This window comes from Homo sapiens, chromosome 3 (genome assembly GCF_000001405.40).
Source record: "Homo sapiens chromosome 3, GRCh38.p14 Primary Assembly".
In the NCBI taxonomy this organism is placed as follows: Eukaryota; Metazoa; Chordata; class Mammalia; order Primates; family Hominidae; genus Homo; species Homo sapiens.
In genome coordinates, this window is record NC_000003.12 from 161679425 (window position 1) to 161823603 (window position 144179).

At 36.5% G+C, this 144179-nt stretch overlaps 2 annotated features.

Moving 5' to 3' along the window:
• Window positions 2005-3204: an enhancer, noted in NCBI's record as "P300/CBP strongly-dependent group 1 enhancer chr3:161399217-161400416 (GRCh37/hg19 assembly coordinates)". NCBI's record gives its function as "activates an origin of replication core promoter dependent on BRD2, BRD4, P300/CBP, MED14 and CDK7 cofactors, with strong dependence on P300/CBP, by STARR-seq in HCT116 cells {active_cell/tissue: HCT116}" and the evidence as "EXISTENCE:reporter gene assay evidence [ECO:0000049][PMID:35650434]".
• Window positions 27863-28364: an enhancer, noted in NCBI's record as "H3K27ac hESC enhancer chr3:161425075-161425576 (GRCh37/hg19 assembly coordinates)". NCBI's record gives its function as "activates a minimal SCP1, AML or CMV promoter by ChIP-STARR-seq in naive H9 embryonic stem cells {active_cell/tissue: H9 hESC(naive)}" and the evidence as "EXISTENCE:reporter gene assay evidence [ECO:0000049][PMID:30033119]".

Consider the following 144179-nt stretch of genomic DNA (forward strand, 5'->3'; position numbering starts at 1 on the left):
TTCAGTGACTGGCTCAGTAACATTACCGAGGACACGATTCTCTGTTTCTGCCCCACTGTCTGCAGTGTTGGCGATATTGCTCCTTCTGATCACATAGCTGCTGATAATCCAGAAATTATCTCTGCACATAACAGTTTTACATTCAGCAAGGAAATAGAGTGGAAAAAGTCTTTGTTCTTCAGCCTCTCTGTCTTGCAAGGAAGGAAAATATTTCTCAAAATTTCCAGCGTGGCTGCCATATATTTCATTGGCTACCTTGCATTTCATTTCAGATTTGGGTGACATGCCCTCCCACAGACCTATTCTTGACAAGTGGGAATTGCCTGATGTGACTGGTGTGGATTAAATGTGTAGAAGTAGTATAAACAAAGGTAAGAATGCATGCAAATGAGAGTCTTGCACATCCATGTGGTTGAAGCCTAGGATAGGTGGAGGTTAGAAGTGAAATGAGGGGTGCTGAATATTTGTCTCCTCTACAGAATCCTTTCTAAAATAATTTCCTGGTCATTGGGTATTCAGACACAATAGCTCACAATTGTTTTTACTTTTTGGCCAACATTTCATTTAGCACAGTAAATACATTAATAATAATAAACAATAAATATTAGTTATGTATTAGGGATTATGCTAAGCAGTATAGATACAATGATGAATCTAACCAGTTCTTGACCTCAAGAAACTGATATTCAAGGTATTAAAAAGAATGTATATATCTGATTTTCCATGTATTTGAGTTCATGTTCTTTCTGCAACTTGTGTTTTTTCCCTAGATTTATTATAGGAAAGTTTATAAGTGTTTAGGGATATTTGATAATTTTTCTTATTACAAACTAAAAAAAGAGTTCGATCAAACAGGAATGACATTCCAGAACTTATTGTCTTTTCCATGCTGTCTAAAACTGTGTGAAAATTCAGTTGGTGGGTGGTAACACTAACTGGCATGCTCTTCAACAATCTCTAAGCAAGAAAGTATTAATTAGACATGAAATAGAGAGCATGCTCCTTTCATCCAACTAAGCAGGTGGCTGCTGCTGTTGAGGACAAAGATAAAGTTGGTGATAAAAGTTACATCTTGTCAAATCACTTTATTTTAAGGTAGAAACTTACAGATCTTATTTGTGAGTTGTAAAGCATTCAGTCAAAGATTCATCATGGACTCAATTTATGACTTTGCAAACTTTTCCTATTCCTGTTGTGTAATACATAAATATGTACAATATAATTTTATCAACCCTATCCTTTCAACCCTTCCAAACAGTGATGGCACTGAGATCTATAAAATAACCACTAAATTAAAGTTTCTAGTTGTATGTATAGGCATTGATCCATATTAATTTCATTTAATGACTTGCCAGTCCTTTTTTGATTTCTCCTCTTATCTCTTCTACCTTTCCTTCTGATTTTCTTTCCCCAGAGTTCCCTTCCACTGCCTATTTATATAAAGTACTTGCAGGACTCTATGGCCTTTTCTTTTTCCTTTGGGTTATCTGACATACTGTCATGATTTTAACTACCCTTTACAACAGGGGGCAGCCAGGTAATTAAATACGTGAAGTGGATTAGTGCAAGCAATAGGAAATGATAGGGCCTGTGGCAAACTGTAAATGCCTAAAGACATTTAATGTTATACCTAAGAAAAAAACTCCACAACAAACCCCACCATGCTGGGCCAAATAAAAGGCTCTGCCAGATGAATTCAGCCCTTAGCATCTGACTTGCTACTCCTATCTACCAAATCTGTGATCTCTAGTTGGCCCCTCCGCAGAGCTTCAATCCCACATAGCAAATTGTTTAGTGGCTATTGAATAAGTGAATGCTTCTCAAAATACACTGCATTTTCTTTGCTTTTTCTTTTTGTCTTGGATTGAGGGGAGTATATATACAAGTTTGCTACGTGAATATATTGTGTAATTCTGGGGTTTGGATTTCTATTGAACACATTACCCAAATAGTGAACATAGTAACCAATAAGTAGTTTTTCAATCCTTGTCCCTCTCCTTCCCTTCCCCCTTTTGGAATTCTGAGTTATCTATTGCCTCCATTTTTATGTACATATGCACCCATTGTTTAGCTACCACTTTTAAGTGAAAACATGTGGTATTTGATTATCTGTTTCTGTGGTAATTCACTTAGAATAATGACCTCCAGCTGCATCCATGTTGCTGCAAAGGACATGATTTCATTCTTTTTTATGGCTGCATAGTACTCTATGGTATGTATATACCACATTTTCTTTATTCCATTTACTATTGTTATATATAAAGTTTCAGTGCTGCAAAAGAAATAGCACTCGAATATAAAATTTTGTTTTAATTCTCAGCAAGGCAAGGTACTTCTATAGAAGGGTGCACCCTTACAGATGGAGCAATGATGAGCACACATTTGGACAAGGGAGGGGAAGGAGTTCTTATCCCTGATGCACATGGCCTCTGCTGCTGTGTCCTTTACCTGTTGGCTAGGGTTAAACTGCACGGGCTAAACTAATTCCGATTGGCTAATTTAAAGAGAGTGATGGGGTGAGTGGTTTGGCGGGAAAAACGGTTGTGACAGAGCAGGTAATGGAATGAGTCAGGGTGGAGCAGGTAATCAGAATGAGTCAGGGTGGAGTAGGTAATCGGAATGGGGGTGGAGCAAGTAATTAGAATGAGTCAGGGTGGAGCAGGTGATTGAAATGAGTCAGGGGGGAGCAGGTAATCGAAAAAGGTTGCTTTATGAGGAAGTTAAATTTAAAAGTAGAAGGCAAAGAAGTGAACATACTGACATATTGATTCTTTGAAAAGAAATTTAGAACTCATAGCTAACACTATTGAGGGGCACCTAGATTGATTCCATGATTTTGCTATTGTGAACAGTGCTGCAATAAATATACTAATACAGCTGTTTTTTTGGTAGAATGATTTCTTTCTTTTGGATAGATACTCAGTAGTGAGATTGCTGGGTCAAAATGGTAGTTCTGTTTTTCATTCTTTGAGAAATGCACATATTGCTTTTCACAGGGACTGAATTAATTTACATTAACTCAAAATGGATTAAAGGCTTAAATATAAAACTTCAAACTATAAAAATCCTAGAAGAAAACCTAGGAAAAACTCTTCTGGACATATAGGTCTAGGCAAAAAGTTCATGACTAAGACCTCAAAAGCAAATGCAAAAGAAACAAAAATTGACAATCAGGACTTAATTAAGCTAAAGAGCTTCTGCACAAGGAAAGAAACTATCAACAGAGTAAGCAGACAACCTACAGAATGGCATTATAGAAAACTTTGTTTACTATGCATCTGACAAGGGACTAACATCCAGAATCTATAAGGAATTTAAACAAATCAAAAAGAAAAAAAAATAACTGCATTAAAAAGTGGGCAAAGGACATGAGCAGACACTTCTCAAAAGAAGATGTGCAAGAGGCCAACAAATATATGAAAAATGTGCAACATCATTAATCATCAGAGAAATGCAAACTAAAACCACAATGAGATAACAATCTTGCACCAGTCAGAATGGCTATTATTGAAAGTAAAAAAATAACAGATGTTGGTAAGGATGTGGAGAAAAGGGAACATTTATACGCTGTTGGTGGGAATGTAAATTAGTTCAGCTACTGTAGAGAGCAGTTTGGAGGTTTCTCAAAGAACGCTTATCTACTGCATTTTAGAATCACCTGGGAGAATTTTTGAAAATACTGCTGCTCCAGGGGCTAGGATCTGAGCTTTAAATGTTTTTAAAAAGACTTCTTCCAGTGTTAAGAATCAATGCCAAAATAGATTTTGTTTCAACTCGTAAGCATTTCCTGTAATTAAAAAATGTAAAAGACAGATGATCAGAAACAAGAGGAGCATCTTAAAATTATAAATTTACAAATGCACAAGTATTTTGGTTTATCTTTTAGTTGTTAGTTTCTAGTTTTATTGCATTATGATGAAAATTATAGTTTTCTATGATTTGTATTTTTGGAAATTAGGTGTTTTGTGAGCAATCTTTGAAAGTTTTATTCCTACATAAATAATGTGCATTTTCTGCTTGATGAGAAAATATTTTCTTTATTTGATATTATGCTTATAAGTTAACTTTTTAAAATCTCCTTTCTCCTAATTTTTGTGTATTTGATGTAACCATACTTGGAGACATATGCAAAATCTACCTCTCTATATAAATTTTGACTTGTAAATTTTTCCTTATACTTCTAGAATTTTGTGTTATATTTTGATGTTAATTTTTTGGTATATAAAATATGTAACTCCTTGTAATTTTTTGGTGAATTGTTTCTCTTATCATTTCAAATAATTTCCAGACATTGAATTCTATTTTGTTACAGCTACATTTCTGGGGAGAAAGTAAAGATTTGTCTGAAGATTCATCTATCCATCTGGATTGCACATATTATCTATATAATCTTATATATAATCTTATGTATAATCTTATATATTATAATCTTATATATAATCTTATGTATAATCTTATATATTAAATCTTATGTACAATCTTATATATAATCTTATATATAGAGACAGATCTATCCTCACTATAGAGATATAGATATCTATATATCATCTATATTTATATCTATATCTTCTATATCATCTGTATGTATCTATATCACTTCATATGTATAACTCTCTCTATATATTTTTTATCTTATTTTTAATCTATCTGTGTCATTTAGTTTTAACTATCTCATTATCAATCTATGGCTGGATTAGTAGTTTGGAATCCAATGTGACAGTCTCTATTTTTGTGGCAGAATATAACCCATTCACATTTTTTATGTTTATTGATCACTGAATTTATTTCTGCCATCTTTTTTGGTGTCATCCTTTAGTTAAGCTTAATTTTCTCCTCCTTCTCTGCCTTTTATTATTATTTTCTTTCTACAGATTTATCTTAAATTTTAGGCAAAGCTATTTGTATTTTCACATTCCATGTGTTTAAAAAGCAAACATTTGGATCTATATTACTATTTTTATATGGTACATGTCTATATTCTTGAATCATGTCTTTTTCTTGTATTTAGTTTTTATTTTTGTGAAGTGCAATATTGAATACATTCTCAAGAAGTTATTTGAGAACAGTTTATATATCATAAATTTTCAAAGAATGTCTTTAATTTTTCCTGACAGTTGAGTTTAATGACATACTTCTGTTTTTTTTTAGTATCCGTTAATAAATATGGTACATATTATAGAAAAAATATGTTTTGTTTTTCTCAATTGTATTAACATGTTATCTGTATCTTTGGAATTCAGAAATTTCACCAAGATATGTCTAGGTAAGCTTCTTTATCTTAATTCCATACAGGATTCTTTCAATTTAAAGTTTAACGTCTTTTAGCTCAAGGAAATTTTCTTCAGGAGTCTATGTCTTCCCCTGTCTTCTCTCTGTCTTCTTCTGAAGCCCCTATTAGTCTTCTTGCAGACTTCTCAGATAGAATTCTCTACCTTTAATATTTTCTCACAAATTTTTCAACTTTTTATCTTTTGTGTATTGTGTTTGATGATTATCCCTGAGTTTGTTTTTCCAGCTCAAATAATTAATCTTCTACTTGGATTTGTTTTACTACTCTATCTATTGGTCTCTTGACTTTGGAAATAATATAAAAAATTTCCAAATATTCTCATTGCTTCTTTTTCATAGCAGCCTCTTCTCACTTTTCTCCTTCTCCTTATTTTCATCTTTCTCCTTCTTCTCTTCCTCCATTTACATCTTCTTTTGATTCTTTGTAATACTCTAAACCTCTGGCTGTATTAATTATACTTAAGTCCATTTAAGTAATTATACTTATTGAAGATTTTCTTTTTCAAAAATAATAAAGTTTCATCAGAAGTTACCTTTTCTCTTGGTAAGGTTTGGTATCACCTGTCTTTTTTCATCAAATATTTGGTGCTTCTTGTTTGTTTGTTTGTTTGTTTATATAGATGAGAATTATGCTCAGCACTAATAGTAGCTTGTGTATCTTTCTTAAGCCTGAGTGAGTATCTTACTGTTTTGGGAATAAAAGAAGATTTGAATGAGTAAGAAGGATGGGGAAATTCTTGTGGCATAGTCCATTTTCCTTCAGAGGTCACAAACCACTGACTAATGTGAAAATTGGAACATTTTATATGAAATTAGAGATTTTATTTTTTCTTGAAAAATATAAAAATTTAGCAAATAAGAGTCTGTGTCTTTGCATGGCAACAACTGGCTAGAACTAAGTCAAGTCTGCCCTTTCCATGTGCTCCTGTTTGTCATAGTCTCCATCACTCCCATCATTTAAACCCTACTCATTTCAGTGATGTTCATCTGTCAAGCCCTTTTGACATATGAGCTTTCAATCACTGCATTATGGCATAAAGGTAACATGTCTTCTAGAGATGAGGGTCGGTGTCAGTTACCAGGGCATTCGCTCTCCTGATACGATTTGGATGTTTTGTCCTCTCCAAGTCTCATGTTGAAATGTGACCTCCACTATTGGAGGTGGGCCTAGCAGGGGCTGTTTGGTTCATGGAGGTGGATCTCTCAAGAATGGCTTGATGCCCTCCCCATGGTAATGAGTGAGTTCTCCCCACCCAAATCTCATCTTGAATTTTAATCCACATAATCCCCATGTGTCAATGGAGGCACCCAAAGTGATTAGATCATAGGGGCAGCTTCCCTCATGCTGTTCTGGTGATAATGAGTGAGTTCTCACAAGATCTGATGGTTTTTTAAGTGTCTGGCATTTCCCTTGCTCACACTCACTTCTCCTTCCTGCCGCCTTGTGAGGAAGGTGCCTTGCTTCCCCTTTGCCTTTGCCATGATTGTAAGTTTCCCGAGGTCTACCCAGCCATGCTGAACTGTGAGTCAATTAAAACTTTTTCCTTTATATATTACCCAATCTCAGGCAGTTCTTTATAGCAGTATGAAAATGAACTAATACAGTTCTCAATCTGTTAGTTTATATGAGAGTTGGCTGTTTAAAGTCACCTGACACCTCCTCTTCTCCTCTTGCTCCCTTTTGCCATGTGATACACCACTTGCCCTTTGCCTTCTACCATGATTATAAGCTCCCTGAGACTTTACCAGAAGCCAAGCAGATGCTGATCCCATGCTTGTACAGCCTGCAGAACTGTGAGCCAAATAAACTTCTTTTCTTCATAAACTATGCAGCCTCAGGTGTATAAAGAAATTTAAAGCAATGTACAACAGAGTAACACATCCCCTCTCTAGCTCTATGTCCATTCAGAAGTCTCCTAAGTCAGACTTGCACTGTTATATAGGTGGTTTTATTTTATGGTCAACTGGAGTTAGTTTTTCGGAGAGCAGTGAATTAGTTTTTCCACAGGCTATTTCGTTAATTAAATGATATATCTGTTTCTTTTCTAGCCCACTACTTCTTCGATCTAGGGGCAAGTCTAGTGTGTTTGTGTGGGGGATTTATTCTTGTGGGAAATATTCCTTTTCCCAAAAAATTATTATAATAAAATACTAATACATAAAAATAATGGTCACCTATTACTATGTCAGAATTTACTATTTTTGAGGCACTAGGATTAGTATTTACTATTACAAATCATCCTAAGAGCTCCTTAGTTAAATCAAGTATTATCGTAACTTTTTAGGTTTGAGAAATAGAAAGCAAAAAGAGTGTGAGAAATTTGCTGAAGGTAACATAGTTAATGAGTAGAAAGGGTGGATTTTGAAGCCAGGTAATCTGCTACCACCATTTGGGCCCTTAACCGCTATACCAGATGCCTTTCTACTTAAGATGATCGCTTCCTTTGGGGTTTTCCGTATTTGCAATATAGCTTTCAGAAATTCTGCACTCTTTTCATCTTTGGATGTTATTTTCACTAGTTTTTCTAAAGTGCAGTTTGACTTTTTTTTGGTGGTGGGGGTATGTTGTCCCATTGGGAGAGGGCTTAATCCATCATACAAATTGTCTTGCTTCCTAACTAAACAGTGATCCTTGATGGTGAGGAGATTTATCTTATGTATCTTTAGATCCTTTACTGCAGCACATTGCCTGGCTGACAATGACATTCAACACATGTCTAGTTTGAAAATAACTGTTTTTGTTTCTTTTATCCTTTGAAATGTTATATATTGGGTAGATATTTATATATAATGTATTAAAGAAAATCTATTTAGACCATTTAAATCAAACCATATTTCTTGACATTTTTCATAATTGTTTCCCCTTGGTATATGGATTTTTTGAGCTTTAGTGCTCTCATTTAGGCTGTTTATTCAGTCATACATCCATTTGGGTATCCAATCATTTATTTTTTCTTTCATTTAACAAAAGTGCATTGATCAGTTGCTATACACAAAGCAATACTATTATTGGCCCTGATAAAAAGGAACTTACAAGCTAGTAATGGAAAGAAAATCTCTACACATATAATTATGTTACACATTAACATGTACAAAAAGACAACAGATAACAAGCTCTGGAAGTCCTTGAGAGAGAAGTCATGAAAAGGTACTGAAAAGCTAATATTAATTGGATGAATTTTGAAGGAGAGAAAAAATTGGAACATGTGGTGATAGCAACCTTATTGATTTCCTATAAAGTAATGCAATTTAAAGTGTATATATATATGTGTGTGTGTGTGTGTGTATATAAATGTGTTTGTGTGTGTCTGTGTGATATCCTAATAGCAGTACAAATCCTCTGTTTTTAACAATGATCATCAATTCAAAGAAATATCTTTGAGATATATGCAGTCCAAATTAACTTTGCATTCAACTTTACATTCTTAAAGAACTCAAGTGGATGTTAGATTTTCTGTTTTCTTTTCTTTCTTTTTTTTTTTGATAATGGAAAGGAACTCCTTCCCAGTGTGATAGTTTGATATTTTGACAGAAACCCAATCATTCTCCACTCAATATACTATAAAGGGCAGAAAGCCTGAAAAGTCAAAATCTACTTTAAGTTTTGGAACTTTTCAAAATTTATTTCAGCTATTTTTGATAAAATATAAGAGTGTGATTGAAAATGTTATGGGTAAAATTGAATACATAGCCTAAGTAATGAAATTCTTGAATTTTCCAAGTATCAGTGAGAGACCTATTGGGCTAAAACACTTGCACTGAAAGGACGTCATCTTTGAAAGGTGTTCAACACAATTTATCTTGAATTATGAGTAATATGCTTTGATTTACCTCTTCAGAGATCTGTTTGCAGTGTGAGACTGAACACAGCTTTGATTCTTTGGAGGAGCTATCCACGAGGGCAAAATTAATGAACGTCACATTCTCAACAGTCAGTCCTGGGATAGAGACATACAAGAAACCAGGAGAAGAACTTTGTGCTGGTGTAGAACAGAACTATAACATGCTTCTGGGTGTGGCAGCTTATTTCTCTCATCTGATTTGGAAAGGAAACACTGAGGAAGATAGAAGCTGGGTAGCTAAAGACTTAGTTGAGGAGGAATTAGAACTAGTGCTGAATGGTCCTCTTGGTTCAACTGGCATTTATTTATTTATTTATTTATTGAAAATTTATTTTAATCAATTATGAAGGAGAACTGTAAATGGAGGGAACTTTAAAAAGATAAAAAGCTATGAGTATCCTTAAAAGGATGGCTAAATGACTCTTCTCAGGCATTAGCTGATTCACTACTGCAATTATATTTCAATTTAATACACTGAATACCTCAGTGTGCTTCCTTGACACACACACACATATATATACACATACAAATATAAAATAGATTAAAAGTAAAATTTAAAATTTCTAATCTATTGCTTTCTCCTGCAACAAAATATTTATACTGCTCTCTTAATTTGAATCTAAAATTATTGTTTTCTTCATGCTGTTAAATGAGACTTTTCCTTGACATATTTTTCATTTCGCTTCCAATACTGGATGTTATTTAGTAAAATATATGTATGTAAACAAAGGCCTTAAATAAGTTGTGAAGTGTACAATTAGAAGCAGTGTTCATGCTGGGCGCGGTGGCTCACGCCTGTAATCCTAGCACCTTGGGAGGCAAGGCGGGCGGATCACAAGGTCTGGAGTTTGAGACCAGCCTGGCCAATATGGTGAAACCCCGTCTCTACTAAAAATACAAAAATTAGCTGGGCGTGGTGGCGGGTGCCTGTAGTCCCAGCTACTTGTGAGGCTGTGGCAGGAGAACCACTTGAACCTGGGAGGCAGAGGTTGCAGTGAGCCGAGACTGGGCCACTGCACTCCAGCCTGGGTGATAGAGCGAAACTCCGTCAAAAAAAAAAAAAAAAAAAAAAAAAGGCACTGTTCATATAATTAGGATAAAGTTTTTCCTCTTGATATTGGTTTAGCTGGTTTTCAAGTACATTCATTCAAAAGAGGCATTAATCAGGATTGTAGTTCATCTCTCTTTTTATAGCAAGCCCTGTGGCTGTGTCATCCCCGTGGTCCATTAATCTCTTACTGCATTACCCTGAAATGGTGTTGGTTATAAGTAATCATAAACTGTCAGCTTTGAAAAGCTAACATTTGTTAGCTTCATAGACATGAAAAAACTAGTGATAAGTGATGTTGTTAAAAAGTCAAATTAAATGTTAATTGATGCGAGGGCACAAAACAGCAAGGCACTTAAGAGTTTAAATGCAGGCACTACATTTATCAGAATTGACAAATTATCCTGAAGAGTTTCCATGGATATCTGCCTTTATATTTTTCTCCATCACCATTTTCCATGTAAGCATATCACAATTCAAAAGTAGTTAGGATACCACTCTTGCTGAGTGTTTACATAGTCTCATATGAAGCCATAGGCACGATTCTGATGCCATTGTATATATTTACAATGTTTTATTTTTAAACAGTGTGGTGCTCTAAGCAAAGAATAAAAGAACAGACTATCCTAGAAATTTGCATGAGGAGAAAAGAACATGCACACTCTTGGGGAATTAAAGAGAAGATTCTTTCTTAATCATCTCATACATTTAAATTACCCAGATTTGCATAAATGCTGAAGTGTGAATTGTTGCCTTAAAAAAAAAAATTCAATTCCTTTCAGACCATTGCTAATTATTCTTGGCTAATGTGGTAAAGTTAGAGGCACAGAAAGTCACTGATAATCCTGGGCTGTCTTCCCTAGAATGCTGACAGAAGGCGTGGTTAGTTTAAATTCTCTGGTTGATAAACAAGGCAGAAGTAGGCTAAAATGTGACTAAAATAGTTTTGCTTTTTTGGATCTTCGGCTGCTACTAGACTACAAAAAATGGAAACGCATTCTGGCTGACTCTAGAGGCATCACTGCTTTTATAGAAATGTTTAGTTAATCACAGATGTGTTTTTGCTAGATTTTCCTATCATTAGAACTAGTCCAGAGCCGGTTACCTGGCATGAATTTTGGATTCTGCTTGGTACGTTTTAATGTGCCAATTTTTCACAAAATATCTACTTACGAAATAATGGTATATATATATATATATATATATATATATATATATATATATATATATATAAAATAAAGGACCTAGGCTTTTTTTGAATTCTATTTAGGTGACTATTGATTTGTTATTTATTTGTATAAATAATTTTCTGTGGCCACATAAAGATTCCAATGAACATTCCCTTTTAGGGCAAGATAAATTGAGTATTCTGACCTAAGACTGACACCTGTTTACAGAATATATGAGTTAAGAATTTTTCTTAATGGCTTGGTGGATTTCCACAGCTTAGTACTCACCTGTCATTTGAATAGTCTTGTTTTCCTGGTAGGATTTTCTTTCTTCTTCATTAGAAATTTACTTGCATTCATGTTGTCCTCCATAGTAGAAAGACTTCATTCAGTGAGGCACATTTTTTTTTTTTTTTTTTTTTTTTTTTTTTTTTTTTGCTGGAAAGAAGTTTGAGAGGCCTCAAGGCAGTAGAGACAATCAGTTTGTGTTTGAATGTAAGCATTGAGAAATTAAATTGAATTCAATGGCTATTACTGAGTGGCCACCTTGTGCTTTACTGGACAGACTACAAGAAGAAATCTAAAATACAATTCCTGCCCTCTAGGCTCAAACAGTCTATTTTAAAAGGAGTGGCAAATGAAGTAGTGGGAGCCACTCTCTATAGTGGTTCAGAGTACCCAGCACAAGGGGTGTGACTGAGGGGAGTGCAGGGAGAAAACCTTGCTTTTGCTGTTTCCCTAGCTAGGTGTCTATGAGCCTGAGTCTGCCCTAAAGGGCAGTTATATGATATGTTACACGTTTCTTGCCAGCTATGCAAGAAACATTTCCTGTAACTTAACAGAAGAAATATTTAGTTTTAGTTTAAAAAACCATCCAATTTATAGTTCTTGTCAGCAGGTGGCTTTCCTCTATGCAGTGATTCTGGCTGGGACTGAGGCTCCTTATAGCTTATGATTTTACCATTTTCACCAAATAATTTCCAAAATATTAATGAGTTGTCTACTTCAAGCCACAGGCAAAAGAGAGTATGGAAACTCATATATAGGAAATATATAATGGCCCAGACACACATCAGTTCTGCTTATGTTCCATTGACTAGAAGTCTATCACGTGGCCACACCTAACCTCAGGCAAGCCTGGGAAATGTAGTCTAGCTGTGAGCCCAGGAAGAAGAGGAAATGGGTCTGATAAATAGCTAGCTAGTTATGTATCTGCCACACTTTGCCCTTCTAGTTTTCTATCATCCATGTCTATGTTTATGTCTATATCTCTCTATATATGTGTACACATATACCTATTGATAATTGTTTCACAATCGTATCTTTCAAGAATAAGTATGTTGTAGAGCTAGTACTTAGGTTGATTTTGCTTTGGTCTCAATATCTTTTAATACAGGGACAGGGAATTATGCCTGGTCTTAGTATTGTATAACACAATGTGATATAATAAGTATATATTTGTACTCTGCCCCTGGTTTTGGAGACAGAGCTTCTAAAACCTTTGTAGATGGAGATGCTAGGAGAATCTTTTATTCTAATATTTGATCCTTGACCCTGGATCTTGACACGGAGTTCCCAAGACCTTTGTAAATTTTTGAATGATAGAAGCCTCTGGCACAGAACTCCTAAATCCCTTGGAATTTCCTGGGCTATAGGTACATCTTATATTCTAATGAGATGACTTTTGGTGGGATTGTGGATAGCTTCAGGATGGGGCTAGTTGCCGGGGAAACCAATCATGTGATTAGAGGATTGGAACTTTCAGCCCTAACCCCTTGACTTCCAGAGAGGGGAGAGAGGCTGAAGGTTGAGCTGATCACCAAATAGCCAATGATGTAATCAATCATAACTATGTAATGAAACCTCCATAAAAACCCAAAAGGAGAGCTTTCAGATTCCTGAACACATGGAGGTGTCTGGAGAGTGGCATGCCTGGGGAAATCATGAAAGCTCCAAGTCCCCACCCATAGACCTCACTCTGTATATCTCTTCATCTGGCTGTTTGTTTATATTCTTTGCAATATCCTTCATAATAAATGGGTAAATGTAAGTAAAGTGTTTCCCTGAGTTCTGTGAGCCATCCTGGGAAATTAATTGACATAAGGAGCTGGTCATAAGAACCATGATTTATAGCTGGCCAGTCAGAAGTACAGGCGACAATCTGGGACTCGGCCTCTGAAGTAGGAACAGTCTTGCAGGACTGAGCTCTCAACCTGTAGGATCTGATGTTCTCTCCAGGTAGATGGTGTCACAATTCAACTGAATTATAGGACATGCAGTTGGTGTCTGCTGGAAAATTGCTTGGCTGGTGTATGGGGAAAACCCTATACACATTTTGAAGACCAGAGATGAAGTATTATGTGTTGAGTATAGTATTGAGTGTGACAGTAGAAAAAAACAGTTTTTTTCTCCCTCACATCCAGGGACAAGAAATTGTGTCCTTATACTTCCCAAAGAGACAAGCTAAGGTAGCATCTAGCTTCAAGTTAACAATGTCTTTGTATGTAGCATCCAGTTTTTAGATTTGAATGTGGCTCTATGTTGTCTGGTGGTCTGTGAACTAAAAGGAAAAACTAAGACAAACTATTTGCCCTTCCCACCTCACACCCATGGCTTTCACACATGCTCTACAAATAATGGTAAAACAGAGACAAGGTAGCCACGCTAAAAACTTCTGTCACTGAAGTGGAATATTGGAAAATTACTAATACCAGTTACCTCTGGTTCACAACATTAATGACTTCTTGTGGCAGGCATAGTGTAGACTCTCTATCTAGCTTATAGTGGAAGCTTATTTATTGATTCAGTTCTCTGGAAGAAACTCCCTTGTCCAATGTTCTCAATGGCATCTTAATTCCACTGGATGAGAGATTCCTCCTTGTCCGTTATCCTCTCTGGCCACAGTAGAATTAGGAGTTGGAGAGTATGTCTTCCTTAGGAGCTGCATAACTTTCATAGTTACTATGTGATGGTGCAATTTTGCTGTGCCCAAGAATATGCTAATGCCTGAACAAATTAAAGAATTTTTAAAAAACATCTTACAGATTCTTTGGCAATGCATTTATCTTAGAAACTTGGTAAGCTTCTGGTATATTTGTTTCCAGTCTGTTCCGATGCCAAGAGCCACTCCCAAAGTTCTTTACTAGACATACTTCTCTGGCTTCCTTTCCCTCCCTCCCTCCCTCCCTCCCTCCTTCCCTCCTTCCCTCCTTCCTTCCTCCTTCCCTCCTTCCTTCCTTCCTTCCTTCCTTCCTTCCTTCCTTCCTTCCTTCCCTCTTTCCCTCCCTTCCTCCCTCCCTCCCTTCCATCCATCCATCCTTCCTTCCTTCCTTCCTTCCTTCCTTCCTTCCTTCCTTCCTTCTTTCCCTTTGCTCTTGAAAACAGAGACCATGAGACCAGCCTAGCCAAAATAGTAAAATCCTGTCTTTACTAAAAATACAAAAAATTAGCTGGGCATGGTGGCTCACACCTGGAATCCCAGCTACTCAGCAGGTTGAGGCAGGAGAATCACTTGAACCCAGGAGGTGGAGGTTGCAGTGAGCTGAGATCACACTACTGCACTCCAACCTGGGTGACAGAGCAAATTTCTCTCACAAAATAAAAAAAAAAAAGAAAGAAAAGAAAATGGAAACCAATATACTTTTTTGTGCCTTGTACTATATTTTAATGAGATCAAGCCTACTTTCCTGTTCCCGTGTTAAACAATATTGAGATCAGGCAAAAATAACTTAGCTGCTTGCTTGAGGACATTCTTGTTCCTAAGAGATAATACTGTGAAACAACAAATACAGCCACATTTCACAGCTTGCTCATTAAGGCCTTTACCTCGCTGTGCCCAGCGATCCAAAGCTTTGAAAATCTATGGATGCATTTTATTTATCTAGCACTCACTATGCTTCTTAAATATGTCTTAGTCAGTATTTATTCTCTGGATTGATTGGAGGTTTTCCAGCCAGAGAGCTAAGGTGTTAGGGTTCTGAACAAATTTCTTGATCTTTATTCACTATCTCTTTCATGATGAGGCACCCATTTTGCTGAGACTCTTATTTAAGAAATCTTCAAGGTCTTGTTACTTATTAAGAAACTGCATGGTCTCTAACACCCTCAGTCTTTGAGGAACAGAAAGAACAAATGAGATTCTAAAATGAAACAACTTCAAAGCTCTGAGAGTCCTTTGAACTTTTATGCTCTAAGGTATTTTCATTGGCCCTAATGATAATAAGATTCACTTCTTTTCACATTCATCAATTTTTTGTCATAGGTTAGAAACAGTCTGATTCACGAATTGAGGAATATTCCCTTTAATTCTAAACCCTGTCTTGTTGCAAGCAGGATAATACTAATACTAATACTGCAAAGGGCTGATGCAGTATATTCAGTCTTGTCCTCACCAGGTACAGGAAGCCTTTTCTCAACATTCTCCTAAACCACCTTTGTATAACCTAAAATGTGAAGACTTCGTTTTCTGGAATGGATGTTAAGGATGGAAAGATCCTTAATCTCTATGAAATGGAGCAGCTGACAATCTGTATTTTATAGAGATGGTCAGCTACTCTTAATCATTAGCCGTGTAGTAAAACTGTGAGGGGTTTTATATGGGGCTAATCCTTGATTTATGTCTACCAATTTAAGAGACATAAACCATCCTCAGCTCGTTAAAGTCTTCTGACCATAGGCCTCAAGCTGATAATTCTTAGGTGTGTATCCTTCAGAAGCAGAAAATTGAGAAGAGACAGTTTTTAGGTATTTGGAAGTAGTCGACAACTGCACAAAGTAGATAGCTTCTGCCCAGACCCACAGAATAAAATGTAGTTAAACAGAGTCACATATTGCCGTGTTTTAATGAGCATGTGCTTGTTGATTTTTTCTATCTGTTTTATATATTCTGCATTAAGGTTCTGGATTTGCTAACAATGCATTTGTTATCCTTGAACTATGCTATCCATAAAGCCCCTATTTTTAATATTTTTCTTTGCATTACTAGCAACTTCTTGGGATACATCTAGTGTCTGGCTATAATTTTCTTGTGATTTGGTTAAAGAAAAATGAAACTAACTTGGTTCTATTAGTACCAATTCCTTCCAATGAATTAGCCAGTATCTTGGTTGTTTGGATTCAACTACTAAGGAAATTCTTAGATTGCAAACATACCACAGACCAGACAGCCAAAAATCTAAACCACTTACGTATAACATCTAGTATGGGAGGTTTCTGTTTTTGTTAAAACATCCAAGGACTTTTCACAGCAGTTGGCTTTTGTAACAAAAATTTCACAGAAATAGAGCTTGGAATATGACTAAGAAAAATATGGTGTACCAGTGAAAACCATCTGCTGTGGACTGAACTGTGTCCCTTACCCAAGTTTGTATGTTGAAGTCTTAACCCCCAAGTAATGGTGTTTGGAGATGGGGCCTTTGGGAAATAATTAGGTTTAGATAAGATCTTGAGGGTAAGGCCATCATGATGGGATTAATGCCCTTATAGGAAGAGACCTGAAAGTTTATGTATGCATCTCTCTCTCCCTCTCTTTCCTTCTCTTTCTCTCTGCCATGTGAGGACACAGAAGGAAGCTCTCTGTAAGAAAAGAAGAGCGCTCTCACGAGAACCTGACCATGCTGGCACTCTGATCTTGAACTTCTGTCTTCCAGAATTGTGAGAAAATAAGATTCTACTATTTAAGCTACCCAGTCCATGGTATTTTGTATGGCATCCAAACTTACTAAGACACCATCTCATTTTAACAGACTTCCAAGAAGGCTAACTTCTTAAACTGAAATTAATACTATTTTACTATAGATATAACTGATGATCTCCTTAATTTAAATCTTACCATCTGACTGTAATCCACTCTTACTTAGTGGCACTAAAAGTGTACAAAATAACTAGACAACCTCGAAGGGTATTTTGTCTTAAAAGAGAACATTGGGATACTCATAGCAAATGGTTTTGGATTTTTGCATGAAAAATTTTCTAGTTATTACTAACAAACTGGATAGGGTCTTGTTATTTCAGTAACTTAGGTTTATATTCACGATTATACTTGATATCACTTAGGTTCCATTTTGATATATTTTTCCCCTTTCAAAAAACAAAAACAAAACAAAATAAATCTTTAGGTAATTTAATTCAAAAAGAAGAAAAACCATGTCTCAACTTGAGTCCCCAAAACTTAGCTTCTAAAAGGGAATTTAGGATCTTTTTCTTCTGTTGGTGATGATTCAAAGCAGGCAGTCATAGACATAATATTGTTCTGTTTAACACTACAGAATTTTCTGGAACCTTTAATATTTCTAAAAACATCAGATAAACAAGTAAATGACGTACTACCGTCTCTTCACATTGGTAATTGTGTCTGTTCTCTTGCTTTAATTTGGGTACTCTTTAGTCTGGGTTTAGAATTGGATTTCAAAGTCTGATCCTAATACTTTTCTTAGCGTTAGCCTGTGCTGCTGTGCTCAAATGTGTTTTCTTCAGACTCTTAAATGCTATTATGTAGCCACTTTTGATCAAATGCTCCAATAAATAACAAGGAATTATTATTATTATTATTTTACTTACCCAACATTTCATTTTCTCACAGTTCTGGAGGCCAGAGGCCAGAAGTCCAAAATTAAAGGGTGGACAGGGTTAATTTATCCTGAAGCCTCTCTCCCTTTTTTTTTTTTTTAACAAGGAAACTTAACACATGACTGTTACTCATCAAATAGTAATGCACATTTGGATTGATCATGATTCTCAGTAACAAATAATCTGTCTTCTAAAGTAGGCAGAAGAATGACCAAATGTGGAAACTGATAACTGAAATCAAAATTTCTCATGCCTGTGTTAAATAAAGTATGTTAGACCATACTTTCCTGCCCTATGAACATAGTTTGTTTTCTATGAGTTAACCATAAGACTAGTCATATATCCTTGTCCCTATTTAAATAGTACTGAGACCAGCCACAAGTTAGTTGTTTGCTCAGGGACGCATCTTTTCCTGGAATATAAAGTGATAAAGCAACTAATATGCTAATTACAAACAACAACTTGCTCATCAAGGCTGCTTCAAGGCCATTGCCTCACTGGGCTCACAACATCCAAAGCTAGCATGTCATAATTCGATCATTCTGAACCATATTCTTGCTTTACAATGCCTGCCTTAAAAATCACTCGACCCAGGCTCTAGAACCTTCTTACCATTCGCTAATTTTCACCCTTTTAAATACTATAAGTTTAATAAACTCACCTTTGAATAATTAATATGTTTTCCTGGAGGAGTTTGTGAGGGAGATTCAATATCTCTTTTCTCTCTTTCTCAGTTTGGTGAACTGTCTTTAGGCCATGTGAAATACAAATAGCCTTGCATAGGAAGAAAGTGCTCTCGATCGGACTTATTGACAGTTGAGACACTTTGCTTAACTGAGCAATCATAATGAGCTTTAGTTCTTCAAAATAATCTTCAGTTTTACATTACTTTACTTGAGGTTTAAAAGCAGTTTGGTTTTCTAATTTTCTAATCCTTCAAGGCCTTGTCTATACTCCTTCAATTTTCTTTCAAATCACCCAATTCTGCCCTTAGGAAAAAAACATGTTTTTACTGTTATACTTTGCAAAAAGCAAAATGGAAAAGTAATCCTCACTGTAACTTTTTGTAACCACTCTTCCTGGAGCTACAGTCTAAGTAGGCATGCAATTTGCATTCCAGATTATCTCTGGTGACAGTTTTGCTATTTTGCCATTGTGTAACATAGGTCTCTATCTTTTCAGCCTTCAATATCAATTGCTTTGCTATCTACCAGACGATAACATTTCTGGTTCCAATTTCTGTATTAGTTTGGTTAATACCAACTGTTGACACAAATACCAGTGGATTAACATTTATAGTACACTCCTGTAACAGTCCAAAGCAGGTATTTCTGATTGTGAAGTACTTTTGTTCACAAAATGAATTCATCTGTGGTTCCACCATCTTCAGTTTCTACTTTCTAAGATTGATGTTGACTCAAATTGGGGAATGTGGAAAGAGAGGAAGATAATTTCACGTAAGAAGTTTCTTTATGGGTTAAACCAAAATGCCACACATCGCTTCTATTCATATTGAATTGGTACTACTCAATCACATGGCCAAACTCAACTGCAAGGAAGCCTGGAAAATGTAGTACAGGCTTAGGCCTAGGAGACAAAGGAAATGAGTTTGATGTGAAGGTAGGCAGTCTCTGCCACAATTGTGTCTTTTTAAGCACACATGTAACCACATTAGTAAACAGATGCCCTGAGACTATATCAGGCAGTAGATAATAGTGTCAGAAATAGAAATAGAAGAGCACAACCTGTCATGTGGCTGGAGAAATGGTTAGTGAAAGTCATCACTTAAAATATGAATCAGGAAAGACATAAAATATGTTATAGGTGAGTAGAATATACAGAATTGATGTACAGAATTTGTGGATGAATGTAATTCTTTTGGAGAGAACATTGGATGTAAGTGTATAAGGGCAAAAATGACTATGATGTGTTTCAGCGACAGTGAGAGGATTTGCTTTGCCATAGCAGATTTCTTTTAAAGATTAAGAAAAATTAAAGATGAGTAGGGAGACTGGAATGTAGTAGAGATCTTTTAATGCCATTCACACTAAAAAAACTCATTCTAGAACTATTTGAATAGCATCGATCATTTATAGTAATTATCTACTTATATATTTATTCTCTTTAGCCTTGCTGCATATATTTCAGCACTTGATGTTTTCATTTAGATGGAAGCAAGTTCTGTGTGAAGAAGAGATACACAGACTCTGAAAAGGGGATAGATTGGGAATGGGCTATCATGCATTCATTATGCTCCTCCAATGTCAGCAGGAGTTTTCTGGGTCGCTGGCAGTTGTGTGCATAATGGCTGGAAGACTGGGTCCTAATTACTAAGACTAGCATTGCAGAGGCATAGCTAAGTACAACTTTGTTGGAACATAATATCTTTGTCTGAGGTGATTAGACATTACAGATAGGTTATTTAAAAATGCACAGGTAAAACTTTAATTTTCTCTGTCCAATCAGTGTAATTCTACTAGATAATATGACTGCTTTTTAAAAGTAAGACATTGATAATTAAATCTTTCAAAAGGTATAGTCTATTTTAAATGAAAGTCAATTCATAATGTTGTAGTGTTCACACAGGGCTGCCTTATAATTAAAAAAGTTAATTTTATATTTTTGTATCCTAGTAACCTAAAATGTGCTTCAAAAAAACACAGCGAGCTGTTTAGGAAGGATTAGAAGGACAGAAATACCTGGATACAACTCTATGTCTCCCTAGTGATCTCTTTTTCGCCCACATAGGATGATGTTCTTTGATGAGAAAAACAAAACTACTCAATTTAGCCTTTTTAAAAGTTTGTGACAGTAAACACAAATTTCAAATAATTTATTTTATTGTTTTAAAATTTATACTTTAAAATGACATTCTCATCTTTTATTACTATTGAAAGATGCTATTGAATTGAACCTTTCAATATTGTATAATTAACACATGAAATGTATATTATATATAATGGACAATCTTCAATTATCATATCTTATCTAAGAAATCTGATGAGAGAAATAGCTTATGAATTTGAAAAGATTATCTCATTTTTTTCTCTTTCTTTTATTAGTGTTATTATTAATAAGTAGAGTGACCATATAATTTATCAACCAGATTGGGACATTTTTGAGAGTGAAAGTGGTAATTATCTAAGATCAGATATATTTACTAACACATGTTGATAAGTCTACATGGATAACTGAAATTAGTTAAGGAAGGTAAAAGATTGAGTCATAGTTTGTTAGCATTTATCAAACACTTCTGTATGGCAGGGACTCTACTAAGCACTGTATATGCATAATCTTATTAAACTTTCACTAGCACATGAGGTAATTTTTATTATAGCCATATTCTAGATGAGGAAACTATGGCTTACAGAGATTAAATAACTTTTCCAAGAATACATATTAGGTATGTATCAGAGACTGATTTTAAGTTTTATCTACTTATTTAAATGATTGAAAATAACACTATAGGCAATTGGCAGTAAAGATATAAATAACTGACAGTTCTATTACGTCTTTAATTCAATATTGTGATTTTTAACATTGAGTGCCAGCTTAGCGCAGTACAATAGAATATCTGCTGGACTTCTAAGGTTTTTAACTCTAGTACCTGACTCCCAGATGCCACCTCTGGACCCACCTGGGGCCTGAAGAAACTTGCTGACCTGAAGGTAAGGGCACGGTCCTGGCTGGCTTTGCCACCTGCTAATTGTAGAGCCTCAGCACCTTAAGCAAACATAGACAGTAGCCAGGGAGCAGTTACAGCAGGCGTTGGGTGAGACACAATGCTGTACTTGCTTCAGGTCTGACTCAGCACAGTCATAGTGGTGGTGGCCACAGGGGCACTTGTGTCACTTCAACTCCAGGTTTAGGTAGCTCAGAACAGAGAGAAAGAGAGACCAGAGAATTCTCCTGGATCTGGTCCAAGACCATCAGGGAAGTACTTCTATGAGTCTCAAGCACAACACCATTACTAGGCTTGGGGTGCCCCCTAAAGCAGACAGCCTAGATCACAACACCCAAGTCCTTCAAATATCTTGAAAGCCTTCCCAAGAAGGACAGGTACAAAAAAGCCCTGAAAATGAAGACTACAATCAATACCTAACTCTTTAATGCCTAGACACTGAAGAACATCTACTAGCTTCAACACCATCCAGAAAAACATGACCTCACCAAATGAACTAAATAAGTCACCAGTGACCAATCCTAGGGAAACAGAGATATGTGACCTTTCAGACAGAAAATTCAAAAGAGCTATGTTGAGGAAACCCAAGAAATTCAAGATAACAAAGAAGGAATTTAGAATTATATCAGATAAATTTAACAAAAAGATTGAAATAATTTAAAAGAATCAAGCCAGAAATTTTGGAGCTGAAAAATGCAATTGGCATACTGAATAATGCATCAGAGTTCTTTAACAGCAGAATGAATCCAGCAGAAGAAAAAAATTAGTGAGCTTGAAGAAAGCCTGTTTGAAAATACACAGTCAGAGGAGACAAAAAAAAAAAAAAAAAAAAGAGTACAAATCAATGAAGCACACTTACAGGATCTTGAAAACAGCCTCAAAAGGGCAAATCTACAAGTTACTGGCCTTAAAGAAGAGGTAGAAAAATAGATAGGCATAGAAATTTTATTCAAAGGGATAACAGAGAACTACCCAAACCTAGAGAAAGATAGTAATATTCAAGTACAAGAAGTTACACATACAGATTTAATTCAAAGAACACTTACCTCAAGGCATTTAATAAACTCCCAAAGATCAAGGATAAGGAAAGGATTCTAAAAGCAGCAAGAGGAAAGAAACAAATAACATGCAATAGAGCTCTGGCAGCACACATAGACTGAAAAATAGAGATGGCAGGAATACCTCCAAACTCATTCTGCAAGGTCAGTATTATACTGATACCCAAACCAGACAAAGACACATCAAAAAAGAAAACTGCAGGCCAATATCTCTGATGAATATTGATGCAAAAGTCCTCAACAAAATTCTAGAAAACCAAATTTAAGAATACATTAGAAAGATCATTTGTCATGACCAAGTGGAATTTATCCCTATGATACAAGGAGGGTTCAACATATACAAATCAATCCATGTAATACATCAAATCAACAGAATGAAAGATAAAAACTATATGATCATTGCAGTTGATGCTGAACAAGCATTTGATAGAAGTCAACATCACTTCATGATAAAAACCCTAAAAAAAACTGGGGATAGAAGGGACATAACTCAACATAAAAAAAAAGCCATAAATGACAGACCCTCAGCTAGTGCCATGCTGAATGAGGTAAAACTGAAAGCCTTTCCTGTAAGATCTGGAACATGACAAGGATGCCCACTTTCACCACTGTTATTCAACATAGTCCTGGAAGTCCTAGATAGAGCAATAAGACAAGAGAAAGAAATAAAAGACATCCAAACAGGAAAAGAAGAAGTCAAATAATCCTTGTTTGGAGATAATATGGTCTTACATTAGGAAAAATCTAAAGACTCCACAAGAAAACTCTTAGAACTGATAAAACAAATTTAATGAAGTTGCAGAATACAAAATCAACGTACAAAAATTAGTAGCATTTTTATATGCCAAGAGTGAACAATCTGAAAAAGAAATCAAAATGGTATTCTCATTTACAACAGCCACAAATAAAATAAAATCCCTAGGAATTAACCAAAGAAGTGAAAGATCTCTATAATGAAAACTATAAAACACTGATGAAAGAAATTGGAGAGGACACAAAAAATGGGAAAATATTTCATGTTCATGAATTAGAAGAATCAATACTGTTAAAAATGTTATATTACCCAAAGCAATCTACAGATTTCATGCAATCCCTGTCAAAATACCAGTGGCACGCTTCACAAAAATAGAAAAAAACAACTAAAATTTATATAAAACCACAAAAGACCCAGAATAGGCAAAGCTGTCCTAAGTAAAAAGAACAAAACTGGAGTAATCACATTATCTGACTTTATATTATGCTACAGAGGTATAGTAACCCATGAGCATGGTGCTGGCATAAAAACTGACACATAGGCCAAAGGAACAAAATAGAGAACCCATAAACCAATTGAAACACCTACAGTGAACTCATTTTTGATAAAGGTGCCAAGAATATACATGTGGGGAAAGAGTCTTTTCAATAAATGATGCTAGGAAAACTGGATATCCATATGCAAAAGAATGAAACTAGACCCCTTTCTCTTCCCATATACAAATATCAAATCAAAATGGGTGAAATATTTAAATTTAAGACCTCAAACTATGAAATCACTACAAGAAAACATTGGGGAAAATCTCCAGGACATTTGTCTGGGCAAAATTTTTTTGGTCAGTACCCCACAAGCACAGGCAACCAAAGTAAAAATGGACAAATGGGATCACATCAAGTTAAAAAGCTTCTGCACAGCAAAGGACAAAATCAACAAAGTAAAGAGACAACCTACAGAATGGGAGAAAATATTTTCCTATTACCCACTTGACAAGGGATTAATAACCAGCATATATATGTGTGTGTGTATATATACATATGTGTATACACATATGTATACACATACATATGTGTATACACACGTATGTGTATACACATATGTATACACATACATATGTGTATACACACGTATGTGTATACATATACGTATGTATATGTATATATGTGTATACATATATATGTGTGTATATGTATATGTATATACACATATATACACACACACATATATACACACACACATATATATATATACACACACACACACACATATATATATAGAGAGAGAGCTCAAACAACTCTATAGGAAAAAATCTATTAATCTGATAAAAAAATGGCAAAACATTTAAATAGACATTTCTCAGTTGACAATGAATAGACATTTCTCAAAAGATGACATACAAATGGCACACAGGCATATAAAAAGGTGCACAACATCACTGATCATCAGGAAAATGCAAATCAAAACTACAATGAGATATCATCTCACTCCAGTTAAAATGGCTTTAATCCAAAAGACAGGCAATAACAAATGCTGACAAGAATGCAGACAAAAGGGAAGCCTTATACACTGTTGGTGGGAATGTAAATTAGTACAAGTGCTATGGAGAACAGTTTGGAAGTTTTTCAAAAAATTGAAAAGTAGAGCTACCATGTGATCCAGCAATCCCACTGCTGGGTAGGTATATAACCAAAAGAAAGAAGAGCAATACATCAAAGAGATATCTGCATTCCTATGTCTGTTGCAGCACTGTTCACAATAGTTAAGATTTGGAAGCAATCTAAGTGTCCATCAACAGATGTTTACTTATATACAGTGGAATACTATTCAGCCAAAAAAAAGAATGTGATCCAGTCATTTGCAAAACATAGGTGGAACTGGAGATTATTATGTTAAGTGAAATAAGCCAGGTACAGAAAGGCAAAAATCACTCTACTTATTTGTGGGATCTAAAAATCAAAACAGTTGAACTCATGTGCATAGAGAGTAGAAGGATATGGTTAGCAGAGGCTCAGAAGTGTAGTTGTGAGGAAGAGGCTGGAAAATGAGAATTGTTAATGGGTACCAAAAAAAAAATAGAAAGAATGAATAAGACCCACTATTGGATAATAGAGCAGGGTGACTATAGTCAATAATAACTTAATTGTACGTGTTAAAATAACTAAAAGAGTATAACTGTATTGTTTGCAATACAAAGGATAAATGCTTGAAGGGATGGGTATCCCATTCTCCATGATGTGATTATTATGCATTGCGTTCCTGGATAAAACATCACATGTACTCCATAAATATGTTCACCTTCTATGTACCCACAAAAATTTATAATTAAAAAATTGAAATAGTAGAAAAGTCATAAATGAAAACCAAAAAGATCATTCCTATTCACACTTAATCAAGCTTCACATTCCAGAAGTAATGATTTTCAATAATTTATGTTTTTGCTTTTTCAAAGTTATCTTAGAAGCTCTAAAATTATATGCTAATTCTTTAATTTGATATTTTTATATCAGAGTTTTTTTTATTAAATAACATTCTATGTTTCTTCCATTTGTTGAGATTTTTTTAATATATTTGAATTAAATTTATAATTCTTTTAATATAAATCCTGTCCCTTAATTATTAAATATATTCCTAAGTATTTTATGATTTTTGATGATGTAAAGAATGGAATGTTTTTCTCATTTCCACATATATGTATTAATGTAGGAAAGGCAGAAAGTTAAGTATTTATATGTTTTCAACTTGAACTACCCATCTTGCTGAATGTCCTCATAATTTGGTAGGTTTTTTCTTACTGTAATTTTTGAGATTTTCTAAATACAGTTATATCGTCACCAAAACATTCTATTTTTTTCTAATGCTGATATTGATTGTCTAATTTTTAAAATTGCATTTGCTATAACTTCAAAACCAATGCTGAATAATTACGATGATGGAGGACATTATGCCTTTTTGTGATTATAATGAAACTGTTTTACCACTTAGGATAAAGTTTGCTGTTGTATTTTAGTAAATCGCGAAGTAATTTCTTTTTATTGCAATTTGTCTTAAACTTGATTAGCTGATTAATTTTATCAAATGCCATTATAGCATCTGGTAATAAAATCATTTTATTTTTTATTCAATGTGTAAGATAATGAATTACATAGATAAATTTTCTCATTTTGAACAATTTATTCATTTCTAGAGTAAACGATAATCTGACTCTTTGTTCAGATTTTTGTGTTTTCTGCATTGTATCTCTCTGCTCTCTCTTCTCCAACAATCAACACTCTCCCTGCCTTATTCTTGACTTAGAGTATTTCCAAGGCCTGCTTCTGGATTCTTGTTTTCTAGCCCTATGCTTAATTCATCTTTATTTACTTCTTTTCTTTATCTATCATTCTTACTAATGATGTAATTCCTATTAGACTTAGAGATGTAATGGAGGCAGATTAGGGGTGCAAGGGAGATGGATATAAGTGCTCTTTCTGCCATCTGGAATCAGAGTTGTGTTGCTAGATTTGACTCCAGATCTTAGTCTGAAACATGCTCTAGGCCTATACACTATGCTGCTTCTTTAATATTAGAACTAGAGCTCTAACAGTGGTAATATATGTATGTGGCAAGGAAGACTGAAAACAAAAGTGTGATTACTGTGGAAAATTAAAAGATTGATAACATAAGTTTAAAAAAGAAGTAGCAGAGAAAGTCTGGAATTTACTGTCATCACTGCAGCAGTGACTGGTGTCAGAAGTGGGCATGATGGTTGAGACTTAACTCTCTTCTAAACATTGGGAAATCTGGATCTCTTGTAAGGCATTCTCCATGTATTTATTTAGACTAAGAATGAACTTTATATCCTTGTTGATAAAAACCAAATTATTTATGCAAGAACATAATGAGCATGCTAATTCCAACACTTCCAATGTGTGAAAGTGAGTCTGTGTGTGATACATAGGCTTAAAAAAGGCTGTGTAGATTCCTGGGCGAGATGACTGAATAGGAATAGCTCTAGTCTGTAGCTCCCAGTGAGACCAACAAAGAAGGCAGGTGATTTCTGCATTTCCAACTGAAGTACCCAGTTCATCTCACTGGGGCTGGTTAGACAATGGGTGCAGCCCACAGAGGGTGGACAGAAGCAGGGTGGGGTGTTGCCTCAGCCAGGAAGTGCAAGGGGTTGGGGAACTCCCTCCTCTAGCCAAGGGAAGCCATGAGGGACTGTGCTATGAGGGATGGTGCTATCTGGCCCAGATACTATGCTTTTCCCATGGTCTTTGCAACCTGCAGACCAGGAGATTCCTTTGGGTGCCTACACTACAAGGTTCCTGGGTTTTAAGCACAAAACGGGTGGCCATTTGGGCAGACACTGAGCTAGCTGCAGGATTTATTTTTTTGTACCCCAGTGGTGCATGAAAGACCAGCAAGACAGAACCATTCACTCCCCTGGGAAGGGGGCTGAAGCCAGGGAACCAAGGGGTCTTGCTCAGCAGATCCCATCCCCATGGAGCCCAGAAAGCTAAGTGGGCTTGAAATTCTCGCTGCTAGTACAGCAGTCTGAAGTCGACCTTTGACTCTTGAGCTTGGTGGGGGAAGGGGCATCCACCATTACTGAGGCTTGAGTAGGGGATTTTCCCCTCACTGTGTAAACAAAGCCACCAGGAAGTTCAGACTGGGCGGAGCCCTCTGCAGCACCACGAAGCCAGATTGCCTCGCTAGATTCCTCCTCTATGGGCAGGGGATCTCTGAAAGAAAGGCAGCAGCCCCAGTCAGGGGCTTATAGATAAAACTCCCATCTCCCTGGGACAGAGCACCTGGAGGAAGGGGTGGCTGTGGATGCAGCTTCAGCGACTTAAATGTTTCTGCCTGCTGGCTCTGAAGAGAGCAGCAGATCTCCCAGCACAGCGCTTGAGCTCTGCTGAGGGACAGACTACCTTTTCAAGTGGGTCTCTGACCCCCATGCCTCCTGATGGGGAGACATCTCCCAGCAGGGTTCAACAGACACCTCATACAGGAGAGCTCCAGCTAGCATCTGGCAGATGCCCCTCTGGGGAGAAGCTTCCAGAGGAAGGAGCAGGCAACAGTCTTTGCTGTTCTCAGCTTCCACTGGTGATATCCAGGTAAACAGGGTCTGGAGTGGACCCCCAGCAAACCCCAGCAGACCTGCAGAAGAGGGTCCTGACTGTTAGAAGGAAAACTAACAAACAGAAAGCAATAGCATCAACATCAATAAAAAGGATGACCATGCAAAAACTCCATCTGACTGTCACCAACAGCAAAGACCAAAGGTAGATAAATCCACAAAGAAGAGCACAAAAAGGCTGAAAATTCCAAAACCCGGAATGCCTCTTCTCCTCCAAAGGATCACAACTCCTCACCAGTAAGGGAACAAAACTGGACAGAGAATGAGTTTGACGAATTGACAGAAGTCGGCTTCAGAAGGTGGGTAATAACAAATTCCTCTGAGCTATAGGAGCATGTTCTAACCCAATGCAAGGAAGGTAAGAACCTTGATAAAAGGTTAGAGGAATTGCTAACTGGAATAACCAGTTTAGAGAAGAACATAAATGACCTGATGGAGCTGAAAAACACAGCACGAGAACTTCATGAAGCATACACAAGTATCAATAGCTGAATCTATGAAGTGGAAGGAAGGATATCAGTTATTGAAGATCAACTTAATGAAATAAATCAAGACAATATTAGAGAAAAAACAGTGAAAAAGAATGAACAAAGCCTCCAAGAAATATGCAACTATGTGAAAAGGCTAAACTTATGTTTAATTGGTGTACCTAAAAGTGACAGGGAGAATGGAACCAAGCTGGAAAACACACATTATCCAGGAGAACTTCCCCAACCTAGCATGATAGGCCAAAATTCAAATTCAGGAAATACAGAGAACAGTGCAAAGATACTCCTCTAGAAGAGCAACTCCAAGACACCTAGTCATCAGATTCACCAAGGTTGCAATAAAGGAAAAAATGTTAAGGGCAGCCGGAGAGAAAGGTTGGGTTATCCACAAAGGGAAGCCCATCAGACTAACAGCGGATCTCTCTGCAGAAATCCTACAAGCCAGAAGAGAGTGGGGGCCAATATTCGACATTCTTAAAGAAAAGAATTTTCAATCCAGAATTTCATATCCAGCTAAATTAATCTTCATAAGTGAAGGAGAAACAAAATTCTTTACAGACAAGCAAATGCTGAGGGATTTTGTCACCACCAGGCCTACCTTACAGGAGCTCCTGAAGGAAGCACTAAATATGGAAAGGAAAAACTGGTACCTGCTACTGCAACAACAAACCAAAATGTAGAGACCATCAACACTATCAAGAAACTGCATCAACTGATGGGCAAAAGAACCAGCTAACAACATAATGACAGGATCAAATTCACACATAACAATATTAACCTTAAATGTAAATGGGCTAAATGCCCAAAATAAAAGGCACATACTGGCAAATTAAATGAAGAGTCAAGACACATCGGGGTGCTGTATTGAGGAGACCCATCTCACATGCAAAGACATACATAGGCTCAAAATAAAGGGATGGAGGAAGATTTACCAAGAAAATGGAAAGCAAAAAAAGGCAGGGGTTGCAATCCTAGTCTCTGATAAAACAGACTTTAAACCATCAAAGATCAAAAAAGACAAGGACATTACAAAATGGTAAAGGGATCAATGCAACAAGAAGAGCTAACTATCCTAAGTATATATGTACCCAATACAGGAGCACCTAGATTTGTAAAGCAAGTTCTTAGAGACCTACGAAAAGACTTAGACTCTCACACAATAATAATGAGAGACTTTAACACCTCACTGTCACTATTAGACAGATCAATGAGACAGAAAATTAACAAGGATATTCAGTACATGAACTTAGCTCTGGACCAAGTGGACCTAATAGACATCTACAGAACTCTTCTCCTCAAATCAACAGAATATACATTCTTCTCAGCACCACATAGCACTTATTTTAAAATTGACCACATAATTGGAAGTAAAACACTCCTCAGCAAATGCAAAAAATGGAAATCATAACAAACAGTCTCTCAGACCACAGTGCAATCAAATTAGAACTTAGGATTAAGAAACTCACTCAAAACTGCACAACTACATGGAAACTGAACAACCTGTTCCCCAGTGACTACTGGGTAAATGATGAAATTGTGGCAAAAATAAATAAGTTATTTGAAACCAATGAGAACAAAGACACAATGTACCAAAATCTCTGAGACACAGCTAAAGCAGTGTTTAAAGGGAAATTTATAGCACTAAATGCCCACAGGAGAAAGCGGGAAAGATCTAAAATGGACATCATAACATCACAATTAAAAGAATTAGAGAAGCAAAAGAAAACAAATTCAAAAGCTAGCAGAAGACAAGAAATAACTAAGATCAGATCAGAAGTGAAGGAGATAAAGACACGAAAACCCTTCAAAAAATCAATGAAACCAGGAGCTGGGTTTTTTTTAAAAGATCAACAAAATAGATAGCCAGACTAATAAAGAAGAAAAGAGAGGAGAATCAAATAGACCTAATAAAAAATCATAAAGGGGAGATCACCACTGATTGCACAGAAATACAAACTACAATCAGAGAATTCAATAAACACCTCTATGCAAATAAACTAGAAAATCTAGAAGAAATGGATAAATTCCTGGACACATATACCCTCCTAAGACTAAACCAGAAAGAAGTGGAATTCCTGAGTAGACCAATAACAAGTTCTGACATGCAGGCAGTAATTAATAGCCTACCAATCAAAAAAAGCACAGGACCAGGCAGATTCACAGCTGAATTCTACCAGAGATACAAAGAGGATCTGTTACCATTCCTTCTGAAACTATTCCAAACAAAAGAAAAAGAGGGACTCCTCCCTAACTCGTTTTATGAGGCCAGCATTATCCTGATACCAAAACCTGGCAGAGACACAACAAATAAAGACAATTTCAGGCCAATATCCCCGATGAACATCAATGTTAAAATCCTCAATAAAATACTGGCAAACCCAATCCAGAAGCACATTAAAAAGCTTATCCACCACGATCAAGTTGGCTTCATCCCTGGGACACAAGGCTGGTTCAATATAGGCAAATCAATAAATGTAATCCATCACATAAACAGAACCAATGACAAAAACCACATGATTATCTCAACAGATGCAGAAAAGGCCTTTGATAAAATTCAATACCCCTTCACACTAAAAACACTCAATAAACTAGGTGTTGATGGAACACGTCTCAAAATAATAAGAGCTATTTATGACAAACCGACAGCCAATATCATACTGAAAGGCCAAAAGCTGGAAGCATTCCCTTTGAAAACTGGCACAAGACAAGGATGCCCTTTCTTACCACTCCTATTCAACATAGTATTGGAAGTTCTGGCCAGGGCAATCAGGCAAGCGAAAGAAAGAAACGGTATTCAAATAGGAAGAGAGAAAGTCAAATTGTCTCTGTTTGCAGATGACATGATTGTATATTTAGAAAACCCCATCATCTTGCCCAAAAATTTCTTGAGCTGATAAGCAACTTCAGCAAAGTCTCAGGATATAAAATCAATGTGCAAAAATCACAAGCTTTCCTATACACCAATAAGAGACAAACAGAGAGCCAAATCATGAATGAAATCCCATTCACAATTGCTGCAAAGAGAACAAAATACCTAGGAATACAGTTAACAAGGGATGTGAAGGACTTTTCAAGGAGAACTATAAACCACTGCTCAAGGGGATAAGAGAGGACACAAACATATGGAAAAACATTTCATGCTCATGGATAGAAAGAATCAATATCATGAAAATGGCCATACTGCCCAGAGTAATTTATAGATTCAATGCTATTCCCATCAAGTTACCATTGACTTTCTACACAGAATTGGAAAAAACTACTTTAAATTTCATATGGAACCAAAAGAGAGACCATATAGCCAAGACAATCCTAAGCAAAAAGAACAAAGCTGGAGGCATTACACTATCTGATTTCAAACTATACTACAAGGCTACGGTAAGCAAAACAGCATGATACATGTACCAAAACAGATATATAGACCAATGGAACAGAACAGAGGCCTCAGAAATAACACCACACATCGACAACCACCTGATCTTTGACAAACCTGACAAAAACAAGCAATGGGGAAATAATTCCCTATTTAATAAATGGTGTTGGGAAAACTGGCTAGGCATATGCAGAAAACTGAAACTGGACCCCTTCCTTACACCTTTTACAATAATTAACTCAAGATGGATTAAACATTTAAACCTAAGACCTAAAACCATAAAAAATCCTAGAAGAAAACCTAGGCAATACCATTCAGGACTTAGGCATGTGCAAAGACTTCATGACTAAAACACCAAATGCAAGGGCAACAAAAGCCAAAATTGACAAATGGGATCTAATTAAACTAAAGAGCTTCTGTGCAGCAAAAGAAACTATCATCAGAGTGAACCAGCAACCAACAGAATGGGAGAAATGTTTTGCAATCTATGCATTTGAAAAAGGGCTAATATCTGGAATCTACAAGGAACTTAAACAAATTTACAAGAAAAAAAAACACATCAAAAAGTGGGTGAAGGATGTGAACAGACACTTTTCAAAAGAAGACATTTATGTGGCCAAAAAACATGAAAAAAATCTCATCATCACTGGTCATTAGAAAAATGCAAATCAAAACCACAATGGGATGCCGTCTCACACCAGTTAGAATGGCGATCATTAAAAAGTCAGGAAACAACAGATGCTGGAGAGGATTTGGAGAAATAGGAACGCTTTTTACACTGTTGGTGGAAGTGTAAATAGTTCAACCATTGTGGAAGACAGTGTGGTGATTCCTCAAGGATCTGGAACTAGAAATATCATTTAACCCAGCAATCCCATTACTGGGTATGTACCCAAAGGATTATAAATCATTCTAGTATAAAAACACATGCACAAGTATGTTTATTGTGGCACTATTCACAATAGCAAAGACTTGGAACCAACTCAAATGCCCATCAATGATAGACTGGATAAAGAAAATTTGGCGCATATACACCATGGAATACTACACAGCATAAAAAAGAATGAGTTCATGTCTTTTGCAGGGACATGGATGAAGCTGTAAACCATCATTCTCAGCAAACTAACACAGGAACAGAAAACTAAACACTGCATGTTCTCACGGGAGTTGAACAATGAGAACATATGGGCACAGAGAAGGGAACATCACACACCAGGGCCTGTCAGGGGGTGGAGGGCAAGGGGAGGTATAGCATTAGGAGAAATATCTAATGTAGATGACGGGTTGATGGATGCAGCAAACCACCATGGCACATGTATAACTATCTAACAAACCTGCACGTTCTAAACATGTATCCTAGAACTTAAAGTATAATTAAAAAAAAGAAAGAAAAACAAAGAAAAAAAGGCCTTGTAAAATTGTCCAGGATTGTTGTAATAGAAAAGTTGGAGAATGCTTTTCTTCATACTTTATGTAAGGGTAAAATTAAGGTCTTTCAAATCAACACTTTTCATTTAGCTTTTGCACCTCTATAAAGAAGAGTAGTGCGGAAACATACGGAACCATTACTATGGAATGTATCCACAATTATATATGTTGCTAGTGAACTCTCACTAGCTGCTTAGGTATCAACAGCTAATGTAAACTTCATCATAGATGCTCTTTGTAACATTAATTGTAATGTCTTTTAGAAAGGGTTGAAGAAAATTAGCAAAATTCAATAAAAATAAAATTAGGTAAAATTTAAATGTAAGTGTGTACTACCATTCAGTTAAATGTTTGAGGTTGAAATTAATGCATCGATTATTTAGAGTATATCTAATTCTAAACTAATTGAAATGAATAATTTTGTCCTCTTTCCAGAAGCAACTTTTTAATCACAGCTAATTTTGGTTAAAGTTTTGTTGTATATGTTAACAACACCCAAAACATTGCTTATTTTTACATGAGATTTTTTTCAGCTATGATTTATTACCCTCCAGAAAAATGTGTTTGTGTGTACACCTTTTTTGTCATAGGATAGTACTTCATAAAGATCTCTATCACAGCAGTTTTAAGCTTTAATAGTTTGTCTTTACTTGACCTCCTCCACATGGGTTAATCATGTAAGTCTTTTCATTTCACACATGGCTAGAGTTAGCTGCACTCCATGAAACTGTGAGTTGTATTCCTTTGGCATGTCTATCTTGACCTTTGATATAAGCTAATGTTACATTAAAGTCCACAGGATTAATTTAATTGAATTTTGTTTAAGAGTGTTGGAGCATTGTATCTTTGTATTAGTTTGCTACACTGCCATAATAAAGGACCATAAACTGAGTGGCTTACACAACAGAAAGTTAGTTTCTTATAATTTTGGGAGCCAGAAATTCGAGATCAAAGTGTTGGCAGGATAGGTTTCTTCTTCAACCTGTCTCTTTGGCTTGTAGGTGGCTCTCTTCTTCTTCCTGTGTCTTCATAGGTTCATCGTTTGTGCATATTGGTGTCCTAGTCTCTTCTTTTTCTTTTTTTGAGATACGGTCTTGCTCTGCCACCCAGGCTGGAGTGCAGTAGTGTGTGATCTCTGCTCACTGCAACCTCTATCTCCTGGGTTCAAGCCATCCTCCCACCTCAGCCTCCCAAGTAGCTGGGACTGCAGGTGTGTGCCACCATATTTGGCTAATTTGTGTATTTTTTTGTAGAGACAGGGTTTTGCCATGTTGCCAAGGTTGGTCTTGAACTCCTGGGCTCAAGCAATCCACCTGTCTTGGCTTCTCACCTACCTCTTCTTATAAGGACACCAGTCATTTTGAATTAGGACACACCCTAATGGCTACATTTTAACTTAATTAGGTCTCTTTTTCTCTCTCTCTCTCTCTCGCTCTTCCTTTTTTAGAGACTAGGGCTTGCTCTGTTGCTCAAGCTGGATACGAATTCCTGGGCTCAAACAATTCTCACACTTCAGCCTCCTGAGTATCTGGGGCTACAGGTTCACACCACACTGTGTCAGGGTCCTAATTACCTCTTAAACAACCTTGTCTCAAAGTGCAGTCACATTCTCAGGTATGTGAGAGTTGAAGTTCTGGGAGTCACAACTTCAACATATGAATTTTGAGAGAACACAATTTAGCCCATGTCAGTCTTACTAATGCCTATCAGCAAATTGTTAGTTACATGGAATTAAAAACAAACCACTTGATTTTTGCCATAATTTCTTTTAGTAAAAAATATCAATAAATGCTTCCTTTGGTGAGAAAAAAAGGTATATTAGATTTATTGTGGAAAAAGATGATCTTTATGGCACCTCTTAGTTCTGAAATTCTATCGTTTTACTATCTCTGTGTGCAATTCTTCTTACCTTTCTCTGCCTCCCATAATTTCACAAGATTGGTTTTTAAATGTTAATATTTGGGAATGTAAATAAGGAAACATTACATTTGAAAAATATGATTAGGACAACTGAGCTTTTATGATTTATAAAAAATTATAACAACCAATATTTGTGAATTAGTAGAAAATATTTAATAAAAGATTTGCTTATGTGGTTGGATAAACATGTATTACTTCAATTTTTAAAATATTTTAGCTTACTGAAAGTTACCTAACATGATTTATCAGCATTGTTAAATTCTAAGGGAAAAAACAGCAAGAGAGAAAGTACTTAAAGTACATTTAATGCTGATTTGAAAGTAATTTTATTATTCTTTAATAATTTAAAAGCCACTTTAGGATCATTGCCTCGATGGAAAAATAATAGTTATTTTTGAGTTTTTAATAAAAGGAACAGAGATGTCTATTGTTTATTGAATTTATCTTTAGTATTTTTAACATATCATTTAATATGTTAAAAATATGAAGGGCATTATTCTCTCCATTTTATACAAGAGAAATACTGGGGCTCATTTAAACATGTAAGAAGACAAAGGTAGGTAAATTATGAAGCTAGGAAGTGACAAAACTGACGTTCTAGACAAGGTTCACTTGTCTTCAAAATCGGTTCCTTTAACTATTTTGCTGCAGTAGAAACTATGGTTACTAGAACTTGCTGTGTGTTGAAAGAAAAGTTCCAAGAACATTCAGGTCAGATGTGGGATAACATAGAGGCCTACTCCCACAGGATGATGTGATCAGGACCTAGAATATAGCAATATTGCCAGGTGTGGCAAGAATGAGCATGATCAACAAGAGATTCAAGTATAGATACATGACATACTTAGGATGTTTGAGAAAGAGTAAAGACTGAGAAGACAAATCACAACTTTGATCCTGATTGATGTGCTGTTGTGTTGAAGAATTGTGCAAGTTAATATTTATACTGCAATCAAATTATTGACAATAGTATTCTCGAACCATAGCCATTATAAACAAATTATCTTAATTTTCTATCATGGGCACATGGAGCAAAAACATCATGAGGAAATGATATCTAGAGTTATATGATCACTGTCAGCTCTCAGCAGTTGAGCAACACTAACTGAGAAAAATTTGGAGGGAACATAAACATTCAGTCCATGACACTATCTTAATCAATTTTATGTATATAGTTCGGTACTGGTAAGTATTCACATTGTTGTGTAATAGAGCATCAGAACTTTTTCATCTGGCAAAACTAAAACTCAATACCCATTAAACAACTCTTCATTTTCCCCCCTCCCTACCCCTGGTAACTATCATTCTACTTTTTATTTCTATGAATTTGACCACTTTAGATACCTTATACAAATGGAATTACAAATGGAATCATACAATAATTATCTTTTTGCAACTGTTTCACTTAGCATAATGTACTTGTCTTAGTCCATTTGTGCTGCTATAACAGATACCACAGACTGGATAATTTATTTTTAAAAATATATGTTTTTCTTATTTCTGACAGTTTTTGAGGCTGGCAAGTCCAAGATAAAGGGGCTGAAATCTGGCACACCTTCTTGTTGCATCATCCCATGGTGAAAGGTGGAAGGGCAAGAGAGTAGATATATGGGAAAGAAAAGGGGGCCAAACTCATCCTTTTATAAGAAATCCACTTCCATGATAATGAACCCATTCCTCTGAGGAGGGCAGAACCCTGCAGCCTAATCACCTCTCATTCAGCCCCACCTCCCAACACTGTTGCATTGGAAATTATCCAACACATGCATTTTGGAGGACATATTCAATCCATAGCAAGGCTCAAGTTTCATCCATGTTATAGAATGTGACAGAATTTCTCTACTGTTCAAAACCTGAATCATATTGTGTTGTACACGTATACCTCTTTTTGTTTATTTGCTCATCCATCAATGAATACTTGAGTTGCGTCCCCCTTTTGGCTATTGTGACTAATGCTGCTATGGATGTGGTCTGGCAAATATCTCTTAGAGACCAATTTCAGCTCTTTGGGGTATATATCATGAAAGGGGATTGCTGGATCACATGGTAGTTCTATTTTTAATTTTTTGAGGAAACACTATACTATTTTCCTCAGTGGATAACATCATCTTACATTCCCATCAGTAGTGCACAGGGACTTTAATTTCTCTACATTCTTGCCAATACTCATTATTTTCTGCTACATATATTCTTAAATAAGGGTTTATAACATGCAACACCTTCTCTAAGGGGTTACCAAAAAAGTAACATGCAATGTAATTTGCTAGAAACACTCTGGGTATCAGAAAGTTAATCCACCAGAAAAATGACTGTGCTATTTCATGTATGTGCAAGGCATAAATTATGTGCTATGATCTTAAGAGACTTGGATATCCTTGGATATTCAATTAAAAAACTGATCCATGAGAAATTAACATTGTGTGTCTGTCATTTTTGTGCGAATTTCAATTTTCTGTATCCCAAAGCATCATGAGAGCAGAGGAGTGAGTGAGAAGCATTATTTTGAAAACATTTTAAATAAATATCCTAGATTGAATGCTGAAAATCTCCTGTAACACTAAGATTTGTTTTTAGTGAATGTTCCAGAAAACTTTTGCCCAAACCTAGGACGGTTAGTGATGTGGGAAATGATAAATCTGACACATTTTTCCCGTTCTGAGGTAACTCTTTAAAATGAAATAAATAGTCATGGCAGCTTATGCCGACCTGTTTCCTTTATGCTTCCAAAATTTCTTTGTTTAGTGCCAAAGAAAAGAAAAGTTTAAGGCTAGTGATTAATGACTATGCTGTATGAAGTTACACAGCATAATTTATGGGGTACCTTATCATGCAAGCACCTCAAGCTTTTTTATAATAAAATGGAAAAGCATATAAACACAGAACTCATCCATAAATTAAAAATCCAATATTCAGTGTTAAATTAGTTGAAGCAATAATGCAAAGCTTTTTTCATAACCCAAATATAAGTTTTTCTTTAACCAAAACTTTCCACCCCTAATAGATGTCTTGTTTATTTTCTTAAATCTTCATTTTTATCTTGAGTTTTTCTTGAATTTTTCTCATATTTACAGAATTAAACTCTTATATTCTTACCATTTGAAGCTTGTTAAAACCTTATAATAGAACAAACATACTTAACCCACAGGCATACAAATTTGCTGTTAGCAAATTTTGTTCATTTTTCATTGCTGTAGCTTGAAAGATTTGCAGGTATACGGGGAGAAATTTACAGATTGTAGTTTTTTATGTTCTTTTATCTCCAGATTTAATGCCTTTAGATCTAATCATAATCTTGTTATAACATTTTAGGTTTGTATAAGCTTTTGCAGAATATTTTGCATTAATTTTATCTTTGCATCCTCACAATTATTCTATGAAGAAAGAAGGGCAAGAATTTTTACAGATCCATTTATAGATAAGGAAATAAAGTAAGAGGACAATTCAATGACATCCCCAATGTCACTCAGTAATTTAGTGGTAAAAGCAAGGCTGGTGTTCTTGGCTGCTCAGTCTGATTTAATATGTGTCACATTGTATAATGTTCTAGACCACTCAGAAAATGTGACTGATTCAGAGGGATAATTTCCAATCATATGGATAGAGAAATACTACATTCCTCACATAACCATATTTAGATCATTTTTCTCTTGTTGCATCGGGCAAATGGTCTTCTATAATAAAGTAATTTTTTGGTGTCCAACTTTATGGTCTGGATAATGACAAAGGGAGAGCATCTGCCTTCTTTGGTGCTGTAGTCTTTGCACATTGGAGTCCTACAGCTTTTGAAGCTGACACAGGGACTGTAGGACACAGAGGTACTTATGTTGAATTATACTTTAAGTATGCAGTTTCCTTTTAAATGAGGTGGAAACTTCATATGTATGTCAAAAATGTTACCAGGAGTTTGGAACAGAGGGAAAGCGCCATGTAAGATACGGTCTTTGCTCATTTGGAGAAGATGAAACCATACAGAGAAGCCATGATGAAAACCTTTGGGCACAGAATAGGGGACGACTCATTCTGTATCAATAAACACAGGTTATTTCTTAGAGCAGGGCATTGTCTCTTTCATACCATGGGATATCATAGATTGGAAGTGAGAAGCTGGGAGTGGGAGAGAGACTATTTCGCTGTTCTCATACCTGGAACACAGGAAAATCAAGCTTTCCCTTCCCTATGCACACTGTGCTTGAAAAGATTGCCAGTGGCCATCATATTGCCAGACTGATGGGCAATTATCAGTCCTCCTTTTACACAACTTATTAGTAGCATTTTACACAGTTGCTTATTCAATCTCCCGGGAAAATTTTATTTCATTTAGCCTCCAGAATACCATTATCTCTTGGTTATTTTTCTCTCTCAATCTCCTGGTGGGAATTCTGCTCATTGTTCTGATCCCTATTCATTACGATGATTTGGCAATCAAACTTTCAATATCTATTCTTCTTTTTCAACACCATTTTTCTAGGCGACCCCTTCCAGTCCTATGGAAAACATTACCATTTGCATGCTGGTGACTTTCAAACTTGTATCTCTAGACAGCCATCTCCCCAGGCAAATAAAAGTGCTCAACATATGTTTGTTAGATGAATCGTGGGATGAATAAAATAAATGGCAAATGTGACTATAAAATATGTGAGTATAATTAAACTCATTAAATGTAAGAAACAAGTAGGTTTTACCATCTGAAGAAATACAGATCAAAACTTAGAAGGGCATGAAAAATCAGGTCTATTTAACACTAATTGATGACTATAAAACAAAAAGTAAATAGCATTTATTTTGCCAGTTTATTATGGCTTGTAAACCATAAAGTGGAAGAAAATTAACTAGAACTATAATTGTCTTCAACAAGTGATTGCACAGAAGCCAGCCATGGTTGCCTAGGACATTAAGCCACTCTCCATCATGTAATGAATGATAAAACAAATAATCGGATGTACAAACTAACTTTGCTACAGAAGAGAGAGCAATCTCTCTCTCTCTCTCTCTCTCTCTCTCTCTCTCTCTCTCTCTCTCTATATATATATATATATATATATATATATATATGGAGAGTAAGTGTTGTTCATATGGTTCAATAAACAAGCAAAGTAAAGGGGCCTCAGGACATGACATGGGGTATGTGGCCCACAGTGTGGCACACATTGGTGTTGTCTATCTGACTAAAGACACGGTGGGAAAGCAAATGTCTTGGGGCATGCTAACAGTGGGGCATAGTCAGAGCTTGTTCATCTCAGTGCAGGTCCGAATTCAATTATTACTTCTGAAGACTTTATAAAACCAATTTGCAATGCTAGGCTAATATCCTGTCAGTGTGAGATTTTTGCATGCAATCATTGTTTTAGCTCTGTTCTCCATGACTTTATTATTTGTCAAATTAATTTTTCCGCTGCATCTTCAAACGGGTTAGTGAATTAGTTTACTTGTTTCTTTGGTTTACTTGGTCTTGCTCTATACAACATTTTCTGCCTTTTGTTGTAGAGAGGTAAGAATTCCCCAAAAAGGCAAGCATGTTTCTCAGGGTGCAACTCCTCTTCCTATTTCCTCCCTAATATTTTCTGAAAACTAGCATCACTTCTGGTTATATTTGGAAATCAATCTATTGAATACCTTTGCAGCTGTGCTCTTGTCCAAGGTCTCAAAAGATGCCTTTTTCATGGGGAGAACAATGTAGATGCAAACAATATCAGTTATTCTTCACGAATGCTGCTACATTTTGAACTAAATACTTAAAAGTCTGCAAAGCCATTTTTTATATTTACCAATCAATCCCCTCTATATCCTTTGTAGGCATTTTGCCTCACTTTCAAATATGTACCCAAGCAGTGTGTATTTTATGGTCGACTCCTATAGAATTGTAAATCGGCACTTAGGTCTCCCTGGGGTGTAGGGGCAGACGTGTGCATCAGATTTTTAATGCATGTTCACACTCCGTTTCAAAAGAAAACACATCCAAATATTTGGACCTATGGGTTCTAGCTAGGCTAACCTTGTCCTCTTTCTTTTTTAGGCATTGATTGTGCTTTTGCCATTAATTTTCTTTAAAATTCTACTTCATTGGTTTCCAAAGTGTGCTGCACATTAGAATCACCTGGAGATCACTAAAAATTCTTGATGCTTGGCACCCACTCCCAGATATGATTCAATTGGTATGGGGTGAGAGCTAAGCATTGGGACTTTTAAGGCTCCCAGGTGATTCTAATAGGCAGCCAACCCTGAGAATCATCATTCTACTCTGTTGCTTTATGTAGGGCTAGTTATGAATAACAAAATGAGGCCGGGCGCGGTGGCTCATGCCTGTAATCCCAGCACTTTGGGAGGCTGAGGTGGGTGGATCGTGAGGTCAGGAGATCGAGACCATCCTGGCCAACATGGTGAAACCTCTTCTCTACTAAAAACACAAAAAAAATTAGCTGGGCGTGGTGGTGCGTGCCTGTAATCCCAGCTACTTTGGAGCCTGAAGCAGGAGAATTGCTTGAGTCAGGAGTTGGAGGTTGCAGTGAGCCGAGATCGCACCGCTGCACTCCAGCCTGGCGACAGAGCAAGACTCTGTCTCAAAATAAATAAATAAATAAAAATAAGAAATCACCAGACATTCCCTGGTTTGGAGTCTTCTTGAAATCCTTGAAGTAAGATGAATCTTCATTCATATACCATAACCGAAAAGATGGGTTTTTCAAGTACTCTTCTAGCATGAAAATTACTTGGCTTTACAACATTTCAACATTGCCAGAAGCTTCCAGACGAGTGAAACTTTCATGCGCATCTGTGTGAAGAGACCACCAAACAGGCTTTGTGTGAGCAATAAAGCTTTAAATCACCTGGGTGCGGGTGGGCTGAGTCCGAAAAGAGAGTCAGCGAAGGGAGATAAGGGTGGGGCCGTTTTATAGGATTTGGGTAGATAAAGGAAAATTACAGTCAAAGGGGGTTGTTCTCTGGCAGGCAGAGTGGAGGTCACAAGGTGCTCAGTAGGGGAGCTTTTGAGCCAGGATGAACCAGGAGAAGGAATTTCACAAGACAATGTCATCAGTTAAGGCAGGAACAGGCCATTTTCACTTATTTTGTGGTGGAATGTCATCAGTTAAGGCAGGAACTGGCCATCTGGATGTGTACATGCAGGTCACAGGGAATATGATGGCTTAGCTTGAGCTCAGAGGCCTGACATTCCTGTCTTCTTATATTAATAAGAAAAATAAAATGAAATAGTGGTAAAGTGTTGGGACATTGAAAATTCTTGGGGGTGGTATGGAGAGATAATAGGCGATGTTTCTCAGGGCTGCTTCGAGCGGGATTAGGGGCGGCGTGGGAACCTAGAGTGGGAGAGATTAAGCTGAAGGAAGATTTTGTGGTAAGGGGTGATATTGTGGGACTGTTAGAAGAAACATTTGTCATTTAGAATTATTGGTGATGGCCTGGATACGGTTTTGTATGAATTGAAAAACTAAACGGAATAAGAGAAAGAGAAAAACAGGTATTAAAGGTCTAAGAATTGGGAGGACCTAGGACATCTAATTAGAGTGCATAAGGAGATTCAGCATAGTCCTGTCAGTAAAGATTATTTATTTACTTCAAGAGTTAAGAGTGGCAGTTTGGGGATAGCACCAGGAGATATCAGCTATGATGGCTTGGAGAAACAGTGTAAACTGGCAGTGTAAACAAGAGCAGGGCATGTATGAGTAGTTGAGAACGGTGAATAGGAGTGTGACTAGACAGAAGATAGTAGGGATGACAAGTTTTTTGGGGCGCAGTCTAAGTTGGTCTGGTGTCTGGAATGAGACTGGGGCCAAATAAAAAGGAGCATCTATACAGGAGCTCAAATGGGCTGTACCCTGTAGCATTCTGAGGACAGGTCTGACTTCTGAGAAGGGAAAGTGGTAAAAGTATTGTCCAGTCCTTTTTAAGTTGGTGGCTGAGCTCGGTGAGGTGTGTTTTTAAAAGACCTTTAGTCCGTTTTACTTTTCCTAAAGATGGAGGACCGTAAGGGATATAAAGGTTTCACTGAATACTAAGAGCCTGAAAAACTGCTTGGCTGATTTGACTAATAAAGGCTGGTCTGTTATCAGACTGTATAGAGGTGGGAATGCTAAACTGAGGAATTATGTCTGACAGAAGGGAAGAAATGACTGCGGTGGCCTTCTCAGACCCTGTAGGAAAGGCCTGTACCTATCCAGTGAAAGTGTCTACCTAGACTAAGAGGTATTTTAGTTATCTGACTCAGGGCATGTTGAGTAAAGCTAATTTGCCAGTCCTGGGTGGGGGCAAATCCTTGAGCTTGATGTGTAGGGAAGGGAGGGGGCCTGAATAATCCTTAAGGAGTAGTAGAATAGCAGATGGAACACTGAGAAGTTATTTACTTGAGGATAGATTTCCACAATGGAAAGAAAATGAGAGGTTCTAAGAGGCGGGCTAGTGGCTTGTACTATAGCATAGCCTGCTTTGCTGGTGTGTGGCGATTAGACCTGGTGGAACTGCCATCAATAAATCAAGCATGATCAGGGTGAGGGACAGGAAAGAAGGAAATATGGGGAAATGGGGTGAATGTCAGGTGGATCAGACAGATACAGTCATGAGAATCAGGTGTGGTATCCAGAATAATGTGGGAGGCCGGATTGAAGTCCTGGCCAGGAACAATGGTAATTGTGGGACTTAACAAAGAGTGAGTACAGCTGAAGGAGCCAGGGAGCAGAAAGTATATGCATCAGATATGAGGAAGAAAATAGATTTTGGAAGTTATGAGAAATGTAGAGAATGAGTTGAGCATAGTTTGTGATTTTTAGGGCCTCTAAAAGTATTAAAGCAGTGGCAACTGCTGCACGCAGACATGAGGGCTAGGCTAAAACAGTAAGGTCAAGTTATTTGGACAGAAAGGCTACAGGGTGTGGTCCTGGCTCTTGTGTAAGAATTCTGACCACACTAACCATGCCTAGGAGGAAAAGGAGTTGTTGTTTTGTAAGGGATTGAGGTTTGGGAGATTAATTGGACACGATCAGCAGGGAGAGCATGTGTGTTTTTATGAGAATTATCCTGAGATAGGTAACAGATGAGGATGAAATTTGGGCTTGACTGAAGTAATGGGGGCTATCTGCGAAGCCTTGTGGCAGTACAGCCCAGGTAATTTGCTGAGCCGAATGGGTGTCAGGGTCAGTCTAAGTGAAAGTGAAGAGATGCTGGAATGAAGGGTGCAAAGGAATAGTAAAGAAAGCATGTTTGAGATCTAGAACAGAATAATGGGTTGTAGAGGGAGGTACTGAGGACAGGAGAGTATATGGGTTTGGCACCATGGGGTGGATAGGCAAAACAATTTTGTTGATAAGGCGCAGATCCTGAACTAACCTGTAAGCCTTTTCTGGTTTTAGGACAGGTAAAATGGGGGAATGGTAAGGAGAGTTTATAGGCTTTAAAAGGCCATGCTGTAACAGGCAAGTGATAACAGGCTTTAATCTTTGTAAAGCATGCTATGGGATGGGATACTGACATTGAGCAGGGTAAGCGTGATTAGGTTTTAATGGGATGGTAAGGGGTGCATGATCGGTCGCTAAGGAGGGAGTAGAGGTGTCTTATACTTGTGGGTTAAGGTGGGGAGATACAAGGGGAGGACGTGAAGGAGGCTTTGAACTGGGGGAAAAGGTGGCAATGAGGTGTGGCTGTAGCCTAGGAATAGTCAGGGAAGCAGATAATTTGGTTAAAGCGTCTCAGCCTAATAAGGGAACTGGGCAGGTGGGGATAACTAAAAAGAAGTGCTTAAAAGAGTATTCTCTAAGTTGGCACTAGAGTTGGGGAGTTTTAAGAGGTTTAGAAGCCTGGCCGTCAATACCCACAACAGTTATGGAGGCAAGGGAAACAGGCCCTTGAAAAGAAGGTAATTTGGAGTGGGTAGCCTCCATATTGACTAAGAAGGGGATGGACTTAGAGTGTCTGTGATGGTCCTGTAGGCTTCCAAGGTGATCGGGCAGTGTCAGTCTTCAGCTGCTAAGCCGAGAAGATCTGGGAAGGAGTCAGTCAGAGAGCCTTGGGCCAGAGTTCCAGGGGATCTGGGAGTGGTTGCCAAGTGAGTTGAACCGTCCAATTTCCAGTGGGGTCTTGCACAGATGGGACATGGCTTAGCAGGAATCCTGGGCTGCAGGCATTCCTTGGTCTGGTGGTCAGATTTCTGGCACTTGTAGCAAGCTTCTAGGGGAGGAGGTTCTGGAGGAATGCCTGGCCACTGCAGTTCAGGCGTTTGGAAGTTCTTGTATGCTGGAGATGTGGCTGGGGTTTGTCTCACAGTGGAGGCAAGGAATTGCAACTTTTTTCTATTATTGTACACCTTGAAGGCAAGGTTAATTAAATCCTGTTGTGGGGTTTGAGGGCCGGAATTTAATTTTTGGAGTTTTATTTAATGTCAGGAGCAGATTGTGTAATAAAATGTATATTGAGAATAAGACGGCCTTTTGACCTTTTAGGGTCTAGGGCTGTAAAGCGTCTCAGGGTTGCTGCTGAATGAGCCATGAACTGGGCTGGGTTTTTTATATTTGATGAAAAAGAGTCTAAATGCTAATTGATTTTGGAGAGGTCGGATAAAGAAAAAGGAGCATTAACCTTGACTATGCCTTTACTCCAGCCACCTTTTTAAGAGGAAATTGCTGGGCAGGTGGGGGTGGGCTAGTCACGGAACGAAACTGTAAGCCAGACCAGGTGTGAGGAGGGGAGGTGATAAAAGGATTATAGGGTGGGGGAGCAGAGGCTGAGGAAGAATTGGGACCTGGCTCAGCCTGTTGAGGAGGGGAGAGGTCAGATGGGTCTGTAGAAAAGGAAAATTAGAAAGACTCAGTGACGCTTGGGGTTGGGACTGAGGAGACAGGTGGGAGGGAAAGGGAGGATTTGAGATGAGTCGCATTGGGAACAGAGACTAGGGAGGGAACAATGTGTAAAAGAATGCCTGGACGTCAGGCACCTCAGACCGTTTGCCCATTTTATGATAAGAATTATCTAGATCTTGTAGGATGGAAAAATCGAAAGTGCCGTTTTCTGGCTATTTGGAACTACTGTCAAGTTTGTATTGGGGTCAAGTGGCATTGTAGAAAAAAATAAGGCATTTAGGTTTTAGGTCAGGTGTGAGTTGAAGAGGTTTTATGTTCTTAAGAACACAGGCTAAGGGAGAAGAAGGAGGAATGGAGGGTGAAATGTTGCCTATAGTGAAGGAGGCAAGTTTAAAGAAAAGGGAGAGTAGAGACATGGAGGGAAGCGGTTTGGGGGTTCTTACCCTCCAGAAAAGCAGGAAGGGGGTTGGGGCATGAAAACAAGGTGTTGGGGTGTAGAGATAAGAGGTCGGGGCGTGGAAATAAGGGATTGGGGCACAGAGATAAGAGGTCGGGGTGTGGAAATAAGGGATTGGGGCACAGAAATAAGAGGTCGGGATGCGGAAATAAGGGATTGGGGCGCAGAGATATAAGAGGTCAGGGCGCAGAAATAAGGGATTGGGACACAGAGATACGAGGTTGGGGTACTTGCCCCTCCCCCAGAAAAGCGGGACTTGCTGCTAAGGGTGAAGGAGAAGGGGTTGGGGGTTTCTTGCCCCCCAGAAAGGTGGAGAAGGGGTAGAGACATGGAGAGAAGGGGTTGGGGTACTTGCCCCTCCCCTAGAAAAGCCGGACTTGCCACTAAGATTGAAGGAGAAGGGGTTGGGGGTTTCTTCCCCCCAGGGAGGCGGAGAAGGGGTAGAGACATGGAGAGAAGGGGTTGGGGTACTTGCCCCTCCCCCAGAAAAGTGGGACTTGCTGCTAAGGGTGAAAGACCAAGGCAGGCATCCCTGCATGGTCTGACACCTCTGAAACCTGGGTGAATAATCAGAGAGGCATCCCTGCAATGATTAAACACCAAGGGAAGCCTGCCTTCCCTAGTCCGTGACCGGTGCTGGAGTTTTGGGTGCACAGATAAAACGTGTCTCCTTTGTCTCTACCAGAAAATGAAAGGAATTGAAATTAAAAGAAGGGAGAGATTGAAGTGTGGCACCAAGACTGAAAGGAGAAAGAAGTTGAGGGATAGTGAAGGAGGTTGGAGAAGAGAGTAAAAAGAGGCTGCTTACTGGATTTGAAATTGGTGAGATGTTTCTTGGACTGGTCGGTCTGAGGACTTGAGATCATAGGTGGACGTTTCTCATGGAGCAAAGAGCAGGAGGTCAGGGGATTGATCTCCCAAGGGAGGCCCCCCAATCTGAGTCATGGCACCAAATTTCATGCGCATCCGTGTGAAGAGAAAACCAAACAGGCTTTGTGTGAGCAATAAAGCTTTTAATCACCTGGGTGCAGCAGGCTGAGTCCAAAAAGAGAGTCAGTGAAGGGAGATAAGGGTGGGGCCGTTTTATAGGATTTGGGTAGATAAAGGAAAATTACAGTCAAAGGGGGTTGTTCTCTGGCGGGCAGAGTGGGGGTCACAAGGTGCTCAGTAGGGGAGCTTTTGAGCCAGGATGAACCAGGAGAAGGAATTTCACAAGACAATGTCATCAGTTAAGGCAGAAACAGGCCATTTTCACTTCTTTTGTGGTGGAATGTCATCAGTTAAGGCAGGAACCGGCCATCTGGATGTGTACGTGCAGGTCACGGGGGACATGATGGCTTAACTTGGGCTCAGAGGCCTCACAGAAACCTCTTGTGAGCCTTGTGTATTTGAGACATTAGTTGGAAATTAGGTGCTGTGTTGAGACTGCACCAAAGTCTTTTAGATAATATTCATACAAATTTTCTAGCTTGAGTTTGTTACTTTCTTTATGACTTTCTTTAATCTTAATTTCTTGTTTCTGGAGGCTACAAATATTAGAGAAAAAAACAAAAACAAAAGTAAGTAAAAACAAAAACAAACTACAATTGCTTCGGTGCTGGGATAGCCTGTTAGGAGAGCATGAAGGACTTATGTTAAATTTCACTACTGATTTATTGAAACAAGCTTTAATTGTAATTTGTTTTGATTGGATGAGAATTTAAATTACATCTGGGAAAGTTATTAAGTCAAACATATAGAAATTCCTCTAAGATGTAATATGACCCTTCTCTGTGGCAAATGTGCCTGAAAAATGTATCCCATTTCTTTTAAGCACTAAACAAAAGCAGTCATTATTTAGAAGAACCAAGACGAAAGGTATGTGAATAAGAAGGATTTTTCTTCTAACACTAAATAGTTCACATAGTCCCTTGAACTGAAGTGCAACTCTTTTGTGGTCTGAATTAATTTTCTCTTGGGGGAAAAATAATCTGCTACTTTTTAATTTTAAAACTAAAAAAGTGATCTTCTGTTTGGCCAAAAAAGTTCAAAACAATTAGAGTGAATGTCTAAATGAGTAAGAAATTAGTTATTTGTTTTTCTTGTGAAAACAACATGCTGAGTTAGAAAAAATAAAAGGATAATATTATTTCAGAGAAGGTAGGTACAATTACCTCTCAGTAAGCAGTCTTCTAGAATGCCTAATCTGAAGTTAGGGTTCAGTAAGAAGAGAGACACATCTCGACTTTCCAGAACCTAACCACACCTCATTGGGCTCTTTTTCACATTTAGATTTAGAAGATGTTTCTGCATTAGCAGGAACTGTTTGAGGAAAAGTTAAAGAAATTTTTTCAACTGAGATGCTATTTGAAATTAGTAATTCTATTATTTCTTTAAATTCCTATTCTGCTTCTTTAATTTAGATCAGATAACTCTGACTTTTTAGAGAAAATTTAAGTTATTTCCTAAAGCAAGAATTTTAAAAATTGTTTTTTAAACACAGGCTTTTAAGTAATTAGGGTTACTGAATTGCCAAGATGGAAGAGAACCTCCTGTGTCATCAAACTTTAATATCTGCCACCCCTATTTAAAATTATTATATTTATCTTGGGAGTAAGTTTAAAACTTTACTTGACACAAAAAAGTGATAGGTAAATAGAAAATGACAAATTTTCTCTAGAATTCTAGATTATTTTATCTTACAACTACCGGTATTTAAAAACATTGAATGAGCCAATACTTTGAATAACTGAAAATTGTGGTAAAATAAGAAAACAAGGATCTAGAAGCAGAAATACCATTTGACCCAGCAATCCCATTACTGGGTATGTACCCAAAGGAGTATAAATCATTCCACTATAAAAGCACATGCACACGTATGTTTATTGTGGCACTCTTCACAATAGCAAAGACTCGGGACCAACCCAAATGCCCATCAATGATAGACTGGATAAAGAAAATGTGGCACATATGCACCGTGGAGTACTATGCAGCCATAAAAAAGAATGCATTCATGTCCTTTGCAGGGACATGGATGAAGCTGGAAACCATTATGCTCAGCAAACTAACACAGGAACAGAAAACCAAACACTGCATGTTCTCACTCATAAGTGAGAGTTGAGCAATGAGAACACATGGACACAGGGAGGGGAACATCACACACTGGGGCCTGTCAGGGGATGAGGGAGAAGGGGGGAGAGAGCATTAGAACAAATAGCTAATGGATGTGGGGCTTAAAACTTAGATGATAGATTGATAGGTGCAGCAAACCACCATGGCACATGTATACCTATGTAACACACCTGCTCATTCAGCACATGTATCCCAGAACTTAAAGTAAAATAAAAATAAATAAATAAATAGAAAAAATATTTCTAGTCTATTTTTAAAATAAAAGGCTTCTAGTATTTACTACATATTAGAATCACCTGGGAAGCTTTAAAAATCCCAGTGCTCAGCTCTCACTCCATACCAATTAAATCATAAAAGAACTGAAAGTAATTTGTTTAATTTTATATACAGAATATATATAATTTACATATATGTAGAAATATATTTCTAACGCATATATATTTCTAATGCACATACATTGAAATATATTTCTACATATATATGCAAACTGATCTATTTGTGGCACAAAAGTTATGTACACGTATGCCATAGCAAAGTACCACTAAAGAGTGACATAAACAACAGAAATATATTGTCTCACAGTTCTGGAGCCTAAATGTCCAAGATAAAGGTGTCAGCAAGTTTGCTTCCTTCTGAGGCAGTGAGAAAGAATCTGATGCATGCCTCTCTCAGTTTCTGCTGGTTTAATGTGATCTTTGGCATTCCTTGACTTGTAGAAGCATCACTCCATGTCTGCTTTTCTTCACATGGCGTTCTGTCTGTGTGAGTGTCTGTTTCTAGGTCCAAATTTCCCTTTTTTGTAAGGACCAGTCATATTGAATTAAATCCACCCTAATGATTTCATTCTAGGTTGATTACCTCTGTTCAGAAATCATGACTGGTGATATTTGAGTAGGGGAAAGACTACGCTCAAGGTAGAGAAATTTGCTTCTGTAGACTTCCAAGCTGAAACTAACCCAAACCACAGGAGGAGAAGAGTTTAACTGTAAATAAAGATTAGAATGTTCACTATTATATAGGATTTAATATAATTTTAGTATGGATATAAGATTATTTTGTGACTAAATATAAACAAAGAACTTAAAAATCGTTAAATATTGACTGGAAAATTTTGAGGCATGGCCATATTATGAAAAAGACAACAAAATAGCTTAAGTATTTGAGTTTAAAGGTGGACTGAGAAAGAAAAATTGTTTTTTGTTGAATTCTATGGAATTCTACTTTTTGACTTTGTGATATTTCTAGGAATGTTAACTGTTTTATATTAAGAAATGTTTTTTTACTAAATACTTCTAAACACATACTGTGTCTGGCCCAATGCTAAGCATTTAGGGATCATTATTTTAAATTCTCACTAAAAACTTGCAGGTATTATTAAGTATTATTACTTTACTAACCACAGAAAGATTAAATAACTTAGCCAAATTGCTCAAATTCTGCCTGGGTCCATATTTTTCTATAAACCAAATACTCTATAATCACTTTCCATAACTCTTTCTCAAAAGTAAAGAAAATGGCTTAGTGCTTTTCCTACAGTGAATGATCAACAAATATTGAAGTAAATTGAATATAATCAGGCTTAGAAGCTGAAGCAGTGATGAAAAATTGTGATAATAGTCGTTGCTTATTATTACATGTTAGGAGATAAATTACATATTAGGAGATAAAACAGTTGTTCAAATATCATTTAAGCAGCTGATCTGGCCCTTTCCTCAGTTTTCAAATATTTCAGACTTTTTGCACCTATAAAATCATCACACCCAAATGTTATACTTACCAATGCAATAATTTCTAGCTGGTGACAAATTCACATCAAGCATTTTTAATATTTGAAATATTTTGGAATTGAAAAACTCCACAGAATATTATTTTTTAAAAGAATAATTTGTGTTTGTTTGCCTGAGAGGGGAAAAATATTTTCAGGAGAAAGCAGAGGGAGTAAAAGAGGAAAAAACTGCTCTATATTGAAGTTCTAAAAATGGGGTTACCTTTATGTTACCTTTATTCTGACTTGGAAGTATGTTTCAGAATATAAAATTTGGGATTGCTGCAAGCCAGTACCAACTGAAGGAATATTAGCATTTATAACTCAGGATGGAATTTACTACTAGTCTTCTGCTATGATTCCAGTGATTCTGAATGACCCAGTTTGTACATGGTAACTCTACACACCCACACACAAACCCACAGACACTATATATATAACTCCAAAAGTGAAAAAAGACATTTTTCCTTATCTACCTTACAAAATGGCTATGAGGATTAAATAACTTATATAATCATCTATACGTGAGAAAGCAGTACAATTCTTACTTGAGGCCTAACTCATATACACAGGTATCCACATAAACATATCATATATTTATATGTGTGGTTTAATTTCATTGAATGCCCTAGACTATACTTAGTATAAAAAATATATTTAAGTTATAATCTACTGGAGGGACAAGATTTATTTTCAAGGGTCTCTTGAGATAATATAAGAGAATATACTTTGGTAACGTATAGAAGCAATGCAGATATACATGACCACAGTGTTTCCTCCTGCTGTGAAAGTGTCTCATTACTATTGCTCTGAAAAACACAAATTCAGGATTAAGGAACCTGTGTACTGTTCCCTAGGGATTCCTTTTGCCTGGTAGCTGGAGACAGTGCTAACAGCTCACATTATTTATATATGAATTCTTTCCTCCAGTGTCTCCTCTGTGCTTTGCCATTCTCTTAACTTCTCCAATTAATTATGGCCAGAGCCTATTGACGAGCTGCCTGGCTTTCCTTCTCTAAAACTTCCCTGCTTTGGTTTCTGTGCTGTTATTTCCACAAGTCACCTGTGTATTCTGAGATTATGCCTCTGACATCTTTCCTGACTGCTCTCCAGCCTTGGCCCTCTTGGTTAGGTTGAACTATTAAGTGAGGATCTTTAGTTTTCTTTCTCCCAGAAGTAGACTCTGAGAGAAGGAATTTGAGTGCAAAGAGTTCAATGGGAGATAATCTCAGGAAACATTGGTAGGAAGGTTTGGAAGGGAGTAAAAGAAGGAAGCCAATAAAAGTGAGTTATTAAGCAAATTATCAATGCCTAGTCCTTTGGAGAACTCTGAGAAACAGTGTAGAACATTCCTTCAAGTACCTCTTTTGGCAGGGCAAGGAAGCTGTGTTATGTACCCAACAACCCTTATCCAGCATTTGTTGAGGGTAGTTCCCAGGGCAGGATAGCTCCTCAGCACTTTTTACCTATCCAGGGTATGAACAGAGTGTACATTAATGTCCAGAGAAATTATATTAAATTCAAGTGAAAAATACTAGACTTACAGCGATTGGTATATGAAGCGTTTAGTAATTGATTGGAAGAGAATAAAAAAATATAGCCCTAAGAGAACTTTGAGTTTGTGAAGCAGGCTGTGTAGTTAAATGAAGAAGATAATTTAGTTTTAATCCAGTGAATTTGATTATTTTGTCAGGCTTGTAGTAAATTGTAATGAGGATGATAGTGTGTTGTAATCCTGTGATGGTGTTTTATATGAGACATAAAGGCTTCTCTATGACCCTCCTGCATGTGCCAACATTCTGTAGGCATAATTAATTATAATGTGGACTCTCAAATTCTAATGTGGGATGGAGGATTTTATGAAGTACAAGGAAAATAGTCAGCCAGCACCCTTTATGCTGGTTCCATTAAGAGTTTTGAGAAGTTTTAACATCTGATTCCATAAAATTTTCAGGTTGAACCATCAGTAACCATAATATTCCTGACAACCCTGAATGCAATAGCCCATTTCATTTTCTATGTAAAGAGACGGGCACCTCTAACTTGCCTGCATCTCTTTGTTTTATTCCCCTTGGTGTCTGGTTTATCACACACACAGATTTTAATTTTGTCCTAGATGACATCTTGGTTCAATGACCCTTTTTAAGATGCTAGTTTTGTTTTAATTTGTGCTGATAAAAATCATATTTCTGTATTTCAGAAAGTTGAATAGAATTGAACTTGATCTTTAGCTAGAAATCTTCCTTCTAGCTCGATTGGTTTCATTTGTGTTTCACTTCTTGTGCATATTTATTATTCAAATAAACTACATTGAGGTATAATTCATGTTTAATAAGTGATATCCATTTAAATTGTAGAATTTGGTAACCTTTGTTGGTTGTATATGGGGAAACTACCACCACAATAGAGATACTGATCATTTCCATTACCTCCAAAAATTTCATCTGGCCCTTTGCAGCCCTCCCACCCTCCTTGCCCAGTCCCAGGCAACCACTGATTTGCTTTGCATCCTCATAGATTAGTTTGCATTTTCTAGAATTTTATATAAATTGAATCATACAGTATATGCTCCTTTGTATCTGGCCACTTTCACTTATCCAATGACCCTAAAATGAAATAGAAAATAAAATTTTAACTTTAAATGTTAAGGTTGATAAATAAACACTGACAGCTTCAGTTTAGAGTACCCATAGCAAATTCATGAATATCTGTTCTGGTGTATACTACTAATTTGAAGGATAATCATTTATGAGCTTAAGTGAGAGGTGTCTTATGTACAGATATTCATATGTCAAAATATTGAATGAGCCTGTGTTCTCTCTACAGAATATAACATTCTGTGGAAAGCTTAAAATCTTAAATAATGCCTATATATTTATGCACACAGATATAATAGGTTATCTATAAAATATATACATAAAGGTATATGAAGGTATACAAATACATATAAAGATGTGTGTATATATAGGTATATGTGCATGTATTTGTGTGATAATGTAAAACATAAAATATACTTCAAAAAAATTATTCTGTCCCCCAAAGATTCTGCTATCGCCCCAGTTTGTTTTCCCTATTTCCTCTTTTAGTTTACAATGAAGCCTGCCTGCAACTGAACCTTTACTCTTCTTCCTTCCCTCTCACTCTTCTCCAGCTCTGTGACTTTGTTGTGTTTTACATGTCAGTAAATGGCACCCTCCTATACTTTGTAATTTCAACCAGAAACCAAAGAAAGATTCTGACACCTTATTCTCAGACACATTCTACAAGGTGAGTGCAAAAATTGCGTTTTTTGCATTGTTGGAATTTGCTGTTTGATCATGGAATACATTCTTAAATAAATGTGGTTATCTTATATATCATTTTAATGGGCATTTCTTGCATTATTATATATATATTTTTTTTGCTAATGACATTACTTGCTGTTTATTTTGTGCTTATTTTAGACTATGGAAATTAGGTTAGACAAAAGGCAAATTCCAGCAGTTTTCTTATTCGAGTTAAAAATGGGTAGTAAGGCTGTGGAGATAGCTTGCAACATCAACAGTGCATTTGGCCCAGGAACTGCAGTGGTGGTTCGAGAAGTTTTGCAAAGGAGACGAGAGCCTTGAAGATGAGGAGCATAGTCGCCGGCCATCAGAAGTTGACAGTGACCAATTGAGAGCAATCATCAAAGCTGATCTTCCTTTTTTTTTTTTAAATTATACTTTAAGTTTTAGGGTACATGTGCACAACGTGCAGGTTTGTTACATATGTATACATGTGCCATGTTGGTGTGCTGTACCTATTAACCCGTCATTTAACATTAGGTATATCTCCTAATGCTGTCCCTCCCCGATCTTAAGTTTTAGGGTACATGTGCACAACGTGCAGGTTAGTTACATATGTATACATGTGCCATGTTGGTGTGCTGTACCTATTAACCCGTCATTTAACATTAGGTATATCTCCTAATGCTATCCCTCCCTGATCTTCTTACAACTACTTGGGAAGTTGCCAAATAACTCAACGTTGACCATTCTACAGTTATTTGGCATTTGAAGCAAATTGGAGAGGTAAAAAAGTTTGATAAGTGGGTGCCTCGTGAGCTCAGCCAAAAAAAAAAAAAAAAAGTCCTTTTGAAGTGTTGTATTCTCTTATTCTATGCAACAACAATGAGCCATTTCTCAATCGAATTGTGACATGCAATGAAAAGTGGATTTTATATGACAATCAGCAATGACCAGCTCAGCGGTTGGACTGAGAAGAAGCTCCAAAGCACTTCCCAAAGCCAAACTTGCACCAAAAAAAAAAGTCATGGTCACTGTTTGGAGGTCTGCTGCCGGTCTGATCCACTACGGCTTTCTGAATCCAGACAAAACCATTACATCTGAGAAGTATGCTCAGCAAATGGATGAGATGCACTGAAAACTGCAATGCCTGCAGCTGGCATTGGTCAACAGAAAGGGCTTAATTCGTCTCCAGGACAATGCCTGACCGCACCTGGCACAACCAATGCTTCAAAAGTTGAACGAATTGGGCTACGAAGTTTTGCTTCATCCCCCATATTCGCCTGACCTCTCTTCAATGGACTACTACTTCTTCAAGCGTCTCGACAACTTTTTGCAGAGAAAATGCTTCCACAACCAGCAGGATACAGAAAATGGTTTCCAAGAGTTCGTCAAATCCCAAAGCATGGATGTTTATGCTACAGAAATAAACATACTTACTTCTCATTGGCAAAACCTTGTTGATTGCACTGGTTTCTATTTTGATTAATAAAGATGTGTCTGAGCCTAGTTATAGTGATTTAAAGTCCATGGTCCAAAACTGCAATTACTTTCACACCAACTTAATACATCTAGTCTATTACTGGGTCTAAGGATGCTTCCTTCAGAGTAGGTGTTGAACGCATCCACTTCCTTCCACATCTTTGGTCTAGTCTAAGTCACCACCATGCCTCACTAGACCGTGGCAGTTTCCTACTAACTAGTTTGTACGCTATATATAAGTATGTATACTCTCATATACACTGTTACACTCTACATAGAACTGTCCCAAGTTATTCCTTCTGAAATATAGATCTAATGATTTCACCCCCGTTGCCTAAAACAGTTCAATGACACTTTCATTACACTTGAAATAAATTAAAAATTATTTACACAGCCTATATGATCTTGTTGCTGCCTGCATCCCCAGCTATGTCTCTTTCTTCTCTTCCCTTGTCGTAGTCAACACTAGCTTCATTGCCCTTCTCTCAGTTCTTCAGCTACTCCAACTTCTCTTCCACCTCAAGACCTTTGCCTCAGAATGTTTATTTTTCTATTCATCATTAGCTAATTTGTATTAGTCTTTCAGGTTAAAGTTTAAATTCTACTACTTCTCCAGCCTAAATCAGATCTCCTCTTCAATTATTTCACTATGCAATTTATGGCACAGTTGAATGCCTTGTTTAATGTCCATTTCCCTCATAGGATTTTAAGCTCGCTAAGGTCAAGGATTGTGTACAGCTTTCCCCGATGTAACCCTGGTGCCTGTCACACGGCTGGCTCTGCACTGAGCATTTCATAATTATTTGTTATATCATCAGTGATTAAAATTCTTATTAATAAGCTTGTGTTATATATACCTATTTGGAATAAGATGTCAAGTGTAAACATGATATAAATCCCATGGGGATTCTCAGATAATCCTGTATTACAGGAAAGTACCAGAACTATTTCTTTTTGAGTCTTATCTTTTTGTTACATTTATCTTTCCAACCTGTGCTTAAGGTCTTTTGGGAGCTCTTGTCCTTCTGAGTTTGATTCTTCCCATTTCTTTAAAAGGTGTTACCTTTCATTTATTAGGCTGTCCATACCCAATACTGATGAGATATAGTGACTTTTGTCCCCTGAGTTCCTGGCAACAGTAAATTTAAAAAGAACTATCTTGCTCATATTGAGACATCTACTTTCAATTAAATAAAATTGGAGTTTACCCTCTTCTGTCTGTTTCCAAGCCCAGTATTACTTAAGAACCACAAAGCCAGCCACAAGTTGTACCCACTTCTGGATGCAACTTTATCATTTCATGGTTAGGACTTGTTCCTAACTTTCTTGAGTTTTGCTTCTTCTTACATAATTGGCAGCTGCAATGGGAGAAATATTGTTCACTGGTCTAACAACAACTGCAAAATAAGATTACTTCATATGGTGCTAAAAGTGGCTTTTATGCTTCTGTGACAGTTTCCTGTCTAATAAGAGAGATTTCTTAGGCAAAAAGAAGACCCTTAGGCTCACAAAGGCCCTTTGCTCTCTGGACATCCCTAACACATTTCTGCTTGCTTCCTTGAAGCCCCTCTCCCACTTCCTAGTCAGAGAAAACATTTCTGCACAATGATCCTTAATTAAGATACCGTCCCCAGAAGCTGTCAGCTGCTGTGGTTTAGAACTGAAGAAATATCTCATAAGGAAAACCGCTATAAAACAGCTATACATAACCATAACAATTAAATAACATTATTGACATGGTTATGATAATCCACTAAGAAGTGTCTTATCTGCTTTTTTTAATTATACTTTAAGTTCTGGGATACACGTGCAGAAAGTGCAGGTTTGTTACATAGGTATACATGTGCCATGGTTGTTTTCTGCACCCACCAAGACGTCATCTACATTAGGTATTTCTTCTAATACTATCCCTCCTCCCATTCCCCAACCCCCACTCCCTGACAGGCCCCAGTGTGTGACGTTCCCCTCCTTGTGTCTATGTGTTCTCATTGTTCAACTCCCACTTATGAGTAAGAAAATGCGGTGTTTGGTTTTTTGTCCTTGTGATATTTTGCTGAGAATGATGGTTTACAGCTTCATCCGTGTCCCTACAAAGGGCATGAACTCATTCTTTTTTATGGCTGCATAGTGTTCCACGGCATATAGGTGCCACATTTTCTTTATCCAGTCTATCACTGATGGGCATTTGGGTTGATCCCAAGTTTTTGCTATTGTGAAGAGTGTCGCAATAAACATATGTGTGCATGTGTCTTTATAGTAGAATGATGTATAATCCTTTGGGTACATACCCAGTAATGGGATGCTGGGTCAAATGGTTTTTCTAATTCTAGATCCTTGAGGAATCGCCACACTGTCTTCCACAATGGTTGAACTAATTTACACTCCTACCAACAGTGTAAAAGCGCTCCTATTTCTCCACATCCTCTCCAGCATCTGTTGTTTCCTAACATTTTAATGATCGCCATTCTAACTGGCATTAAGATGGTATCTCATTGTGGTTTTGATTTGCATTTCCCTAATGACCAGTGATGATGAGCCTTTTTTCATATGTTTGTTGGCCGCATAGATGTCTTCTTTTGAGAAGTGTCTTATCATATCCTTTGCCCACTTTTTGATGGGGTTGTTGTTTTCTTGTAAATTTGTTCAAGTTCTTTGTAGACTCTGGATATTAGCCCTTTGTCAGATTGATAGTTTGCAAAAATTTTCTCCCATTCTATAGGTTGTCGGTTCACTCTGATGAGTTTCTTTTGCCGTGCAGAAGCTCTTTAGTTTAATTAGATCGCATTTGTCAATTTTGGCTTTTGTTGCCATCGCTTTTGGTGTTTTAGTCAACATCTTCTTTTTAATAATCATTTGAGAGAAGATTCAACATGGATAAGTAGAATCTTAACCCTGGTACACAAAAGAAAATAGATAAGTAGATGTCTTTTAAAAGTTCCTTTCAGACTTTTGAATATGTGATAAAACAGTCTTTTTGGTGTTCGCCCTATGATGATGATGATTGTTATTATTAGTAGTAGTATTATGATATTCACCACCATTTATTGCGTGCTCACAGTAAAATTCTTAACTAAACATTTTAAAATTATAATCCAGTTAATTTTTTTAAACCAGTCCTAGAAGGTAGACATTATTATCTGTATTTACAGATGAGAAAATAGAAACTTAGAAAGGCTAAAAGAATTGTTACCACCATCACTCTTCTCAAATCTATCTTCAGATCCGTATTACTTTATTGCCAGAAAACCTGAAGGTTTTAAATAAATATCTTCAAATTATTTTAAAAATTGTAGGAGTTTGTATCTGCAGGTCAAAGAAACACCTTTCATATTTTTTTCCCTCAAATTGTAAAATAGAAAGAGCAATGGTCTGTTACTCATGACAGCTAATTTCCATAGCTAGTACTTGGCTCATGAGAATGGGAGTTTTGCATTAAAATTCGGCCTTCTGTTTTCTTATTTGAACATTTTGAAACTGGATAGTTTCTAAGGTCCTACAACTCTATGAATCTAAAGTGGCTGAAGATATTTAAATTTCTATCTTGAGAATGGAATAGCAGAGTGAATCTTCTATCTTATATCAGCCCTCATAGGCACATCTCTATGTGAAGCTTTTGATCATTTCATGAGTGGCAAAATGATACTTACCTTTAAATTTCTGCTGGCTATTTTCAATCACAACCCACTTCTTGAGTAATGCCTCATGCAGTTTCATAACAGCATCAGGATGCCAGTTAGAGCAACAATATTGCCCTGCTAGCTGATTATCAGTGTCAGGAGATGAGGCAGAATCCTGTTGCTTGATCAAGATGTTTAAAATCCCATTCTGCACAAACGGAAATGCTCAGAAGGATATAATAAGAGGTAACAGTAATTTTTAGATTGCCTGTCAACCCTAAGCCCATTTCTATCCATCATGGAAATGATATAACTTTCACTTCTCATGCTTTTCTGATTTGCATAACCAACAGCATCAATACCACCCACAATTTTTATCCAGCTTCCCACTAAAGCAGAGACTTGAATTGCAATGCCTTAACACATTCTAGTCTAGATCTATTCCACTCCTTTTTTTAAAAAATGGAGTTATAAGTTATAACTCAACTACCAGTTAAGCACAGAAGTCAGTAACAAAATGGAATACCAAATGAAAAGTTTACATATTACATCCAGCAATACTTTTGGTAGAAAGTATATTTTTTGTGCAGTTTTATGAAACCACAGAAGCCATCTTGTTATATTCTTTATTATCTGGCTTTAATTTGCTAATCCTTATAGAATTCCCACTTAGCAAGTATGAGTGAAGAAAAATAGCTGCTTTCATGTTAGTGGATTCAGTGTCTCAATTAAACATTGTATATAATTATTATTTCCTAAAGATAGATTTATTTAAAAACATGCATGAGTTGAGATCTAAAGGGTAATGAATTTGTAAGCTGTTCTTTGAAAAGCTTTGAAAGAAAGCTCATAGAGAGGGAAGAAGTTGTGTCATTAGGGGAAAGCTGGCTGGCCTCCCAATCAGGTCCTCTAAAAATGGCTTTTTCTCAGTGGATTTGCTACAGTTCAGTTTGATGCTGTCAGCCTTAGAAGCCAAGTCTTGTCAGTGTCTTGAAGTGCTCAAACTCAGGCTGCTGTTTTCTGCTAGGAAAACTCACAAGAGACCAAGGTACAAAAACAGAGTGTCAATTCTTTAGTTAATAAGAAATATGACTTGTAATTTGAACTGCCCTTTCACCATCCAAAGCCAAAAAACCTTCACTTATCCACTATATCCTATTCTTTCTCACTGACTTAAGTACTTGGCTCTTGCAATTTTCCTGCTTTCTCCTCTATCAACAAGTTTTCCTTCATTATTGAGTCATTGTCTTTATCAATAAGAATACTACAATATCTTCCATCTTAACAAAACTTTTCTTTGATCTTATATTCCCCTCCATGTAACACCTCATTTCTCTGCTTCCTCTCCTGGCAAAACTCCTTGAAGAAGTCTCCACTTCTATGCCTCCTACTTTCTCTTCAAGCCACTCCAAATAGGGTCTCCTCTTTATAATTCCACTGAAATCAAATATAATAGAAAAGTATAAAAAGAAAAATGGTTTAGCATTGTAAATGGCATGTCTTCTCCTAAAAAGAAGAATCTATATTTTAAAAAAATTATCATTTTAAGTTTCCATTAAAAAAAAGGTAATCACTTTTTCAGTAAATAACTTGGCTAATTTATACAAAAGTTCAGACAAAATTCTTTTCCTAAGTTCCTTCTGTTTACTAAACAGTCAATTAGGAAACTGCTGTGCAGATATCTGTACTATTCCTGTAATTCATTCGTGATACACACAGATCCTTTCCAGGGTTCAATTACATAAAATAAAACCCTCAACTGTTTGTGTCACATTAGTCTCAATGGCTCACTGCAGAACCCTCTACATTTTTGCATTGGAGAAGGGTTCTCCCATAGAATGTCACAGTAATACAGGCTTTGCTTAGTGACTAATTAGCAATGAGTACAATTCAGTCATTTTTCTGTTCTGAGATTCACTTTATTGGAGGTAACTAGCAACCTTCATTTTTCCAAATTCAAAGGTACAATTTTTGTCTTCATTTTACTCAACCTGTTAACAGCATTTGACATGGTTGACCATGACCAAATATTTTTCTTCTCTTCTCTGGGCTACCAAATTACCAAATTAGCCACTTTATCTCAAATTCTTTTGAAGAGTCTTATTCCACTCTACTCCTTCTACATGATGGAGTGCTCCTGGGATCATTCTTGTTTCTTTTCTCATTTCTATGTTTTCTCACCAAATGATGGCTTCCAATCTCCCATGACTTTAAATACCAACTATAACCTTCATGTCTTCCAAATTTACATCTCCTGTTTCAACCTCACCTCTGAACTTTATGGTAATCAGTATGACCTTTAGACCCAAAATATACAGAATAAAGCAATGGAGTTATAAGTGACCTGCACAGCAAAGTCAATGTTACCTTATTTGTATGGTAAGTGTTATATAGGATACAGAAATATCTGAATGCCCCTAAATTAAGCCAGCCACTTGCCCTGGATTAGGCTGGATAGTTTCAGGTGCTGATAACCTTGGTTCTTCAAAGGGCAAGAGTTTCGGGAAATATTCTGCTTGCTTGCCATTTTTGTTGTTGTTGTTGTTGTTGTTAATCATTCACAGACTTATTACTCATTGTTAACTGTCACGAGTCACTTGAAATAAGGTATTTTATTGGGGTTCTAACATTTTAGGGGTAGCTCTGATACAAACATGACTGATTGAATGACTTACATTGCCACTTTGATGACTAATAGGCATCTCGAACATAAGACACTCAAAAACAAAGCAAACCTGTTGTTGTCTCAATCTTCTCCATCTCAGTAAGTAGCACCACCAACTCCAATTACTCAGCTCCCAAATTTACACCTTTTCCTTGGAGATTTTTTCCCTCCTCTTCCTACTTACAATCAATCCATCTGCAATTTTTATTAGCTTCTACTTCCAGAATATATCCTGAATATGAGTACTTTTCACAATTCCCATTGCCTCTACCCTAGGCCAAGTCACTGTCTTTTCTAAGACTACTTCGATGTTTTTTAAAACTGTGCTTCACAAACTTGTATATATGAATCATCTCGCAATATTAAATGCAGATTCCAATTTACTCATTCTTGGATGTGGTCTGAGATTCTGTATATCTAATATGTTCCCAGGTAATATTGGTGCTAGTGGTCCATGGACCTCACTAGAAAATAAATAATCAAGTATAAAAACTTTCAAATAATAATTGGACTATAAGGAACAGAGTAAGAGAATAGGTAATAACTGTATTATTCAATCCTCTTTAGTTGTTGTGTTTTTTTTTTTTTTTTTTTTTTTTTTGGCCAGAGCAAACTTTTAAAAAACTACATCAGATAATTTATCTTCCTGTCTAACTCACCTACAACACTACACCTCTTTGGGTTCCCATTATACCCTGAATAAAGCCCAATTTGCTTAACACATGGCCTTATAAGATCTGGCCTCAGGAATATGTCTTTAGGTCTGCTCTTATTACATATCCATCTTCCTCGGTGTGATCTAAAGTGATTTTTCTTTTTCTTGAACTTATCCAACTTCCCCCACTCAAGGCCTTAACATTTTCTAGTCTTTCTATCTAGATTAGAATAGTATTATCATTCAGGTTTCTGCTTGACAAAATTTATTTAAGAGGATATTACTGACCACATTCTATAAAAGAACACTTATGTCCCCTTATCTTGTTTATTTTCTTCAAAACACATATTATTATCTATGATTGTTGCAGGAAGTCAGGGACCCCGAATTGAGGGATTGGCTGAAGCCATGGCAGAAGAACATAAATTGTGAAGATTTCATGGACATTTATTAGTTCCCCAAATTAATACTTTTATAATTTCTTATGCCTGTCTTTACTGCAATCTCTGAACATAAATTGTGAAGATTTCATGGACACTTATCACTTCCCCAATTAATACTCTTGTGATTTAATATGCCTGTCTTTACTTTAATCTCTTAATCCTATCATCTTTGTAAGCTGAGGATGAATGTCGCCTCAGGACCCTGTGATGATTGCGTTAACTGTACAAATTATTTAAACAATATGAAATCTGGGCACCTTGAAAAAAGAACAGGATAACAGCGATGTTCAGGGAACAAGGGAGATAACCTTAAAGTCTGGCTGCCTGTGGGCCGGGCAGAACAGAGCCATGTTTCTCTTCTTTCAAAAGCAAATAGGAGAAATATCACTGAACTCTTTTTCTCAGCAAGGAACAGCCCTGAGAAAGAGAATGCGTGCCTAGGGGTAGGCCTCTAAAATGGCCCCTCTGAGGATGTCTGTCTTTTATGGTTGTACATAAGGGATGAAATAAGCCCCAGTCTCCTGTAGTGCTCCCAGGCCTATTAGGATGAGGAAATTCCCACCTAATAAATTTTGGTCAGACTGGTTGTCTGCTCTCAAACCCTGTCTCCTGATAAGATGTTATCAATGACAATGTGTGCCCAAAACTTCATTAGCAATTTTAATTTCGCCCTGGTCCTGTGATCTCACCCTGCCTCCATTTGCCTTGTGATATTTTATTACCTTGTGAAGCATGTGATCTCTGTGACCCACACCCTATTCGTACACTCCCACCTCTTTTGGAAATTGCTAATAAAAACTTGCTGGTTTTGCAGCTCAGGGTGCATCACGGAACCTGCCGACATGTGATGTCTCCCCCGGACACCTAGCTTTAAAATTTCTCTCTTTTGTACTCTTTTCCTTTATTTCTCAGACCAGCCAACACTTAGGGAAAACAGAAAAGGACCCATGTGAAATATCGGGGGCTGAATTTCCCCCAATACATGATAGGTGTAATGATTAACCCAGAGTGTCAACTTGATTGGATTAAAGGATGCAAAGTATTGATCCTGGGTGTGTCTGTGAGGGTGTTGCCCAAGGAGATTAACGTTTGAGTCAGTGGGCTGGGAAATGCAGACACACCCTTAATCTTGTTAGGCACCATCTAATCAGCTGACAGCACTGCTAGAATAAAACCAGGCAGAAAAATGTGAAAAGAGAGACTGACCTAGCTTCCCAGCCTACATTTTTCTCCCGTGTTGGATGCTTCCTGCCCTTGAACATCAGACTCCAAGTTCTCCAGTTTTGAGACTCAGACTGGCTCTCCTTGCTCCTTAGCTGCAGACGGCCTATTGTGGGACCTTGTGATCATGTGAGTTAATACCTAATAAACTCATGTGTGTGTGTGTGTATATATATATATAGTATATATATATACACACACACACACACACACACACACAATGAGTTTATTATTTATACACATGCACGCACACATATATATTCCATTATTTCTGTTCCTCTAGAGAGCCCTGACAGAAATAATGCAATATATATGTTTGTATATATATTGATATATATAGATGTTGATATATATATATATATATATATATATATATATATATATATGCAGGTGGTCTCCAGAAGCTGCAAAAAATGAGAAAACACATTAAAGTTTAATCAGACAAGCTTAATCAGACAAGCGGAACCACTAGATTAAACACACATAGACACACATGGAGAATATCAAATGCAACTGCAGAACCTGGTTAGGCAGTCTCTTTACTGCTGTTTGCCTTCACATCTGATCTGATGCTTGAACTTGTTCACTTGGGAAGGGAAGGTGGATATAAATTGGGAGAGAGTGGGAATGAACTGGAACACACAAACTAAAGTCCACGAGGACTGACTGAAGTGTCAGTTCTTATTGCCTCTGACTTTGATAGCACTGATGTCCTGCAGAAGTCAAGGAGCTTGTTGTCATGGAGCTAAACACACAGATCTGGCCCAGTAGTTGGTAATGCTGAAAGAGAACTGGGAGAAGGTGGAGCAGTTGCAGGCCTGGTAGCCGTCCTATGCCAACACCATAAGCCAGAAGATAGGTAAGATGTGTGAGCAACAAAATGAGTGCCGCTTCAATTCCTCCCTCCAAATGCCCCATGAGAATCTCTCCTGTGGTTGATCCACTCTCACAGAAAACACACAAAGAAGGGTCTTTTGGGAAATGTAGTTCAGCCTAGCCAAGTTGGCTGATTGTCAAGTCACTCACTACAGCATATTCTCTCTCTTAAGATGTCAGATTTTTAAAAATTTGCGTAGTGAACATAGATTTATGACTAAGAATAATATATAATCAATGTGGCCTTTTCACCAATATTAAGTGGTGTGTTTTTAAACCCTGCACATATTTCTTTATTTACAAATATGACCATATAAATTAAGAGTTTGAAGCAATCTCTGTGGAGCTTGTCCTGCCTACAAGCTTAGGTTAGCTGGCATTTAAAGGGTTTCTTTCAAAATGCAGTTCTGCCTTGGCAAATATGACTTCCTCTTTGGATTAAAGATAGTGATGACATTGTACCTGATAATGCTATCTGATTGTGCTGGGGACAGTAAAAGGATTGGAACCTCTAGTAAGATTAATACATAATGTTATATGTATTTTCTCTTTTTACCAAATACAGTTGCAATTGAAAGGCTAACCATTTTATTAGTTTTTTTTTCTTACTTTCCTCCTTCACTTCAGGATAAATGTACTTTTTTTCTACCAAATTGTTATTATGTACTTTGTTAGTAATTCAGCACTAATGAAAGTGCATTAATATAGCAGGACATTTATATATAATAAGGCATTATAAGTATATTGAATTATACTTAATCATTTTTGGTAAGCATAATAATTAATATGTTTACAAAGTCAAAGCTAGATAGAGATTATGATATTGGACTCCTAGTATCTTTGTATCATTCTCACATTCAGCCAGGCTTGTAAGAGGAATCATCCTTGATTCTTTCCTTCCAATCAGCTAATTAGAACAGTCAATTAGCTAGCAATTCCTTTTAAATTCTGTTCTTTTATAATTACTGTTTTTATCCATGCATTTTTTTTTTCAATTCTTACTGCCTACACCCCAAATCAGTATTCATTATCTCAATCTTAGGTCCATATAGTGGCCTTATAACAGAACTTTTACTCTCAAATTTCTTTCCTTTCCTACAATTTATTCTGCAGAATATCGCCCACTTAGCCTTCACTGAATACTGCTTTTATCATGACATTTCTCATAAACCTTTAATATCCTACCACCATACAACAGAGGAACGACCACTCTTTAGACTGACATGCAAGATATATCTATCTCCTCTGTTCTTTCTTTATTTTTCACTTCTGTCTCTGAAACTTTGTTGAGAATAATTAGAATAATTAATAGATTCAATAAATTGAAAGGATCCAAATTTGAAACCTGAGACATCTGAAGAGTGAGAGAGGATAGAAGATAAAAAAAGATACAGTAAAAAAAGAGATACAGCAAAAATAAAGTTTTGAAAGATAATTTTAGAAAGTTAAGAGAGAAAGAGGAAGAAGATTTTGGTGTCAGCTATACTACAAGTGAGATAGTGAGAGAGAGATGAGATAAAGATATTTTTAGATGTTTACTGTAGATTATGAATAGAAACATTCCTCTGTATTTTTAAGTGACTCAAGAGATATAAATATTAATTTTAATTTTTTCTCTACCCAGTGATATTTTAAATGTGTCCAACAGTTTGTGGGGAGTGAGAACAAAAAACACCAGTTTTCACTGCCCTCGTGAAATCTTTCATCCAATAAATACAAAACTGAAAACTGGAGGAAGAGAGTCAGTTATAATGAGCACATGACACAGGGATCTGGTGTAGATTAGGAGGCCGAAGAACACTTCTCTGTGAAATAGGATTTATGCAGAAACTTGTCAGATGTCAGTTGTGGAAATAAAGGAGATAATCTATGTAAAGTATTTAGTACAGTGCATAACAAATGATATTAGAATATTATAATTATCAATCATTTGTAAACAGTCATTTACAGTTATTGTATCTTCTCTATACCTAGATTGTGAAATTGTTCGGGGTATCGCAGATATTTTCTACTTATTTTAAATCTCTGTAATGCCTAGCTCTCTATATTGCTGTGAAGTGTAGTTGAAAGAGCACAGGATTAGAGTTCTTTAGATAAGGGCTGAAATCATGACTTCGGAGCTGTGCAAATGTAGGGAAAATATTTTAGTGGGCTCCAGTTTGTTTGTTGTAAAATAAGAATTATACTACTTCAGCAGATTTCTAGGATGATTAAAAAATAATTAGCATTTTGTCTGGCATGAAATAAATGCATGGTAAAAGGTACTTTATTAATAATATTATTTTCATATTTATAAGAAATAAATATATTTATATAAGGAAGAAAATTACACAATTACATTTAAATGGACACCAGTAATTTGAAATTTATGCTAATTTGGCTGGAGGTAAGGGTGATTTGTATTATTTATAAAGAAAAATCTGGTCTGGGTATGGTGGCTCATGCCTATAATCCTCACACTGTGAGAGGTGGAGTCAGGAGGACTGCTTGAGCCCAGGAGCTCACAACTAGTCTGAGAAACATAAGAAGACCCTGTCTCTACAACAAATAAAATAAAAATTAGCCAGACATGGTGGTGGATTCCTGTGATCCTAGTTCCTTGGGAGGCTGAGGTGGGAGGATGGTTTGAGCCCCCAAGGTTGAGGCTGTAGTGAGCCATGATCATGCCACTGTACTTCATTCTGGATGACTGAGTGAGACTCTGTCTCAGAAAAAAAAAGAGAAAAAGTCTGATCAGCAAAAAAAAAGTAAGTGATATGATATATTGTTGATATCTTAAAAATTTTCTTGTTTAGAAAAGCAATTTTTATCCAGGTTACCAAAAAGTATAAAAAGAAAAAATAAAAATCACCCATAATCTCAGTCTGTCTCCAGTTATGCCCTGTTTATAGGGTAATGTGTTTCAGGATATCTGAGAAATATTTCTATATGATGAGTTATTAACTACACTATTCTATTATTTATTTATTTATTTATTATTTTTTTACTTTATTATTATTTATTATTATTATTATTATACTTTAAGTTTTAGGGTACATGTGCACAATGTGCAGGTTAGTTACATATGTATGCATGTGCCATGCTGGTGTGCTGCACCCATTAACTCGTCATTTAGCATTAGGTATATCTCCTAATGCTATCCCTCCCCCCTCCTCCCACCCCACAACAGTCTGCAGAGTGTGATGTTCCCCTTCCTGTGTCCATGTGTTCTCATTGTTCAATTCCCATCTATGAATGAGAACATGCGGCGTTTGGTTTTTTGTCCTTGTGATAGTTTACTGAGAATGATGATTTCCAATTTCATCCATGTCCCTACAAAGGACATGAACTCATCATTTTTTATGGCTGCATAGTATTCCATGGTGTATATATGCCACATTTTCTTAATCCAGTCTATCATTGTTGGACATTTGGGTTGGTTCCAAGTCTTTGCTATTGTGAATAGTGCCACAATAAACATACGTGTGCATGTGTCTTAATAGCAGCATGATTTATAGTCCTTTGGGTATATACCCAGTAATGGGATGTCTGAGTCAAATGGTATTTCTAGTTCTAGATCCCTGAGGAATCGCCACACTGACTTCCACAATGGTTGAACTAGTTTCCAGTCCCACCAACAGTGCAAAAGTGTTCCTATTTCTTCACATCCTCTCCAGCACCTGTTGTTTCCTGACTTTTTAATGATCGCCATTCTAACTGGTGTGAGATGGTATCTCATTTTGGTTTTGATTTGCATTTCTCTGATGGCCAGTGATGATGAGCATTTTTTCATGTGTCTGTTGGTTGCATAAATGTCTTCTTTTGAGAAGTGTCTGTTCATATCCTTCACCCACTTTTTGATGTGGTTGTTTGTTTTTTTCTTGTAAATTTGTTTGAGTTCATTGTAGATTCTGGATATTAGCCCTTTGTCAGATGAGTAGGTTGCAAAAATTTTCTCCGATTTTGTAGGTTGCCTGTTCACTCTGATGGTAGTTTCTTTTGCTGTGCAGAAGCTCTTGAGTTTAATGAGATCCCATTTGTCAATTTTGGCTTTTGTTGCCATTGCTTTTGGTGTTTTAGACCTGAAGTCCTTGCCCATGCCTATGTCCTGAATGGTAATGCCTAGGTTTTCTTCTAAGGTTTTTATGGTTTTAGGTCTAACATTTAAGTCTTTAATACATCTTGAATTAATTTTTGTATAAGGTGTAAGGAAGGGATCCAGTTTCAGCTTTCTACATATGGCTAGCCAGTTTTCCCAGCACCATTTATTAAATAGGGAATCCTTTCCCCATTGCTTGTTTTTCTCAGGTTTGTCAAAGATCAGATAGTTGTAGATATGTGGCGTTATTTCTGAGGGCTCTGTTCTGTTCCATTGATCTATCTCTCTGTTTTGGTACCAGTACCATGCTGTTTTGATTACTGTAGCCTTGTAGTATAGTTTGAAGTCAGGTAGTGTGATGCCTCCAGCTTTGTTCTTTTGGCTTAGGATTGACTTGGTGATGTGGGCTCTTTTTTGGTTCCATATGAACTTTAAAGTAGATTTTTCCAATTCTGTGAAGAAAGTCATTGATTGGTAGCTTGATGGGGATGGCATTGAATCTATAAATTACCTTGGGTACTATGGCCATTTTCACAATATTGATTCTTCCTACCCATGAGCATGGAATGTTCTTCCATTTGTTTGTATCCTCTTTTATTTCATTGAGCAGTGGTTTGTAGTTCTCCTTGAAGAGATCCTTCACGTCCCTTGTAAGTTGGATTCCTAAGTATTTTATTCTCTTTGAAGCAATTGTGAATGGGAGTTCACTCATGATTTGGCTCTCTGTTTGTCTGTTATTGGTGTATAAGAATGCTTGTGATTTTTGTACATTGATTTTGTATCCTGAGACTTTGCTGAAGTTGCTTATCAGCTTAAGGAGATTTTGGGCTGAGACAATGGGGTTTTCTAGATATACAATCATGTCATCTGCAAACAGGGACAATTTGACTTCCTCTTTTCCTAATTGAATACCTTTTATTTCCTTCTCCTGCCTAATTGCCCTGGCCAGAACTTCCAACACTATGTTGAATAGGAGTGGTGAGAGAGGGCATCCCTGTCTTGTGCCAGTTTTCAAAGGTAATGCTTCCAGTTTTTGCCCATTCAGTATGATATTGGCTGTGGGTTTGTCATAGATAGCTCTTATTATTTTGAGATACGTCCCATCAGTACCTAATTTATTGAGAGTTTTTAGCATGAAGGGTTGTTGAATTTTGTCAAAGGCCTTTTCTGCATCTATTGAGATAATCATGTGGTTTTTGTCTTTGGTTCTGTTTATATGCTGGATTACGTTTATTGATTTGCGTATGTTGAACCAGACTTGCATCCCAGCGATGAAGCCCACTTGATCACGGTGGATAAGCTTTTTGATGTGCTGCTGGATTCGGTTTGCCAGCATTTTATTGAGGATTTTTGCATCAATGTTCATCAAGGATATTGGTCTAAAATTCTCTTTTTTGGTTGTGTCTCTGCCTGGCTTTGGTATCAGGATGATGCTGGCCTCATAAAATGAGTTAGGGAGGATTCCCTCTTTTTCTATTGATTGGAATAGTTTCAGAAGGAATGGTATGAGGTCCTCCTTGTACCTCTGGTAGAATTCGGCTGTGAGTCCATCTGGTCCTGGACTCTTTTTGGTTAGTAAGCTATTGATTATTGCCACAATTTCAGCTCCTGTTATTGGTCTATTCAGAGATTCAACTTCTTCCTGGTTTAGTCTTGGGAGAGTGTATGTGTCAAGGAATTTATCCATTTCTTCCAGATTTTCTAGTTTATTTGCGTAGAGGTGTTTGTAGTATTCTCTGATGGTAGTTTGTATTTCTGTGGGATCGGTGGTGATATCCCCTTTATCATTTTTTATTGCATCTATTTGATTCTTCTCTCTTTTTTTCTTTATTAGTCTTGCTAGCGGTCTATCAATTTTGTTGATCCTTTTAAAAAATTAATTGAAGATGTAATTTAAAAACCTGTTCTTAAAAACTCTGTAATATTTCATTTCTTTTCAGTTTAAAAACAATTTTCTGCGTTCTTTGACAAATACATGACACATTTTCTATTATTTTGGATTTGTTTTTAATTTTAATTAGTAAAATCATTATTCTTCTTTTGTAAAACTTTGCACTTAGATGTGTATACCCTATTCATTTCAATCTGCCTTTATGTTGTATGGACTTATGTTTTTTAAAAAGTGCATGCTCTGTAGAAAGCAGGGTTAAATACCATGGGCTACAGAAGCATGCTGCTGGCTCTCAGGGAAAGGTATTACTTCGGATGACGATTTTTATCTATAATCACATTTCTTTTTTGCTATCATGAGGAGCCTGATCTGCATTATAATATTTGTTGCTTCATAGTCACTATACAGGAAAAAAATCTTTGTTTATAGTTTGAGGAGAATTTTGAAATTACTGCATAAAGATACTTGAAATTTTGCCTCATTGAAAAGCACTAGATGTTTTGAGAAAAATCAATAAACCATATTCCCACCATAACCCAAAGGGAGCAAAGTTATTGAGGTTTGAAATAGCTTACCCCCAAATCATAATTCCTCTAGCATCAGGATTTGTGAGTACCCTTTGCAGCTAAGAGCTTATCATACTGTACTTGGTGAATTATTTTCACTAAGTTTATAAAATACACTTAGTCTTTGCACATTATAAGGGATGTTCAAATCCTTTCATTAAAAACACAATGTTTTGCATGCTATTAATTTTTAAGATGCATTAGCAAATGGATCCTGAATATTAAATGAACACATTTATTTTACCCTTAAAAAAACAAAACATTAATTTGTAGTTAGAATAGAAGCTTTGTTTTCTTAGCATAAAACAAAAGACAGGCAAAATACACATGAAACCTTTCACTTAACTATGAGATAATTCACCTGAAAATTTCAATATCATTCCAAAAGTTTAGCAGGGCTGTGATGATCTTCTCTGACATCTGTTGTTCACTGTTCACAGCCTCAAATAAGCAATTCCCAACTCTGTTAGCTGCAGAGGTTGTGATGTGACTGGTTGCCAATGGGTGGCGGAGTGACTTCTTATTTGTGGATCATGTGTGTGAATAAAATCTGTCCATTCTGGAAATATCTCCCAACTAAAATTTGCAGCCAGTCAGATGCACATTATCATTAGGTTTGTGAGGCTTAAAAGATGATGTTTAAAAAGATGATGTTCATAAAAGCAGATTTTTTAAATAGAAAGTTCTATTTACAAATATGGAATTCTTTGAGAAATAGGATTTGTAATAGACATTTCCTAATTCATAATAAATGCATATTTCTCATAATTAAAGAGTCTGTAGAGGAAAAATGAAGTTCGTTTGTGGTGTATTAACTACTTAATATTAAAATATAAGAACAATGGCTCTCTCCCTACCACTATTTTCAAACATTGTCTATTCAAAATTCCAGGCTGGAAAAGAGAAACAAAAATATGTTCAGCAACTCTAATAACCAGATAAGTGCTATACACCTGTAAAGGCAAAGTGCTTTGAGTTCAAGGAGTGGAGATAGAAGCTTTATTATTGGGTGGTAATGACAAAGAAGGGATGAAGGGATGGCATTTGAGTCCATGTTGTTTGAACGTTACCTGTTTGTTCCATTTCTCCTTCACTTTGCTCTTATTGTACTGGAAGAAGTTTATTTTGGCAATTAAAAATAGATCAAAATGAATTTACTAACCATTTACGATACTACGTATTTTACTTATTTACCTTGTTTATTTTCTGATGTCTGCCACTACCACTAGAATGTAAACTTTGTGAAGGCAGGGGCTGTTGTCAGTTTTTATTGCTGCTACATCCCCAGTCCTTAGCAGAGAGATGGGGAGAGTGTAGGTGTTTAATGAATATTTGTTGAGTAAATGTTTAGATAAATTAAAAATAAATTGCAAAACATTTGCAAAGCCCACCAAAGAGGAAGAAATAAACCACCCGTAGTCTTGTCAAAGCATTGGCACCTGAAGGATTATTTTCTGTGTATTATTTTTATTATTACAATTGTATAATATAAAACAAATGGCACCTTTAGATTAGATCAGCTTTCCCAATTCATATTGTTTACTGCAGACATTTTGGAGGGTATAAAAAAATAGGAATCAGAATAAAAGTTAGCTGGAATACTATTACACAGAGTAACTGTATTAACATCTTTTTTCCCCATCTTTTAATTTTTCCTGTGTAAGTCATGACAGTTCTGCTTGTTAAATAGTTTCAGATCCATTCACATTTCCTGTATTCCTGTATTCATTGTCAGTCTCCAGCCTCTTGCTTGGATTATTTCAATTGCTTTTAAAATTACTTTATCCACATGCAGTTTTGCCTGCTCTCCATCCTTAGGTTTTGTTTTTACTACCATATGTTCTCTTCTCACGAAAGATAGAATGATTTCTTCAAAAAACATTTACTTATTTTAGTCCCCTACCTGATACTCTTCAATGGATTCCAATTGACCTTAGGATAAAATCCCTAAAACTCTTGCATGATACAGTTGGTGACTCTGTCTCCAACTTCATGACTTGATCATCTCTGATTCTTTATGATCTTTACATAATGAACTTGAAGGGGCCAGTTTCTTTCCTCTAGACCTTTGATGAAATGTTGCCATGGATGAATTGCCCTTATTACCTGCATTTGATTAAATCCTTCTCCTTATTCGAATTTCAGTTTAAGTGCTTTACAGTGGGCTTATCCTAACCACCAAACACACAGCCTGTTGTATGGTGAGTGTTGTTAATATTTGTTGCACTGAATTTGTGTTTTCACCGCATTCTACATTGTAGACTGATTTTTAAGGATATTTATCACAAGAATAGTTACAGATCCAAGAAGAAAAATAAGATAATGAGTGATTTATACTATTTATAACTGGATCATTTAATTATCATTTGCAATTTAAAAATAACATGACTCAGGTTGTTTAATATAAGTTTTACAGATGGAGAAAATCATCACTCAAGTTCTTTGGCAATAAAATGATCATTATGTTGTTTTATGAAGGTTTGTGTGGAAGGAAATCTACTTCTTGTGTAATAAATCACCTTAGAACATTTCATCAATGCAGCCTAGATATAGTTCTAATAGTTTAAATGTCACAGCAATTGTTGGAATGCAATTGCACCAGCCATTGCTTGAGAAAGCAATATTCACTACGTGGTTAGGGTAGAGAGTAAGGGGAGATGATTGAGATTTTAATATTAATCAAAAGGGATGTAAAGTAAAAAGAATTGAAAAATATGTCCAAGCCTGTAATGAGGTATTTTTAAAATTTGCATACAGCCATAGCTGAGTCTTATACCTATGTGTGATATATACTGAAGGGGGAATAAATACTGAGAAATCCTGCTTTGAGTTCTCAGCCTTCTTGCAGTATCCATATTCATGTGACAATGTTCCTGTCAACTGAATGTGAACGGAATAAATGAGAACGATTTCTCCTATCCCTGCCATCCACTCTGCTTTATTGTGGATCATGTGGACAAGGACAGTACCTCAGTGATGGCAAAAAAAAAAAAAAAAAAAAAATAAGGGAACAAACCTAGGTCCTGATACTTTTGCAGAGAAGAGCAGCTTTGTTAAGTCAGACTTTTTATGTGTGAGATAAACAAATTATGTTGTTGAAGACACCCTAATTTCGAGTCTCAATTCCATCAACAGGACTGAATGCTAATTAAACGTGTGGTCATCAAAAATTGCAATGTATCTTAAATGAATGTGGATGTGATACTGGGAGGGAAGTAGCAGAAGATGCTGACAGCTGAAGTGAATTGGAATCAGGTTCTTGAGCAGGGAACACCTGTACCAGGTTTCCAGTCTCACAAACTAATAAAAAAATATAAATTTGTTTATTAGTCTCTCTGTGGCACTTTTTTTTATTTTTGCCTTTTAGAAGCGCTTAGCAAATATGAACCTCCTTTTTATCTATTAATAGATGGCTACTCCTTCCTTCCTTCCTTCCTTCCTTCCTTCCTTCCTTCCTTCCTTCCTTCCTTCCTTCCTTCCTTCCTATCTATCCTTCCTTTGAATGTATTTTAAGTATTGGCAATAGATATTATTGGAAGGATAGAAATAGTCAAGAACTAAAAGAGAAAGAAAGACTTTTCAGCTAAAATGAGACTATAGAGTAGTGCAAAGGGAGTTAGAATTTAACAAGTGCTGGCAGGAATTATGAATAGCCTTGCTCTGCTGCACTGATCAGGTTCATATTATTGAAAGGCCTATGGATCCTCTGAGATAAGAGATTCAGGAAGATACTTCCCGTTCACAATTAATTTGGGTAAGAGTGTTTTCATTATCCATTGCTCCACAACAAATTACAATAATACTTACTGGCTTAAAACAACTATAACCATTATTAATTTCTGTGAGTCGGGGATCTGGAGGGGATTCTGTTTGTCAGTTTTTGCTTAGGATCTCTCATGAAGTTGCAGTTGGATATCTACTGGTGCTGCAGCCATCTGAAGGCTTGACTGGGACTGGAGAATTCACTTTCAAGGAGGAACATTTACATGGCTGGCAAGTTGTGCTTTTTGTGGTTCAGGGCCCTCACTTCCTGTTCATGTGGGCTTCTCCATGTTTTAAGTGTTCTTAGGGGAATGTAGCCGGCCTTTACAAGAGCAAGCAATCCAAAAGAGCAAAGTGGAAGCTGCAATGACATCTATGATTTTGCCTCAGAAATTACACATCCCATCTTGTGCTATACTCTATTGGTCACACCTGTTACTCCTGATTTAGTGTGGGAGTAAAGTATAGAAGGAGGTGACTTGGATGCTAGCATTTACAAAAACAGTAACCTAAGAATATCAAGAATCAGGGAAAAAAATGAAATAAAGTGGCTGAAATTGAATCCTAGATCTAAGTCTATGTCTTAGGAGGCTTTGTCCTTTTCATTCCACCTATTATTTTTTATACTTACCTCTGATGTGTGTTGAGTGGTTGAGGAAAGGAGTTCTTTTACCTAATAAAGCATCAAGTTGTACCTTGAAAGATATCAATAGTAGTAAGATGCTATTATTCTGAAGAATCTGTAAGCAGGACTCTAAGGGGTAAAAATTGCACTCCCAGATGGAGCCAAGAATAAAGGTGTTCTGAATGCTGGAACACTACCCAGAGGTGTTGTAGGGCAATCTGATGGGAAAAATAAAGAACTAGGCTGCATTATCCTCTGGATTCGAGTGGGATTCTTATCCACTACTAACAGGACTTGTTTTTTTGATAACGGATTCTGACTCTATTGTCCTTCATCCACCTACTTTTTTGAACAAATTTGTCTACACTTATTTTGTAGCTATCTTTTGTTTCTCTGATCCTATTGTGAAAAATTTCCCATGTTAGTAACACTTATGTGCAATGAGATTTATCAAAGATGCAAAAGCCATAGTGGATTATAAAAGCAGGGCTAAATTTTCTCAGCCATTTTACCTGATTTCAAACAGAGAAGCTCTGCTTGTATTCATTTTATATATTGCAGGTATGCGTAGGAGGTTTTTGACAAAATGGTTTTACTGCTAAAAGGATTAGGAAAATGCTGATCTACAGTATCATTTAAAATAGCTGCATCCTGTGTGTGGATGTCACATAAATTATTAAAACGACTCTCTATTGTAAATATTCAGGTGCTTTCTTACTTTTCTCTATTATAAACATTGCTGTGATAAACAATATTATAACCAACTTTTTTTTTTTTTTTTTTTTTTTTGAGAGGAGTTTCGCTCTTGTTGCTCAGGCTGGAGTGTGACGGTACAATCTTGGTTCACTGCAACCTCCGCCTCCTGGGTTCAAGCTGTTCTCCTGCCTCAGCCTCCCGAGTAGCTGGGATTACAGACATGTGCCACCACGCCTGGCTAATTTTGTATATTTAGTAGAGATGGGGTTTCTCCATGTTGGTCAGGCTGGTCTCAAACTCCTGACCTCAGGTGATCTGCCTGCCTCGGCCTCCCAAAGTGCTGGGATTAAAAGCATGAGCCATTGCGCCCATCCTATAACCAACTATTTGTACTCATCCCTAAGTAGTTATTCATCTCATTTCTAGAAGCACAATTTCTGTGTTGAATTATATATATATATATATTTTGATGTTTTAAAATAAGTACTGCCGAATCATCATCCAGAAGTACATGAACCAGGAAGTACATTGCTGTACTTCCACTAGCAGCACTTGAGTGCTGCGTTTTCCATGCCCTTTCCAATGCCAAGTGCTATCATTAGCAAACTCTTTTCACTTTGGATTTTTTTTTGTATAATATTAAAATTATGACTCAAGTTGAATATTTTAATGTATTTCTTATTCATGTGTATATGTGCTAAGTAAGCTTTCTTTTCATTTCCTTTGCACAGATGCTAGGGGAAAAATTGTCATAGGGAATCACGCTTTTTTTTTTTTTTTCAATATTCATTGTCTTCTAAGAAGAACAAATCCTAAAGAAGGTTCTTTCTTTACTAAGTAGATGCTGGGTATTAGGCTATAAATGGGAGAAATTAATAGAGGGCTAAATTTCTCATCCTTAAGAAAAGAGACATAATGAAATAATGAGACAGGTGGTGGAGAAAGAGAAGAAGGTGGTTGGGAAATGAAGGTGATAATAGAAGGATGGGTTGATAGACAGGATGATGTAGGGAAAGAAGATTGGAGGAACAAGGAGGAGGGTAATTGATGTATCCAGATAAAATTTGGGGATAGCAGCACTTAAAGGCATGGGGTGACTATACATCCTCAGTTTCCCTGACAGTTCCAGTATTTGTATATTAATCTAGGAAAATTATTCAAGTGCCCTGATTTAGATGATAAACCATATGATTACTTCCTAGAAGATTTTTTAAAGAATATTTACAAAATAGTTTGTGATGTAATTATTTCTGTCTTTCCACACAATTTTCAGTAAAATATCCATCCTTTATTAATACACTGTTGAAATGGATCTGACTTTATGATACATGAAATGACAGCATCCTGCTTCAAGGGAGGCATGGGCTGTTCATGGAAAGTCTTTTTGATGATGGCCTTTCATGATCTGCTTCTACTCAAGTCTCAACTATATTTCCAGTCATTTTCCCATATGTACCTGAGCCAATGCAGCCATTTTGAATTTCTTATATTTTTCCAGAGTTTACATTATTTCATGAATCACTCTATATAGTCTCTCCTGAAAATTCCACTTGTTTCTTAACTGCCTAGTGAACTTTTAAGGTCCAGATCAGAGCTCCATTTCCTGGCATTCTTCCTTACAATATCAGTGCTTTTCTTTACTGCAGCACTTATAACATTGTTCGATTGGTTCACTGGCCTCTGGCCTCCTGGACGATGACAATTATGTCCTGTTTGTCTTTATTTCTTTCTCCTGTGAACACCATGCCTAACAGAAGATCAATTCAAAAAATACTTACTGAGTGCCTACTATATGCTACCATATATTACCGATGCCTGGTACAGTAGTAGAGTACACCTTCTACTCTTCTACTGCTCTACAGTAGTACCAGGCACCAGTAACAGATGAATCAAATACAGTACAAGATTACTCAATGTGGTCTAGATGTCAATCAAGAGAAAAACATGTAAGTCCATTAATTATCAAGTGCTGAATTTGTAGAGGTTTCTATGATACAAGATCAGAAACACAGAGAGAAGCATGAATAATTATGGATTGATCAAGGAAGAACACATAGAAGAAGTTCCTCTTGGGTTGTTTTTTAAGTATTTATGGAAATTCTGCAAGTGAGAGAGATGGGATGGAATGCATGTGCACAGGCACTGAGGATTAAAAGGAGTTTGGAGATTATAAGTAGTTTAGTGTTTCAGGATTGTGTGTTCAGTACTCAATTTACATGCAATTTTGATACTGTTTTATCAGGCAAATATTTTTTAAAAAACTCTAAATAAAGGAAGCATCAGGAGCAAAGGTCATCAGAAGTAAAAACTGGGTCTATTAACTCAATGGTGATTCAATATGCATTTCTTCTTTTTTTTTTTTTTCTTTTTACTCTCCTCTCTTGCTGCAGTTTTCTGTTTCCCTGCTTCAAGTTTTATTCTTACTTTTTTTTTCTCCTGTGCTTCTTACTCCTCCACTCCTCTAACTGGAGTTTGTGCTGAGGAGGAAAGAACAGAGAGACAGCTGGACAGATAAACATGAAAGACACAGAGAGAGGATACGTGGTGGTGGTGAGGCTGCCATATCTACCTTTCATCTTTACATAGAAGAGCAGTCATCGTTTTTCATATTGTTTCTTTGTGTTTAAAAATTCCTTTTCTTGACAGAAGTGCAGGATTACAGACACTAGGTATCCCTGTATTAGATAAGAAGAAAGGAATAAACAATTTCTATATACAGGCATACCTCGTTTCATTGCACTTTGCTTTACTGTGCTTCACAGATACTGTGTTTTTACAACTTAAAGGTTAGTGGCAATTCTGAGTTGGGCAAGTCTATCAATACCATTTTCCCAACAGTATGTACTGACTTCATGTCTCTGAGTCATATTTAGGTAATTCTTATAATATTTCAAATGTTTAATTATTACGTAAGTCTGTTATGGTGATCTATGATCAGTGATCTTTGATGATACTATTGTAATTGTTTTGGGGCACCAGGAACTGCACCCAGATAAGATGGCAAACTTTACTGATAAATGTGTGTTTTTTGACTGTTCTACTAGTTGACCATTACCCCATCTCTCTTCTCCTTGAGCCTCCCTATTCCCTGAGGCACAATATTGAAATTAGGCCAATTAATAACCCTACAATAACCTGTAAGGTAATTGTTCAAGTGAAAGGAAGAGTCATGTGCTTCTCACTTCCAATCAAAAGCTAGAAATGATGAAGCTTAGTAAAAAATGCATGTCAAAAGCCAAGACTGACTGAAAGCTAGGCCTCTTGTGCCAACCAGCTTAGCTGTGAATACAAGAAAAAGTTCTTGAAGGAAGTTAAAAGTGCTATGCCAGTGAACACATGAATGGTAAGAAAGTGAAACAGCCTAATTTATGACATGGAGAAAGTATTAGTGGTCTGGATAGAAGATCAAAGCAGCTACAACATTCCCTTAAACCTAAACCTAATTCATAGCAAGGCCCTAACTCTTTTCAATTCTATCAAGGCTGAGGGAGGTGAGGAAGCTGAAGAAGTTGCAAGCTAACACAGATTGGCTCATAAGGTATAAGGAAAGAAGACATTTCTATAATATAGAAGTGCAAGGTGAACCCACAAGTCCTCATGTAGAAGCTGCAGCAAATTATCCAGAAGAACTGGCTAATATAATTGATGAAAATGGCTACACTAAATAACAACTTTTCAGTGCAGATGAAACAACTTTCTAATGAAAGAAGATGCTAGCTAGGACTTTCAAAGTTAGAGAGCAGATGTCGATGCCTGCTCCAAAGCTTCAAAGGACAGACTGACTCTCTTGTTAAGCACTAATGCATCTGGTAACTGAAAGTTGATGCCAATGCTCATTTACCTTTCTGAAAATCCTAGGGCCCTTAAGAATTATGCTAAATTTACTCTGCTTGTGGTCTATAAATAAAACAACGAAGCCTGGATGATAGCATATCTGTTTACAGCATGACTTACTGAATATTATAAGCCCACTGTTGAGACCTACTTCTCAGAGAAAAAGATTCTTTTTAAAATGTTACTACTCATAGTCAATGTGCTTGGTGATTCAAAAGCTCCAGTGGACATGTATAAGAGAGTAACATTGTTTTCATGCCTGCTAACACAACATCCATTCTGCAGCCCATGGATCCAAGAGTAATTTTGATTTTGAAGTCTTTTTACTTAATAAGTACATTTCATAAGACTATAGGTGCAGTATATAATTTTCCTCTGATGGAACCGGGCAAAGTAAATTGAAAGACTTCTGGAAAGGATTTGCCATTCTAAATGTCATTAATAACATTAATGATTAATGAGAGGAGGTCAAAATATCAAGAGACGATTATAATCTCAAAAGATACAACCCTGAATGCAGTAATTCTGATATTGAATTCAAAAGATCAAAATCTTTGACGTCTAAAATCCTGAAGATCACAATCCTGAAACATCAAAATCCTGAAAATAAAATTCTGAGAAAAAAACTTTAAAAATTATATAATTTTATTGTGAATCAGACAGCCTCATGAACTAGAATAGGTTCAGAGAGAGTCCCTAAAAATGATTCCACTTTACACAATAAAATAGGCAATAATAACATATAGTTTTGCAAATATAAACACTGAAGTATATTAATGACACTTGCATGAATATAACAGTTCTGACTGGGTGAATCATATTCATAAATAAATAGGTCAAAAAGGAAAATGAATAAATTCATATCAATATGATTGATAGTTGTGTGCACTCAGCTTTATAATTGCAGCCATTGGAAATAGTGTGATGAAAAACCTAAGTCTTTAAACAAGATCAATGAAAAACCATGATGGGTCACCACCACATATGCAGTCACCCAGAGAGCTGAGATTCTGAAAAATTTTATCCTTCACAAATGCAGATGTACAAAAAGGACATCTCTTCATTTACTGAAGAAATTTCAACATTTTTACATACATGCAAAGTGATTACACACAGGTAACATTGTGATAATGCACTTTCATAGAGTAAAATTTGCAAAAAAATGTATAAAACACATTCAAATGCTCTAAAAGTCTCCATACAATTTATACCTCCAATATTGGAAATTATGGGAAGACAAAATTTATAACATAGCAAATTGTAAAAAAGTAATGCTGACAATTAAAAATAGTGAAAAAATAGAAAAAAGAAAAAGAAACAAGAACACCACCCTCAAAACTAAAAAAAAAAATTCAACACATGAAGAAGTGTATTACAGGGATAGATTATGGGTAATTGCAGAAGATAATCCATAAGAGCTGGCAGATTTTCATGATCATTAACTGTATTTTTAAGTCTTGCATCACAATGAATAGCTTTTTTTTTTTCTTTTTTCTTTTAGGATATGGCTCTCCTAGGAAAATAGTTTACATTCACTTTCTATGTGGCACCACTGTCTTTCAAATTCTTATATGATTCAATATATACCAACGTGAGCATTCCCTGCTAAATTTTCCATCTTTTGTGTCATGCTTCTATGTAGTTTTGTGTATGTGGAAATCCATTCCACATGCATTCATACACAGACTGCAAATTTAGCAGAAACAATATTGGTGATATAACAGCAACACCGTTGTGTAAGTGTATTCTTATTCTATCATGCACATAATTATTGTTAAGCCAGTCAGTGACTTTCCTAACTTTTTCAGGCAAAAGTGGCTTTAATTCATTAAAAACTCCTGGAAAGTCATTAGCTGGAAGGAATTTCAATGTAGGCAAATGATCACTTTTAAACTGAGGTATTCATTGTTGCCATATCACGCGGCCAAGCTACTCATCTGAACTTACCACCAAATGCAAATAAAAAAATTATAAGATAATAGTTCCATCTAACATGGTGTGACTATCCTGTGACAGTTATTTGGGGGGTTTTAGATGATAGGAATTTTAGACTTTAGAGACTTAGACTTCAGAGATTTTGATCATTCAGGATTTCAACATTTGCGATTAAGCATTCAGGACTGTGTCTTTCAGGATTATCATCCAAATTCAAAACATCAACATTAACAGTAGTTTGGAGGAAGTTGATTCCAACCCTCATGAATGACTTTGAAGGATTTAAGGCTTCAGTGGATAAAAATCACTGCAGATGTGGTGGAAATGGCAAGAGAATTCGAATTCGAAGTGGAGTCTGAAGATGCGACTGAATTGCTGCAATCTCATGATAAAATTTGAATGGATGAGGAGTTTCTTTTTATGGATGAACAAAGAAAGTGAGGGTTTTTTTTAGTGGACTCTACTCCTGGGGAAGATGCTGTGAACATTGTTAAAATGAAAACAAAGGATTTAAAATATTATGTAAATTTATTTGATAAGGCAACGGCAGGGTTTGAGAAGATTGACTTCAATTTTGAAAGAACTTCTATAGTAGGTAAAAGACTATCAAACATATCTCATGCTACAGAGAAATCTTTTGTGAAATGAAGAATCAATTCATGTGGCAAACTTCCTTGTCTTATTTTAAGAAATTGTTGCAAGTCAATAACAACTTAATTATACATTTAAAAATAACTAAGAATGTAAATGGATTGTTTGTAATACAAAGGATAAATGCTTGAGGGGATAGATACCCCATTTTCAATGATGTGATTATTATGTATTGCGTGTCTGTATCAAAACATCTAATGTACCCTATAAATATATACACCTACTGTGTACCCACAAAGATTAAAATAAATTTAAAAAGAGAAAAAAAAATTGTCACAGTAACCCTGACCTTTAGCAACCACCACCCTGATCAGTCAGCAGCTATCAACATCAAAGCAAGACCTTCCACCAGCAAAAAGATTATGACTTGCTAAAGGCTCAGATTGTCATCAGCATTTTTTAGCAATAAAGTATTTTAAAATTAAATTTAGACATAATGCTGTCGCACACTTAATGGACTACAGAATAAACATAACTTTTATGTGCACTGGGAAACTAAAAATATTGTGAGATTCATTTTATTGTGATACTTGCTGTATTGCACTTGTCTGGAACTGAACCTGCAATATCTCTGAGGTATGACTGTACTTACCCTTATAGGTGGTATTATATAGTCACCAGGAGTTCAGACTCTGGAGCTAATAATCTTCTTGGGTTTGAATCCTAGCTCTGCTACCAATGAGCTATGTGACCTTTGGCAATTTACTTAATTATAATATCAGTAAGTACCTCATAACTTTGCTTCAAGAAAAATATGATATAATTCATATAAAGTACTGACGACAGTGCCTGAAGTAAAAATACAACAAATATTAGCTATTATCATCATGACTATACTGGATGGATCATTTTATACATCAAACTTCTTTTGGATAAACCAATGGTCCAGGCTATAAATGAACATGTCCAGTGATAGCAATGAATTCCTCAGTTACTTGGTCCATTCTGTTGATAGACAACTAAGTTGTTTGCAAGTTTTTGCTTTTATTATTGTAATAAAACTTTCTAGAGTTAATAGTCACCTACCAAGACTAGGCCCTTGCTTTGTCCTTCAAATATATTATTTTTATTCTCATAATATCTGAAAGCTAGGTACTGTTTTTTTCCCCTCCCAATTATAGAAGCAGACATTAAAGTAGAGAAATAGTTTGTCGAGAAGAAGATAAACTCTCATCCTTTAGTTGTAGTCCTATTCTCTGGCTATGATATGAAATAAAATCAAAGTTATCTCTCTGCTTGAACTATAGCTTCCACATGTCCCTTATAATCCCCTGTGCAATGCCCTGTGCATTGAGATTTAGCTGTTGTTTAGACTGCCCATGAACTTGGAGTGTCCTCTTTCCTCTCTTCTTTCTCTTTTTATCTTCTCCATCCTTTTGGTACCATTTCTCACCTTTTCTATAAAGTCACTGCTCATTGTTTTTGGCATAGTGCCTAGCCCTTCAGTGAAATAATAGCATGTGAAGCCTATACCACATTATTTTGATTTTAATTTAAATGTATGATCATTACTTCCTGTGATTTTATGAGTTAACTTAAAATTAGTTTATAAATTACTTTCTGGTGTAGATAGTGTTTTATAATCCTGTATCTGCTGTCTTCATCCCCCAGCCCCCTCACACACATGCACTGCACATGGATTTAGTAAGATCATAGATTTTACTCATATATTTATATATTTTTTTCGATTTTGCAGACATTCAAAAGTTAAGCAAAATAAAAGAAAGAGAGCAAATAATGAAGAATCAGAATAAATGATAAAAAAATCACAGAAGGAAAATATTCTATTTATTTTAAACACAACCCTTGATTGATTACTCCCCATAGGCTTCTTCTCCCTTATGATTTATCTTAATCAATCTTGGTTTCCATATTTAGTCTTAAGGGTCCCTCATTAGGGTGACATTCTAGTTCTTTTCTTTGTGGGCCATGTTTCATGCTACCTGTAAGGCCTCTTTATCGTGTATACATTTTCTGGTATATGCTTGGATTTTTTCTTAGATACTCTTATATTCTCTTGGATATTTTTTATCATGTATACAATTTCTTGTGTACTCGTGTTTTTTTTCTTGGATACGCTTGTATTTTATTGAATCATATTTTTGTATACTCTTCAGTGGTAAGACCAGTTATAAGGTATGCATTATAGAAGAGAAAGTGGCCTCTGGGACTTAGGATAATCTCTTAGGTCATTGAGGGTGAAGTGTGTCTTTATCTCGACCTTAGTAGATGGAGGAAAAGGAGAAGAAGAAAAATATTTCTTGTGACGTTCTAGATGGGAAAAAGTTTCTTGGGGAGAGTCTTTTGGCCAGTCTTTTTGGGGTAATGAGGAGGTACAAAAACTGTAGTGGTGGGTAAATGTTAGATTATGGATGTCCCATAGGCTTTTTGTAGTTTTTTCTATGTGAAATTTTATTAAAAATTAAGTGGTATAATAAAATAGTTACTCAAATATATAAAGGTGAGATAATATCAAATATGGGCTACATAAGGCAGTGTGCAAATCTGAAAGCTCTATTGGCATATCATCTAGGTCTTCCTCAGTGTTATCTGGGTCTTCAGCAGTGTGGATTTTGATAGTTTCAGGTCAGTCATAGATGACTATTTTCCAAGATTTGTTTGAACATTCTCTTTTTTATTAAGCTTTTACAGGAGTTATTTCAACCTATAGTTGGATAACTCTTTATTTTATTTCACTTCTCACACCTTCACTTGTGGTGTACCCTTTATATTTAAAGAAAGCCCTTAAAGGAAACATATGAAGAAACAGAGCCGCAGAGTGACCAAATTGCTTTTACAAAATTACCTAATTGTCTAGAGACTCACACAGCAAGAATCCAGTTCTTCTGCCTTTCAGTTTAGGAATTTAAAAGGCTTTCTGGGTTTTCAAGGAGAGTCAATCTTTAAACTCAGCCAGAGGTGACATGAGGGAGATTCCACAACACACATAGAAATACAATTTTTAGGGACGTAGCGTAGTTCCTGCAGCAATCTATCCCAGCTGAAATGAATGTGTCACTTAACTTGAGCAAACTGGAAAAAAAATGTGGTTGGTTCCCACTGCAGGACTTGCATGACAATAAAGGAGGATTGCTGCTAACAGAGAAATAGCTTTCATCTATCACCAGAGGAATGAACACGACCCTTCTCAGATGAGCTACTGATTTTCACCTTCCATCATCCATCTCACTAATGGTGGATACCAAGATGTTTCAGCAGATGCAGTGATATTGGTAGATTATTAGGGATAGCTTTGTCCCTTCACATTTTTGAAATTTTGAAAGGTCAACTGAGGAGACTTTGACAATCTGGGGTGATAAAAGATATACTTTGTGGAAAACATTTAGCTTTTGAAAGCAGAGATTCTTCATCTGTCTTGCTCATTAGTCTCTCCCCAGACAATATTTCTTGAGTCATACATTTACAAAAATGTTTGTGTAAAGACAAAAGGTCCCTGTAATGAAGGTGGTTTAATATCAGACAACAATAGCTGCTGCAGTTCTATGATAATAGCTATTGTGGATTCCTTTTACTTGTCTCAATTTTTTTTTAACGTATAAAATCAGTATTTCATGGTGTAGTGATCAGGTATAAACACATTTTGTAAATGTTTCTGACAGGCTTAGAGTGGGAAACATTAAATTTTGAGAGTTACATTTACTGTGTTAGAACTAAAGTTGTGACACTCTAGAGTGAAATGGCATTGCAGATCAACTTGTGCTCCCCTTGAGGAATGGGCCCTCAATCTTTGCATGATAACATAGTAGGATTAATTGCTATCACATATTAACCAGGATGGTTAGCCGCTGTGTCAGGCACAAACTGAATTTGCTTGTGAAAGTTCATTATTTACATGCTTTAAATAATGTGTCTCTCTTATATCAAAATAATTTTTTTCTAAAAAAATAAATTCGAGGCCGGGCGCGGTGGCTCATGCCTGTAATCCCAGCACTTTGGGAGGCTAAGGTGGGCAGATAATCTGAGGTCCGGAGTTCGAGACTAGCCTGACCAACATGGAGAAACCCCGTCTCTACTAAAAATACAAAATTAGCCAGGCATGGTGGCGCATGCCTGTAATCCCAGCTACAGTGGAGGCTGAGGCAGGAGAATGGCTTGAATCCAGGAGGCGGAGGTTGCTATGAGCTGAGATCAAGCCATTGCACTCCATCCTGGGCAACAAGAGTGAAACTCCATCTCAAAATAAATAAATAAATAAAAATAAAATAAATAAATAAATTCAATAATCATCTGTAGAGTAACTATCATATGCAACAAACTATGCCAGACATTTGGGACTTATTGGTATAGCAATCTTAGAGCTTAGGTTTAAAAATTGTCATTTCTTTGATACATTCCTTAATACTGAAGTAGGAATATGTTCCCACAGCATGACTCGTAATGTTGTTGCAGAAAAACTTCATTCTTTCTTATATTATTCTTAGTAATTTTCATATCAGTCTCTTCTCCTGACTTCTTGAGGAAGATATCTACATTTCTCATAGTGCATTGTAGTGCTTTGATTTAGCATGTGAACCCAATGAATGAAATAAATATGCTATTTGCCTAGTAAGAGAAGTAAAAACCTGTGAATGTAGAATTGCATCATATACAGGTTTAATTTATATAATCAGAATAGCCTTAATTTTGAAGATGTCAGAATGTTTGGATCACAAAGCAATGTTGATATGGAGTAAAAAGGTAAAATTTTGATGGCTGGCTCTTTTTTAAATCTGAGGGTTTTTTGCATTTTATTATTCTTAATGGCAAAAATCTATAGAATTTGGCTGAATTGTGACAGATGCACTGTATTAAGAAACTATAATTTGTTTTAAATAGCTCATTATTAGCTTTGTGATCACAATTTTAGATAATGCATCATACCTTTTTCTTTTGTACTTTAATACATAAAGTCAGGAAATATTTCATTCCTAAGTGGTTTAACAACTGTTACGTAGCTTTTTCTTTTGTTACTGTTGCAACGAATCTCCAGTGACTTAGAGTTTTTTAAGTCATTTCAAAAATGGGTGTTTAAATCTCAAGACAAATATTTTAATATTTATTTTCCTTTTTGGTTTAATTCACAGGCTGTTATTTTTGTTGCATGAAATTAGTAGATCTCTGAAGAATTGATGTAAATTTACATGCAGAGTTTAGTTCTACTTTTTTCTGTTTTTCTTTCTCTCTGGTAACCAGGTGGGAAATCAAAAATCTCATCTCATGAGATCAGCTCCCATTAAAAAATGTAAGCCCATCTCTGCTTGAGATCCCCATAGCTTCACTATTACAGAAATTGGATTAAAATGCCTGCAACAAACAGAAAAACATAGCCTCGTTTACTTTACAGGATCATTAAAGATAAAACCCAGGAACAAAGTGAAGACTTTTCATAGTTCTAAGGAGGGCAAACACATTTAGGTTAGTATATAAAAAAAGCAATAAAATACATTTTTTCCTTAGAATAGTATTTCTTTCTATTTCAAAGAAATGCTGTCATTATATTTTTCCTTGTTGGAACTAACTTGTTTTGATTCAGGTAGAAATATGTGTCGTAAGTAGGAGTAAAAAATATTTATCAGATACAGTCTATTTCCATGGAATCACTATGGGCTGAAATATTCTTATAAGTAATACATTTTTGTGTTAACATTAGAGACAGCCATAGAGATGATTTAAAAATTACTTTAAAAAAGGGAATAGAAAGGAGCTGCTGAATAACATTTAAGCCTACTAGACATATTCTTAATAAGTTATGTGCAGATTGAATTTTTATTTATGGAAAATACTGAAAATTCACTGGACAAATTTGTTATTTAAAGGTCATCTATTCCACAAATATTTATTGTGGAACCTACTGTGTGGCAGGCACTCTGTGATTATATGGAATAATTGTATTCTAATGTGAATCATTTGTGTTTAAATGTTCATATTTGAGTTTAATAAGCTAGACTATTTCTACAAGTAATTTAAACAAATATTGTTACAATATTATATTTTTGAGAACAACATTTTGTAGTCAGAGATCGTGAGATTGAATGCAATGATCTTAATAAATACATTTTAAATTTTAGATGTATAATTCTTCAATTTGAATAAATATCTCTCAATCAGATTCTTAGATTAAATGAACCATTCCTATTGCTATCCCTTGACTCACAGATTTTATATTATGGCTGAGAGGATTTAATAAAAAAACAGGTTGTATCTTGTAAGACAGCATCTAAACCTCACAAAGTATTATCTTCCAGTTGACACTGTTACTGAGTCTTTAAAAAATAATTTCAATATTCCATAAGGCCAGGTATTTCTGGGACAGAAGACCAGCAAATCCCATGAACACTAACCTATTGCCTTATTTTTTTCATTGTAAATTGAGCTTTCTTAGTCAGAAGTAATATTATTTGGGTTAACTTGATGATGACCAGACATCCAGTAGTCAACAGATTGTGTTGCTGGCAAAGCATGGCAAGCAGAGAAGGCAAATCCAAATCCAGAATAAGTGTTTATTCCAGTAAGAAAAAATCCACTGTGGATGAAGGGCTCCAAAATAATCAACTTGCTGCCAAGTGACTATCTGATCTATTCAGCATATAAGAGCCTATATAGCGTTCAAGGATGGCTGCTATTGCTGAAAAGTTACGCACTCAGTAGTAATGATAGCTAAACCAGCACTGGTGAGGAGAAGTCCATTTGTTGAGCCTATTTAAAACCCCTTATGACACTATGGCTGCTATTTAAACAAGTATGTTGAGTAAACATTACTGGGACTGGGGGAAAAAAGCCTGACTGGCATCTACATGTTAGAACAACTTGTCCCCCTAATTATCGAGAGCATCCTCTTCAGTGGGAACTTTATGCTACACATTTGCATAGGACAAAAATACTTTCAAATTCTAAGAGTTTTATCCAAACCTCTTTGTCTCAGACCATCTGGTCAAAGCATTAGTCACTGCCCTTCAATTGTTCCTCATGCAAGCTCTCCTTCCAGGAAAAGTGGACCACAATATGTACCGTGCTAGTTATGCCCACTGGGAGGATTATGTTTTCATCATCTGTCAGCATCACACCAAGTGGGGCTGTAGGGCCACAGCAGTCCATTTTAAACTAGTGCCAGCATATTGGACAGAGCTTTCTATGAACCAGGCTTGAAAAGTTTCACAAAGTAGTCATAAAACATAAACTTTCCATGTGGTCATGGGAGTGGGTTGAGGAAGTGATGACTCTGCAGTGAGAATAACCACAGTGAACAATTGACCCACCTGCTCAGGAAAACCACTTGTGTTCTCAGGAACTGCGTTTGCTTATAGAACGTTGGTGGGTATTCCCAACTTAATAACTTGAATGTTCAGTGCATAACAGGCAGCTCATGCTGTGGTATGTCCTGGTGTATTAAGGTCTACTATTCAGCCTCTAATATAAACCAATATACAGCCATTAAAAACTAAATTCTAGCCAAAGAAAACATAATTCCTCTTTAACATTTGAGTTGTGGTTTTCTTACTGGGGCTTAATTTCTACAAAGCATTTGAGCTGTCATGGACACTTCAAACATCATTGGATCTGTTGGGTCATATGGGCTAAAGATTTCCTTGCACTGAAGTCTGGACTGGCTGGAGAGCCAGTCCTAACTGTGGCTCCATTTCAAGTTGTTAACATGTTAGGTTATTTACCAAATGGCAAACAGCAGCACATAAAACATGGTTTATGAGGTTTTTCCTGTTAAATTTTAATGAGAACTGGCAAGTTTCATGTCTGTTTCTTAGAGGTGAGAATTTCAAGGTGCAGAAACCAGTTTTCAACTGCCCCCAGGCTATTATATCCCCCCAGATTTATGGGAATAGCAGGCTTCTAAAATTTCATAAGATAGCTTTTTCAGCCAATAGCCTCCATGTTTTTTCATCACATTTAAACTGCTTACTTCTTTTTGTTTATCAGGACCTAGATATATGATGTTCACTGTAGTGGACAGCATGATGTTCTATGAAATGATGAGAAAGGAAAGTCTTTTACATTAAATTATGACACAGAGCCCGATAGTTTATTTAGCCCAGAAATAAGACAGTGAAGGTTTACTGTTGGCCTACCCCAGAATAAAAAATTGCTTCTATATTCTCTATTTATTGGAATAGCAAAAATGAAATATTTGTCAGACCTCTTTTACGGACTAGCAGGCAAGCAGGGGCAGTGTTTATTTGCTCTCCAAATGAGGGAAAACCTTGGATAACCGCTACAATAGGAGAGTGCCTGGTTAATTACAAAGTAATCTTTGTCATTCATCTGGGAGACAATTTGTGGATGTTTTCCAGTTACTGAGTATATCTATTTCAACCATACATGTTGGAACTGGATTAATAGTCAAAGGATGTGTGACAAAGTATATTTTCCCTAAATTGATACAATGCGGGTTTCACATGTTTTTTCAGACCCTGCTCTCTATCAAGAGGTAAAATCTGTATTTCCCACTCCTTAACTTAGTCAGAACATGGTAACTGCTTTGAGAAATAGAATGTGGCAAAAATTTACTTATTATTTCAAAGCCTGTGTTAGAAAAGCAGATACAGCTTCCTCCTGGCTCTCTCTCTTTCTTGGGATGCTTGTGGTTGGAACATAACCACCATTTTGTGAGGAAGCCCAGTCTACATCCAGTGGCCACATTTAGGTGCCCTGGCTAACAGCTCTGGCTGAGTAAGCTTCCTGCCAACAGCAGCATCAATGGCCAGACATGTGAGTAAATAATCTTGGAGATGATTCTAATCCTCACCTTTGAGGCACCCCAGTTAATGTTAAATAGAGCAGAGATGAGCTTTCCCTGCCAAGTCCTGCCCAAGTGGCAAATGTATGAGCACAACTAATATCACTGTAGCGAACCACTGTTTTGGGACAGTTTGTTACTGAAACAGATGGGATAAGAGTTCTGTAAGATCCACTCGAAGTGGTCTCTGGTCATAACTCAAATTTTTTAAACTGATTTTTAACAGCAGTGGACAGTGCCTTTGGGGACTGTCTGAGTTTAAAGCTAGTATTTCATAATCCCTGAGATTTCTGTCTACATCTTCTTCCCCAGTGCACAGTTAGCCTGGTTACTGGCTGCAAGTCCCTTTGGATATGCTATACAGTAAGATTTACAGTAGGCACTTTTGATTTTTTCCTAAGGAAATCCCCAATTATACATGATTTCACCTTATGAAAGGTATACTAAGTCTGTGAACTGATTCAAGTGAGTTGAACATCTACTTAGATTCTAAGGACCTAGTAATCGGACACCTACCTCAAAAGATACCTACAGGACAGATAATGCTGATAATCATATTGACTCCAGTGTTTGTTAACATGACCATGCCCTCATTTCTTTTTCTGTTTACAAGTTACTACTTTATCTGCTACCCAAATGGTCCATCATAACCTTTGCAATAAAGAGCCCATTTAAAAACCACCATATCCATGTAGTTTCCCAGCCAACAGAGAATAGCCAACTCGGTATTTTAATTTTTTTGAGATGTGGTCCTATTAATTTTTATTTCTTTACATATTTTTTGAGATGGAGCCTCATTCTGCTGCCCAGGCTAGAGTGCAGTGGCATAATCTTGGCTCATTGCAGCCTTTACCTTCTGAGCTCAAGTAATCCTCCCATCCCAGCCTCCCAAATAGCTGGCACTACAGTAAAGCACCATGACGCCCAGCCATTTATTTTTATTTTTTATTTTTGTAGAGACAGGGGTCTCACTATGTTGCCCAGCTGGTCTTTGACTCCTGGACTCAAGTGCTGCTCCCTCCTCAGCCTCCTAAAGTGCTGGGATGACAGGTGTGAGCCATTGTGCCCAGCCAGCACTTAAAAAACATATTGGTGTTCTCCGAGGCAATGCCACTCTCAGTGCCTTCATGAAGGGCTTGTTTCTGGGCCCTCCGAAGTGACGTGGTTTGCGTTTTATGGAGATGCCAGGGAGGTGAAGAGCGGGTAACCCATGATTAATCTACTTCAATTTTTCTAGCTGCCTAAGATGTTGGTTTCCTTCTACATTATACCAATTATTTCTTACCCCTTAACGTTATTTACCACCGTAAATTTATGTTTCATTCAACCAACCTGGCAAACATTTAGACCTCTGTTTTGCTGTCTAAGCAGGTACAGTAAATCCCTGCTAAGAAATTTAGCTTACTTTAAAATAATTTGCTTTCATTATTAGTGTAATGTTAGAATCCATCCTTACACATATTCTCCAGGTCTTTACTAATATAAACTAGCAAAATTTTGCAATTTTCTGGTGAGTAATGTTTCTCCACCTGGGAGTGAACATGTGGTTGCTTCTGCATCCTCTCTACCCCAACAGAGTAAGAGGGTCTGACACTGATCCTTGATCTACAGATAATGAAGGGTGGTGTGTGAGAATTCACTTTCTTTTATATGATGAGGGTGTTGGTTTAGGGTATTAACAGATTGACAGGTGTTTATATAGGGTACCACTGCCCAGGAGAAAGGGAAGAGAAGTTGCTTCCACTGGTAAGTGAGGCTATGTAAGAATTGTAGATCTGGAGTACTCAGAGATATTTGAATCCTCTCACATGAGTCCTTTCAATTTTCAGGGCTCTACTCCTTCCCAGTCAGTGGTCTGAATTTCACCTAAGAGACCTGGCAAGCATTTATATTCAGTTGATGTCATTTGACAAAATTTAATTAATTTGATTACCTTAGCACTGTGACTACAGGAGACAAATACTTTTAGCCTAGTCATAGAAACTTCTCACTGTACTTTGAACTGAGAATTTGGGATTTTGAGCTTATAATATCCTCTTTTTTGGTAATTCTTTAGTATAATTAGAAGTTTACTGTTTACCCTACAGGGTTTATATTCTATATGTCCTTCACACTGTTCTATGGCAGTGGGTACTCAGTCCTCTGAAGCCAGCCTTTAGCTCGTCCTTCATTCCTGTTAACCGTAGGTGATAATTTAATTAAATATTCAATCACCATGTTTCATGGGCTGCCAGAGGCTGGATCCTTACTACTTCCAAATCCAATCTGCCCATATAACGAATCTCAAATTTCTATTTTCTTGGGGATATGGTATTTTCAGCCATACCTGCAATTAATTCAGTATATGTCAGGATTCTGGTTGGAACAAAAAGAAATTACTTAGCTTTTTTAAACAGCAAAAGAATTTGTTAAAATATATTAGGTGGATTACCTAACCTCTAGGAAGGTTAGAGATCTAGGCTGTGAAGCTGTACAGCCAGAGAACATATACACACAACACTAGAGTGCTGCTTCAGCAAATACACCACTGCTCTTGCCATTGGGAGATAATGCAGCTTGCACTGTACACACTGGACATAGTAGAAATTGTGTTCATGCTACTTCCCAAAGTTTGATTTTCCTCTTACCATTCACAGCAGAAGATGGATTCCTTATCACAGCTGCATCTTATTGTTGCTTCTTTCCCAATTGAAGTTTTCTGTGGATGTATCTAATTGGCCTAGCCTATGTCACATGCCAGTGTTCTATCTGTAAAGGTAGCAGAGAATGAGTTCTAGCTTCTCTAACTTTGAGAGTGAGAGGTAGGGGTTAATTGTCTAAGATGGATTTCCTGCAGGCTGGTCTACAGGAAAACTTACCTCCTTCCCAGGGTGGAATGATTTAGGAAGTAAATGTTGTTCCATGCTAACTGGCTATAGCTCATTGCTTGAGGGAATCATTCTTGATAGAGTGTAGGTGGTAAGTCAGGTCCGGGGGCCTGGATAATGCTGTATCCACAAGGCTTGCATCCTTGATCATGCCAGTGAATGGGTTGGTTCTCCTAATGGTGCAGCTTAAATGCCTATGGCCTGAAAACCAAAATCCTTTTTCCAAAGTTTAATGTCTGTCCTTGCTAAATCCTAGTAAGCTACTGTAGCATATGAAGAGCAATAGAGAAACAGCTCTCTTACTGTTGTCTCTGTTAGTCTGACTTAATAAATACTGTCCTAGAGGGTCCAATGTGTATTATTTCTAATTATTTCCTTTGGGTTATGCACAGCAGGTTGGCAGGTCTCATTAATACTATGAAAAGATGAGCATCTACAGGCTTAACAAATTTCCAGTGCAGATAAATAAACCAATCCATAATCTGATTTTCTTTATATTGAAACAAAGACTCATTGTAATTATAAATAATTGGCTAGAATGATGGGGTTTTTATTACTAACTGTATAGTTGAGATCCTTGATTTGATATCTTAAATTGGGTCTATACTATAAAATTTAGAAGTTATAAGGAAATGGAGAAATTTAGAGCAAAAACAAGTAAAATATATAAAATAACATATTTCTCTGGTTCCTATTCAGCATGGTCTGGCTTCAATTCTGCAAAATGCAGGCTAATTTTGCCACAGATTATTATTTTTTGAAATATGTTTTAAGAACTCTGAATATGGCCACACTGCCTTAGAAAACTGCAGTGGCTGACCTATACCACCTGATCTAAAAAACAGAATGGCTATGGCTACAGCTTTTAAGTACTCTCAGTTATTTTCATACTCTATAGGTGATATAGTTTGGGACTGTGTCCTCACCCAAATATCATCTTGAATTGCACTCCTATAATTCCCACATGTTGTGGGAGAGACCCAGTGGGAGATAATTTGGATCATTGGGGTAGTTTTCCCCGTACTGTTCTTGAGGTAGTGAATAAGTCTCACGAGATCTTATAGCTTTGTCAGGGGTTTCTGCTTTTGCGTTTCCTCATTTTCTCTTGCTGCCACCAGATAAGAAGTGCCTTTTGCCTCCCACCATGATTCTGAGGCCTCCTGCCATGATTCTGAGGCCTCCTCAGCCACGTGGAACTGTAAGTCCAGTTAAACTTCTTTTTCTTCCCAGCCTCGGGTATGTCTTTGTCAGCAGCATGAAAACAGACTAATACAGTAAATTGGTACCACAAGTGGGATGTTGCTGAAAAGATACCCGAAAATGTGGAAGCGACTTTGGAACTGGTTAACAGGCAGAGGTTGGAACAATTTGGAGGGCTCAAAAGAAAACAGGAAAATGCGGGAAAGTTTGGAACTTCCTAGAGACTTGTTAAATGGCTTTGACCAAAACCCTGATAGTGATAAGGACAACAAAGCCCAGGCTGAGGTGGTCTCAGATGGAAATGAGGAACTTGTTGGGAACTGGAAAAAAGGTGATTCTTGTTATGTTTAGCAAACAGACTGCTGGCATTTTACCCCTGCCCTAGAGATTTGTGGAACTTTGAACTTGAGAAAGATGATTTAGGGTACCTGGTGGAAGAAATTTCTAAGCAGCAAAGCATCCAAGAGGTGACTTGGGTGATGTTGAAGGCATTCAGTCTTATAAGGGAAGCAGAGAATAGAAGTTCAGAACATTTGCAGCCTGAAAATGTGATAGGAAAGAAAAACCAGTTTTCTAAGGAGAAATTCAAGCTGGCTGCAGAGATTTGCATAAGTAACGAGGATCCAAATGTTAATCCCCAAGACAATGGGGAAAAAGGTCTCCAGGGTATGTAAGAGACTTTTGCAGCAGCCCCTCCCATTACAGGCCCAGAGGCCTAAGAGAAAATGGTTTCATGGGTTGGGCCCTGGGTCCCCATGCTGTGTGCAGTCTTGAGACTTGATGCCCTGCATCCCAGCCACTCCAGCCATGGCTGATAGGAGCCAATGTAGAGCTTGGGCTGTAGCTTCAGAGGGTACAAGCCCCAACACTTGGCAGCTTCTACATGGTGTTGAGCCTGTGAGTGCACAGAAGTCAAGAATTGGGGTTTGGGAACCTCCGCCTAGATTTCAGAAGATGTATAGAAACACCTGGATGCCCCAGGCAGAAATTTGCTGCCAGGGCAGGGTGCTCATGAAGAACCTCTGCTAGGGCAGCGCAGAAGGGAAATGTGGGGTGGGAGCCCCCACGTAGAGTCCCTACTGGCGTACTGCCTAGTGGAGCTGTGAGAAGAGGGCCACCGTCCTCCAGACCCCAGAATGGTAGATCTACCAGCAGCTTGCACCATTCACGTGGAAAAGCTGCAGACACTCAATGCCAGCACATGAAAACAGCTGGGAGGAGGCTGTACCCTGCAAAGCCACAGGGGCAGAACTGCCCAAGACCATAGGAACCCGTCTCTTGCATCAATGTGTCCTGGATTTCAGACGTGTAGTCAAAAGAGACCATTTTGTAGCTTTAAAATTTGGCTGCCTTACTGGATTTTGAACTTGCATGGGCCCTGTAACCACTTTGTTTTGGCCAATTTCTCTCATTTAGAGTAGCTGTATTTACCCAATACCTGTACCCCCATTGTATCTAGGAAGTAACTAACTTGCTTTTGATTTTACAGGCTCATAGGCAGAAGGGACTTTCCTTGTCTCAGATGAGACTTTGGACTGTGAACTTCTGGATCAATGCTGAAATGAGTTAAGACTGTGGGACTGTTGGGAAGGTATGATTGATTTTTAAATGTGAGGACATGAGATTTGGAGATGCCAGGGGCAGAATGATATAGTTTGGCTTTGTGTCCCCACCCAAATCTCATCTTGAATTTCACTTCTGTAACTGGCACATGTTGTGGAAGAAACCCAGTGGGAGATAATTTGAATCATGGGGGTGTTTTCTCCATATTGTTCTTATGATAGTGAATAAGTCTCACAAGATCTGATGGCTTTGTTAGGGGTTTCCACTTTTGCCTCTTTCTCATTTTCTCTTGCCACCACCATGTAAAAAGTGCCTTTCACCTCCTGCCATAATTCTGAGGCCTTCTCAGCTATGTGGAATTGTAAGTCCAATTAAATCTCTTTTTCTTCCCAGTCTTGGGTATGTCTTTATCAGCAGCATGAAAATGGACTAATACAATATGTCTGTCTGTAGATATTAACTAGTCCAATTTGATGTCTAAGCTTTTATTATTATTTGCTGGAACAGAATAAAATGAATAATAAATAGAGATAGAGAAGCAGAGAGAAATAGAAATGTTTGTGAGTTGTTCAGATGATGGGTTTCCTAGGGGAGTAGATTCATCAGACTTCTTTGAGTTGTATATTAATGCTCAAATGTCCTAGATATCACCACCTTATGACTTACTTTCTTTTCAATGTTCCTATAACTGTATTGTGAATCCTTGATTGCATAAAGTCTGGGATTGTACTTGGTTCACCTTCCCAAATATTTATGAGGATTCTTAGGGTTAAACACTACTTTTGGTATTTATCATTCTTATGCTTTTCTTTATATTTTTATTGCACATGGACGCATTTCTAAGTAGCATATGGCATATCATTATATGTTGGAAATTTTAAGTAAATGGTATCATATTATCCATATACATTTATGTTTAATTTGATGGTAGGTTTATTATTTTTTTTTGAAATATACTTGTGTATATATATATATATATGTATACATACATAAAAATTTATTTTTACAGTTTTATAGTGTTTCATTACTTAAGAATGCTATAAATGCTTATTTCTACCTCCTTTCTAAATTTTTACATTACAAAAACTGAGCTTATGACTTGTGTTTTGGGCATGTGTCTTTCTAAAGTATATAGGCAAGAATGAAATTGCTGGGTCTTCAACTTGACAACTGTCAAACTGTTTTCTAAAGTGACAGTGCCAAATTATGCTCACATCAATGTGAGATTATTTCTCAGTCCCTATTCCATGTTTTGCCTACCTGACTACCACTGGAGTTAAATGTCTTTTATTATGTTTATTTGGCCATTTGGATTTTCAAAATAAATTGTCTTTCATAAACTTTGCCCATTTTTCTGTTGGGCTACTGTCTTTTTCTTATCACTTGCATAAATTATTTATATTATTAAATCTCGTATTTGTTTACATGACTCATAGCTATCTTCTAACAATGTATGGCATGTCTTTTCACTATTTTTAAGAAATAATGTTTAATTTAGTGCAAGTTATGAGATTTCTACTGGTTGGTTTTCCTAAGATGTCTATTTTCACAGCTTCTGGTTTAAGAAAAGGGGCATGAAGTCAGTGATATGGTTTGGCTGTGTCCCCAACCAAATCTCATCTTGAATTGTAGCTCCCATTATTCCCACATAATGGGAATAATGTGAGAGGGACCTGGTGTGAGACAATTGAATTATGGGGCCAATTGCCCCCATGCTGTTCTCATGGTAGTGAATAAGTCTCATGAGATCTGATGGTTTTATAACCCTTTGTGCCTGGTTCTCATTCTCTCTTGCCACCACCATGTAAAAAGTGCCTTCCATCTTCCACCATGATTGTGATGCTTCCTGAGCCATGTGGAACTGTGAGTCCATTAAATCTCTTTTTCTTTATAAATTACCTAGTCTTGGGTATGTTTTTATCAGCAGCATGAAAACAAACTAATATAGTCAGATCATATTTCTTTTCTTGAAAAGCATTCAGGATAATGAGAAATTTATTCTTTACTTTGTTTTATTTATTTTTACATACTTAGGTATGTGAGAAGAAACATAAAGAAAAATACCTGTGCTTGTGAAAGAAAGAGGCAAAGAAAATATTTTGAAGTGAGAAGCCCACAAGAAGGTGTAATATCCAAAATTCTCTTTATAACAATGTGAATTAGGTGCAGACATTGGGTTGAAAGGTTTTCTGTAACTAATTGTTATGGCTGAAGAAATAACAAGACTGGCTATATTTTTAGCGGATAGCCTGTCAATGTGGAAAGACAATAGAAGATACTTTGTAGTCTGGGAAGAGGTTAAAAAACATATACCCAACTAGGTTGTAATGAAAATTTCAACCAAAAGGAAAGTGGCACATACCCAGCTTTAGGAATCATATGCAAACATCCTGAGAAGAAAACCTTACCTTCTAAAATGTTAAGTAATAAAAAAATGAATTGACACAGTATATATTCAAAGATAAAAGGAAAAGTGAGAAAAGAAATGACAGTAACATGCAATGGATGGAAAATAAATATCACTCCATAGACAAAAGAAATTGTGGTCAAACACTTCTCATAAATTGTAAATTCATAAATAAGTAAACATATATATATGTGCTTGTGTGTTTTAAATATTTGTGTTGTGTAAGAACATGCTTGCAATTCATTTGTAGATCTTGTTGGGGTATTGGCAATCATATAGCATATGCATATTGATATTTTAATTTATTTTTTCTCTTAATCCTAACTTTGATTCATTTGTATTGTCTTGTATAGGCTGGGGCATTTGACACAAGGTTAAGTAGAGGTAGCAAAGTATAGAAGCAATGAAATCAGTATATTTCTGCCTTTAATGAAAGTGCTTCTGAAGCTTCACTGTATATATGCCCAAGATAACCATTATCAGGTTAAGAAAGATCTTCTCTATTTATAATTTAAAAGATGCTTTTCCATGAATAAGTGTTGAGCTTTTACTAAGTGTATTTTCCCTTATATTAAGGTCATCATGATTTTTTTCTTTTAATCTGTTAATTTGGTGAATTATATTAATCAAGTTTCTAATGTAAAATTACCTTTTTTTATTTTCCCAGAGACATTTTGCTTTTGCTTTTGCTAAGACCTCAAAATGTTACCATTTGGGGAATATTTTACTGATACATTTTCAGCTTGGGGCTTCTTGGGCAAGGTGAGCCATAAAAATGTGAATTCCTAAATTTGTATGATGGCTCATATCTGATTACTAATTTTATATGAAGTATTTTCTTCTTCTTCTTTATTTTATTTTCACTAATAGCACTGGCCCTGACAGATCAACATTTTTTTTTCCTTTGCTTGTTGATATATTTATTCTTGTCAAGTGTTTCACTGAATATATAGTTCTTTGGTTCTTCATTGAAAATGAACTTTTTGATTCCCCACTTTCTTCTTTCCAAAGGTTCTAGATCTGGTCATCTCTCTTTCTCTGTTGCATTAAAGTTAAAACCTTTTCACTACTCTTTGGATACCCCAAAATGTTTAAGTGCCAATTTCAGCTTTCACTTGATGTTGAAGCTCTGAGTATTTTTCCTTCCTCCTTTTGAGCTTTACTTTCATTTTCGTTATATTTTAACCAGTATTTCCAGTTTTTTGGTATAGGGAATTTTTAGGCTATCTAGTTAGCCATACAAAGAAAAATTATCAACAGGACATTTTTGAAGTTAGATAATGCTGGTGACCTTGAGTCTGGTATGCTAAAAATGTTTGTGTGTATGTTTTCTGAGTCTTAACTACTTCCTAACATAATTTGTGCAATTTTCTTTCAAATCCCAATTCCTTAGTATTTTTATGTTTACTTGTACACATTGTTTTGATCTCATATAAACAAAGACCTTGACTTGCAGTTATGTGTGTACTTGATCCTTGACATAACATTGGCTCAAATCAATAATTTGATAACATAAAGCTGATTTTGGCCTATACAAATATCTTGGTCCTTCTCTGAGGGTGCTGCTGCATTGTGTTGAACTGTAAGTTCAAGTTGCTGCCTTTTTTCTCTTCTCAGAAATATTCATATTAATAAGCCTTTTGCTTTATGCCAAAGTAGAACATTTTTAATGAAGGAATCTTAATTTGAATTGGCCTAATGTTATTAGCATACTCAGAGAGATTTACAAAGGGTCAGTTGAAAAGAATAAAGCTAGTATTTCATGATACATAATTTGAAGTTTTTGGTAGTACTGGAAAATAACATTTTCAAATGTATTTAAATCTTTCTACTTTTATAACTGTGTTGTATATCAAAGCTATTTGAATTAGTTAGGGAAGGAGTTTACTTTTAATATAAATTCAGTGCATAATAAGAGCAAGCTTATATTGTAGTAACTATATGCAGGCATTGTTTCAACTACTTTACATATATTAACTCATTTAATGTGCACAATGGCCATCTATGAAGTAATTATTATTAACCTTTCCAGTTTACAGTTGTGGACAGTAAGGCATAGTGAGATAAAGTATCTTGTGCCAAGTCACACCACTGGTTAGAATAGAGCTTAGAGAGTAAAACTCAGTCAAGAATCCATAGTCTAGTCCCTTAACTACATGATATTACTTTCTTTTCCTGGCTGCAAAATATATTTTCTATGATTTCTATGGTTTATTCTATATTAAATAATGTATTAAAGGGGTATAATGAATTTGATGCTCAATTAGCCTGTTTTTGAAGAAAGCTTATATACATTTTGCATAGCAGGTTTATATTCAAAATTGACAGATAGTATAAGCTTTTAAAAATCTTTGAAGACACCCATATTTTGTATTAAGTGCCTCATAAAATTATTTTAAAATATGTATGTAACTTGTACTGTCTTCCTTAATAAATTTCTGCATACGTCTTGGTTTATTCAGCTTTTGTAAATCTTATTACCCACACAAGATGCAGATCATCATAATATATTTTAGATTGATCAGGTTAGTATTATTGACCTGGAATGAACATTAAAGATTATCTCACACAATCTCTGCATTTTGGGGATGAGAAAGCAGAAGTCCAGAAGAATGGAAACGACATATTGCAGAGCAGGGGTGAAAACCTCTATCTTCTTGCTTTTAGAACAGTGGAGTCATATCTTACATAGGTATTAAGTTCTACATTTATTTAGTAAGGAAAAAGTAAACATGGTAAAAACTGTCATTTAAAAATCCCATGGGAAGGGGTATGCTATTGAATCTAGTTTTCTTCAATATTGAAACATTTGGTTATTTCTTCCTGGGATATCCAGATTATTTAGATGGTTCATGTCTTCCTTAGACTTGGCTATCTACACTTTTGTGAAAATAGGCTATAAAGATGGTCTCAAAATCTTGGTGGCTTAGTTCAATTAAAGGTTATTTTTTTCTCTGGTTGGAGTCCAATGTTGGGTTCGTGGCATATCTATTCCGAGGAACCCAGGTCATCCCATGGTCCCACCATCTCACCATTTTGTAGCTTCAAGGTCACTCTAGCATTATCCTTTTGGTAGAATAGAAAGATATTTTGAAATTTGGAATTTTAACATCTTACATAGCTTACATTTAGGGACCATGTTGTACAAAAACTACATATATTTAAGCATTAGAATAATGCTCTGCATGAGAGATGATCATATTCTTAAAGGCAAGTAGAGATGGTAAATTAATATTTTTTCTATATCATGCTCACTACAAGTCATATCTAGTAAAATATTTATTTATTATCACTTTTTTTTCTGTTTTACTGAAGTATTTCAGTAACTATTAAGGAAAGCATTGAGAACACTTTTTTTTTTTTTGAAAATATACTTTCTGCTTGCCAGGGATTAAGAGAACAGTAGCAGAAACAGACACAAAATAAGCTGTAATACAATGTGTTAAGCCAAGAAGCTAGTGTTTTTAAAACAGAGTGATTAGTGCCAAAACCCAGTGACCATGTTTTGTTATTTATCCATGCTCTTATAGGTGAAATTCTCTCTACCTGAAAGAAGGATATTTATTAATTTAATTCAAAATTATACGGTACTCTTAAGTGTTAGGAGTAAAAATATTAAAACATAATATATGCAGGTTCAATATAAAGACCTCAGTGAGCGAAAGTAAAGTAATTGTACCTTCTATAAGCACAATTTTTATAATGAAATTAAAATGGAGAGAACTAAAGGGTAAATCTGGGTATTTTCAACTTTACTGATCATATAAAAATCCTCTCAAAAATTATATTCTGTGTATGATTTGATATACAAGCTTAATGAAATTATATAAATATTCTATGAATAATCTGGGGCTGGGTGTGGTGGCTCATGCCTGTAATCTGAGCACTTTGGGAGGCCGAGGCAGGAGAATTGCTTGAGTCTATGTGTTTGAGACCAGCCTGGGCAACATAGTGGGAGTTTATCTCTATAAAAAAGAAAATTTAAAAATTCGCCACGTGTGGTGTCATGCACCTGTAATTTCTGTTAAAACGTTGTTTCTGAGTGTGTCTGTGAGGGTGTTTCCAGAAGAGATTGTCATTTGAATCAGTGGACTTACTAAAGATTCACCCTCATCCAATATGAGAGGCACCATTCAATTGACTCAGGGATCAGATTGAGGAGTAGAACAACAACAAAAAAAAAACAGAGGAAAGGTGAGCTCTCTTTCTTCTGGCCCTGGGAAAACCTTCTTCTCCTGCTCTTTTGTGTCAGGACTCCAGATTCTCAGTCCTTTGAACTCCAGGACTTGTACCCTGCCTGCCCCGCCTGCCTTCCTTTTACATCCCTTCAGATTTGGGATGAGAATTACACTGTCAGCTCCCCTAGTTCTGAGACCTTACTTTATAAATAAAATGGTACTTGCCTTTATCTATATTCTTCTCACATTTGAAAATATTGTTTTGAGTTGTTTCTTTATACTGGTCTGTATTTGTTTATTTCATTTTATTTTTAGTTGATGCATAACTGTATATATTTATGGGATACAGAGTAAAATTTTAGTATACGTGCATAATGTGTAATGATCAAATCAAGGTAATTAGCATATCCATCACCTAAAATATTTATCTTTTTTTGTGTTGTGAATATCAATATCTTTTCATCTAGCTTTTTGAAAATATACAATAAATTATAGTTAACCATATTCATCCTACAGTGCTGCAAAACACCAGAACTCGTTCCTCCTATCTGGCTGTAATTTTGTGTCTGTTAGCCAACCTCTCTCTGTCTTCTCCTCCCTCATTCCCTGTTCAGCCTCAAATATCCACAATTCTACTCTCTACTTCCGCGAACTCAAAAATTTTTTAGCTCTTACATATGAGTATGTGTTATGCCTGACTTCTATCTTCTATGCCTGACTTATTTCACTTATGATAATAACCTCCAAGCTCATCTATCTTTCCACAAGTGACAGGATTTTATTCTTTTTCGTAGCTGAATGGTATTTCATTGTGTATATTTGCCACATTTTCTTTACTTTTTAGTCTGTTGATAGACATTTAGGTCAATTCCATAGGTTGGCCACTGTGAATAATGCTGCAATAAACATGGGAGTGCAGGTATCCCTTCGATTTACAGATTTCCTTTTTTTTGGATAAATACCCAGTAATGGGACTGCTTGATCATACGGTAGTTCTATTTTTAGTTTTTTTAGAAACCTTCATACTTTTTTCAATAATGGCTGTACTAATTTACATTCCCAGCCAATAAAGTATAAATGTTCCCTTTCCTTTATCCTCACCAGCATTTGTTATTTCTTGTCTTTTTTGATAATAGACATTCAACAGCTTTTTAATGGTAAAAGGCTCACTTTTATCATTAGATGCATTTAGAAAAACATCTTTCAACACAGTTTATTTTATTCCCATCCTTTTTATTTGGAGAGCTCTCTTCAAGAATACCTTTACATGTAGTTTATTTTACCATTTCCTAGTGCGTCTGCCATTTAAGAATTTTGATTCAGGTGTGGTACTGTCCTATGTGTATCTAATGTTGGATGATATAATATCTGATCTGCTGCTATAAATTTAAGACAACTGAGTACTTCTTTTAAAGCATGCCAGTTTTAAATCAGTTGAGAAACAAGAAAAAAAAAACCTCTGAAACCAAAGCAAACATTTATTGGACACATCTGTAGATGTGTTGTGCTTCTATGCTTTCATTTGAACTGAATGGTTGTCCATGTGTGAGGAAATAAATTTGAAAGCTAACTGAATGCTCTGGCCCATGTCTCCACGTATCTCCTGCATCATCTGGACTTTTAAAAGTATTAAATCACACATGGATGGCTGGGTTCTCCAAATAAAGTTGACAAGAGACAATTCTTTCATGTTTGTGTTAACCTCAACTCACTGAGAAGGCAACTGCTTTTGTGTAGAGTTTTACTGAATTTACAAACTCTTTTGTTTTCGGCAATTTCTTCTTTACTCTCAAGTTCTTGTCCAGATGCTTTCTTCTTCACATCTAACAGTCATTTTCCTTAAGATACAGAATATGTAAATGAACTATCAAGTATCAGATTACATTTGGGAGAAAATGAAGTTTGAGCATATTCACAAAAAATAATTTCTGGAATATTCTACTTGTTTGAAGAATTACCCTTCACTGTGCCCCTAGTTCACACACACACACACACACACACACACACACACACACACACACACACACAAAGAGGTGGCGGTGGGGAGAGAGAGAGAGAAAGACTGATGTGTAAAACTAACATTTAGGGGTTTAAAACAAATCTGGATTTTGTTACTATCAATGTGAAATAATAACAAAGTTGTTCAAGCTTGCTGGCATCATGTAGTTATGTTTGAGAAAATACCTACAAATTAACACAGTGCTCATTGCTCACTCTCTTTTTATTTACTTATACATTAATTTCCATTTGAATGGAATATTTACTGACAATATTTACTTACACATTAATTTGCATATGAATGTATTTTGCCACATCAACATTCTCTTCTTAGAAAGAAAGATAGTGGACAGAGCATATGTTTTCATTCTACATATTGAACTGAATTGACTCACCTCAGTATAATGTGACATTTTCACATTGTAATTGTTTTGGGTAATGAAATTGAGCTCAATAGTTGTGACATTTTAAACATTAAAAAATCTACATTTCTAATAATAAAATTTGAGATATGATTTAGAATTTTCCTTTAAATTAAAACTATAAAAATACATAATGAATTGAACAAAAAAGAAATTCTTAATTTTGTTAAATATTGTATTTTAAAAGATTAGTTTTAAATTACTGAATGTTAAAAACAGCTATATTGACACAAAATCAGCATATCAAATACATGGTATAAAAAGCCATTTTTTTCTAATGAGAACTAATACAACAAAAGCTGATTGATAAATTGTCTTAACCTTGTATTAAATTGGCTTTAAGAAATTAGTCTTGGTACAATTTTTGAATTGCTTGTAATTATAATTATTTGATTCTTAAAAAATCTAGTTTATTACTATTAACTTGTCCTCACACATATATGCCAGGCCTTTTCCACGCAGGTATCTTAAATTTGTAGAAATTAGTGACTGTTCTCAAAACATTTAGGTCCTAGCATATTATTTTTTCTTTCAGGTAGGTTTGCCAAAATATTTGCCAAAGGTAATTATAATAAATTTCTATTTGTAATGTCAATAAAAAATATAGCATTCCATTGTTAAATATTTCTATCAACAAGCTCAGTACTACATTTTGTGTCAATAGTTTCTGGTTTTCTTAAACTTTTTCAAAGAGCTGCAAAGATAATGTTAAAATAACATTATGGTTTATAACATCAAAAAATAAAAAAAGGTAAGGGAAATTGACCCAAAGTCTTAAATTTCACGAAACCACGTTTCCTATCATGAAGTAATGATTTAACACTTTTGTAGTACTATAATTTTGACTGGGGGATAGGGTGGGGAGAGGACTAAAGGAAGAAGGGTAAAAATAATTGCTCTTTTTATTTCGAAATTTCTCCAACTACAATGTTTATGTTTTGAAAAACACTCAAACTTTCAGAAAAGTTGCAATAAGTCCAGTACAAAAAACCTTTTTCTCCTGAATTATTTGAGACTAAGTGGATGATATGTTGTCCTTCACAAATGTGTTAATGAATATTTCCTACAATGTACAATTCTTCTACATATTGCAATAAAACCATCAAAATCAGAATAATAGTATTGATACATAATGCAACCTAGTTCTCAGACCCTGTTCAAGTTTCACTCATTGTCCCAACTATATCTTTGATAATAAAATGATGCAGTACAGAATCATTTGCATTTAGTTGCCTCCTTCTCTTTCTGGAACAGTTCCTCAGACTTTCTTTGATATTCATGACCTTGATACTTTTGAAATGTATATGCAGCTAGTTTGTAGAATATCCTTCAATTTCAGTTTTCTGAATTTTCCTTATAATTAGAGGCAGGAAATGCATTTTTGCAGGAATATAATAGATGTAATACTGTGTTCTCATTGAATCCTATCAGGTGTGTGCAATTTCAATTTGTCCCATTGCTGATGATGTTCACTCTGATCATTTGATTACAGCGGTGTCTGCCAGGCTTCTCCTCTGTAAAATTATACTTTTTCACTTTTGTTCTGATAAATTTTATGGGGAGGTAACTTAAAGCAATATAAATATCCTGTTTCTGATTAAGCTATCAATTTACTTATATGTTTCAGCATGAATGAATGATTTCCTATGTTATCCAGTGGTTTATAATCTGTTATTATCATTTATTTTGCAGCTCACATTGAGCCATTTTGGCCAGTGGGAGTTCCTTCAAGTTGGCTTTTTGTTGTTGTGGTTGTTCTGTTGATGTCTCCCCATTAATCTTGAAGCACTTTCATGCTTCCTGGCAGAGCAGTACTTCCTTTGCACCTCCTATACCAGAGCCTTGGGATCAACTTTTTTTTTCTTTTGAGGAGCCCTGATTTCTTTTAGTAGAAAATGGCATTTAAAAACCAATACTTTAATCACTTTTGGGTGTCACTGCTCAAAGAGTTAGTTAAAGAAACACACATATACACACATACCTATGCTTGTAGGAGAGAAAAAAAATTTCTGTCTACCTTACAAGATTCTTAATTGGGATAGATCTCTATACCAAAAAACACATTATCAGGAGAAAAACAAACAGAAATTTAATAACATGTATACCTCATGTATACATGGGAGATACCCAGAGAAATGAGTAAATCTCCAGGAGGTGGCATTGAATTCAAGCTTAAATACCTTTGTCCACTGAAACAAAGAAAGAAGGCTGCGGGGAAGCCCAGCAATGGAGATTTGACCAAAAAAGAGCACAGTTTATTACGCAGATTTAATCAGTGCTATCTTCATCTATTTGAATATCTAGTATTTTAGAGTCATCCTTCTCTTCCTGCTACAGAGAGACATCCTTAGAAGTGGAGATTTCCTTTATAGATATAAATTTCACTTACAGAAGAGTAACTTCTACTCTATTTTTAGAGCTTCCTTTATGTCTGTAGTTTCTCAAAATAATCAGCCAAAAATAATCCTTATGACAAATAGGCATATTTTAGGGTGTCACATTCTGGTCTTCCACAAATACACACATTTATTATGGATACACACACACACACACACACACACACACACACACACGGATTGGGTTCAGAGGACACTATCTTAAAACTATTGCATCTTGGCATTTGAGAAAATAGCAGAAGCAGGAAGAAAACTCTTGCGTTCCCCTCACCCTCCTCCCTTGAAGCAAGTCATAAGCCCACCCCATTTGAGAGGCACCCTGCACATACCTGGAGGAACAGAACATCCTTATCTCTGAAGACACAGAAAAGAATCTGGACAAACAGGCCTTGCTAAACTTCCCCCAGTTTATTACAATCAGACCAAACCTAAACATAAAAATACACAGATTTTCCTGTTTCTTTGGGTCCTCATTTCTGAAGACTTACATATCACGTAAAATTTATATGAAATACATTTAAGATTTTCTATTGTTCATCTGTTTTTTTTTATAGAGGCCACAGCCATGAACTTAGTGATTGAAAAAACAATTTCTTTTCTCCTACAATATATACACAGACTGATTCACGTCTATATTTATTTCTGTGTCTGTTACTGCATACCAAAAACATCAGTTTCCACTAATATATCTGATGAAATTCAGCATCACAGGGTTCATTTTGGATTTCCCTTTCTATATTTTTAATGTTCTTTTCTAACAGTGAGAAACTTATTGCCACCATGTTTAATATAGTGACTTATTTAATCAACATTGTATGTAATCCGTCTTCCATTTCTACCACCACTCCCTCATGGGGGCAGAACCCCTCCCCACCCAGCTCTGACTACCCATTCTGGGATATCTGTTTTGGAGACTATCTAACCATCTTGCACTGTGACACCCACTATCAATTCCCTCTTTCTACCTTAATTGAATGCCTTCCTCATCCTGTAGTGGTTCTGATACCTCAAGTTGCCTGTACGCATACCATCCTCGAACCAGTGCTGGACCACTTTCCTACATAAAAATCTTCCTTGTGCTTTCTGGGCTCTCACACTCCTCTCTAAGTCACCAGCCAGGTAGTTTGCCTGCTCACACACCTCAGCTCTAAACCCTGCTCCAGGCACTGTAGCTGCATCCCTCTTTCTTGCCTGGTTACTTTGCTTGGATCTATTGGATTTTGGCCTTCAATTGTTCATGAGGGGAAGGAAGAGGAAGAGAAGAAAGAAGAGATTTGCATTGTTAAAATTCTTTCTTACATGTACTTAGTATGTTTCACTTCCCAAGCAGAAACCTCAGAATATTTACAAGAAATAGGCCTAAGAACCTTTTTACTATGTAGTGGCAAATGAGTGATTTTGACATAGACAGTAAATCCTTTGGAAGTAAACAGAATAAAACAAAATACCTTCCACAGTATCAGGCATCAACTTTTACATTAAAAATATGTATAATATTGTGCAACTGACAGTAAGAACAAACGTGATATTTGAATTTAATCTTGTTTTTTTTTTTTTATTTTGAACAGCTTCTAAATTGTTTTAATGCCAAGTCACCCATTTCAACAAATGTTCTAATAGGGAAATTTCAGAGAAAAAAAAATATTTCAAGGTAATGTGAATAGTATACTACTCCAAGCCCCTTTCAGTTTGGCAGGACTGTTGAAGAATAGAATGTATAACCCTTAGCCTAGTTTTGCCTAACCTACAAACTTTAGTTTGTTCGTTGAACTTTAGATAAAAAAGAAAATGAGAGGTTTTATTTAAAAAAAGAATTAAATATATTGAAGAAAAAGCAACTAAAACAAAATAGAACAAAAAACCGATAATAAAAACAAACCACACATCACACACCATGTAACACAAACAAGTTGTTTTTTTGTTTGTTTGTTTGTTTTTGAGATGGAGTCTCCCTCTGTCGCCCAGGCTGGAGTGCAGTGGCGCGATCTCGGCTCACTGCAAGCTCCACCTCCCAGGTTCATGCCATTTTCCTGCTTCAGCCTTCCGAGTAGCTGGGACTACAGGTGCCCGCCACCATGCCTGGCTAATTTTGTTAACACAAACAAGTTTTAATAAATATTAGGTCAATCTCAGTTGAGAATAACATGGCTAGTCATTAGTTTTACGATTTTGGTGTTATATTTGTGCATTAATGAACATACTCTCAGCAATTTGATCATGGTCACTGTGTTTCATGTATCAGATATTTAGAATAAAATGAAGACCAGGGTCAATTTTATTGACAGTAAATCTGGGAGTTACCATAGCAACTTTTGCCATATGATAACTGTGGTTGATCTTAGAAAAGCAATCGTGATTTCCTTCTGGGGCCCCTGGGTTTTTATATTAATCTCCTCTATGTCTAAAGGCATGTTTTAAAAAATATTTTCAGTTTTCTTAAGATAAGGATAATAAGAACAGATTATCACTTTAAATGGTACTGTACTCTCCAGTAAATTGTAAAATGTCACTTATTCATTTCTTTCAATAATTATAATTTCCAAGATCAGTACATCGCTAGCATATATTTGGTTGTGTTTTCATCATAGGAGATTATCCGCCTTATATAATTGTAGATTCTGGTTGCTTTAGCAACAAAATGTCTGCTTTAAATTTAGAAACTCATTTAATTTCTGTCACTTTATTCTTCACTGTTAAGGAGACAAGCTGTTTTCTATTAAATAAAAAATAAAAAGAGTATAATGGGTGAATTCTCAAGATCTGTTCTTGGCTTCAGTTTAAGCTAAGGGGAGAGTAACAATCAATTTTGATGAAAAGCAAAAGATTTTTATATATAGGTAGGCTCTATATTAGAGAAGTAAATGCAGTGAGGAAACAGATTCCTTAGTTATAGATTTCATGGAGATGCGATCAATGCCATCCATGGAATTTATTTTAACAAGGTGGAGCTTTAGAAATGTAGAGAACCGGGCTGGGCACAGTGGCTCACGCCTGTAATTCCAGCACTTTGGGAGGCCTGAGGCAGGTGGATCACCTGAGGTCAGGAGTTCAGTACCAGCCTGGACTACATGGTGAAACCCTGTCTCTACTAAAAATAAAAAATTAGCTGGGCATGGTGGCAGGTGCCTGTAATCCCAGCTACTTGGGAGGCTGAGGCAGGAGAATCGCTTGAAACCGGGAGGTGGAGGTTGCAGTCAGGTGAGATCGCGCCACTGCACTCCAGCCTGGGTGAAAAGAGTGAAACTCTGTCTCCAAAAAAAAAAAAAAAAAAAAAAAAAAGTCAATGTAGAGAACTGGTCTATAGAGTGGGCTTTGCTAGTGCTTCCTTAAAGAAAGGTGTATGCTGCTTCTAAAAGATCAGTTTTTAAACTGTTAAAACATAGCCTCATAGAAATAGATAACAAACATGGGTTGCAGTTTTATTTAACTCATCAGTGAGGTAACAAGCAGAATGACAAGGATTGTCTTTGAGGAATCTATGAAGAACTGGGATTTATATAGTCAATAAGGAAAGAAAGAATGATATAAGGCTGATGTCCTATAGGACAATGCTAGGTAAACTATCTCTACCAGGCAAGGTAGAAAAATCACTGCTTATCAGTTTTCTATAAGTTAACCTCTAACTTTACAGGGCTGTTAAAACGCTTAGGCCTGAATCATTTATGGATAGTATGTCATACAAAGTTACATTTCCTCAGGAGAGTAAAAAGAATTAATACGATGGAACTATCAGAAAGTGCTCTGTCATAATATTAACAATCATCATCCTTATCATTCTGTCTTATTTCTAACTTTTGGATTTTTTTCTGCCACATTTTTACACTTTAATACTTCCAATAAATCCAATAAATGTGTCAGAAAAATAAAGTTATTTTTCTAAGAAAGTTATTAAGAAAATAAGAATAATGCTGAGGTCCTCAGATTCTTTAGAGGATCACATAGATATTAGAGAAGAATCATATTCTAATGTCATAAGATCAACAGACTCAGCTTTATCCTCACCTTCTGTTGGTGGATTGGTTTGTTTGATTACTGTTTAGTCAGAGAACTTGAGTATAAAATCTGAAAGGAATGTTAGCAAACATATATTTACTTTTGGTACAGTTACGAAAACTGAGGTTCAATAAATTACAAATTGCCTAAGAGTTCATTGCAAGTTAGTGACTAAATTTTTATCTCCTAAAAACCAGCAGTGGATCTTTTCTTCTATTAACACATTTGTCAACTTGAATACCATAAATAAGTGCCCCCAGAGTACTTATTTATTGCCAAAGAAAAAGGAACAATGAAAGCGGTATCCTCTAGGGAACTAATAAAAAGTTGAGAATAATGGTGATCTTAAAACAAAATAGTCTCAGTATGCAAAGTTGACCTCTAAATTTCAATTGGCTGCAACCAGCACTTTCTGGAGAGTATTTTCTTGGCAGAAATTCATGATAATTTAAATAATACATTATCTACCATAAGCATTTTCAAATAATGAATGTCACTTTATTGGAAGTCAAAATGGGAAGTTTTCCCGGGCATATGGGAAAGGCTAAAGATGACAATTTGAAGTTTCTTGCATTCTGTAGCAAATAAAGATGCATGGCAAAAGCACAAAAATATAACTGAATACATTCTATTAAAAATAATTGCAAAGTAAAAGTTATTATTTTTTGAGGAAAAAGGGGAATTTTTTATCTTAACTTTTTGTTTCCCAATTGTTAAACAAGACATATAAGCCAAGATACTCTTTAGCTTCAAAATGCTACAACTCTAGATATGAATTGTTGTATTCAATTAGAAATAAGATGGCTTGGCCAGGTGCAGTGGCTCACGGCTTTAATCCTAGCACTTTGGGAGGCTGAGGCGGGTGGATTGCCTGAGCTCAGGAGTTCGAGACCAGCCTGGGCAACATGGTGAAACCCCGTCTCTACTAAAAATACAAAAAATTAGCTGGGCGTGGTGGTGGCGTGCGCCTGTAATCCCAGCTACTCAGGAAGCTAAAGCATGGGAATTGCTTGAACCCAGGAAGCAGAGGTTGCAGTGAGCCGAGATCATGCCACTGCACTCCAGTCTGGGTGACAGACTGAGACTATGTCTCAAAAAAAAAAAAAAAAAAACAAAGAAAAGAAAGAAACAAGATGGCTCATGTTTGCCACATAATGCATTTACTCAGTTGCAAGCATAAATTGTACTGAAAAAGTAAGTGTGCAAGAAATGTCACAATACCTTTTATAAATACAAATGAATCTGACGCTAAGCTCTCATTCCATTGGGTTGATGGGAAATTCAGTCTCACTTTTTACTGGGATTCTCCTCCCTCCACTCCTCCCCTCCCCAGGTCTTGGAAAGGTCAAGAGTGTTTAATGTGGAGTGAGGTATTTCCTGTCATCATAGATTTGGTGATCCTATTATCTAAATCCACAGAGTCTCCTGAAGGGAGCCTTTGCTGAGAACAAGGATTTCAGACAAGCATCCCTTTGGGGTCATTGCCAATTCTCATCGCTGAGAACGCAGAGAACTTTGGTAGTGAAACTTCCAAGCCCCCCAAACAACCTCCTCCTGTTTTTAATCTGGGGACTAATGTCTAATACATCTACTTACCTCAGGGGCTTTCCGCTTTCCTCCTTCTCTGGTATAATCTGGCATAATTTCCTTAATAAATCTAGATTTTCAGAAACAAACAATGGTAACTGTTCCTTAGACAACTTTAGATTTTAAACCTGGATAACTTTTTAAAACAGGTTAGAAAGAAAATTACAGGCAGAATTAAATACAAATAATAACTCAATAAATTATTCTTCTATTGTAATTTTTAAAAATGATATATAATTCAGAATTTTATACAGTATTGATGTTGCCATAGCAAGCATAGGTATCATAGATTAGTTTTCAAAAAAATATAAATTAGTAAAACCCAAAGGACTTAGAAATTAGGTTTTGTTACTGCTAAAATAACCTACATTAGGGAAAACTTGAGTGTTAACTTTCTTTTGACTGCTACTTCTATGAATGGTTTTACTACATTTATTTTATTCATGAAGTGTGATTTTGTTTTGACCATTATAAAATGGTAGGAATGATTACGACTTTATAATATTGATGTATTCCTCTGATTCTCATCATTTTCTTAGAAAATGAGAGTATTTCAGTGCTTAAGATGTGGAGAGAAAATCCCAAATCATCTTAAATAGGGTCATTTTTACTATATTTATCTTTATTGGAGAGACTTTCAAGGTTTATCCCGGAGAATCCATTAAAGCCTCTTATCACAACACATTCATTATCAAATAAGTTATTTGATTTTAGCTCTCTTCTTTCTAATTTCGTGCAAATATAGCAGAGCAGACTACTCTGGCTTTGTCAGCCCCTTTTCACATGTTTGTACTTATTCAGTGCAGGAAGCCAAGATATATTTGACCTCAGTTACCTTTGTCTTCTACAAGCTTTCCCACAAAACCATCCAGTTTTAATGCCGTACCCACCTCCCTTTTTTTTAACTCAATGTTTACATAAATCCTTTTCCAAACCAGTTTATATGACAGTTTCTAATTTGCTGCAACATGAAAATTGGAGAACAAAGAACTTAATGCCAAATGTTCAAGTTATTTAGAATTTCTGTATGTCAACACCAAGAAGGATAAACCAGTTCTCAGCCCAAGTGTTGCCAAGTCAGATCATCAGCACCTGTGTATTATGATAGATATATTTCTAATATAGTCTTGGAAACATTTTAGCATTATTATAACTGGAGGACTGGGGGAAATTGTGTTTGTATGTGAAACTATAGTTCAAGCAATGAGATTCCTCTGTATCAAAAAATAGTTTCTCTAAATATCTGATGCAGTGTCCATTTTATAGTTTATGTTTAATAAACTACAGAGATGCTCCAATTATAGTGGAACTAAGAAACTGATCTGCACCAATTCTTATTTAGACCTGTGCTAACCTCTTCATTTTCTTAATCAGAATTAGCCCTTTTATTTTAACTGAGTTTATTAGGTACCTTTGTTTACAGATTCACCTCTCATTTCTTCCTTTAAGGAGTTTTGCTTATTCAGTACTCCTGCCAAGAACTGCTTCTGAAGTTGTTGGCTTTTTGATTTTTGCACATTCTTTCTAAATTCATCTCCTTCATTTTTATCTATTGAACTATTACTCATCCTGTGAGTTCCAACTGAAGTTCTGTCTCCATGAGACATCTCTTCATTATCTCAGTTGGTTCTGTCCCCTCTGAGTTCATACAGCATTTTGGTTCCTCTTCTACACACTTTGAATTTGAAGTTTTTTGAATAAAAGTAATATCTCCCTGACTAGATTCTAAGAGTCTTAGTGAGCAAGACAGTCTGTTGTGTATTTTGGAACAGATACTATTCCAATTTCAAAAACATAGTAGTCATTCAATATTTAATTGTTGAATGAGTGGTAAAGGCTACATATAGCTATCTCTTTGAAGGCTATTTCTCATCTAACAATAGCCCCCATCACATTATCAAAACAAAAAAATTTAGAGTGATTGAACACTAACCATTGCAAAACAGGTTTCTACTTTTCCTTGCTTCAGCTGCTTTTCTGCTTATCTGTATTCTCTTGACCCTGACTTCCTGTTTTTCATATTATCCCCACATGATGCAAGAAGTATGGAAAATCAGGGGCAAGAAGTCAATGTCTTAGTATTAAGATCAGTCAGGATTTTTCTACTTGCTAGTCTCCTACATCAAGCTACTTACATATCTGCATTCCTGACTCTTGCTTTTCCTGGCCTTTAATTGCTAGTACTGTCTTCCACCTCAATGGGCATTATTAATTTTCATCTCTGTCTTGACAACAGAGGGTAATTGACTCCCAGGCTGTTTTGTGGGCTCCTGTCCTTCCCCAAGACTCTTTTTAAAGAATATGTCTTCCACCCAGCCTTATACTTACCCCTGCCTCCCCTGACAAGTCATGTATTGCTGCCTCTACTTCAAAATAAACCAATGGGTGAGGGTGAAAAGTTGAGACAAGGATTGAGAAGGAAGGATCAGTTATAAAAATGGGAATTAAACTGTAAAACATATTATATAGGTGATATCACTAGGCTCAAAGAGATGATGAAGTAACTTGCCCAATGGCACTCAAGTGGCAGAACGGTGAGTTGAGTTCCCTGTACACTTAGTAATTAGATAGAGAAAAATTGTTGAACAAGTAGAAATGATTTTAACTCAAATATATTAACTAAGTTGCTGGGTATTTCCAATTTTTATAGGAGTAGCTGAGATGATTGTCTTCAGCTGAGGTTATGGAAAGGGACACTGGGACTGGTTAAACATGTCACAATGGTAGTATCTACATGTCTTCTCAGAAATGTTTCCAGAACATACGTTGTCCAGGGGAAAGAGAAGAGCCTTCACCGGTAAAGTTTAGGGGGTCTTATGAGAACTTGTGTGATACGCAGATTTCTTTTTAATCTCAAAACTACTATTATTTCTTCTGCAGGAGATTGGGTTTTATCTGAAGATCATAGGTCTTCAGTGTTGTAGGTGGTAAATCTTCCAGGAAGTTTGTGTGTCTAATCATAGAAATGTGCCATTTAATCATCCTTTCTTTGTGCTTTGGCACAGCTACCAAATTTCAAGATGAATGGGGCATATTTTTAGGTGGGTCAAGGGAAAACTTTCCTGTAGTCATATATAGGCAAGTGGGCAGATGGTTTATTATATGGATGTCATGATGGGTATTATTTGCTATGATATGTTATAGAAAAGGCTTTCAAGACAAACTGCCATCAACCAAATGTTAGAAAAGCTTGCTTTTCGTGTTTGTTCCCTTTGATTTTCTTAGTGTTGACAGTGAGTTTACAGTGCCAAATTCACTGTTGCTAGCATACACTTTTCTCGTTCAATACTAAATTTCATTGGGTAAAAGAAAGCCAAGTGGAAAGAATTCCATTTGCATGTGTAAAATGATTCACAATCCAAAAGAGAGAATTATTTAAGAAATACTATTTCTTTTACTATTTTCTGCAACCTGGCAAGTTAGGAAAGGCAGAAAAAGCTACTTTATCTTACGTTATCATGTCTAAAACACTAAAAGCAATGGCAACAAAAGCCAAAATTGACAAATGGGATCTAATTAAACTAAAGGGCTTCTGCACAGCAAAAGAAACTACCATGAGAGTGTACAGGCAACCTACAGAATGGGAGAAAATTTTTGCAATCTACTCATCTGACAAAGGACTAATATCCAGAATCTACAAAGAACTCAAACAAATTTACTAGAAAAAAACAAACAACCCCATAAAAAGTGGGCAAAGGATATGAACAGACACTTCTCAAAAGAAGACATTTATGCAGCCAACAGACACATGAAAAAATGCTCACCATCACTGGCCATCAGAGAAATGCAAATCAAAACCAAAATGAGATACCATCTCACACCAGTTAGAATGGCGATCATTAAAAAGTCAGGAAACAACAGGTGCTGGAGAGGATGTGGAGAAATAGGAACACTTACACTGTTGGTGGGACTATAAACTAGTTCAACCATTGTGGAAGACAGTGTGGCAATTCCTCAAGGATCTGGAACTAGAAATACCATTTGACCCAGTCATCCCATTACTGGGTGTACACCCAAAGGATTATAAATCATGCTGCTATAAAGACACATGCGCACGTATGTTTATTGTGGCACTATTCACAATAGTAAAGACTTGGAACCAACCCAGATGTCCATCAATGATAGACTGGATTAAGAAAATGTGGCACATATACACCATGGAATATTATGCAGCCATAAAAAATGATGAGTTCATGTCCTTTGTAGGGACATGGATGAAGCTGGGAACCATCATTCTCAGCAAACTATCGCAAGGACAAATAACCAAACACCGCATGTTCTCACTCATAGGTGGGAACTGAACAATGAGAACACTTGGACACAGGAAGGGGAACATCACACACCGGGGCCTGTTGTGGGGTGGAGGGAAGGGGTAGGGATAGCATTAAGAGATATACCTAATGTAAATGATGAGTTAATGGGTGCAGCACACCAACATGGCACATGTATACATATGTAACAAACCTGCACGTTGTGCACATGTACCCTAGAACTTAAAGTATAAATAAAAAAAAAGAAAACAAACAAACAAAAAAGAAACTGAAGCCTAGACAATTATATGACCTGCCTAAGATAACAGATCATGTGAGACAACCAGGACAGCAACCATACTACCCATGGAGACTTTTTAACTCCTTCCCACTTCTACTAGACTATAAGCTCCATTAGGACAGAAATCTTATCTCTAATTTTTTCCATATAGTACCATCAGCTCTAATTTTTATAATTGTTTGTTGAATAAATTCTCCCCAACTATAATATAATTAACCATTCATATTTGTTTCAAATAAAATATTTTCCTTCATTCTTCCCTTCCTTTCTCTCTCCTTTCCTCTCTCCATTCTTTCTTTTTTTCCTGTTTCCTCTCCCCTTTTTTATTAGTCCATTTTCACACTGCTGATAAAGATATACCCGAGACTGGGCAATTTACAAAAGAAAGACGTTTATTGGACTTAAAGTTCCACATGGCTGGGGAGGCCTCACAATCGTGGCAAAAGGGGAAAGGCATTTCTCACGTGGCAGCAGACAAGGGAAGAGCTTGTGCAGGGAAACTCCTATTTTTAAAAATCATCAGATCCGTGAGGCTTATTCACTACCACAAGAACAGCTTAGGAGAGACCTTCCGCCATGATTTAACTACCTCCCACCAGGTCCCTCCCGCAAGGTGTGTGAATTCAAGATGAATTTGGGTGGAGACACAGCCAAATCATATCATTCCACCTCTGGCCCCTCCAAAATCTCATGTCTTCACATTTAAAAATCAATCATGCCTCTCAGCAGTCCCCCAAAGTCTTAACTCATTTCAACATTAGCTCAAAAGTCTATAGCCCAAAGGCTCATTTGAGACAAGGCAAGTCCCTTCCACCTATGAGCCTGTAAAATCACACCTGTAATCCCAGCACTTTGGGAGGCTGAGGTGGGTGGATCAACGGAGGTCAGGAATTCATGACCAGCCTGGCCAACATGGCAAAACCTCATCTCTACTAAAAATACAAAAATTAGCTGGGCATGATGGCACATGCCTGTAATCTCAGATACTCAGGAGGCTGAGACAGGAGAATCGCTTGAACCCAGGAGGCGGAGGTTGCAGTGAGCCGAGGTAATGCCACTGCATGCCAGCCTGAGTGACAGAGCAAGACTCTATCTCAAAGAAAAAAAAAAAAACAAAAAAACAACTCAAAAGCAAGTTAGTTAGTTCCTACATATAATGGGGATACAGGTATTAGGTAAATACAGCCATTCAAAATGGGAGAAATTGGCCAAAACAAAGGGGGGCACAAACCCCTGCAAGTCCAAAATCCAGTGGGGCAATCAAATCTTAAAGCTCCAAAGTGATCTCCTTTGACTCCATGTCTCACATCCAGGTCTTGCTGATGCAAAAGGTGGGTTCCCGTGGTCTTAGGCAGCTCTGCCCAGGTTTTGCAGGGTATAGCCTCCCTCCCAGCTGCTTTCGCGGGCTGGTGTTGAGTGTCTGCAGCTTTTCCAGGTGCACGGTGCAAGCTGTCAGTGGATCTACCATTCTGTGTTGTGGAGGATGGTGGCCCTCTTCTCACAGCTCCACTAGGCAGTGCCCCAGTGGGGACTCTGTGTGTGGGCCCCCACCCCACATTTCCCTTCTTCACTGTTCTAGCAGAGGTTCTCCATGAGTGCCCTGCCTCTGCAGCTATCTTCTTCCTAGATATCTAGGTATTTCTGTACATCCTCTGAAACTTAGACAGTGGTTTCCAAACCTCAATTCTTGACTTCTGTGCACCCACAGGCTCCACACCACATGAAAGCTGCCAAGGCTTGGTGCTTACACCCTCTGATGACACAGCCTAAGCTGTACCTTGACCCCTTTTAGTCACAGCTGGAGCAGCTGGGACACAGGGCACCAAGTCCCTAGACACAGCACAGGGACCCTGAGCTCAGCCCATTAAACCAATTTTTCCTCCTAGGTCTCCATGCCTGTGATGGGAGGGGCTGATGCAAAAGTCTCTGACATACCCTGGAGACATTTTCCCCATTGTCTTGGTGATTAACATTCAGCTCCTTGGTTACTTATGCAAATTTCTGCAGCCAGCTTGAATTTCTCCTCAGAAAATGGGATTTTCTTTTCTATTGCATTGTTAGGCTGCAATTTTTCTGAACTTTTACGCTCTGTTTCCCTTTTAAAACTGAATGCCTTTAACAGCACCCAAGTCACATCTTGAATCCTTTGCTGCTTAGAAATTTCTTCTGCCAGATACCCTAAATCATCTCTCTTAAGTTCAAAGTTCCACATATCTCTAGGGCAGGGGCAAAATGCTGCCAGTCTCTTTGCTGAAACATAACAAGGGTCACTTTTGCTCCAGTTCTCAAGTTCCTCATTTCCATATGAGGGTACCTCAGCCTGGACTTTATTGTCTGTATCACTACCAGCATTTTGGCAAAGCCATTCAACAAGTCCCTAGGAAGTTCCAAACTTTCCCACATTTTCCTATCTCCTTCTGAGCCCTCCAAACTGTTCCAACCCCTGTCTGTTACCCAGTTCCAAAGTTGCCTCCAAATTTTCAGGTATCTTTTCAGCAGCATCCCACTCTACTGGTACCAATTTACTGTATTAGTCCATTTTCACACTGCTGATAAAGACATACCCGAGTCTGGGCAATTTACAAAAGAAGGAGGTTTATTAAACTTACAGTTCCACATGGCTGGGGAGGCCTCACCATCATGGTGGAAGGTGAAAGACATGTCTCACATGGCAGCAGACAGGAGAAGAGAGCTTGTGCAGGGAAACTCCCATTCTTAAAACCATCAGATCTCATGAGACTTATTCACTATCATGAGAACAGCATGGGAAAGACCTGTCCCCATGATTTAATTACCTCCCACAGGGTCCCTGCCATAACAGGTGGGAATTCAAGATGAGATTTGGATGGGGACATCACCAAACCATATCACCTTTCTTTCTCTTTTTTTAAGAACACATGATCTCAGTTATTTCTGAATGCCAAAATGCTAGGACAGTGCCACATATCAAATACAGTTAAAGTTTGTTGAATGAGGGAACAAAGAAATGGAGTCCCATGTCTACCATCCTTTACACTGGATGATACTATCTCCTGCAAACATCCAATTCCTAACGAGCTACATTTATTTAATAACTGTGTCTCCTTCCGTGAAACATGCTACAATAAATTTCACAGCTCTTTATTAAGATATAACATAGATCATGTGGAGGTGAACGTTACTCAACCAGCAACAGGGAAAAGATCATTGAGGAGGACTCTCCCCAGTGCTGCCCAACAACGTTGGTTCCTCTTTTTGGGGTTGCTGCAGCTTGGATTACCTTTCCTGCAAATCATCTAAAGTAGCCCCAAAAGAGTTAAATAAACTGTTCATTCTGTGCCTGTAATACTTGCTGAAGAACTACTCAAAAGACAACATAAGCCATGACAAACAGTTGAAATCTTATTTAGGAAAGTAATTATGACTCATCTTATTGGTAATTGTTAAGTATTGGAACAATCTTCCTTTTGACATTTATTCTTCCTCTGAGTTCCTAAGGTAATTTATTGTCTGTAACACTCATCTGGCACTTATTTGCTGCTTTAAAAGTTATTTAACTTTTCCTGCTTTTTCTCTTCACAATTGTAATTTAGTTAGAAGCAGAACAAGTATGCTACCCAATGGAGGAAATGAAGTAAGGTGAAAAAAAGAAAGGATTTGGGGTCACGTGTGGCATTTAATCTTACCTTCTTTCATTACCAGCTGCTGGAATTTAGGCAAGTTATTTTTTTCGAAGTTTGCAATAACAATAATCCTACAAGATTGTTGTGGGATTAAATGATGAATTGTAAAATGTAAAAAAAACCCAAAAAACCCTAAAGATGGAAGTGCATTTTTAAATATCAAGCTCTTGAGAGGGGTGTGTGTGTGTGTGTGTGTGAATTTCCCTAGGAATGGCAATGGCTTTGGAATAGTGAGGAAGGGAAGTGTGCCCCTCCTGTGAATTGAATCAGAGAAACTGTGTTAGTCAAGTATCTGGGTTGTCATGGTACCTAGTCCATGTGGAAAAGGAATGGATCAATAAGTGGCACAAATTCAGGGGGAGGTAAAGATGTATCTTTCTACATGTATAGATCAGGGTCCAATAATACCCTTCTTAGAGAAAATACTGCTAATGTTAGATCAGTAACGGGTCAGCCCACGACAGCTTTTTTGGTGGTCACTGGTAGGCTCCACCATGGGAGAGGAGAAGAAACTTTGAAATAAATCTGAGAAGGAGGTGGTGACACAAAGAAGCAGTCTCGGGGACAAACAGAGTACAGTGATTTTAGTAGAGCCTAGGGTTAGCATAATGGCAAAAAAAAAATCTAAAAATAAAATAAACAAATGTTTGAAGCCACCTACCTGTTAATTTAAGAAAGTATTTGGCTGCAACCAACAGAAAACATGACCAAGAATAACTTTGAATACTAATTTTTTTTTTTTTTTGCATAGTCACAATTCTAAAATGGACAGTCAAGGATTGGTGCCAGTGTTTAAAATGCCATGAGATAACTTGCTATTTTCTATCTTTCCACCTAGATATTCTTTTTGACCTTTATCTTTATGGTTTTAAATGGATGATGTACCTGCAAATTTCACGTTAAGATTCCGCAAAGGTGGAAAGTAGAAAAGCTGAAGTCATTCTTTTCTTGAGGAGTTATTATTTTATTCAAGAAGGAAAGCTCCTTCCAGAGATATTCACTTACTTGAAGAATTGTACAGGACTATCATATGACTACCCTGACTGTAAAAGCAAAATTAAATGTTTGCATTTCCAGGCTCTCTAAAAGAAGATAGCAAGAGAGAAACCGGTGGATTTTAGTGGGCGGGTTACCACGTATGGCACACAGCCCAAACATTAGCAATCTACATAGGACAATAGGAAAAAGAACTTGGTGGGAAGTGGTATGGATCAAGACAGGGCTCTCTTCATTGTGCTGGTTTGGAACACAGAATTAAAAAAACAAAACAAACAAACAAAAAAACCCAAATAGTTCCATTACCACTGGGGATGGATTTCCTGCACTTGTCTATTGCTTTGCTGATTAATGACTCTATGGATGCTGTCTTCCTACTTATATGGTTAAATATCAGCTATAAGGCATAGACATACTGATCATAGTACTTGATACAAAGTAAGAGTTCAAAAAAAATCAGCTTTATTCATCTCTATTTTTTGATGAATAGAGATCCCCTTTTCTACTCAGTGTACTTTTGATGGCTAAGAACAGAGGCACACTAAATTAACTTAAGGAAAAGTGAGGGTAGTTGTCTTTTCTCTCTGCTCCTTTTTCTCTTTCTCTCTATTTGACTTTGGACAGCTTTCTCTATGCATGGAGTCTTCACAAGTTTGGACCAGTGTGGCAAAGCACCATAGACTGAATGGCATATAAACAACAACAATTTATTTCTCACAGTTCTAGAAACTAGAAGTCTGAGCTCAGGGTGCTAGAATATTTGGGTTCTAGTAAGGGCCTGCTTTTGGTTGCAGACTGCCAAGTTCTAGTGTGTCCTCACACAGTGGAACATAGCGCTCTCTGAGATATCTCTTAAGGGGTGCAAAACCCATTTATGATAGATTCACCCTCATGAGATAATCACCCCCCAAAGGCCCCACTTCCTGATACTATCACATTGAGGGTTAGCGTTTCAACATATGGATTTGGGGAAGGATACAAACATTCAGTCCAAAACATATAGATAATATTGGTTTCCAATCAGGTCCCCATTGCACAACTTTTTCTTTGACCAAATTAAAATTCTATCAATAAAGTGAAGGTAATATGTACTTTTTCTTCTTCACATGTGATAATTAATGTATTATTTTTATAAGTGTAAAGATTCATACAAATATCTGTCACATGTGCTAGCTGTCTACTACTATTCATTCTTCTTTTTCTCCTTAATAATAACTTGTAGCTTTAGCTGGGCATATTGTCGATGTAAAAGTCTACACATCCCCTTATCCATTGCAACCAATGCCCATCCATGGGACAAAATTTTGGCCTATGAGTTATAAATTAATATACTATGTGTGACTTTTGGGAAAGTCTACTTAAAGGAAAGAGGCAAGCCATTTGAGACCTGGAATAACAACATGGTACTTAGAGTTATGGCAGCCATCTTGGACTAAAAGGATAAGGGTTTACCTAAGGGATATGGGAGAGAAACCTGGCAAGGATAAGGGAGGGCATCTGAGGAAATTGTGGAGCTGCTATACTAGTTCATATTCATAAAATTAAAAGGTATTGTTATTTAAGTCCAGCTGGAAATTCTCATTACTAATCAAATTGACAGCTTAATAAGTAGTACAGAAATTATAGGATGGTCAGCATCTGTACTCTAAAGCTAGAGAATTTTTGTCTGAGACAAGAGCAGCTGGTACCGTTGCATCTGATGTTGATAGTGATGAGTGGTGTATAATGACAGTGTAAGACAAGATGCTCCAGCACAGTGAAAAGAAATACTCCAAATGTGAATCCCTTGGCACAAAAATAAGAACTTAAAAACTCAACCTTTATGGCTGGGTGAAAGGAAGGCAAAAATCCTGGCCTGTCATTAATGCTAGAGATGAACCATAAATTTAGGATTATATTGAATGTTGGATACTTTATTTTTAGGAATGTATATCTAGCATCATCACCATCATTTTTGAAGTAACATATAATTTAGCAAAGATTGAATTCATATCTTTCTTATTCATTAAGATTTTCATGATTTAAATATGCATTTTGCATAAAACACTTTGATGTCCTAGAAATACTTTTATTTTTAAATTCTCTAAAGCTTTATATCTTAAAAAAAGGAAATGGGGATTTTTCTAGGAAAAAAATAAGTAAAAGTTTTAACATTTTGAAACATGATATTTAAATGAGTTTTAAATGCAGCAAAATATTATTTTATTTTCAATTGAACTGACGTATTCTTCAACTACTGACTTTTAAGTTTTTGCGTCTTCATATATCTAGGGACTTTCTTTATATTTACATACACACAAGGTAGTTATTAAATGCATATTTAAGGACATAAGAAAAGGTTATATTTGTGAAAATACTTAAATCATTTTTCATAAGCCCCTTCACTCCTGAGCACCTAGATTAAACTAGGAATATTTCAATGCTTCATAATTTAAAGGAAGTGATTTGGGATGGAGGAGTCCATGACTGATACCCTTTTTGAATCCCCCTTTACCTTCCTTGAAACTTCAGCATAGTGCTAGCAATAACAACTGCAGAGTATTACTTATTAAAAGAATTATAAATGTTTTACTGCCAATGTTCTAGAAAATGATTTGTTATCATTCAGAGATTTTATACATATATGAAATAAAATTTATATGCATAAAAATATACAAAAATTTATAAGTATATAAATATCATAAGTATGTAAATGTTTATATATTTTATAAATTCAGTAAGTTATACATTTTTATATGTTTATATGTTTTATGAATTTATATGAAATATACATATATATATATTTAACATGATGCAGCCCCCCTGTTCTCTCTTAACCAATGCATAGCTCTAATTCTGTCTAAAGGAAATGATTTGGGAGGGAGGAGTCCATGACTGATACCCTTTTTGTATCAGAGGTTACAAAATAAGACACTTTATTCAGTTATTCAACACTAAATTCTTATTATTGGATCTCAACTACTGAGGAATAGGCTGGCATCACTTCATATGGTATAAACTGTGGATTTGTGACTATTTTTAAAAAATCTTGCTTTACTGTAAATTCCCTAGCAACAGTCATTCTATTTTGTGTGCTACTGTATCCTCAGCAAGTAGAATATTATCTAATTCATTGTGAGTGCTCAATAAATATTTGTTAAATAAATTAATAAGGCAATTGGGTATTTTGAGTTGGAAATAAAAGAAATCCATGTCAAATTAAAATACAAAAGGGGTTGGAGCAAAGAATCCAATCAAGTGAACAGAAGGAAGACTGTGAGTGGGCCCCAGGCAGGGTTAATTCTAGGCTTCTATAGCACTGGAAGGTGATTATAGTTAGCAATATTGTATTATATAGTTTCAAATAGCTAGAAGGAGAATATTGAATGTTCCCAACACAAAGAAATGATAAATGTCTGAGATTATGAATATGCTAATTACCATGGCCTAATCAGTACACATTATATGTGTGGAAACATCACTGTGTACCCAATGAATATGTATACTAATTACATGTCAATTTAAAAAATAAAGTGAAGCAAAGTGGCCTGAGCCTGTAGTTCTAGCTACTTTGGTGGCTGAGACAGCAGGATCCTTTGAGGCCAGGATTTCAAGGCTATAGTGTACTATGATCATGCCTATGAATAGCCACTAATTTCTAGCCTGGGAAACATAGTGAGACCTTGTCTCTATATAATAATTATTAATATATTTATATAATTATTAACAAATTTTTATATTATTATTGTCTCAGTAATATATATCATATTAGTACTTGTGAAAGTACTAATAATTATTATTATTAACAATCTGAGTGTCACAGATACTGACCAATCAGTATGGTTGCATGCCCAATCAGATTAGAGCTGAGCCATAAACACTTGGTGCAGCCATTGTGAAAACTAATTAGCCCAAGCTCCAGGAATGACTGGAAATACAGCTTTAGATGCTGTTGGCAGTGTTTCCATCTCTTGACATTTCTTTAACTTTGTTTTTTATTTTCCTCATACTGGAGTGGCTTAATCCCTATGGCTGCAGACAGCACAAGAAGCTTTCTTACAAAAACGATTGTTAGACTAATATTCTTACTTTGTTTTACCAAAAAATGCAAGGGAAGGAAGACAGTATTGTTGAGCAGATTAAATAATAATGTCCATTACACTAGGTTTGCCATCAAAATTTTGGTAATGTGTTTCCCCCAAATATAAAAACTCTTAAGAGAGAACACCTAAGAATCCAAATATTTGTTTTATGCATAGTTTATTTTGGTAGAGGCAAATCTCATGGCAATATCCATTTGTTCCTCTGCATTTCCCAGCCTGCTTTGCAATTATATTAGAAACATGTAACTAGTCTGGATCAGTGGATTATATATGGATGTGACTGTGTGACTCAGGGCATCGTTAAAAGCTAGTGCACATTCTTCGTCTCTCTTGTACCTGGCCACAGAGATTTTGGAGTCCATGTGTATAGTTTCAGTTTGGAGTAAGATGACCTGTTCTACATTAGTCAACATTAGACTGTACAAAGATAACAAACTTCTACTTAAGCCCCGGAATTTTTTTTTTCTATTGTGACAACTAGCATTAATCAACCTGATAAATCTTTTTCTAATGTTGCTTGCTAGATAAAATGAAGACTTTGGATTTAGTGAATTTAGATTAAAATCGAAGTTATGCCATTTACTGTGATGTAATCTTGGACTAGTCTTTTGGTTTCTTTGAACCTCAGTTTTCTGATCAGTAAGATGTGGATGCTAATGCTGCCTATCTTATAAGGTTGTTGTAGGCATTAAATAAAATAATGTATAGAAAACACTTATCTTGGTGTCTGGTATAATAATAGCTAGCATTTTCATGGATCAGGCATGGGGAGGTAAATTATTTATATTAACACGTATAACCCTCAAAACAGCCTTATGTTGTGGGCATTATCATTATTGTCCTCATTTTAATTGAAGCACAGTAAGGTTGTATGACTTATCTTAGATCATCTCATAAAAATTTGACCCTAAGCAGTTTGGTGTCATAGTTGACCCTGAAAATTACTGCCTTTTACAGAACATTTTATAATTAAGTAATTTAACTCTTTTTACTCACAGTACTCTGACAGCGAGTGTGTGGGTTTCTTTTTTTACTTCAACAAATTATCCAACTCTTCAGATATTAACCGGGTGTCCCAGAATTCAATTCAATTTAAGGTTGACATTAACTACCTAGAGTGGGCACAGACCCCGCAGGTTAAGGGTTCAGTCCTACAAGACTGCTCCCACTTCAAACACCAGTCACAAGTCCCAGGTTTCCATCTATATTTCTGACCAAAATGCTGTAAATTAGGGATTCCAATGACCCTCTCCTCATGTTCAGTAATTTACTAGAATGGCTTGCAAAACACAAGGAAACACTTTACTTATATTTATCAGTTTATTATAAAGGATTCAACTCAAGAACAGCCAAATGAAAAAAAAATGCATAAAGGAAGGTATGGGCTGGGGGTGGTGCAGAGCTTTTATGCCTTCTCTGTGGGCACCACTTACCCAGCACCTCAATGTTTTCATCAGTCTGGAAGCTCTGAGAACCTTGTCATTTACTGGTTTTAATGGAGGTTTCATTATGCAAGCATGATTAATTAAATCATGGTTCATGGTGATCAACTAAATCTCCAGTTTCTTGTCCCTTTCCAGAGGTCAGGAGGTGGTGCTGAAAGCCCCATTCCTCTAATCCGACCTTGGTCTTTCTGGTTACCAGCCTTCATGCCGAAGCTATCTAGGAGCCTCCAGCTACTAGTCATATCACTAGCATTCAAGACAATCATCACTTGGGAGATTCCAAGGATTCTAGGAGCTGTGTGCCAGGAACTGGGGAAAAACCAACAACAAATACGTGTTTTTTATTAATATCACTATAATATTACTTTCTTAAATTTTGGTAATAGTAGAAGTATAGCGAGGAAAATACTTTTGTAATAAACTCTGCATTAAAATCTTGTTTCTAGCATGTACTAATCAAATGATAGTTGAGTAAGTTAATCAAACTATTTAGCCTTAGCGTCTTCATTTGAAAATGCCTAACATCAGAATGGTACTTACCTTAGATGGCTATTTTGAGGAATCAATGAGGTTATGCATATTATATATATATATAAAGCATCAGGAACAATAAACGTTAACTGTGGATATTGGATCCCTTCCTGTGTTTATTCTTTGATTTGTGCAGTAAGAACACAGAATGCGTTTGCTCCTCCTCGAAGAATCAGTCACATTAAGAGAAAGTAGTGTATGTCTTTTTACTCATTAAATGTATACATATTAAAAGATTCCTTTATTATTCATCTCCACCAGAATTCTTCCTCCATTGATGTTGTTGCATGTCTAAGGAACCATTTAGTTACCTTAAATAGTCAACAGAGACACAAATTTTTTTTTTAAATAAGCCTGACATAATGCAAAGGAGGCAGCTTGCCCTGATGGACAAGTGGCTCTTAATAAAGAGCCTCTCATCTTTCTTTCCTCTGTGTTCTTGTTCTCTTACACACAACTTTCTTTATAAGTTATGATACTTTAGTGCAAATGAATTACATAGAAATAAGGATCAGAACTCTAGAAGTGATGTTCTAGATTATCTGGCCTAATGTCATTTAAAGAGGAGAAAGCAAAGGTCCAGCAACTTGTGATTTGCCTAACAGAAGATGGTTAATTAGCATGATGGTAAACTCCTGGTCTCCCATAGCCCAGCGTTCTCTTTGGAACCAAATTTTCTCCTGTATTGGTAGTTACTTTAAATGCTTTTTCAGGGTAAATATGCATATAAATAATGGTACTTGGAGATATTTTAAAGATCAGAGACTTGTCTATTTCTTTATTTATTTAGGTTCACAGGGGCCCATATGAATTCCTCTTAGACATTAGTTCAAAATACTATCAAAATGTATTAAATGTCTAAAAGCATTTTACTGAAAGCTGGACATATACGTAATATGAGGCTAAATAAATGATTGCCTACATCTCTCAGGGAGGCTGGAAAAATTTCCTTTCTGATATCCAGTCCCATTTCTTTACCTTCTTAGTAGACATCTTTACCAAGTAGGTGTCTTGGTTTTGATGGCACCCAGAGTCAATAGGTCTAAATTAGAATTCTCTTTTCTTCCCTAACAGCTTCCCTTTGATCTGTCCTGTCTTCCTTATATCTGTCAACAATATTATCATTTCTCTAGCTACCCCAGCTGGAAACATTAATTCTAACTTTCATGTCTTTCTCCTTCAGCCACATTTAATCAACCAATATATTCAACCACCTTTTACAACCAATCCTGAATTTTTATATTATGTTAGCAATATTCTTACTAGATTTACTGGCCTCAGTGATATTGCCTTTCTTGAAAGCATCTGAAAATGGTCTTCCAGTTGAACTTTGTCCTCATTAATAATTACAAAACTATCAGTTGCCTCTTGCTTTTAAAAGAAATTCAGAACTTGAAAACAATCTTCTAGAACATGGCCCCAAGTTCCCAACTTATCTTTCTAATTTTGCTTTTTTGTTTGTTTTTCACCGATCTTTTACTCCCAGCAAATTGTTTTACTGATTAGTCCTTGAAAGCTATGATACATTCCCAGCTCTGGACTCTTGTTCGTATTTGTTATTCCAAGAAGATATTCCTCATCCTTCTCTTCTGTCCTATTCTTGAGATTCAACTTTTAAATTCTTCTTCTTCTTCTTTTTTTTTTTTTTTTTTTTTTTTGACGAAGTCTCACTGTTGTCCCCAGGCTAGAATGCAATGACGCAATCTTGGAATCTTGGCTCACTGCAACCTCTGCCTCCCGGGTTCAAGCGATTCTCCTGCCTCAGCCTCCTATGTACCTGGGATTACAGGCACCTACCACCACACCCTGCTAATTTTTGTATTTTTAGTAGAGATAGGGTTTCACCATGTTGGCCAGGCTGGTCTCGAACCCCTGACCTCAGGTGATCCGCCCGCCTCAGCCTCCCAAAGTGCTGGGATTACAGGTATGAGCCACTGCCCCTGGCCAAATTCTGCCTCTTCTAAAGAACTTTCCCCAATGGCTCCAGAGCACATGAGCTCTCTTTCCTTTGAATCACTTTGGTATGGCTGCTGTGTTCTACATGTTTAGCACTTATGTACTTATTTTGATATTTTAAAAGTATCTTGATTACTCATCAGACAACTAGCCAGTCAATTTCTCATGGGCCAGGTCTTTGAAACAGCTACTCTTTCAAATGTAGGATCCTCTCTATAGTAGGTGCTACAAAATATCTATTGACCCTGTCATAAAACAAAAACCCCACAAATCATAATTAATTAAACTAAAAGAATAAGAGGTTCTGCACGAAAACATAGAAGACTTTAGAGAGCAAGACAATTGTAAATTGAAAGTACCATTTTATTTCAACATGTATTGAGAATCTAGAATTTACTGGCCACTGTGCTGGTTACTGAGGACAGAGAGAAATTAGACACAGTCCTTGATATAAATGAAAGAAGAGAAGAAGGAGAAAGCTTCTAAACATGAACCTGAGTTTGTTTGGGAGTGGAGATGGGTGGCAGAGTGAGGTCACATGAGGGTTTTGGTAGAGAGGTAGAAGATATTTTCCTTTACAAGGTAGTCATCCCAGGTTTTATTTGGTTTCAACGTGGAGTAAAATGATGCAGTGTGAGGGTGCTATATGCATCTTTATCCAGCTCTGGGCTGTGCATGCAGTTGATGGCAGCAGGCCTAGTTTTCCATTGTTTATAATAACAAATGATTTTAAATGAATAAAAACCCCCTAAGTTCTGTTGATATAATAATAAGGATAACAAACAAAATTATCATTAGGTTTGTTGTACTTGCCCATCTGCAACTGTAACCATATTTCAGAATTTTATTGCTTAATTTAGAAATAGGTAACCCCAGCTGCCAAAAACAATTGAAAATGTCAAATGTAGGGGTACCAAACATAGCATATGGGCTGTAGTTGTACATCCTGGAGAATGACCTTAGTTGCTCTGCTCCTTTTCACTGCCTGAGAGTTAAAGGTCTCCTGCAACTTATGGCAGTGAATAATTTATCTGCAGTTAAAAAAAGTTTATTCATTGTATGTATGTATTGCTTTAATAAAGTTATAAAAATCATTCAAGTATAAAATTTCAAGAGCAAATTTATCACATTGATGGAGGCAAATATTTAATATCAATGTTGACTGATTAAGCAAATAATAAGAAGAATAACAACATACTGATGTCGTGATCATTCTGTCTTGCAATACAGACATAAACTTCCATAATGAATACAGAAATAAAACTTCCATAATACAGACAACCAAATTTATATAATTCTATGACTCTTCTAATACCTGTGAGAGAATTAAGATATTATTAAGCCATAGTTTCCTTTCTACTTCAGCTGAGGTTATCATCTTGGTTTTCTTTGCTGACTTTCCCCTCGCCTATACTTGTCCTTAATGTTGTTCTATCCAAGATTTTGTTGTTAGTTCTCTGCTCCTCTTGCTGGATGATCACATTCAGTATCTAGGCTTTAAATGTCACATAGTTGCCAATGATATCCAAATTTATATTTCCCGCTCTGACTTTATCACTGAACTTTAGGGCTATATTTACAACTGCATCCCAGACATCTCCAGCAGAACCCAAAATTTCTTTTATCCAGAATCGTTCTTCCCTCAAGTACCACTCTCAACCAAATGGCTTGAGCCACCTAAAAGATAGCTTGAATTTCTTTCATTTGAACTTATTCTTCACAAGTGCTGTAAGTAGCCTGAATCGGCTCATTTTTCTCCATCCCTACTGCTATAATTCTAGTCATGCCACCACTGTCTCTCATCTGAGATCCTGCCATGGCCTTTTACCAGTTCTTTCTGTTTTCTCCCTGGCCTATCTACAGTTCATTCTTTACACAGTTGCCAACAGTAGGTTTTAAAAATGCTTATGAAATCATATCATTTGCTTGCTTAGAGTTCTCAGATGGTTTTTGTTTATACTTAAATTATAAACTAATTCTTACCATGGCCCAGAAGTCCTTCTATGATGCAGCCCCTACCTTCTGCTCCCTTCACCTTGCCTCCTTCCTACCCCCAATAAACTATGCTGCAGGCACACTGGTCTTCCTTCTGTTCCTGGGATATACCAAACCTATTCTTGCTTTCTGGTCTTTATATTTGCTGTCTGCCTGGAAACGCTTACCCCTTGACTCCATTGTCATGACTGGCTTCTTCTAGGTATTCAGGGATCAGCACAGATGCTACCCTATCCATGAGGACTTTTCTGACCATCTACTCTTAAGTGGTCCCATTCTTCTCAGTCTTTATCTTTACTCCATTTAATTTTCCTCATGGTATTTGATATCACTCTGTTTATTAGTAACTAACCTATTATTAATTTGTCTGTCTTTTCCCATCTAAAATAATTTTTTCATAGCCTTTTTTGCATTATAGCACATCTAGGAAATGGCAATACAATTTATTCTCATTATTTGTTATAATATATCTTATAAAGTCATTGTGAACACTGAATTAGCAAATACCGACCCATTGCTCATGGAGGAAATGCAGAGTCAGGTTTTTACAAGCCTCTGGCCCAAAATTCTCATCAGCTCATCGATGTATAACTTTATTCTAGTCATGCCATTCTAGTTTCTGTTTAAAGACACTTAAAAAAATATATATTGGTCATTCATTACCACTGAGCTCATGGCCAACAACACTATAACTTATGTCTGAATAAAGTTTATCTCATACCAGGTGTTTTTTTAAGCTCTGTAAGGCATATTACAGCCTTCTTGGTGTTAGGAACATTAGACAGAACTTTGGTACTGTGCTTGGGAGTAACACTAAACAGGAAACACACCAAAAAATGGACAAAAATGTGAAAGACATGACACTAAATAGACTTCTTGCTTGTAGGACAGAAAGGACACTTGCTTATAGTATGAGAGTTGTAATAAGAATGAAGATTGCCATCTTGTTCAGACTCAGCCTGGAAAGTACATGTCAGAGAACCCAAAATAGTCACCTCTATGTGCATGTGTGTAAACGCCTGTGAAAACATTGTGAATATTGGTTCTGGGGTTACAAATAAATTTTGACAAGTAGGTAAATTAGCAAATATGGAATTAGTGAATAATGAGAATTGACCGTCTTTGTAGCACACACAGGGATAAATGGACTAGTGGCTTGCATGCCTAATAAACACCAGATAGTGATGTCCAGTCTAGTACATAATTGGATATGTAACTCTAGATTTCAGTGATCCAGAAAATTCAAACCCCATCTCAACCACCTAAAGAGCTAAGGGGATTGATATCTTGGTACAGCTCCAGTTCATTGATTTACCCCAACTCAGAAGGAAAGACTTTCTCTAGAGTGTTATCCTCAGGAGATGTTGCCTTCACTATTGTTATCCTGTTGCCTAGGACAAAGACTGGCACATAATACTTATTGAACAAATAAAATTGGGTTGAATTCTCATTCTTTAATGCTGAAACAAAAATAAGAAATGTATACAGAAAGAACATTTTTGTGTACATATCTATGCCTTTATTTGTATTGCACCTTTTGGAAGAATTGAGATATCTTAAAATAAAATTATTGACATTATAAGTCAAAAGTCCTTAATACTAAATGATAGACAAAAGTGAAGCAACAGAAGGAATAGGCAGGAAGAGGAAATTTTATCTAGTGATCTGTCTGTCTATCTAATCTTCCTGTAATCTATCTATCAATATAGCAGACTGGTCAATATTAAATCAGTTTCTCTTATACTAACACCATGATGGCTCTCTTTCTTTTGAAGCTTAAGTGTAAGAAATGCTTCTCACTTTGGGAGGCCGAGGCAGGTGGATCACGAGGTCAGGAGATATAGACCACCCTGGCTAACACGGTGAAACCCCATCTCTACTAAAAATACAAAAAAAAAAAAAAAAAAAAATTAGCAGGGCATGGTGGTGAGCGCCTGTAGTCCCAGCTACTTGGGAGGCTGAGGAAGGAGAATGGCGTGAACCCCGGAGGCGGAGCTTGCAGTGAGCCGAGATTGCACCATTGCACTCCAGCCTGGGCGACAGAGCGAGACTCCATCTCAAAAAAAAAAAAGTCTTCTATTTTAATAAATGTATTTATTTATTCTGTTCTATTCAAATTCTTTTATTTATTTTTGATAAATTCATGCTTCTATGAAGCATGCTGCTTCACATTACTTTGAAAAGAGGAAAAATACTGAGACTCCTGGTAGCTAGAGAAAAGAAGGAAATATGATAGACTGAATAGCTTTCTTTTTTTTTGGTAGAAGTAAATATCCTGTTTATAATGAAAGTGTTTTCTCTGAGTGAAATTTGCTTTCAGAATCTTTAAATAAGGAAACCTCAGCAAGTTACAAAAAATTGAGGGAAAATGCTAAAATGTATTGAATTTTATTAAGTGCCACATAATTTGCTGAATAACCTTTAATTTCTCCCATTCCTTTTTGAATTTTTACCATAAATCTGTGAAATATGCACTAGTATCATCTATTGGTAATGAAAGGGTAAAGGATTCTAGGTATATCTTCACTAGCCTTTACTTACTATTGAAAAAATAGTGTTAAATCTCAGATCTTTTCAGTTCTGCCAGAAGCCTGAGTGATACAGTCAAAGCATATAGCTTATTGGACTTTGTTAAACTATGAGGTTAAAGCTTTAAAATGATTTCTAGTATTTTTCCAAGGAAAACACTCTTCTATCTGTCCATGCCAGGCAGCAGCAGAAATAGTTTCATTGGTGCTAAGCCTGCATTAAGGAGACTAATGGCATTGGAAGTTATCTTCATAAGAAGGGTGAGACCTCACCATTCAGAATTGGTGTCAACTTGAGTGGGTGATTCTAAAATATCACTCCATTGAAAGCAGATGATTCATGGATGTCCTGAAAAGCAGTTCGGAATCCTTTTCATCCAGCTCTCTTTTAAAGGCTGTTAAATTTTGCCATCATTGATATACTGCTGAGCTGACCATGCTGAGGTGCATGTGTCCTGGGGTAAAATTGAAATCGAAGTTGACATGACATGAGAAACTTGGTACTGATGTGCCAGGGAGCCTGCAAAAAAAAAAAAATGGAATTATTTTCTGTTATCAGAATGTCAGAGACACAGAGCTTGGTTGATTGAATGGCTGTTCTGAGTAAAATAGAATTCTCTGTGTGTTTAGAATTCCTTCACTTCTTCATTTCCTATCTGAGAGAATTTCCAGGAGCCAGATATGAAACCCAATGACAGGAAACCTCAGGAGGCCTGAAATAAGATAGGATGTACAGTGGTGACAGATAGCTACCCTCCGTTTTGGAATGCAGTGAAAGCGTGGTGCAGCACAAAAGAGCATGGACTCTGGAGCATTGCAGTCTTGGGGTTGAATCTTAAATCTGTCAGCTTTGGGCAAGTTATCTAAGCCTCAGTTTTTTCATCTATAAAATGGAGATTGCAAAGACTTATGTGCGTCTGAAAAAAATAGATTGTTTTTCTTGCTCTCACACTCCACTCAACACACTTCTGACACCAGATGTGGGAGAGAGGTCTCCATACATACCAAGCAGTTCTCCAGTGGACACGAGCTGGGTTGCCCTATAGTTCAATTCAATTCTGACACCATCTACCTGGAGAGAGCATCAGATCTCACAGGTTAAAGATTCAATTCCACATGATTGCCTTCACTTCAGACGTCAATTGTAAGCCCCAATTTGTGACCTGTGTTTTTGACTAACTGGGTATAAATCCGGGTTCCAATAACTCCTTCCTTGGGTTCAATTAATTTGTTGGAGTGGCTCACAGAACTCAGGGAAACATTTTACTTATGTTTACTCACTTAATATAAATTATGCAATAAAGTATATAGATGAATGTCCCAATGAAAGAAACACATAGGACAAGGTATGTGAGAAGGCACATGGAGCTTCCATGCCCTATGCAAGTGCACCACCCTTCAGGTACCTCCATGTGCTCAGCAATCCAGAAGTTCCCTGAATCCTGTTCTGTTAGGTTTTTATGGAGGCTTCATTAAGTAGGCATAATTGATTAAGTCACTGGACATTGGTGATCAACTCAACATTTAGTCCCTTTTCACTCCACAAAGGTCAGGGGGCGGGACTGAAAGTTCCAAACTTCTCATCACACAGTTGGTTCCCCTGGCAACCAGCCCTCATCCTAAAGCTGCCCAGGAGCACACCAAAAGGTCTCTCATTAGAACACAAGATGCTCCTATCACTCAGAAAACTCCAAGGGATTTAGTAACTCTGTGTCAGATGCTCCTGTCACTCAGGAAATTACATAGGTGTTATGAGCTCTGTGGCAGGAACTGAGGTCAAAGACCAAATATTAGAACAAAAAATTATCCTACTGCCTCTATCTATAAGAGTTTTAAGAGCTCTGTGTCTGGAACCGGAAGCAGAGACCAAATGTATATTTCTTCTTATATCACAAAAAATTCTCCTAGTGCCCCTGTCTATAAGAGGTTTAAAGGCTCTGTGTCTGGAACCAGGAACAGAGACCAAATATGTATTTCTTCTTATATTATAGGAAGGGTCCAGTGAAACAGTATATCTTTAGTCTCCATCACATCACAGGCATTCAACCAATGCTAGTGAAATACCATCTTCCTTGTGAAAAAGTCTGGATGAACTACCAGTGGGCACAGCTTTCCTCTGGAAAGGCTTGATATTGTTCTATTACATGGCTGCTTACTGTACTCTGAACAACTGGTTCTCAAATGTAGCTACACATTTGAACTCCTTGGGGAATTTTAGAAACTGTCAATACCTGGCCTCACCTCTAAGGAATTTGATTTAATTATTCTGAGGTATGGCCCCAAAAATAAGAAATTTTTGAAAGTTCACCAGATGATTCTGATATATAGCCCAGATTGATGAGCAGAGGTTTGAGAGATTGTAATAGGGGATGCTCTGCTTATCATTTATTCCTTTTCTTATCAAAGTTGTGCATCCAAAGGGTCATGGTATTTTGACATCTCTCTCAGTCACACTTCTACCATGCTCCTGCTTAGGTCCTCTCTAGCCGAAAATCACTGGGTAGGGCAATTGGTCCAGTGTTTTTTGGAGGGACTTGCTAAGGTTCCAAGAATTATGCTCTGTTTCATGCTTAGTGCAGGTAGTAAGTCAGGGTTCAGGCAAAATAAAGGATATACAGCACCTTTAAATGCCAAACAGATTTAACAAAAGGAGACATTGAAGTGAGACTGGAGATTTGGGGAATAAAGAAAATTAACTGAAAGCAAAACAAATGAAAAGTTATGTTATGAGATTACCATAAATATGTCAAAACTGATATTTGCCTAAGAAAATGATCAGGTAAATGGGAAAAGAAGTATGGACATTGAAGTATTAATAAGATGTGTGTGTGTGTGTTTGTATGTGTGTGTGAAAAGAAATAAAGTGGTCAAAGACAATATACAGTTGATTATCCAGAGGCATATTAAAAAGTTACAGATTTTCCCTGAACACTATAAAAAGGTAGCGCATTTGTGAAAAAAGTCGTCATGACTCCGTGAGTCATCGACACATTGGCGGGCGGCTCAAATTTGGAATTCATAGTAACCAATTGACTCCACAGGGTGCTTACTCCAATGCAAAAATGCTATTATCCTTTGACTGACAGAAGAAGAGCTCACAAGTTCTTTCTCTCTTTGGATTTGTCTGATTGATATTGAAAATTGGGGAGGGGCTCAAGTTGAGGGCCATAAGATGCCTAAAGATCATAAGGAAAAGACAAGAGAAGACCTTTCAAGACAAAGGCATTGAATTAAAGATGAATGTCACAATGGCCAGCTAGCTTTCCCCAATATCACCTTATAACATTTCTTCTATAACCATCAGAAAATTTTGGTTAAAAGCAGGCTTGTAAATTGAAGGACCATTGTGAAATTAAAGAAAGATATTTTCAGATTTTAATTTAAATGTTAATTTTGGACCTAGGCTGAGTGTACCCATGCTCTAACTTCCATAATGTCATGAGATCTTTACCGTCTCCTAAGATTCTGTGAGTCAGAATACTTTTTGTCGTCTTTTAGGTTTACCCCACACCAAAGGGTTATAAAAGAGGTCTGGGGACCCCAAATATGTAATACAATTATAATAAGAATATTCCACTAGTCTATTTGAAGTACACACACACACATGCATGAATGAGACAGAATAGGTATAAGTATATAGAGACAGAAAGAGAAAAAGAGACAGCCACACACACACACACACACACACACACACACACACACACACACCCCACAAGCTTTTGAAACCTCCATATACTGTTACAAATAGCTGTGGGATTTTTAAGCTTATAGATACAGCTATGATAACACCCTTGAAGATCAGGCATAGATGAACATTTGGGAATGATTTCTATGTGACTCAGAGGATGCTAACAATGATGTTACTTGAAGCAATTGCTGAGCTAGAATTTCTTCTCTGGCCCTCCTCACTAGAACTTCTCTGGCTCTGATCACTTGTAGAAGATTAAGTAATTTTCCCCAACTTTTTAAGAAAATTTATTCCATTTTTTAAGTAACACGGTTAGAAAGTTATTCCTTTGTTCATTGCAGCGTTGTTTTAACAGATAAAATCAGGAAACAAACAAAATGACCAACAGCAAGAGAATATTGAAATAACCATGGTATATCCATTCAGTGTGCATCTGTTAAACACAATGAAGTAGATCAATCTTCACATGATAATAATGAATGCTCTCCAAAGTATACAGTTAAAGAAAAGTAGTAGGGACAGAATGATGAGTGTGGTATCATCTACAATATAGGCATAAAAATTTCTAGGAGATACACAAAATGTCTGTTCACTGCTTGTCTCTGGGGGTTGAGAATGTGAAGGTGAGAGGGATGCTGTTATTTTATATCTTTTTTAGTTTTTTGAAATCACATATATAAATTACTTCCTTTAAAATGAATAAAACAGTAGGGAGTTATTTCTTAATATTGAAAACAAATATTTACTCTACGTGTTCAAGTATTAACAGCTAAGTGCCTAACGAGGTTTAATTCCTAAATACAATTGCTAAATTTGCTTAGAGGTAATGTCTACAAGAGCATAAATTATATTTTTTTGGTCCACCAAGAATGAAGTATAGAGCTTTGATCCTAATATATTTTAGCAAATGCTGTTTTAATTCCTTGAAATTGCCATTGGCCCAGCAAGCATTCTTTTTCTTCAAATATTTGCCGAGTGGCACAGGATTTTAAAAATTTGCCCAGCCTGATCTATAGTGATAATCTAACCCTGGTGTTTGCATATGGGAAATAAGATGGGCTTCAAATGTTTGTTTATTAATATTGCATTTATTTTTTGTGTATCTTGGCAGGTCTCTGATTACAGTGTTCATATACTCTAACTGTCATGAATATGAAAGGCAATGTCAATTGACATGCATTCTGACAAGCTATTTGCAGCCCTCCAATCTTGAACTCAGTTGCGTAATTACTTTAAAGATATGTCTGTTTTTAAAATGATCTAGTCAGTCAATCAATAAACTGAAAACTACCTTTAATTTTCATACAGTGCAAAAGGAGAAGCTTAATAAATGACTAATGCATACTCACAGGAAGGAACACAGAGTATGTCTACTTCAGAACATTTGACCTCTTTTTCAGATAGGTAGCAGGAACATCTGTTTGTCATGGCAGAACGCCATTGGCAAGTGATCTTTCCAGGTTAATTATTGGATGATGTGCAGCCTTTCAGTAATTTGACAGTGCTTCATTATGAGAGCTTCAAGTAGGCAGATGTTTCCCTGAAGGAATCAGGAAAGTGCAGTGACAACTTCATTGTAGACTGACAAGAATTCAGATCTCTTCTTGTGATAGAACTGCTAGAGGAGCTGAAATGTTAGCAGTTTAGTTCTTGAGTGAAATATTGGTAATTAATCATTTGATAGACATAGGAAGAAATAATATTAGAAAGTGTCACTAATCCTTCTGTTAATTAGAACATCAAAACATCCCCATCTTAAAATTACCCCCAGAAGCATTCCAGATATAACACATTTAAAAGAAAAGAGAGAGATGAAAAATAAAATATACATCATTAGTTTAAGTACACATTTGAGAATGTACAAGATTTCTGCAGCAATCGATTTTAACTGTATTCCTACTCAGTAATATTATTATCACCATTAGCTGTTTGCCAGTAGATTCAGGTGTAATTTTCTTTTTTTACTGCTCACTGGACCCAAGCCTACCCAATTTAGTGTAGTTGGCTGTGGCGTCTCTTCCTTTCTTAAAACACAGGGCTTTCCAATTTCCAAGAATGTTTATGGTATAAGAGTAATTTGAAGCAGGTGTTTAAGCTTCACGCCTATGCTGTACAACAGAAGGTTTATATATTTGTCATTATATATTGAGACAGACCACAGCACTTGGAATGACCATCTGTCACCAAAGCATGCTGTGTGCTGAATGTAAGAGGAATAGGATTTTTTCACTGCAAACTCCTTTGAAAATAAAGGTTTCACTCCCCCACCATCGGCATCCTTACTCATTATTGTTTTGGATTAAACCAAAAGAATTATTTTTGTTTCTGTGCTTGCAGGCTGTCACCAATGAGAGAGCATTAGAATACTGCACAGCATTTCTGCTTGGTTTGGTTTACAAAATCGTAAACCCTGAGTTTGAGAGAGCCGTTAGCCCATGTATTTTCCCCAGAGGAGTGATATTTTAGCCTATATATTTCCTTCTTTGTTTCACAGCACTAAGCAGTCTGGGTTTTTAGTACTAGTTCTCTTTGCAAGAATCTGGGCTCTTAAGTCATTGTTGCCAACTCATGTGCCCACAGGGACCAGGAAGGTAATGTGAATTAGTGAATCTGGCAGAATAGCAATTGTGGCAAGTTGGAGAGACCATTGCCCATCAAGAGGGAGCAGCTAATAGATCTGCTGACTGTTGTGCAGATATGCAGGCCCAGCAACACAGATCTATCAATCTTACAGAATAAACTTGAAATCCAGATTTTTACATGTTACCTCCTAATGTTTAAGTATCAGTATTGCATTAAAAAAATTCAAACAAGTATGTAGGTCAAACAAATACATATGTAGTCTGATGTCTGCCAGTTTAGAAAACATCGCTTTACTAAAAATCTCCAGATCCAAATAAAAAATATTCTTTCAGAATTAATGATATTTTTCCCAGCAGGTATACACACATGACTTATTATAGCAAGAATTTTCCAACTAGATGTAATCTTATCAATAGCTTGTTAATCATAGTGGTAGTGATGCTGAAGATGTATAGCTTTCTCTTGTTACTTGGTTGTAGACTTTGAGGTCATGTTCACATTTACTCTTTCATAGATTTCCACATTGTAGCAAAACATGCACTTGGGAAAAAAATAAGATGGGCTGGAGGTAATCCTGAAACTATAAGGTGGGAGCACATATTTTGATTCAGCTGATCTAGATGGGGCTAGAAATCAGGTAACTCTGATGCAGGTGTTCATCAACAGTGCTTTA